At 36.5% G+C, this 144,179-nt stretch overlaps 3 protein-coding genes across 4 annotated transcripts; 2 read left to right on the top strand and 1 right to left on the bottom strand.

Moving 5' to 3' along the window:
- The first annotated feature begins 26,927 nt into the window (after positions 1–26,927).
- LOC108207007 (uncharacterized) lies at positions 26,928–33,017 on the top strand. 2 transcript variants are annotated; one of them, XM_064086585.1, is made up of 7 exons: positions 26,928–27,800; positions 28,290–28,649; positions 28,985–29,526; positions 29,782–30,571; positions 30,780–31,133; positions 31,433–31,977; positions 32,175–33,017. In XM_064086585.1, the coding sequence occupies exons 1-7, from the start codon at positions 27,185–27,187 to the stop codon at positions 32,796–32,798; spliced, it is 3,831 nt and encodes a 1,276-aa protein (XP_063942655.1). In that variant the 5' UTR covers positions 26,928–27,184; the 3' UTR covers positions 32,799–33,017. The 2 variants fall into 2 exon arrangements, with proteins under 2 accessions (XP_063942655.1, XP_017232955.2); XM_017377466.2 differs by having other exon boundaries at positions 26,930–27,800; positions 32,142–33,017.
- A 10,019-nt stretch (positions 33,018–43,036) lies between these two features.
- Positions 43,037–46,285, bottom strand: LOC108207165 (protein FAR1-RELATED SEQUENCE 5-like). Its single transcript, XM_017377623.2, has 2 exons — positions 46,270–46,285; positions 43,037–43,923 (listed from the first exon to the last, which is right to left on the bottom strand). The coding sequence occupies exons 1-2, from the start codon at positions 46,283–46,285 to the stop codon at positions 43,037–43,039; spliced, it is 903 nt and encodes a 300-aa protein (XP_017233112.2).
- A 133-nt stretch (positions 46,286–46,418) lies between these two features.
- Positions 46,419–135,600, top strand: LOC108207159 (uncharacterized). Its single transcript, XM_064086722.1, has 13 exons — positions 46,419–46,560; positions 46,664–46,960; positions 47,092–47,735; positions 48,817–49,528; positions 121,546–122,163; positions 127,837–128,826; positions 129,225–129,626; positions 131,686–132,237; positions 132,439–133,071; positions 133,147–133,215; positions 133,376–133,744; positions 134,041–134,585; positions 134,848–135,600. Exons 1-13 carry the CDS (start codon positions 46,419–46,421, stop codon positions 135,502–135,504), a joined length of 6,630 nt encoding a protein of 2,209 aa, XP_063942792.1. The 3' UTR covers positions 135,505–135,600.
- Positions 135,601–144,179: the final 8,579 nt, after the last annotated feature.

The following is a 144,179-nucleotide window of genomic DNA, read 5'->3' as shown; positions in this document are numbered from 1 at the left end:
AGGCTTGCCTCTCATTTCCTCTTCTTCTCGGACGTCGAGGTCCTCTATAGGTAATACTTGCCCCCCGGATCCTCCAGATCTTAATGCCCCAATATAACAACTTCGGGCCATTTTCTGATCTCCTAATTCTTCTCCAATTCCGTTCCTAGTCGGGAATTTAATCTTCATGTGGTAAGTGGATGGGATTGCCTTAAAAGCGTGTATTCCGGTCCTTCCAAGGATGGCATTATAGGTTGACGAAGCTTTAACAACCAAGAAATTTATCATGCATGTGGCTTGTCTAGGTTCGGTACCCATAGTTACAGGGAGTTGGATCATGCCTTCAATCTTGGTTTCCACATTGTTGAAGCCATATATAGGCATATCCGAGGGTGTTAGTTGATTATCGGAGTATCCCATCTTTTCATAGGCATCATAGAACAAAATATCCACCGAGGCTCCATTATCAATGAGCACTCTTTTTACGGACGAGTTTCCAATCACTGGTGTAATTACTAATGGGTCATCATGGGGGAATTTTACTTTCTCAAGGTCGACGTTATCGAATGCCATTGCATAGTCAATTTTTGCCCGCTTCGGGGGTTCTCCAACTATACTCATTACTTCCCTTGCATAAGCCTTCCTCGAGTTACTGGAAGTACCAGCGGCTGTAGGCCCTCCGGAGATCACATTAATAACAGGCCCTCGAGGCTGAGCTCTCTTGTCATCGTTGTCTCTTCCACGATTATCATTGTCTCGATGATTCTTGTCTCCATCTTTGGTAAATTTGGATAACTTTCCTCTTCGGATCAAGAACTCAATCTCATCCTTCAACTGCCGGCAATCATCGGTCTTATGTCCTGTGTCTTTGTGGAATCGACAATATAAATCTTTGTTACGCTTCTCCGGATCGGTCCTTATAGGCTTCGGCCATCTAACACTTTCGTCCTTCTCAATTTCCAACAGGATTTGACTCCTCGGGGCGTTAAGCCTGGCATACTCAGTAAACCTCGGCCCCACCTTCTTCTTAGCAGGCGATTTTTCCTCGTCTTCCTTCCGGGAATACTTATTCTCAGCGTTATACTCCGTGTCATTCCCACGTTTCCTGAAGTTAGTATTCGGTCCCTGATTGTTCTGGGATTTTCTCAAACTTTCCTCCGCCTTTATTTACTTCCCGGCTCTTTCTTTTTAATCGTTCATATTGTCCGGAGCCCTCTTGGCTAGAGATCGGCGAAAATTGTCATCAGTGGTGCCTTGTTGGAGTGCAATCATGGCTACCTTCTGGTCTAGATCTGGGACCTTCAAGGCTTCTTTGGTAAAACGATTCATATACTCTCGGAGCGATTCGTTCTTACCTTGATGCAAATTCATTAGAGAGGCAGAGCTCTTAGCATGCGTTTTGCTTCCAACAAATTGCCCTATGAAAGCCCTGCTTAAGTCAGCGAAACAAGAGATTGAATTGGGGGGTAGGCGACTATACCAGTGTTGAGCCATCCCACTCAAGGTTTGAGGAAAAGCGCGACACTTGATTGCTTCGGTGACGGGTTGGAGCAAGAGAGCGTTCATGAAGGTCCGAACATGATTAGCGGGATCACCCGTGCCATCGTAAGCTTTAATGGTTGGGAGCTTGAATTTTCGGGAAATCCTTGCACCCATGATTTCTTGCGTAAAAGGGGGAACCGGGTTATCAGGATCGCCTGCTGGTAACAAGTGAATTTGATTCATCACGGTTTGGCGAGGGTTTTCATCCCTAGATTCTGGGGGTTGCATCCTTGCCTGGTCTCTTTTTAACCGTGCGATTTCCTCTTCATGGGCCCGGATCCTTTCCTCATAAGTTATTGGCCCCCGGGGCTCATTAGTTTCTTGCCTATGGCGGCGTCGACGGTGTCGATCAGCATCTCTCCTCCTTCGAGGGGGTGTATCGTGCTCCTGCTCCGATTCGGAAGAGTAATAGTCAGTTACATGCACATAGTCATCTCTTGTGCCTCCACGGGTGGTTGTAGTGACCGTTGAGTAATGTGTGCCGGCGTCGGTGACAGTTGCAATTACTCGAGTCAGAGGGGGCAGCGAGCCAAAAGTCAGGGGAGTAGTAGTTTGAGCAATGGTCGTACCAAGCGGGAGGGAGGTAGTTACAGGGGTTGATTCAGTCGAGACCCCGGTGGTGGTTCGACTGCGTGGAACATGGATTTCTGAACGTGGTCCGGTTGGATTCGTCATGGTTGTTGTCTCTTCCCATAGACGGCGCCAAATGTTATAGAACTAAAAACTGGGGTGAGCGATTCGTGCTTTGGACTGGTCTCGGTGCGAGATGCCTACGTATCTTCTGGGTGAAGAAGAATCAAGTCCAAAACGTAGTTCTAGTTATGAGGGGTAGAGCCCTTTATATAGATGCTTCGGAGTCAGAAGTTGGATGGAAGTATGATTCCACGTTCCAGACTTCATATCGAAGTATGCTTCGAAGTAACAGATAAGACAGAACTCTTATCTCATCAGGAACTTCGGGATGTTTATCCACGAGAGTTATTTGTATCATAGGACTTGGCTTCATAGCTGAACCTTTGTATGGGCCTCGAGCCCATCCGAGTCTTCCTAACGGCCCATACACATCTGGTTCGGAGCGTCCTTGGGCCAGGACGGAATTTCTTATGATTAAACCGGCTATGCGGGCCTTTATTGGATCGGGTCGTAGTACTTAAGAAACCCAATCCCTATCAGTAGACAAGTTCATATTTCCTGCTGATTTCATCGTATTGGACTATGAAGCTGATCGAGAAGTTCCCATTATCTTGGGAAGACCATTTCTTGCTACAGGAAGAACTCTAATCGATGTGCAAAACGGAGAGCTAACTATGAGGGTTCAAGATGAAAAGGTGACTTTCAATGTCTTTAAAGCAATGAAATATTCTGATGATGTAGAAGATTGCTCAGCTATCACTATATTTGATGAGCTAATTTCTGATAAATTAGACTCTAATTCTTCTCATGATCTTTTGGAGAAATTAATATTGAATGCTTCTCAAGAGGAAGATGATGATGTTGAACTCTTAGCTTGGTTGGAAGCTAATTCACAGGTTACAAGAACTAGGGGACGCTTTGAGTCCTTAGATTTGTCGTCAAGGGAGTTCAAGACTCCTAAGTCATCAATTGATGAACCACCAGAGTTAGAACTAAAGGCTCTTCCTTCTCATTTGAAATATGCTTATTTGGGACCTTCTTCCACTTTGCCTGTTATTATCTCTGCTGAATTATCTATTGCCCAAGAAGAGAAATTGGTAGAGCTTCTGAAGAATCACAAGAAAGCTATTGGGTGGAGTATTGCAGATATTAAAGGTATTAGCCCTTCTATTTGCATGCATAAAATCTTGTTAGAAGATGGCGCCAAAGGTTCAATTGAAGGCCAGCGCAGACTGAATCCTATTATGAAGGAAGTGGTGAAGAAAGAGGTAATTAAGTGGCTAGATGCTGGAATTATTTATCCGATCTCAGATAGTGCATGGGTGAGCCCAGTTCAGTGTGTGCCAAAGAAAGGTGGAATCACGGTGATAAAAAATGAAAATAACGAGTTGATCCCTACGAGAACAGTCACCGGTTGGAGAATTTGCATTGATTATCGGAAGCTGGACAAAGCCACTAGAAAAGATCACTTTCCATTGCCCTTTGTTGATCAGATGTTAGACAGACTGGCTGGACGAGAGTATTATTGTTTTCTTGATGGGTACTCTGGCTATAATCAGATAACAGTTGCTCCCGAAGATCAACACAAGACTACTTTCACTTGTCCTTATGGTACTTTTGCCTTCAGAAGGGTGTCATTCGGGCTATGTAATGCCCCTCCGACTTTTCAAAGATGTATGATGGCTATCTTCTCAGACATGGTTGGTGACTTTCTAGAGGTATTCATGGATGATTTCTCAGTATTTGGGGATTCTTTTGATGATTGTCTTTCTAACTTGGGGAAGGTTTTGGAGCGATGTGAATACACCAATCTTGTGCTCAATTGAGAAAAATGTCACTTTATGGTGAGGGAAGGAATTGTGTTGGGGCATAAAGTCTCAAGGAAGGGAATTGAAGTTGATAAGGCGAAGATTGAAGTCATCGAGAAGTTACCTCCTCCTTCCTCCGTGAAGAGCATTCGAAGTTTTCTTGGGCATGCAGGTTTCTACAGACGGTTCATTAAAGACTTCTCCAAAATTTCAAAGCCTCTTTGCAAGTTATTGGAGAATGATACTCCTTTTCTTTTTAACGAAGCATGTTTAAAGGCATTCGAGGAGTTAAAGCGAAGGTTGATTTCTGCACCTATTATCATTGCACCAGATTGGAGCTTGCCATTTGAATTAATGTGTGATGCTAGTGATTATGCCGTGGGAGCAGTGATGGGTCAAAGAAAGAACAAGGTATTTCATCCTATATACTATGCAAGTCGTACTTTGACTGGAGCTCAATTGAATTATACGGTGACTGAAAAGGAGCTTCTTGCCGTAGTATTTGCCTTTGACAAATTTCGTTCTTATCTGGTGGGCACGAAAGTTATTGTCTTCACTGACCATTCGGCAATTAAGTATTTAATTGCAAAGAAGGATGCAAAGCCTCGGTTAATTCGTTGGGTGCTTCTACTTCAAGAGTTTGATATCGAGATACAAGATAGAAAAGGTGTGGAAAATCAAGTGGCGACCATTTATCGAGAATGGAGTACATTGATGAATCTTCCTCAATGATTCCCATCAAAGAGACATTTCCGGATGAGCAAATGTTTCGGGTACAACTCTCTGATTTTACTCCATGGTATGCTGATTTTGCTAATTATCTAGCTACTTGATTGATGCCACCAAATCTATCTAGCCAACAAAGGAAGAAATTCTTACATGACATGAAATCTTATTTTTGGGATGAGCCTTATTTGTTCAAACAAGGTGCTGATCAGATGATAAGAAGATGTGTTCCTGACTATGAGGTAGAAGATATTCTTTTCCACTGCCATTCATCTCCTTCTGGTGGACATTTTGGTGGACAACGCACAGCTGCAAAGGTATTGCAATCTGGTTTCTTTTGGCCTTCTTTATTTAAGGATGCTCATGCCTATGTTGTTAGATGTGATAGTTGTCAAAGGGTTGGAAATATATCAAGAAGGAATGAGATGCCTTTGACAAATATTCTTGAGGTAGAGTTGTTTGATGTGTGGGGAATTGATTTCATGGGTCCGTTTCCTCCTTCTTACAAGAATGAATACATCTTAGTGGCTGTTGATTATGTCTCTAAATGGGTGGAAGCTGCTGCCTACCCCACTAATGACGCCAAAGTTGTTGTCAAGTTCTTAGACAAACACATCTTCACTCGCTTTGGAACTCCACGAGCAATCATTAGTGATGAAGGTACGCACTTTGTGAATAAATTGTTGTCCAATACGTTGGCTAAGTATAATGTGAGACACAAAGTGGCTACAGCCTATCATCCGCAAACTAATGGGCAAGCTGAGTTGTCCAATAGAGAAATCAAGGGTATTCTTCAAAAGGTTGTGAATCCAAACCGTAAGGACTGGTCTACAAGATTGGATGAGGCTCTTTGGGCTTATCGCACTGCTTATAAAACTCCGTTGGGTATGTCCCCGTACCGCTTAGTTTTTGGGAAGGCGTGTCATTTACCAGTTGAGCTTGAGCATAAAGCTTATTAGGCTCTGAAAAATTTAAATTTTGACATGCAACTGGCCGGTGAAAAGAGAAAGTTACAGCTTGATGAGTTAGATGAACTCAGATTTTTCTCTTATGAGAATGCTAAGCTCTACAAGGAGAAGACAAAGAAATGGCATGATAAAAACATTCAGTCTCGAGTGTTTGAAGTGTTAGATTTATTTTTTTTTAATTTTAATATTGCCTTGTCTCATTATTAGGAAAATCATATTAGCTGCATAATAGAGCATGTAGTTATGTAATTTTAGTATGCATATTTTTTTTATTTTTTGTTGTAGAACATTTTTTTTCGTTAATTTTTAGGTGCATTTTCATAATTCCATGATTGTTTGTTATACCGTGTTGATATCCTATGATGATTTATTTTGCATAATGTCTTGGTTAGTAATCTTGATTGTATGTGATGTTGTGCAAGCTTAGAAGTTGTTTGTGCGGAAATTTTAATTACACTATATAATGCTCTAGAGACAAGATTTTAGACCAGCTTATTTCTTGAGTTTTAGCTATGAGCCGGGCGTAGAATTTTGATTATTCCCTTTTGAGCTTAGAGTCTATAATTCTTAAGTAAGGGGGAACTTTGGGATATACATGCCTTTCTAAAAAAAAATAGAAAGAAAAAGAGAAAAGAGAAAAAGAAAAAAAATAGTAGCAATAAAGTTCACAAAAAAAAATGGTGGTATAATTGACTAGGTTGGGCTCATTAATACTTGAGTAATTAAGTCTGAGGGGACTTTGTGCCTAGTAACCTAAAGCCTTTTATGGTTTGGGATTGCTGACCCAACACTCGCTAAATGGGTATTAGTGCATAAATCTTTAGGGATCTCAACCATTGCACGGTCAAATAAGCCACCTAAATTGCATGTGTGAACAATTTGGTTGGTGAAGTCTTATGGTGGTCGTAACTCACTTACCCTGAGAAGCGTCCTGACCTTAGACCGAGCACATACACACCAAATAGTAGGTAGTGAAAAAAAATAATAATAATAAGAGAGGCATGGAAGTTCCTTTATGACCCTAAGCGAGAGTTGACTCTAATGTAACGGAGTGTTTAAGCATTATTCTGATTAACGACTTATGGCTAAGACTCTGTTGAAGTTTGTTGGTCTCTATTTTGTTTCACTAGAGAGCATGTTTAAACACACACGATGCACTCCGCACTTGCAATGAAAGAGTAACATGACTAATATGTGAGATAGATGAATACCTTGACTGTTGCATTTTCTGAGGATTATATGTTAACAAGGTTGATACTTGCATGATTGGAATTCTGATTTAATTCATTTAGTTTGCATTCATGTATGTTGCATATTTGGGACTTGGCAAGAAAAAAATGGATTTTGTGGGTATATTCACTATAAACCTTCACGAGACCTTACTCGTCCACTAGAGTTGTCTAGGGGTTTAAAGGGCTTATTGCATATGCCAAATGCAATCGTGATCACCTACGGAAGTGGTACTAGTTAGTTAGTTATAGTTTTTTGTTTTTTCTTTGCCCGAGGACGTGCAAAATGCTAAGTGTGGGGATGTGATAAGCGTGCATTTTATCTTAATATTGTCCCTATATTTTAGTTATTTTGTATTTAATTGGATTTTTATTTAATAAATATTAATGTTTTATTGTAGGATGCAAGGAATTCTAATTAAATATGGATTGGAGTTTAAATAGCCAGACTTGGAGTTTAATTCGAATAAAATTCGGATTTTAAAGCTAGCTGCGCAGCATTCATTGTTTGGGTCATATATGGAGTTCCGTAAGTCCAAATCAAGTGATTCAAGAGCCCACGCGAAGCTTAGAACAAGGCCTTTAATTCATAGGTGGACTTGCATTTTTATCCCAGTCTAATCAGCCCAGAATCAGAGTCAAAAAGTCAACTGCGAATTTCCACTTTTGGAATTCTATTCTGATTCGGAAATCTCCTTGTATTTTCATTAATTCATTAAAAAATACTTTTAATAGAGATATTTTGGGGATTAGTATTCAGACCTAATGAGAGAGGCACAAGCATAGAGAGAGAAGAAGCAAGACGGAAGAGATTTCAGCCACGGAAGACATTCAGTGGATTTGTTCCTTCATCTTTTTGTTTAGATTTCTCTCCTTAACTCTTATTCTTATGAACATGTTCTCTTCATCTTTGGTTGATTTTGAGATTTTGAGTATGAACTAATTGTATAAAGTTGGGATTTTTATGGAACCCTAGCATGAGGATTTTGGTGTTTTGTTAAGAATATTGTATGCAATTTCATGGTTTACTCATTCGAGTGTTTTTCATGTTAATACTTGCTATTGTCTGATCAACTGTAGTGGGTTATCGAGTTAATCATAATACTGAGAGGGTTATGAATAATTGACACAAAACTTGAATGGTGCATGATTATATCTTTGATTATAATTTAGTTACGGTATAGACATATACTGTGACCATGCATAGCTTTGTGAATTGATGCTTAATTGGATTCCGAATATTAAATTGGCATAGACATATGTTAGTTTATTTGTAGGAATTATACCATAGTGATTTCGAGAGAAGCCTATGACCATTGAATTCTAGCTAGTAAATTGTGATTTGCCGCAATATTTCGCGACTCTTTTACCGATATTCTTGTGTTAGGGGGAAGTAATTATCCTGACTTATCTTCTCATATTTGAAACTCTTTAAGCTCTTTAGTATAATTTTAGTTGGTTAAATTTAGTTTTAGTATAAAAACCATCACCAATTTATTGTGTGTTCGATAGCTAGACTGTTAGATTTTATTTGTGATTGATACGTTTAAATAGTCCTTGAGGAACGATATCTGGTATTTATTACTATATTACTTGTTTGCGATTGTGTACACTTGCACATTAGTATTTTACGCAACAAGATGCCTCAAAGATTGAAGTCAAAGGAAAAGGTGAAGTATGCTTTTCTAGCAAGGATGGCAGACAAGGCAGAATTGAAGATGTCTATTATGTTCCAGACATGAAGAACAATATTCTTAGCCTTGGACAACTGGTTGAAAAAGGATACTCAATTTTTATGGAAGAAAAGGCCATGTTCTTGAAGGACAAAAGTGGCAGAACAATAGCTCGTGTGGGAATGTCTCATAATCGGATGTTCAAATTAAACTTGAGGAATATACAGGAGACATGTATGCAAGTAAAGATGGAGGACAAAGCAACCTTATGGCATAGGAGACTTGGACACCTACACTATGATGGTCTAAAGGAGATGTCAAATAAAGGAGTAGTTCATGGAATACCACGCATGGATTTTTCAGGAAATTTTTGTGAAGATTGTGTATTGGGGAAGCAAACAAGAAATTCTTTTCAAAAGAAGGCCATCTTTCGTGCTACAAAGCCTCTCGAGTTGGTGCATACGGATATTTGTGGGCCTATCACACCCATGTCATACAGTTCTAAAAGGTATTTCATTACCTTTATTGATGACTATTCTCGAAGAACATGGGTTTACTTCTTAAATGAAAAGTCTAAGGCGTTAAAAGTATTCAAGAAATTCAAAATATTGGTGGAGAAAAAGACTGGAAAGTATATCAAGGCACTGCGTTCAGATAGAGGAGGAGAATATACATCAAATGCTTTCACGGAATACTGTGAAGAGCAGGGAATCAGAAGGTTCTTAACTGCTCCATATTCACCACAGCCGAAAGGCGTGGCTGAACGCAAAAATCGGACTATCTTAGACATGGTTCGATCAATGTTAAAGTGCAAGGAACTTCCGAAGGAACTTTGGGCAGAAGCAGTTCAATGTGCAGTTTACATTCAGAATCGCTGTTCACATTCAAACTTGGGAAATAAAACACCTCAAGAATTATGGAGTGGAAGGAAGCCCATTGTATCACACCTAAAGGTTTTTGGGAGCGTGGCATATTCACATGTTCCAGATCAAAAGAGAACAAAGCTAGACAACAAGAGCCAGAAGTACATTTTCATTGGATATGATGAGAAAACAAAAGCTTATAGGCTCCTGGACCCGATTTCTATGAAGGTGGTTATAAGTCGAGATGTAAAAATACAAGAAGATGCTGCGTGGAACTGGAATAAACCACCAGTAGAAGCAACAAAAGAAGATGATGTTTCAATTTCTAAAATCTCACTGTCAAATTTTGATACACCTGGAGAAGAAGAATATGATGAGGATGAGCCCAGGAATCCTCGAACGAGAAGTTTACAAGATGCATATGAACATGGTGAGGTACACTTGGTGTGTTTGGTGGCTGATGCAGAAAACATAGATTTTGGAGAAGCAGTGAAAGACAAGAAATGGAATGCTGCAATGGATGAAGAAATTAAAGCCATCGAAAAAAACAAAACATGGGAACTTGTTAAACCTCCAGAAGGTTGTAAGCCTATTGATGTTAAGTGGGTTTATAAAAAGAAAATGAATGCTCAAGGGGAAGTAGAAAGATATAAGGCGCGGTTAGTTGCAAAAGGCTACCGACAAAAAGCTGGAATAGACTACGATGAGGTTTTCGCCCCTGTTGCCAGAATGGAGACAATCCGACTTTTGATCTCTCAAGCAGCTCAATGTAAGTGGCCTATTTACCAGATGGACGTGAAGTCTACTTTCTTAAATGGAGTGCTCGAAGAGGAAATGTACATAAACCAGCCACCCGGATATATAAAGGAAGGTAAAGAAGGAATGGTGTTGAGATTGTACAAGGCGCTCTATGGTTTAAAACAAGCTCCACGAGCATGGAACACTCGTATTGATGCCTACTTCAAGAAGAACGGTTTTGTGCAATGTCCTTATGAGCCTGCTGTATATGTCAAAAAAAACAAGATAATTTACTAGTTGTTGCACTTTACGTGGATGATCTTATTTTTATGGGCAACAATGAGGAGATGGTTAAAGATTTTAAAAAGGAGATGACTCAAGAATTCGAGATGACTGACTTGGGCTTGATGAGATTTTTTCTTGGCATTGAGGTGAAGCAAGATAAGTCAGGTATTTTTATTTCTCAAGAAGCATATGCTAATAGTATTCTAAAGAAATTTCGAATGGAACACTGCAATCCAGTCGCAACACCAATGGAACCAGGCACAAAGCTTTCTAAATTTGAGGGAGGAAATCCAATAGAAGCAAATTTATATCAGAGTTTGGATGGGAGCGTGAGGTATCTTACATGCACAAGACCTGACATTGCATATAGTGTTGGGGTAGTAAGCAGATTTATGGAAAATCCAAAACAGACACATTGGAAAGCAATTAAAAGGATTCTAAGGTATATTCAAGGAACAAAGTCACTAGGATTGTTCTATTCAAGTACTGCGGAGTACAAGTTACTGGGATACTCGGATAGTGATTGGTGTGGAGATGTGGATGATCGTAAAAGTACAACTGGATATATGTTCTTTATAGGAGATACGGCGTTTACATGGTATTCTAAGAAGCAACCTATAGTTTCATTATCAACATGTGAGGCAGAATATGTGGCTGCTTCTTGCTAAGTCTGTCATGCTATTTGGTTAAGAAGGTTGCTTAGTGAATTAAATTGTCCACAGCAGAAATCTACTGAAGTTCGAATTGATAATAAGTCAGCAATAGAGCTTGCCAAAAATCCTGTTCATCATGAAAGGAGCAAACACATTGATGTGAGATTCCATTTTATTCGTGAGCATGTGAAGGAGAAGAATGTGCATTTGTGCCATGTTGCTAGTCGTGATCAGATTGCGGATGTGCTGACCAAACCGTTGTCCAGAAATTTGTTTGATGCTTACAAAAGGTTGATGGGAATGAAGGATCGAAAAGAGTTAGTTTAAGGGAGGAATATGTTGGATAAACTTAACTCTTTGTATTCTGAGGAATATTATGGAAGGCAGAACACACATACATAGAACCTGAAAATGTATTTGTAGAGAAATATGTAAAGTCTCCTATTTAGTGTGATCCATGGAATTGAAAAGTTTGTAACTGTTTGATGATCTGAACTCTCCTACTATAAATGGAGAAGCTTGTAATATCTTTTAATATATCAGAACAACAAATATTCCCAGAAAAATAGTTTTACTATTCCTTTTTATGTTAGTTCTATATTTTATACTTAAATTATACTAGAATCTTGTACTCAAAACCAACAAAATTTGCTCTCATTCATTTTTTTTATCAAAGTCCTCCCTCCTCCACTCTATTATTTTCTTTTATTGTTACTTATTTCATTCCATTGCATTCACCCCAACCGAACACAACATATGTACTTTCACTTTGCGTTCCTTTGATGTATAGAGTGAAAAATTTAATGTCTATAGGTACACATATCCCACTATTATGATATTTATTAAAATAAATAAAACATAAAAAATATACACTATTTAAAATTTTGTTATATAATTAAATTAACACATAACTAAAATTATTGAAAATTTGATATAAAAAATGAGATTCTTGTCGAATAACAGTCTTTCTCATATAGTTTTATATTATAATTATAATTATTCGAATATATATATATATATATATATATATATATATATATAATTTTATTGAATCATAATAATTAAATATTCTAAAAATATGCGATTAACTGATTAATCGATAAATCGGACGGATTTTTAATCTAATTTGACAAAATTCGGTTAAATCGATGATTTATTGGTCAAAAATTGGATAATCAGTCGAAAATCAGGAGAATATTAAAATTTACAAAATGTGTGGGAAAAGTTTAAAATTTTAAAAATGATGATATCTGTGTATATACATATATATATATATATATATATATATATATATATATATATATATATATATATATATATATATATATATATATACGTGTGTATGTGTGTGCGCGCGCGCGCGCGTGAGTTTAAGCTTGTAACTGAAGTTTTTAAAGAGAAAATGGATGTTCAGATTCTTTCCATATGTCTGCACGAAGACAAAATAATTTATCAAAATTAAAAATCTATCTAAACATGGAATGTATTATTGATTGAATATGTGGATATGTATATTACTAAACTGCCCTCTATAAATAAGATTTGATTGCCTTTTTAATAAATCACAATTAAAAGCATGATTTTAAGATGAACGGTGATTAAGTGGGTTCCTCGGTTTTCTTGATAGTCTGGGTTTTAATCTTCCTCCTATATATATATATATATATAGAGTCATGCTCCAGTGAGAACCAATCTTATGGTGAGATATGAGATCTAATCTCAGCCACTCATTTAAATACATTATATTCATCTCTCACTATTCATTTAATATTTTAATATTTTATCATCTTCTAATTCAACTACCTATCACCTTCAACCACCGTTGACCACCACCACCAGCTCCGGCGACCACCAGAAAATCACCCCCGGAAAACATAAAATCACCATCGTCAAACATAAAATCACCACCGGAAAATAAAAAATCACCATCAGAAAACTAAAAATCAACGTCAGAAAATTAAAATCACCTTCGTAAAAATAAAAATCACCACCAAAAAATGAGAAATCAACACTAGAAAACAAAAATAACCCCCCGTAAAAATAAAATTCATCACACCACCACCACCCCTGTATCGAAAAAACCCCAACTACAAAACAAAATCACTAGCGTAGAAATAAAAATCACCACCAAAAAATGAGAAGTCAACACCATCACCATGTAAAAAGCTCCAAGTCTGAAAAATCACTAATTACAATCAATACACCTCAATCTGAAAAACCCCAACTACAAAACAGAATCACTAGCGTAGAAACAAAAATCACCACCAAAAAATGAGAAGTCAACACCATCACCGTGTACAAAGCCCCAAATCTGAAAATTCACTAATTACTATCAATACACCTCAATCTGAAAAATCACCAGTGTCGTTTTGATGCTTCCGGCGACGGTGAAAATGTTGCGGCGTTGTGGCGAGATGAGTTGAAGAATCTGAGGATTAAAGAGCTCAAGGAGATTGTGCAAGGACGCGGCGTATCGACTGGTGGAGGAGGGAGGCGTGGTTTGGGGCTAGAGATGAGAGAGAGGGGGGGAGCAGATCTGGTGTTGCGGCAATGGTGGCCGGGGCTGCTGGTGCGTGGTGGTGGCCACGACTGCGATGACGGGAGGAGATGAAGAGATTGGAGAAGAAAGTAGCGGGGAATGAGGACAAGTGGGGCTGAGATGCGGGTGAGGAGTGCGGCCGGTGGTGGGAGGGCGGCCGGCGGTGGGAGTGTGGTGGCGATGGAAGACAATAGAGAGAGAGAGAGAGAGGAGGCAGTGGGTGGGTGGGTGGATGGGTTATAATATGTGTGGATGTGATTTAATTTAGGGATAAAAATTTGGGGCTGAGATTAGATCTCATATCTCACATTAGTTGGGGTTCTCATTTGAGCACTCGCCTATATATATAGGGGGAGGTTCAAAAGAGACGGGGCATAAGCGAGAGACGTGAGAGACGTGGATGCTGACCGTTGGATCAGTCTTGATCTTGTAATCTAAGCAAATACTATACGTACTGTATAAATACAATTAAAAAATGATTAAGGGCAGTATACGGAAGATTTTAAAACAAAAAAATCTTTATACGTATATTTGTTTGCATCGATTTAAGATTCATTACAAACTTACCAAATAACACTCTCCTTGATTGATTCTTATCTCTAATTAATCTGTTTCCTTTTTTCGTCGATACAGTTGTCCCTTTGCTTGCCCTCGAACGGGAGCTCTATGCGATGGAGAACACTAGCAGGAACACTAAAGTGCATTCGAATTCTGGTTTGATTTCTTTTTCGCGAAAGTTTTGAACTATGTATCTTAATAAAATATTACTTTCTTCTGAATTCTTGTCTACGAGATTAGACCATTATGTTTCATTCTTTTTATTGTCTACAGATGCTTGTAGCAATACTGTGTTTGATCACCATAGGTTTGATGAAAATTTTGATGTTGATATGCAAGAGCTTGGTAAAGATTGGATCCCTGAATGTTCTGAGGGATTGAAACCATACATTGATCAGCGTTTTAGTGATCTTGATCAAGCTTTTATTTTCTACAAGGATCCGTGAATGTTCCTGAACTTGTTCCAGTTGTATATACGCATACAACTTGTTCTAGTTGTATATATGCATACAACTGTAAGATCTTTGTCGATTGATTCTAACATGTTTTATGCTTGTATGTGTGTTCTTGCTTTGTTGTTGTGAAAGATCTTATTCATCTTATACAACTTACACTACAATGGTCCTCTGGTTAAAGCCTCCCCCTTATATTGAAGACAGATGTTGGTGGCTACTGCAATAACAATATTAATTTGTCTTCTATTGGTTGTGTTATGAGGAGAAGTTAGGTCATTGTTTTGTGGTTATTATGGTATAGATTCTTCTGGAGATCAAGTGTATATTGTTTTGTGTATATTGATCTATTGGCTATATATGAAGAAGAAGCTGTTGGATTTAATCTCGTTAATTCTCCCATTGCGAATTCATATATATATATTGTTCTCATAAGTGTCCTTATAGGTATTCTTATAGAACCAGAATATTTAAGAATAACATGTTTAATCTAAACCACAAAAATTCAAAATTTTTATTAATTAAAATTCATGACTTTGATTGCTATCATACTAACTCAAATCATATGTGATAGTTTTAGAAATTTGATCTCTAAAAGATTCATTATGATATTCCTCCAAATAGATTTCCATTTATTTTATATTGTAGAATTTAATAATAAATTCTTCACTAGGAGACGTTAATAAAAGCTGAATAATCCACGAACACCTATGATATTAAAGAATGGAAAACACTTTAAAGAACACCTATAAGATTAAAGAATCAAAAACACTTTAAAGAATCATAAATTATAAAAAAAAATTCATTTGACATAAACAATATATTTATAACTAGAAAATATTATTATAAATTATTTTGATAATTTATAGAATCATATATTAAATTATCCTCCAAATTACATCATCATATTTTAAAATTTTTGATTTCGTAATGTATTTTATTTTTTAAATGAGATTCTTTAAAGTGTTTTATTCATATTTTAATCTCTTTCATAATAACATTTTCTTGGAAAAGTAGTTGAAATATAGAATTTTCTAAAAATTGTATGTTAAAATTTTGAAGTTCCTTCAATATAAACTTTAGCAAGTGTTACCTTAATATTATCAAAAATATAATAGTTATTTCACTAGTATCATATTTCGACTATATTATTATTGAATATATTTATTCTATATTAAGTTCAGTTATATTTTTTTTGATAAAATTAAAATTCTAATAGAATATACAATACAATACAATTATGTTTATTTTTAAATTCAATTTAAATTTTTTGTTAGAATATATTTTATTGATACATTATTCTTAATGTTGGAGAATCGAGTGTTAAGAATTAGGCATTTTTGTTTAATTTAAGTTGAACTCCTACTTTGAATAATTTTCAAATACATAGTAAAATCAATAATGTCCCTTTACTATCCATTACAAGTAGATATTTTTTTAAATTTTTTTTAAATATTGACATTATTATTTTTAAAAACTAAATATTTCAATAGATATTCAAATTGATCTCTCGTTAATTTATTATTATTTAAAATGTGAGAAACTTTATGTTGACTTTTGGTAAGGTGAATAGAGATTCGAAAAAATTTGTATCAAGGATTTAACTGTTTAAATTATATGCAGATTCCATAACGTGTTCATAAAAAATGATAATAATAATTATATTGTAATATTAAAATAAATTTTATTTAAAATTATAATAATATCAATAAAGGTCCAAGGTCTTAGACAGTTATATATTTTAAGGTGTTCCTGAGACAATTATATATTTTTACAAGATTGTATAACGTGTTCGTGAAAGTGATAAAAATAATTATATATTTTAATATTAAAATTAAAAAAAATTAAAATCAAAACAATATTAATAAGGTCTACTTTTAATATCTGCAAAATCTATTGTATTTATTACTATTATGAGTTGAAGGAGAAATCCTCATTCTTTCTTAACCCTTGTAGTATATTTTTCCTACTAATTTATATCTTTTTAATATTAAATTACTAACTTATTTTTACTAGATTCTTTCCGGTGTTCCTTAGACACAAGATAATAATTCAACAATCATAAATAATTTATTTTATTAAAATTTAAATAATAAGGTATATATATTTTAAATTATTTAAATAAGAATTATATTAATCGATGGGTTCTTCACCAATGTAACATATATTATCGAATAATTTATATTTTCAAATTTTTTCTTATTGATTTCATAGATATTCTTTAAGATGTTACTTACGAATACGTTAAAAATTGTACCTTTTTGTTTTATTTAATTTAGATGATTAATCTAAAAAAAAAATTAATTCATTAAGTGTCCTACTAATTTAAAATTTTCATATATTAATTCAATATTTCTTGGAGATTCCTTAAAGTGTTACGTAGCCATACAATAAATATATATGGTTGTGTTTTTATAAAATTTACTAATAGAGATTTATTATTTGATTAATATGAAGATTCATTAAGGTGTTCTCAAAAATACTAAGGTTCTAATGAGAGATCTAACAACATTTTTTTCTCGGAATATTTAGGTTTATGCATAATATATAAACTGTTCTAATATAAATTTTAATATAATTTTTGTGAGTAAATATTGTGAATTATCAATTTTATACCATTTTTATATTTGTTTATATTTCACTTATCTTATCATTGATCCATTTTAGTGTTCCAATAAGATTCAATAGTATAAGATTAAATATTTTATTATTTCAGAACAAAAATTCTATTAAGCTGTTGTTTCTTTATTTGTTAAAATATAGCATTAGCTTTGGAAGTAAGAAACGCAAGAGAATCCTGAAAGAATGGAAAGGATTTCATCCGTAGCAAGCAAATCGTAGAAACATAAATAAGGAAACTAGTAAAGAAAATTTAAATTTCAAAATCATTAAATACAATGCATATATCATGGGATTGTAAATGTATGCATTAATGTACACATTTAATATTAATATGGTAAAACTTTAATACTTGATATGATAAAACTTTAATACAAATCTCTTAATAATATTAGAATCTTTATAAGAAATAAACAAGCCTAACACACACACTTTCCAAATATAGTTCTCCTTAATTTTTTGGATGTCCGTTTCTTGCTCTTCAGCATCTGGTCGTCCTGATCTACTCCCCAGAGAGGAAAACCCATGCATAATTTCATGTACATCCTCCTCCGCTATCTCAATTTTTTTTTTAATTAATCCTTAAAAATGCAGGATTTTGTTCAAAAGATGATAGCAAAAATTCAGAAAGCTTCACGGGGTACTCGTTTAGTTCGAAACTCATTATGGAACCAAACCCGGTAGAAGAAATCCATGATTTTTGATCATCAAACAGTGACGACAAATTCATTAAAAAGCATACAAGGTTAATTCTAACGATCAGCTTCTCTTTCCTGAACAAAAAACATCAACAACAAAGAAGAATCATTGTTCTTTATACTGTTCTTTAAACGAAATTGTCTACAAACATGATTCAGAGAAATCAAGAATAACCACGAACCTTGAGAAAACAATGTTAGGATCAATCGACGCTGACCTTACTAAATTCTGCAACTCTTCCCCACGGTTCTTATCCCTGAACAAGAACATCAAAAAACCATGAACAATTAAGGTTCCTTGCAGTGTTCTGTACGAAAATCGTATATAAACTGTCATTCAATCAGATCAAAATCAAGAACAAACCCTGCGTCACCTGAGGATTTGGTTCAAAAGATGATAACAGAAATTCAGAAAGCTTCACGGGGTACTCGTTAAGTCCGAAACTTATTATAGAATCAAAGCCGGTTGAAGAAATCCATGATTTTTGATCATCAGACAACGACGACAACACACGAACAAGCGTACTAGGTTTGATTCTAACAATCGGCTTGTCGTGGCTGAGGCAAAAACATCAAGAACAAAAAATTTGTTGGTGTTCTACTTCATATTCTCAGAAAAATAACAACTATATACTTAGTTGATTCTGAAAAAGAGTTTAAGAAGCACAACTAACCTTGAGATATGAACTTCAGGATGAATTGACATGGACCTTACGGTGTTCTTCAACTGTTCGCTATCGTTCGGATGCCTGAACCAGATAAAGAATCAAGAGTTAGGGTTCTATAGAGTGTTCTATTAAAAATTCCTAAAAAAACTGTGAATCGATGAGATCAAAATCAAGAACAGAACCTTAGTTCGTCCATGCTAGCTTCCATTGACACTGATATTACAAAACCACTGCAAAATCTTTTCAACGCTTCTGTTCTTGATTATGAGTTATATATGTATCATATATTAAGACGTACAAAGCTTCCAAAATTACAAAATCCATGATTGAATCTCTAAATCAGTAGCATATTCACGTTGCCTTATAAGGGACGTATACAACTCGTATGTTTCCATATTACATCAGCGTATAATTTTTTTTTCCCCAGCGTGCCCCTGTATTGGTTGCAAGTATACTGATGGAAATCAACGGCTGGTGTTGCGTCTCTCTCGTCTCTTGATAAGTTGCGTCTCCACGGAACCCTATATATATATATATATATATATATATATATATATATATATATATATATATATATATATATATATTGCATATATAGTATTAAATTAATTACTGAATAACGATCCTATTAATCATAATTATAAATATAATATAAATATATGTATTGAAATTTTATTTATAAAGTAATTAATGTATATTAATGAATAGACATTAATGTTCAATAAATAGGTTAGTATTAAAAGTCAATGGTAAGCTTGTTATAAAGTATAACTACATCTATGGCGAGCAAGGGTATATCTGTTCTTTTGAATTGAATTACTCAAAGTTGTGCTATTAGATATATAAATAATAGATAATAGATGTGGATAAGACAAATGCGAGATATTATTCAATTTAATGCGAACACTAGTTAAATAAAATTTTAGAGAAGTTCTGTATAGCTGATTCAATTTTATGTTCGAAAAATGGAAGATACCATTAAATTGAGCAATTTCAAAGAATAGACCGACTAAGGGGCGGTTTGGTTGAGCTTAAAATAAGTGTTCCTTGATCAAAGTAAAACAGTGAAGCAGATATTAGAAGCAAGTTAAGACTTCTAAGTGATTAAAGTGTTTGAGAAAGAAGTTGGAGCTCTCAGAGACTGCTTTTTTACACAAACGGGTTAAAAAAAATAGAAGCTAACTCCTTTCGCAAAGAAGTACTTCTAGTGTGTTGCCAAACAGAGACTATGAGTAAGTCCAATAGGTTACCTATCTCATTATTTATTAATAATATAAAATAATGAATCCTAGTGAGTCTTAGTGATTTAGGTAATCTACTTTTAGTGTCAACTCCAATAGCAATCCCTATATTTGTTCTCCTAAGATTATTTTAATAATAAATTTGGGAGAGAGAATGAGAAAGGGAGGAAAAAGACAAAAAAAGAAGGAGAGAGATGATTTTTTTATTCATAAATAATATATAGGTAATGACTAAGGGTTACTTGAAAATAGGTAATGGCTAGCATATTGGAGCATGTACTAGTGATTTAGGAGCTCACTAGGAGAGTGTTGGAGTGGTTTTTTTTGGTTCATTACCTAAATGTGAATTTAGGAGCTCATATAAGTAACGTATTGGACTTGCTCTAAGACAGTAAGGTCTCTAGTTTTGTTTTGCGTCTTTTGTTACATTAAGTTCAGCTAAGCCGAATTAATGAGTTTGTCAATTAGCTGAGTCCAGTGCAGCTTTACCTTCAGTGAAACCATTTTTTCTGGATTCTTATATTAACTAATAACTGCAAACAATTATTTAAGAGAATACTAGATATAAAAAAAGGTGCAAAATTAAATATAATTGACTCAGTCTAGTACCCTCCTTCTAGCTAGTAGTTACTGTACTATACTCTTCCCTGCAAATTTTATACACGAGTATATGATTATTTGCAAATTATGCCCAAATTTTGTATATTTCTAGAAAACAATTTCCATTATTGTGCTTCTTGTAATGTTTGTTTGATTTTTCTTACTGTATTCTTTTATCGTTATGCACTATAGTTTATTACTTTATTTTCATATCGTATGAAATCACCAGATAGCTTGATTAGTGATATATTTGTCTGTAAAACAAGAAATTGAACTGGAATTGCATTTGTAGAATAATATAGAGACTACCTTTACCCAATACAGCTGTTGACATACGTTAAGTTATTATACATTATGTTGTTCTCTCTGTTCCTACACCATCGTTCTTATGCTGGTTATGTTCATATGCAAAATTAAGACGAGTGTAGTGGAATTCATGGTTTTGCCCATCACGGTTTTTTTATTCATATATTTTTCAACATTATCTACACATTTTGAGGGCTCATGATGCAGAGATGTTAATCAACTGTCGATACTGTTTAGTGAACCATGTAGTGCATGAGTGGAGCAGGTATTAATCTGATGAACAAATATTAGATCAAGAAGTGTGAAGACTATTAGATGGATAAAGAATATTTTGGTTGTAGTTAAAACAAGCTCAAGCCAAATGGAAAGTTAACTTCCTTTAACCAAGTAGTTTTAGCTTGGTAGTGGCAAAACTTTGCCCAACTTTTGGCTTGTGAATTATAACTTTTTTTTCTTTCAAGGACAAATTTGCTCAGAATTTGTTTTCATTACAAATAAATGGATTCGAAAAATGGCTGCAAACTGCTTTAAACTTGAATCCTTAAAACTTAGTAACTTATCATTGACTGTCATTGATTTATTTTGTTTAGGTTTTGCTAGTCATACGAAGATTTTTAAAACTCTGCCTCCTCCTGACAAACCTCTGGTTCAATCAGTTTATTATCTTATATTTTCATCTAATTGTTAATGACATCCACTAACATTACACGATAGAGAGTAACAATATGTTGTTTTCGCTCTAATGCAGGAAATGAAACAAATCTTATTTTCTGAAAATGGATCGAAATGTCTTTCGGTGAGCAAGTCCAGTTTGTTTTATAGATGTTCATGCATATTCTCTGTGCTTACATATAGATGTGATCGGTTAGCATGAATTTAATTTCTGATCATATTCAATTCTTGTCAAATATATGAGCCCAATTCTCCAATGTGTATGACAATTAAGTTTATTATTAAATTATTTTGTTTGCTTAAAGTTCAAGTACAAAATGAAATTGCACTTGATGGTATCCAAATTGAACGGTCAAACGATAGTTTTTCAAGTTCAGTCCTCGCCAGCAAACGAATGAGAAAATATGCGATTTTTAATAAACAAGCAAACCTGAAGATGCATGAAAAGTATGCACGAATAAAAGAAGATACTGATGCCATTGCGAATTGTTTTGCCAATGCCATTGCCCGAGATGCTGTTTCTAAAGCTGCATTGAAGATGAAAGGAGATACACTGAACATATTAGGAGAAACAAAAAGCTACTGATCAAATGTAGAACATTGCCTTGCATTTAGCAGTTCTTAATGGTAACGTGGCAATAGTTAAGCTCTGAGTCTCCAGAGGCCGATCCAAATGATAGCCATGTTCAAAACAATGAGGCGAAACTCCAATCTACATAGCTGCTGAAAATGGGTACAATGATATAGTAAAGGAGATCTGTATGAATTGCAAAGCTCTGTCTTTGGATGGTCCTGGTGGCAGGACGACTACTTTACATGCTCTAATTCAGAATACGGCCCAACGTATGTAGTATAGATGTATGAATTTTTTTTTTTTCATCCTAAAGTAATTCCTTTCATCGGAGGTTTTAGACCAAAATGTGATTTCAGGGATGTATTTGAGGTGCTAAAGATATGTTATCATTACTGAACCTTTCTTGTAAACATATGAGTTTTATACAGAGAGCATGAGTAGCTAGGTTTGTGTAAATTTAAAGTTGACAAGTTAAAATTTTATCTTATTTATGTAATAAATTACAATCACAGGTGTTCGTACCAATAATTTAACTTCTTTTGTATGGATTTTACTTATCAGATCTTAATGACATCATTTACATGCACAAATAACATACTAATAGATTCGAAAACTGATAAGGTACACACAAATAATACGTGTATTATATAGATAACATTTTTATGGTGACAGAAGGAGCTAGCGACATGATTAGGATGATGTTTGAATCAGCCAAACGTTGGAGGAGTGCAGAAGACCCATCATTTATAATGTTTAAAGCATTATTTAGTGTAATAGACGAGAATGAAACACACAAATTGCAGAGGAAAAAATATTTTGTGGAGGCTGTTAAACTGATACTACATGAAGATCCAGCCTTTTAACCTGGTCCTGAAATTAGAAGAAATGGTCTCATGTGCTTTAATCAACAAAGCCATCAATAACGAGTATAGTAATGACATTATCGAATTACTCTCTAAAGCTTGTAGCAAGCGCTTGATGAAGGTATGTAATATATGTGTGCGGAAAATTATTTTCAAAACACGTGTGCAGAATATTTGTGCTACTTTAAATATTTATGTTTATAGTCGGGATTTCAAGTACTTCAAGTATAATTGACACACCTGTGTGATTAACTGTATTTGAGTTAAATTCTTTATTTTCTTCACGCTCTCTGTTACGTCTCTTGAAAGATGCCAAATACCTTCTAACTTGTAAGGAAGATAATAGGTGGACACCACTTCACCATGCACTATATCACAAATTTAATTCAATACTCGGTGTCATTATAAAAGCGTAAAATGATGTTGGACATTCATTTGTGCACGGAATTTTGGAACCAATGCCATTTTATGTAGCAGTAAAACATAGATATACTTCTATGTTGGTACAGTGGCGGAGCTAGCATAAAAAATCAGGGTCGGCCAACTTAACTATAAGATACGTAAATGTATCAAAACATAAAAATGACGTAGGAAAAAGAAAATTTTGTGGCAAAATGGATAAAGATGAGGTAAAATGAAGTTAAATGTTATTGACCATGTTCGAACCAAGGTATTTCCTGCCAGAATTGCACCACTAAACCGTTGGACTATACATCAAACTGAGCAGAATATCAGTAAAATACCTAATTATCCTAAAATTCCAGGGTGGGCCGAAGCATATGCTCGGCCCAGTGTAGCTCCGCCACTGTGTTGGTACGACTTAAGGAATTATGGCCAACTTCCTCTCCTGTATCCAATGCTGTCAAAATATACAACATTGGCGGCTGCTATTAGTAGCAGAAAAGAGATGGTACAAAATATTTTGAAATATTGTCCAAAAATATACAAGGACAAAATTTTGGAAAAGCAAGATATGAGGGGGAATACTCCTCTCCATCTCCTTAGATCATGTGGTTGTTTTATCCCCGAACCACAAAAACACGAAAGACTTGATACAATGGCAAAAACATGTTGTATTTTGAAAATGATATTGTTACTGATCAGGTATCATATAAACTGTAAATCTCAAGTTTTGATGATCACACTTTAGCTAACTTTAGCTAGCTATTTCTATATTTTAGCATAACATAATTGTATAACTGTTAATAATAGCCTGTTATGTTCTAAGATCAAATCCAGTTTTGCAAGTAGTTAAAGAGTGCTTGAATAACAACAAGGTGATATTCAATAACAACAAGCTAAGACAAAATTCTACTAGAAGCATAATTCTACACAGTTGATATATATTTGACTTCTAAATGGGTTAGGTTTTTCAGTTGTACATTTTTGATTAAACTCAAAAGTTCAAGTTCAAGTTTAATTAGTAAATCATTTTCATAAACTTAAAGAAATGACAAATTCTATTTGATTTAAAAGTCTTTCAAGCAACTGCCTTATCCCATAAATATAAAAGCAAACATATCAAACGAATTTTTATACATAGCATCCTATTTGTATAGTTTCTAAACGTTGAGTTAAACGTTATGAACAACGTTCATGGAGTTTAACATCAATAGAGCCGTTGTATTCTTTCATATATAAACGAATGATATTTTTCAAGAAAAATACGACTCACAATCTTGAAAAATTTATACCTTCTCTGCTGAGCTTGATTGCATACTATCTACATATTTGTTAAGAGAATTTAGTTTGAGTTGTAAACAATTTCTATCTCTTGCAATCAAAAGTTGAAATTTATAGTCACTAAGCTAGCGAGGCTCTTGGATAAGAACAAGGGAGCTAGATAAGATAGTCACACTACTTCTGAGGTGCATTGGGTTCAAGGAACAGAAGAATTCAAGTAGTGTAGATCAAGGAATTCAAAGGTTCAGGAACGGGTAGCATAAGGGAAGTTAGTGTCGAACTATTTACATTCTCCTCAGAAAAACAGCAAGCTTCCAGCGAATAGGAGAAAGGGAGATATATTATTATTCTGTAATTGTTTGAATTTTCAGTATTTATATATTCTCTTACCAAGTTGGTGAGGGACTAGGACGTGGACCATTAGAAATAGGGGTCGAACTTAGCTAAAATTATTTGTGCCTAATTTATATTTTCGCACCTTACTCTTTTAGTTATTGTATGCAAAATAGTTTGACATATTTACTGCCAAAATGAAAACAGTAAGCTATAATATTTGGTGAAAGTTAAAAATTATTATATAAGCCTTTATACATAGGGATGGCAGTTTTACCCGACCCGTTCCGACCCGATTGGGTCTACCCGAACCCGTTTTTTTTGGATTTGGATCTGGATCTGGATCTTATTTTTGGACCCGAAAAAGTTTGGATCTGGATCTGGATCTCAGGTATTCCGAACCGAGACCCGACCCGAAACCCGAAACCCGATTTAAACCCGATCCGAACCCGAAACCCGATAAAAACCCGATACAAAATATATGGATCTTCATTTTTCGGACCCGGACCCGAACCCGAACCGACCCGAAATATAATGGATCGGGTCTGGATCTCAAGAAACCCCACCCGATCCGACCCGTTGCCATCTCTATTTATACACCTATTTACCCCCCCTTTAGGTGTAATTTTATTAGGTATACTAACAACTCTGTAATAGGAAAAGTATCAATCATAATGGCTAAAACTTTTAGTGGAGAATATCCTCTCGGATCATATGCTTACCGAGCTCATCTCCTGCTTGCAATCACAATTACAACTGGTGGAAGGGTAGAATGAAGATGCACCTGTCCAAAGAGCCAAATGAATGAAGAGTGGTAACTAAAGGTCCTTATACTTTCTTTCATCACTAATGATGGCAAGCCAAAAGGTGTTGATGATATCACTATTAATGAATTGCTCATGCTAAGTCACAACAATCGGATTATGAACATGATCTTGACATGCCTCTCCACTTCAGAAAGTGATAAAGTATCTTCATGGACATATGCCCAGAAAATGTGAAAAATTCTAAAAGATATCATGAAGAAACAAAGCTACTATGGAAAGTTAAACTTGGCCTGTTGATGGATGAATTTGAATGTTTCAAAATTCAGGAGAATGAAACTATAATGGAAGGCCAAGCTAGATTTCTTTAGATGCTGGATAGTCTTTTTCTTGTAACTTGAACACGAAACAGAGATTACATTATGGAATCACACAATACAGAGCTTCTGTATTGGATTATGGTTCTGTGTTCACTGTCTTGAATTGTTGATTTCAATTCGATTCTTTCATGTTGCATATGCGAATTTATCACTGTAAACCCAATTGGCAGTTCAGTTGGTTTTATCCAAGCCCAATTTCATATTTGTCTAAAAGCGCACCAAAAATACATTAGTTGATCACATATTTTTTATGAGCAAATATTGTTGCTTGACTTAAAAGGGCAACTTCTGTACTTATAAATCAGATTCGTGCTGCTTGTATAAATAATTCATAAGTCAATTTTCGATTTATAAGCATGAACCTGAAAAATAGAAAATACTAATTTTTTAGTGACTGATTTTGTTTTTTAAATTTGATTTCACAAAAATGTAAAAGATAATTTATAATAATTTATTATTATTAATGATTTTTAGAACCAATAATTGATAAATACAAACAAAAATTATCTAAACATATAAATTAAATATAACTTTTCACTTGTAAATAAGCTCATATTTTTTAAGTTAAACCAAATGGTCCCATTAATTTGTACTACAGCGGAGAAGAAAATATGTTGGGAAAATGTATATTATAGCTGGGGCATGCAGTACTGAGCGACAAGATACAATTGTCAAAGATGAATTTCCGACTTGTTTATAAGTGGTGTGGAGCAGTGTAATAAGGATTATTAATATCACTAAAAATATTTAAGTAAATTGAACGAGGTTGTTGCCTGTTGGTGTGATTAAACTATAAACTATAGGGTTGTTAGAGGTGGCCGTGGCATTAGTTTAAGCGTTTTTGTTATATTCTGTCATCCACTCCCTGGACATGTGTGGCATGTGATTCTTTAAAGACTGCTGCGTGAAACGGATTTTCTTGAATCTAACTCACCAAAACATATGAGTTTTATATTTGTATTCCATGTTAATGTGTAATGGATCCAAGTGATTGTATTGTATATATGTAGTTGCAGATATTTACTCAAGTCATAAAATTCCAAGTCAATAACAGATTTTGGTTTGGAATTTGTGATGAATGACTAGCATCTGAATACAGTTTCTTCTAATAATCGACTACAGATTATATATACAGTTATGGATCTGAATAATTTGTACGATGCTGCCATTGCCGGAGACGCTGATGCGATTGCTAAATTAGAGTTGAAAGCTGATAGACTGGACAAAGATCGCAGAACAATCCTTCACACTGAATCCATAAATGGAAACACAGATCGTGTTCGATTCATTTTGAAGCAGTTTGCACACAAAAACCTTTTGGTGGAGCTGGAAAATCAACAAAAGACTCCTCTTACATGGGCGGCATATTTTGGACACACCCAAGTGGCTGAGCTCCTCATTGATGCAGCTAGACATCTGCAGTACTCTTCATCTGCTAATTATAATCCATTTACTTCTTTTCAAGCTTTCCTTAGACATGCTGATTCATGTTCTAACACTGCCTTACATTTAGCCGCTGAGAGGGGTCATGCTTCTGTCGTTAAGCTATTAGTAGAGGCCGATCCAATTAGTGATGCATATCTTCCAAACATACTGGGTAAATTACCGCTCTACTTAGCTGCCGAAGAAGGGTACAACGATGTAGTAGAGATACTCTGTACAACTTGCACCGCCACATCGTTGGACGGTCCTGGCGGTAGGAGTACTGCTTTACATGCTGCTTTATATCCTGCATTTCAGAAAGTCCACAGAGGTATGGGGTACTTCATATTTCCAGACTCGCGACAAACAATTATTAGCAATTACAACACTGTTTAGCATTTCTTTGCTGATATTAGCATGTCTACATTTTTTCTTTAATCTTCTCCTTTGGTGACTTTAGTGACTATCTTGATACCATTTTCGGTTCATTGACCAACTAGATAATTAACCCTTAACTTAAGTGTATGTTAATGACGGCCTTTCTCATCCAATCTTTATGCTAATTCAACATTTTTACTTGTCAAATTTCGACAAAAGCTGCTGCGCTGTTGTCAAAATACAATAGACGGAGTCCTTCACACAAAATGTTCAATTTGTTATACGTCTTAAATTCAAAGGATTTGTATAGAAATTATAGAAGGGACTCATGAGCAGTCAGCTCAAAAATATATATTAAATTTAAGTATAACATTTTTTAAATGCAAATTTAGTAAAATAAATATGTAATAATGTACAATCAATATATGCACTTGACTTGCAGTCAAGGAAAAACAAGAAGATATGATCAGCATGATCATCAATGTAGCCAGACGTTCAAGTACTCAGGATGTACCACATCTAAGCTTTGAAGCTCTATTTAATAAAACTGATGAGTCCGGATGCACGGTCTTGGAACTGGCAGTAAAGGGTAATCACGTGAACGTGGTTGAACTGTTACTAGAAGAAGATCCGCCCTATCAACATGGTCCTGGAAGTAAATCAGAAAGTCTTCTCCCTTTAATCTACAGAGCCATGGATAAGGAGTATATCGATATTGTCAAAATTCTTTCTAAACCTTATGAAGCTGGTGGTCACAAAGGCGCGGTTGCTTTGATTCTTGCTATTAAAAGGCGTGATAAAGGTATGTTATTCAAAGAATTCAATTATATATATGATATAAAATTACTCATATCTATTAAAATTTAATGGTAAATTTAAAACACATCATGTAGACATAGAGCAAAGAGTGATTTCGTCAAGGTATGGGAAAATCTTTGCTGTCTGATGTTGCTTTTGCGCCTCTGCTAAAGGAACTCCTGTTTTATTCTCAAATATTAAGGCTTTTGACTCCTTGATTGTTTCTGATAAATTAATCTCTAATACAAACCTCCAATCTGGCATGTTTATTTCAAGTAAACTATGCTGCTACTCTAGGCAAGTAGTTGTATTAAACAAAATCAATTTTTTTTTTTTCAGTGTCTGTATTGCATTTGTTGGGAGAAAACAAGCACCTAGCAAGCTTTGTGGACCATCAAGGCTGGACACCACTTCACCACGCTGCCTATTATGAATTTGATTCTATACTTGATGTCATAATAACAGCACTAAAAGATGTTGGATACCATTTTGTATATGAAGATATGATAACACCATTTCATTTGGCGGCCGAGGGTGGATATACATCTACAGTTATACAACTTATGCAAATATGGCCAGTTTCATCTTCTGAATACACCACTGTTAATAAGAGGGGTCAAAACGTACTACATTTGGCGGCCACCAAAAACAAAAAAGAGATGATACAAGGTATTTTGAAATATTGTCCGCAACAATATAAGGACAAGATATTGAACGAGCAAGATGATAATGGTGATACACCTCTCCACATGCTTGTTTCCCGTGGTTGCTTCATCCCGGAACTTATGAAACATAACGGGATTAACACGATGGTAAAAAATAACAAATATTGGACTCCTCGTGACATGTTATATCTTGAAGATGATATTATTGCTGATCAGGTACGTTTATTCCTTACATTTCTATTTTCTACTAAATCATGAAAGCTGCGTTTTATTACAATTAACTTTTCCTTTTGATGTGTTTGTTCTTTATCTTTACTTTCGATTACACTATACTTTTCTTTTGAAAGTAACGATTATACTATATCAAAAAAGTAAATTAAAAGGATATTAAAGAAACAAAATTAGGTAATACAAAATCATATCGGTCTTATGGATAAATTTTCATGATGGTGGGATGTCCTTTCTTCACAGGTACAAATAAAAATTGTACTCGACGATGTCCAGACTGATTGGATAATGGATCTATCGGAAAGTTTAGTGCTCCCAAGTAAAAGACAGAGAAAGGATGTGATGTTTAATAAAGCTACAAAATTATTAATAAATCAAAGGGATGCACGGATGAAAGCAGATCTAGAAAGGTATAAAAATACTCGTGCTGTTGCCCATTGGTTTACAGATGCAATTGCTGGAGATGCTAATGCCAGAGCTGCATTGGAGATGGAAGCCGAAAGACTGAACGAAGATGGAGAAACTATCCTTCACGTTGAATCTAAGAGAGGAGACACAGAACGCGTGCGATTCATTGTGACAGAATTTTCAAACAAAGACCTATTGGTCAAGCAGGATAAATTAAAACAAACTGCACTTCACCTTGCAGCACATCATGGACACACTCAAGTGGTTGAGGTCCTCATTGATGCCGCCAGACGACATTTGCCTTCTTCTTCAGCACGTGATGATACCCATAATCCATTTAGTGCTTTTAAAGCTTTTATTAGGCTAGCTACTAGTCCAATGCGGAACACTGCCTTACATGTAGCAGTGCTTAACGGTAACGTGGCAATTGTCAAGCTCTTAGTAGAAGCGGATCCAAGTGATAGACATATCCAAAATTATGAAGGCAAAACTCCAATCTACATAGCTGCGGAAAAAGGGTACCTGGCTATAATAAAGGAGATTTGTACAGCTTGCACAGCACAGTCTCTGGAGGGTCCTGGTGGCAGCGCCAGTGCTTTGCATGCTCTCATTAAGAATATGCAAGGTATGTAATATATTAATGAATCAACTTTATTAAATATTATATCTTAAGTTGGAAAAGGTCTCATATCCATAATCTCATTCCAAAAATTTATATGAATATATTTCAAGTAGGAGGAGGTTTAAAAATCACCTTTAATTTTATCACAAATTTTTACCTGGAAAATCGTATTTGAAACTTGTATAAATGATTATTTCAATTTGACTTGCAGCGACGGAAGAATGGAAAGATGCGGTTGGGATGATTATTGATGCATTCAAACATTGGAATAGTGAGGAGGATGCATTATTTAATAGCACTGATGAGTTCGGAAACACTGTCTTGCAACTGGCGGTGGAGAGAAACAATGTGGGGGTTGTTCAACTATTATTAGAAGAGGATCCTGCCTATCAAAATTGTCGTGGAAGCAAAAAACATGGCCTTATGCGTTTAATCTACAAGGCCATCGACAATGAGTATAGTATGGATATTGTCAAATTACTGTCTGAAACTTATGAAGCTGGAATTAACCCTGATCATAAAGGTGTGCTCACTTTGATTCTTGCAATTAAAAGACGCGATAAAGGTACGTTATATCTATTGTATTGGAATTTGTCATGTGAGTACATTCATTTAGGAGTAAATGATACATTAAAACTATACCAGTAAGCAGTTGCACTCTTGTTCTTGTTATAACTTATAGCGGCATTAAAAACTCTCTCAATTTCACTGTGATTTGAGATATAATAGCATATACATTTTAAATGTTCTAGATTGAACTTTTTTTATACATTATGTAATGCCAATCAACTTTACGTTCATTACATATTTTTTTACTTCTTGTTCCATGTGATTTACATAGTTGATCGAATTTGTTTCCTGCAGACTCTGTATTAGGTCTCTTGAAAGGGAGAAAACACCTTGTAACTTTTTCTGAAGCAGAAGGTTGGACTCCACTTCACTATGCTGCTTATCATGAATTTGTTTCAATACTTGGTCCACTAATTGAAGCACAAAAGGATGTTGGATATCAATTTGTGTACCGAGATATGGTATCAACACCGTTTCATGTAGCAGTTGAGCATGGATATACTTCTACAGTTATACAACTTGTGAAATTGTGGCCATCTACATCGTCTGCATACACAGCTGTTAACAAAGATAGTCAGAATATACTACATTTGGCAGCAGCTAAAAATAATAAAAATATGGTACAAGGTATTCTAAAACATTGTCCCCAAAAATACAAGGACCAGCTTTTACAACAACAAGATGTCAATGGTGATACACCTCTCCATCTACTTATCTCTAATGGTTGTTTCGTACCAGAACTTATTGAACATAAGGGACTTAATACAATGGTAAAAAATAAGAAAAGTTGGACTCCTAGGGACATGCTGTATTCTAAAGATGATATCATTGCGGAGCAGGTACTTAAAAAACCTTCTTTTCTTCTTCTTTTTTAGTTTTTACATAAACTAGTTCTTTGATCCTTTCGTAACAGATCTTTGCAGAGCATTGAGTAAAGTTATTAGTCATATGTATAGGATGTCTTCTTATAATTACTAATTATTGGTTGTTCTTTTATTTATAGGTGAAAATTAAAATTGCACTTGATGATGTGCAGTCTAATTCGTCCAGAAAATTTTGGCGTAAAAGCATGAAGAAGGATACGGATATCTTAGAAAGTTCAGTGCTTCCAAGTAAAAGAGAGAAAAAGGATTTCATTTTTGATAAATATACAAAAATATTGATCGATGAAAAGAATGCACAGATGAAAAAAGATCTGGAAAGGTACAAAAAGAGGACCAACACCCAGATAGTAGTTAGTGCACTAATAACTACAGTCACTTTCACTGTAGGATTTACCATGCCGGGTGGTCTACATCAAAGTGGAGAGGTTGATGAAGGATTGGTAATTCTCTCTAAAAAGACTGCATTTAATGCATTTATGGTATCAGATGCACTGGCTTTGCTACTATCAACATGTTCTTTGTTTCTCTACTTTCTTGAATCTATGTACGAAGATCCCCGTCAAGTGTCCAAACTAAATGCTGCATCAACTGGGCTCAACATTGTTTCCGTCATGGCAATGATGTTGACTTTCATTACAGGAACGTATGTGGTGTTATCTCACTCACCGGCCATCGCCATTACCGTTTGCCTCATTGGTTCCTTCTTCTTTCTTTTCGTCATTGTTCTATTGATCAAGATGATATATGACCGTCAAGTGAAGAGGAATGCGGATTGAATATGCATGCCTGTCATTATATATTTCTTTAAAACTTTAATATGGTATTTTTCATGATTACAAAGTCAACAGCATCCTTATATGCAGAAAGGAGGGCTTCCCTTTTTATCGCAGATGCCAATATTTATTTGCGTTTTTTGATGAAATTATGTGTGGAAATATTGTGGTAGTGATGGGAATGTATTCTTACTTATTATATCAGAGTTTTCATACTTGTAACCAAGATATCAAGAAAACAAGCTATATTTGCTCTTTCAACTGTTTAAGCAGAGTATATATCCTCAGATTCAGGAGGATATATGTCAAGCACTCTAAAGGAATAGGCGCAAAGGAACTTAAACAATTTCCTAAAGATTTTCACAAATTTATGGAGAAAGAAAATATGCGATTGCCCAAAATGATTAACATCATTTTTTTATGATAGAGGCAAGCACATATGCATCAAACATTAGTTCATTTGGTACTTGGTCAAGAATAGGGAGAGGAAGATATCTGTCAGGTTGTTGCAAGACTGAAGAACGAGTGGGTGATATGTTCATGAATCCTCTTAAATACATCAGTTTCCCGGAGAACAAATTTCTTGTATGCAAGCATTCTTACTCCATCCTATATTTAACACTATAGGTTAATAAAAATTTCATCTCATTATATTTCTCAATTAACATAAACTGCTCGCCGGTTCTTTGCTATCAGGAGCACTATGTCCCCTAAAAAGTTTCATGTTGATGACTATACGATTACAAGAGTTTACAACAGTTAAGTGGATTTAAAAAAGACCAAACGAATCAATAAGACAACTAGAGGGTGGCATTTGTTTTTGTTTGCAGGTGTGATGGATACAACTGCCTTTCTTTATTCTGGGAAATGTTCATTCTTTGTGTTCCATCCAGTTATATCAAATACTCTGTGGTAAATTTTGTTAATGTTTCTGTAGTTTGAGTTATCCATGTGAATAAAGAAGTAGTATGATCTTCTAACGAAGAACCTATGATTCTTGCAGCTTTTCTAATTTTATGTGGCTTTTTTGCTTCTTAGGAGACGACCAATTAGATCCTTAACCATTTTTTTTTTTTTTTTAGTTAAAATTATAGAGTAACATAAAAAATTTAGAAAGCAAAATGAAAAGATAACATGTTACTACAAAAATGTCCATTTAACTTGTTGAACTGGTCAGACTAGCTATAGGATTGTTAGAGATGGTGTTAGGCCTTTGTTTTTGTCGCCTCTCCTTCATGAAACTGCTTTTATTTGTTCTGCGTGCGCTCAAATATATACTACCTCCGTCCGTCTGGGATATATATGTTTGGAATGAAGACGGAGACTAAGAAAAAGGTATAAAGTAGTGTAAAGTAATGGGAAAGAGAAAAAAAAGTAGACAAAGTGGTGGGACCCATGCATATTTAATTGATAGATTTGAAAAAGTAGATGGAAGTAGTGGGTGTGTGAGATTTTTATATTATAAAAGTTTACTATTTTGGGAAAGTTTTTGAAATGTATACAATTGAATGGGACATCCTGAAAAGGAAAGTGTATAGAAATCAGAGGGACGGAAGGAGTATTATTTAAGGGTTCGTCGATAGTGTGTGCCATGAACTATGCTAAACGTGAAATTTTATATATTTCGCAGATTTTGACTGGTGTGGTTGTTGTATAGTAGGGGTGAGCATCGGTCGGTTTGGACGGTTTTGAGGGTCCAAACCGAACCAAACCATAATTATCGGTTTTCCGAAACTTCAATCCGAAACCAAACCGTTAAGTAAAAAAACCAAACCAAACCGATCCGTTTAAAACGGTTTGGTTCGGATTGATTTCGGTTAAAACCGTTTTTTATCAATATAACAAATTCAACAACAAAATTAAACTTGAAATTGCAAAACAAGAATTGAAAGTTTGAAATATATTATGAATTTGTATATTAGATTTTAATTATAATTTAAAAAAAATATTAAATTATAAGATCTTGTAAAATATAAGGAGAGTGAGAAAGATGATAAAAATGTAATTCTTATACTTTTATTTAAAAAAACAAAAAGATAATACATACAAATTAGTATATCAATATTTTTTAAAAAATATGATAATAGTTTTATATGTTTTACTTTTCACATATTTTGTAGAATATAATTTTATTATCAATTTATTATTCACACATTATATTATTATTTCAATATATATATATTCGGTTCAGTTTGGTTATATCGGTCGGTTTGGAGGTAAAAACCGAAACCAAACCGAAAAAATTCGGTTTTTTAAATTTCAAACCGTAACCAAACCAAACCGTTAATAAACCGTAAAAATCGGTTTGGACGGTTTGGATCGGCCGGTTTAGGTCGGTTTAGAGAATTCTTGCTCACCCCTGTTGTATAGGCAGGGGGTCCACCATTAGTAAGATATGAGAGCCAATAAAATGAGTCAAACTTATAAAATTCCGCGCTTATCATGTGCTCATGGACATACACTAGAAAAACCGATTATTTAAATGTCATAGCCTTTTTTTTTTACAATGTAAGCTTATATGCCTTACAAATTAGTATTTGTTCTAATACTTTTCGGATGAGTCAGAGTCGAACCCGATCTCTCGGGACAACAAAAGTGTAGGCATAGAGCTTCTATGGTTACAACTTTATCAGGTGTTACCGAAAGTTGAAAAAGTGTTACCCTAGACCCCTGTGCTAGCACCGATTTTTGTTACGATCCTGTTTGATGAAAAAGTGTTACCATAGCCGTTTTGTTCACTTTTGGTAACACTTTATGGCTTTTATTCACAATTTTTTGACTGTTACAATATGCCACATATGGTGTAGTGTTAAATAGCTATTGTGATTATCAATTTAGGGGCATATTGGATACAGATTGTAATATTATATTTTTGAATTTGAAATTCGTTTAGGATTTTAGATTATACTTTAAAATATTGGGTTTATTTAAAATCCATTAAAATCTAATGATATTCAAATACTGATGGATTCTTTTGGACTTCATAAAATAATGGATTTTGTTTGATAGTTCAGTATATTTTAAATTTTTTGAAATCCCACCAAAATCCATAATATTTTGAAGAATTATACATAAATCCTAAAAACTCTCATCAACTCTACGACATTTTATCAATAATCCGCACAAAATCAAAATCAGATATAATCCATTAAAATTCAAAACCTAAAATAATCCATTAAAATCTTGATTGAATACATCCCTGGAAAGTACTGTTTTGTTTGAAACTATTGGGTTAGAAAAAAAACCTCCATGTCCAAAATTGATTAAAAAACCTTTCAAAAAAATAATTGGAATATAGATTTTTTCTCCACTCAACTTATTATGTATTTAGAAACTTACCACTAAACTATAACTTTTTTTTTCCTTTTGTCACTAATGTTAGGTTTGGATTTGTTTTTTGTAACTAACGTTAGGTTCGGATTTGATTATTAACACCATGTTATTCTTTTTAGCATTATTATAATATACTGGTAGTCTGCAATATTATAGTGATATGATATGTGTCTAAATCTTTATATGTAGTACTCCATATGTGCCCTAGATAGTTTATCTTAGAGGACGAGAGTTTGACACGCATTTTAAGGCTCCTAAAAGATTTAGTTTCATAAATTAATTTTTTTTTATCTGAGTAAAAATTTAACGTTTGAATTTTTATACACAAACAGAAATAAATCTCAAAATTATGTTATGGAACTATGTTTTATATATAAGAAGTGGGAACCTCAAAATACATGTCAAGCCGTGGGAAAGGACTATAAATAAATGAGATAGACGGAGGGAGTAATAATAACATAAATGCGGCAAAAATCGGGAAGAATTATAATTGGAATTCTAAAAATTCAGTAAATTATCAATCTGAAATCAATGACTACAAACAATTTATCATAACAATCAATTCTCAAGTAAAATTGAGTACAGTGATACTATATTTTTTTGGAGTTTAACCACCAATTTAGATATCATATAAACCTCAAATCAAGGTTAAGAAATTCTATAATTGTCTATTGTCTATTTTTGTTATAGTATTCGTACTTATTTTTTGTACAATAGTATAAATAATTGCAGATGAAATCTAACCTTAATTTTTATTAAACAATATATAATATAGGGAATGGACAATCATAATTTTAATTCAAGAATAAAATAAAATAATTTATAAAACTGAATTTTTTAGGAGTTTTAAAATGCGTGTCAAACTCTCGCCTCCAAAGTAAACTACCTAGGGGACATATGGAGTATTATATATAAAGATATAAATATATATTAGATCGTCATAATATTATAGACTACCACTACGTTTTAATAATACTAAAAAAATAACAAAATGTTAATAATCAAATCCAAACCTAACGTTAGTGGAAAAAAATCCAAACGTAACATTAGTGACAAAAAGATAAAAATTTATAATTTAGTGGTAAGTTTCCAAATACACAGTAAGTTGGGTGGTGAAAAAATCTATATTCCCAAAAATAATATGTGGTAAGTTTTCATTCGAATGAGACCTTTGTATATGCATTACTAGCACCGTTAAAACATGTTATCACAATTATTATATTATTTTGTGTAAAATTCTGTAACCAATTTTATGCATGCTTTTTATGTATCACTACCAAATTGAAAAAACTCCTCCAACTAACTTTTTCAAAATTAATTTTTTTAAGTTCGAACCGCAATTTCAGCCCGTTAACAACGAATAAACCTCTAATACGTGAGAAACATCTAATTTTTTTCTTAAGGTAGCACCTTGAATAATTTTATTCTGTTGACCACTGAACTGCTATGTTACTTGCTCGTATTTTTTACCCACGTAATAAAGTTACAGTTTCTAATTTGGCACCTCAAAAATTTTACTCAAGCGTATAAATCATTTTTCAAATTATGCTCAATTATTTTACTGCGTTCCTTAATCGTTATGCACTATCGTTTAGTGCTTTTGCCGAATGACTTGCTTTCGACGACAAATATACTGCATTTTACTGAATGGGCAAGTAACTTTCGACGACAAATATACTGCATTTTACTGAATGAGCAAGTAACAAAGCATTATAAAGTTGATCAAGAAGTGTGAAGAAGAAGATTATATATGAGTTGAATAAAGAAGATTTGTGTTGTGGTTAAAACAAGCTTACGCCAAATGAAATAGCTTCCTATAAGCTAGTTTCTGTGTTATCTCTTACTCTTAGAATGAATCAAAATGTTTATAGCAGAACAAGTCCAGTTTGGTGATCGAACTTTTGTCACTTTAAGAAATGAAAGTGCTTAGAAAATGATGTTCGAGAAAAATGTGCTTAATATGATCAAAAGTATTTTGATACAAAGTAATTTGACTCTGTGTTAATAGTGTGGATTCACGAGAGCAAGTATTATAAGTTGAAAATATATATATATAGGGGAGGGTTCCGGTAAAAACTTTTCTAGTTAAAAACTTACAAACTTTTTTATACCGTTAGATCTTAAAAACATAAGCGGCTGGGATTAAAAACTGCATGAAAAGACGCGGTGGCAGTTTTGTAAATAACTGCAAGCCGCGTCTTTTCTGACACATTCGTTATAACACACTACTCGCCAAAATTGAAAACAGAGAAAAACCGCCATTACACACAAACTCGATTACACGAAAACGCCATTACACACAAACGCACGCAATCATCTAATCTTAACAAAAATCTCACACTCAAGCGTCACTCTCAAGCGAATTCATCACTGTCAAGCAAACTCGTCGATCCAGTTTCTACACATTGATCAGTTTTAATGGCTCCAAAGAAAAGTGGTGAATTACAGAGCGCCGGTGGTAATGTTTTTATGATCTTCTAAAGAATCTCTACATTTATTTCGTAAAAGCTTGCATTTTATAGTTTCAGTAAATTTAGGTTAAATGTTTTAGAGATTTGTGCACTTCTTTTGCTGTAGAGATTTTAGTTCAATAGTTGTGATTTTGTGTTATTCGGCTTAAAAGTGTTGAATATTTGATATAATGTTTGTATTATTCGGCTTAAAAGTGTTAAATATTTGATTTTAGTTTAATCGTTGCAATATTTTATTTATAGTTGTTATTGATTATTATGTGTTGAATATCTACTAAAGTTATGTTGAGCATCGTAATAAACAGAGATTCATTAATCTCTGTTTCAATATCTGAAAATGTAATGTAATTTTTTTGAATATATGTTGAATTTATTCCTAAATTGTGTTGAATATTTGATATATTTGCTGTTTTTTGGATTATTATTTGTTGAATATGTACTAAAAGTATGTTGAACATCCTAATTTGTGTTGAACATGTTTAAAAAACTTGTTGCAATGCTGTTCGCAGTGGATAATATGTTGAATTTCTTTATGATTTGTGTTGAACATGTTTAAAAAACTTGTTGCAATGTTGTTCCTAGTGGATAATATGTTGAATTTATTTATAATTTGTGTTGAACATGTTTAGAAAACTTGTTGCAATGTTGTTCCCACTGGATAATATGTTGAATTTGTTTATGATTTGTGTTGAACATGTTTAAAAAACTTGTTGCAATGCTGTTGCCACTGGTAATATGTTGAATTTGTTTATGATTTGTGTTGAACATGTTTAAAAAACTTGTTGCAATGCTGTTTCCAGTGGATAATATGTTGAATTTATTTATGATTTGTGTTGAACATGTTTAAAAAACTTGTTGCAATGCTGTTGCCACTGGATAATATGTTGAATTTGTTTATGATTTGTATTGAACATGTTTAAAAAACTTGTTGTAATGCTCTTCCCAGTGGATAATATGTTGAATTTATTATTAAATTCTGTTGAACCTATAGTGAAATACTTCATTTTGTAGAAATAAAACAATGATTTACTTAAATATAAGTGATTAAAGAATAATAAATTTTGTCAGATGCACCTATTCAGGAAGATCCTTTAGTAGCAATTCTGCAAAATCCTACAAGAACATCATCACAAGAAAGATATGTTATCCAATGTATAACTGAAATCTTTTCTAGTGAGAAATCACAAAATGTTCAGTTATGAACATCGATATGTCCTACAAAATCACTAACTGGTATAGTGATGATCTCTGTATCCACCAGTACATATCCAACATTGATATGTCATACAGAAGCTTCCATTGCTAATGATGAGGAATTTGATAACTCATACATATCTGTTGAGTTACAGAATGACTCTGATGAATGGTTAGCACTACAGGTGGAAAGAGGTTTGATAATTGTATTATTAAAATGTTATGAATTTTTAATAGCTTTATTGTTCATATTTCATTCTATTTTCTATAAACAATATGTTCTTTTTTAATTATAGGGAAAAAAATCAATAGTTCATGATGATAAGGAAAAATCCAATACTTCTGAATATGAACCTACTAATCAAGAAGAATCAGAGCCGTTGCACACGGATGACGAGCTAGTAGAGTCATCAGATGAAGATGAGCTCATTTCTACAATAAGAGATAGAATTAAAAAGAAAAAGGAACAAGAAGAGTCAAGTACTGCTGCAAGAAAAAGAAAGGCAAAAGGCAAAGCTAAGAAAGACGAAGAAAAAGACATACCGAAGGCAAGTTCTGGAAGAGACTTTTCCAATAGAACAAGAACGATAAATTCACCTTCAAAATTCTGTGAAGTTTTAAATCAACTCCCTGCAGAACAGATACGATGGATAAGAGGATTCCATGAGCTCCTTAATTTTTCAATTAAGGAGCTTCCACATAGACTGGGATTTCAACTACTCAAATCATTTGATGAGGACAAATGTGTCCTAAATTTGGAATGTGGTGAAATTCCAATTACTGAAGAAGATGTGCATCTAGTTCTAGGATTACCAAAGGGCACTCTTCCTATTGAACTTGAGACAGATGAAGATTCGCAGGCAGAAAAAGAGAAACCTTTTAGAGCACAGTTTGGAAAAAGTCATGTTAGGACAAGTGATCTTGTCAATGAGATTAAGAAAGGCACTGCTGATGATCATTTTAAAACAAACTCTTTCTGGTTTTAATGGGGAACACTCTCATTCAAACAGTGTCGAACGGGCTTGTTGATCAGCGACTCGTTCGATTTAAAGGAGATATCAATCGCTGCAATGTCTACAACTGGTGTTCTTATATTTTGCAGAGTTTAAAAACTTGTAAAAAGGAATGGGCAAAGGATCCAGCAACAAAGTACTTTTGCGGACCTCTGGTTTTCCTCATTGTAAGTATATATAATCTATATTTGTTCAATTAACTTGAGAGTTTAATTTTGTTGAATATATTAGTTTGTTTCTTTTAGTTGAAATATGTTGTTGAATCTATATCAATTTTGTTGAATTGTTATATGGTATCTTTAACTTGTAATATTTTATTGAATCTGTAAATCAATTGTGTTGAATATATGAATTTGTTTCTTTGCTTTGCAATATCTTGTTGAATATGTATATCAATTCTGTTGAATATGTATATCAATTCTGTTGAATATGTTAGATTGTTTCTTTTAGTTGAAATATTTTCTTGAATCTAATAATAAAATTTGTTGCAATGTTGTTTCTAATGTAGAATATGTTAATTTATATTGTCATTATAACATATTTTTTATGTTATATGTAGTTGTTCTATATGGATAGGGTGTGGATTAAAATTGAAAATGAAGTTTTCCGCACCATACCAAAATTCACAGCTTGGTCAGATAAAGATTTGAGAGCAAGAGAAAGCAAGGAAACTTCTGAAAATCTATTTGGAAAATGAAGAATCAGGTTTGTAGATGAAAGCACTGAACAGACACAAGAAGTTGATAGAACTATTAATGAAGAAAGAAAGAGAGTAAGTAAATATATTAATTACTCTTTGACTTGAATGCTTTGACTTGCAATATTTTGTTGAATCTGTAAATCAGTTCTGTTGAATATATGACTTTGTTTTTTTGACTTGCAATATTTTGTTGAATATGTATATCAATTTTGTTGAATATATTAGTTTGTTTCTTTTAGTTGAAATATGTTGTTGAATCTGTATATCAATTTTGTTGAATTGTTATATTGTATCTTTAACTTGTAATATTTTGTTGAATCTATAAGTCAGTTGTGTTGAATATAGGAATTTATTTCTTTGAATTGCAATATCTTGTTGAATCTGTATATCAATTCTGTTGAATATGTTAGATTGTTTCTTTTAGTTGAAATATTTTGTTGAATCTAATATTAAAATTTGTTGAATATGTTAGGTTATTTCTTAAAGTTTCAATATTTTGTTGAATATATAAATTAATGTTGTTGAATATGTGATATTGTTTTTTACAGGAACAAATGATTGTTGAATTAGAGAACTTGGCTTTTATCTTGGTTGAAAGTCGAATTTGATGCAGCAAACAGACAATTCAACAAATGTTTGAAAAGTTGTATTGATTACAACACTGTAAATAAGAATGAAGAGTTTCAGACAAGGGTTGAAGCTGCTCAAGTTTTTGTCTGTACTGAGCCTGAGCAATTTGAAAATCCATCAGGGCAGCCAGAAAAAGAAACTGAGGAAACTTCTCAACATAATTCTGAACCATTGGCAATTCCAGTTGAAGAGACAATTGGAACAACAAATAGCCAATTTGACACTAGCATTCAACAAACGAAGCAGAAACCTCAAAGATTAATGACCCGGTTTCTAAAGAAAGAGAAGTTGAAAGAGAAAAACAAGTTGAGGAAGAAAGACGAGTAGAAAAAGAAAGAACAATTGAGCAAAAAGAAGCTGAGGAAGAAAGAGATGCTGAAAAAGAAAAAGAAGCTGATGGAGCGCAAAAATAAATTGAGGAAGAAAGACCTGTTGAAAACACTATTTCTCCGGTGCAGTCGTCAATGGGAAGTGAAGTCCGCAGAATGGTTGACGCTGCTGAAAAAGAATACCAAGAAAAAATCATGGCCCAAGAAATGGCAACCGACATAAATGTTGTTGGAATAGCAACTGAGGCTGTATCTGGACTTCAGGATGAACGCACCAGTGATACTGAGATGCCTGTTGCTGAACACAAAGCAACTGAAGAAGAACAAGCAGCAGAAGAACTTCCAAATGAAGAAGCTCTTGACGTCAGTTCACGTAAAGCAGCACAACTTTACATGAACTAACGTCAAGAGCTTCTTCAGGTATAACATGATTTTTGTTCCAATCTGTGTCAACACCACAGATTGGAACAAAAACCATGTTATACCTGAAAACAAAAATATGTTTATTAAGAATTCAAGAAAAAATGGAATAAGATATACACAAAATACGTTAGAAAATAACATAAATTTCTTACTTGTTAGTACTAAATGTGGCATCTACTGAAATAACATCACCAAACACATCATAGTTTCTACGACCAACACAATCTGCCCAAAATAACTTTGTCAATTTTCCAAACTCATCCACATCATGTTCATAGTGGAATCTGCCATTAGAAGACTCCTTCAAAGCTTGAAATTTATTCAATATTACTTGTGCATCTGCATTCCCAATTATGTTCTTCAAGTCTCTATTCCAATTTTTAAAATCAACAACTGTTGCACCAATCTGGTCATACCCTCCAACAAACTCTTTCATTAAACCAAACGCACGAGCAGGACCTATTCTGACTTTTGAACAATCAAATGCAAAATTTTGTTGTGCAACAGTCATTGACCGGTTTGCCTTCAAAAACTTCTTACCATCAACACTAGCAAACCTATGATTATGTTGTTCAATAAACGAAGTAATCTCATATATTGAACCCTTCGTATGTTTCACCACAATCATAGCAGGACATCCACATCTAGTAAACATACTTTTCCTCTTATGTTTTGAACAAAATGAGCCATCATCATTCTTCTCACCATTTTTAGAATAGAAGCCTTCTCGTGAACAGTGAAAACGTTTCGATTGAATACGTCCATCTCGATATCGCTTCTCACTACCACGCTTAATATCAAATCCACAAGAACGACCATAATCAACATAAAAATGTGCAGCCTCATCTATACTCCTAAACGATTTTCCAACATTAGGTATACTATCAATCATACAAGGCAACCAATACGTTGTAGAACCTGGAGATACATATTTACGGGAAGACAAATCATCAACTTCTCCCAAAGAGAAATCATCATCTTCTATAGCCACAACATCCGTAGGCAATGTATTAGCAGCAATTTTATCACCAAAACCTGAAAAAGTTATACAACTAAACTGAAATTGACAAAACATTATATTCAACAGATACACATAGACAAGTTCAACATAAAGAAAACAAAGATTCAACATATATCTTGTTCACAGCCCAAAAAGTACTCAACTAAGAGTAATCATACAAATTGATACTTATATTCAACAAACACTTATAATTACAGTCAACAAAAATACACTTATAATTGATACTTATAATTACACTTATAAGTACATTATATTCAACAGATGCACATAGACAAAGTTCAACATAAATACAACAAGAATTCAACATATTTAAGTCATATACAGCTCGTTCAACAGAATTCATACTAATATTCAACAAACACTTTATAATTACATATGATAATTGATTCATATACCGCTCGTTCAATAAAAGTGAATCATACATTCAACGAAACAACAAACATTTAGATTAAAAAAAGAATCAACAAACTAAACTCAAAGAAAATCATGGCATACCTCAATTCAAGTCCATAGCACAATCGCATAAAAGAAGAACAATCGAAAAGAGTAATAACCAAATCTCCACCTTAAAAAACAAATTTTTTATTTTAATATTCAATCGAACACCACAAAACACCTGGAAACAACCTAATCCCGACGAATACAGTACATTCGTCAAAGAAAAAACAATAATACAACTAAAACACATCAAATCGTATATCTCGAGCTGAAGAAAACAACTAAACAACAAATTTATGTAAAAAAAAACAATAATTTACCTTCAAGTATGCGTAAATCTGTACTCGAAAGTCGCGTTGTTCTCTCTCCAGCTCAACTCGCCGTCGTCCCTCTCCGATGCGTCTTCTCTCTCTAGCCGGCAAAATTTTCCAACAAACAATAATACGCTTCTGTTAGTTTTTTAGTTTATATATGTTATAACTGTTTATACGTAAATTGACTAAGTTACCCCTCTATTATAAAAGTTTAAGTCAGCCTTAGGATCAAATCTAATCTGATGGCCCAAAAGAGTTTGTAAGTTTGTAACTTAAAAAAGTTTTTATTTGATCTCATTCCTATATATATATATATATATATATATATATATATATATATATATATATATATTGAAATGGAGAGATTTACATTTTTTTAATTACAATATGTTAAGTTTCCTAAAAATTATTTAATTAGTTTTTATTTTATGAATGTTTTTAAGGAAAAAATTAAATATTATATCAATATTTTCAATATTTTCCCTACATCTGAAAATTATCCCTATAGTTATGCTCTCCTCAACGAAAACAGAGATGGTCTAAAATAGTTCTATAATGGGTTAATTATCAAACTCATCACTCAAGTTGACAAAAGTGATATCCACGGGGTCTCAAGTATCTCATCACTGTCGTTAAAAAAAAGTAACAGAGGTTTAGACGGAATGACAGATTGGCAGTAGGGTTTGACATGTGACAGGCCACATCATTTGAAGTTTATTTGGAAATAAAGTATGCAATCCTTTTATTAAATTAATTTTAGAATATTATTATCTAAATAAATGCATGGAACTAAATTTTAAGATATAATTAACTTAATATCCAAGATTAACTTTTATATTTTTTATTATATTTTATTAGAATTATTTTTGAATAATGTTGAAATGTTTTCTCTATTAATAAATTTTATTTATGTGAATATTATTGTTGGCAAAAAATATTTTTAATTTTTTTATCTCACCAACTTTTTTAAAATTTTTACTATTGAATCTTTTTAAAAAGACATTCCACATAAATTGAGAGGGAGGCCAAAAAAGTTGAGGAGGGAAGATCCAGATGTATAAGCAGCCAACAACAGGGTACAAATCTTCAAAGATTCAATAGCAGATGGAGGATGCAAAATTAAAAAAGTTTGTATTAGAAAAAAAATTAAAAATATTTATTTGCCAACAATAATATTCACATAAATAAAATATATTAAAAGAGAAAACATTTCAATATAATTTAAAAATAATTATAATCTAATAAAAAATATAAAAGTTAATCTTGGATGTTTAGTTAATTATATCTTCTTTTTTTTGAAATTTTAGTTAATTATATCTTAAAATTTAGTTCCATGCATTTATTTAGATAATTATATTCTAAAATTAATTTAATAAAAAAATTGCATACTTTATTTCCATATAAACTTTAAATGATGTGGCCTGCCACATGTCAAACCCTACTTTCAATCTGTCATTCCGTGTACCATTAAGCGAGTTTAGTGACTCACTTGATATCCGATCATGGTGAAGTTGATACCATTTGTCGATTTCAGTGAGTTCTATAATTAACACGTTCTATAATATATTCAGGACTTAAAAGCTGGCAGCCAATTTAACTTATTATTACCCAGCCCAACAACCATTTTACATCAGCACAGGCACAGCGTAGTTGGTCAACATCTCCTTACCATACACCAAGCTTCCATTTATATAACGTTTGTGGTATTATGCGAGATATTCCATTACGCAGGAGCAGTGGTAGAGTAGAATATAGTTATGGATCTGCTGGATACTCTCTTCCATGCTGCCATGGCCGGAGATGTTGATGCCATTGCTGAATTGGAGATGGTAGCTGATACACTGTTCCAAGATGAAGAAACTATCCTTCACCAGCAACCGAAGAAGGGAAATACAGAACGTGTGAGATTCATTTTGAGGGAATTTCAACACAAAAATCTTTTGCCCAAGCTTAGTACATCTAAGCATACAGCACTTCACTTGGCATTTGCCTCCTCCTTCAGATGATGATGATAATTCAGTTACTTCTTTTCAAGCTTTTCTCAGGCAAGCTGATAAAGATTCGGACACGGCCTTACATGCAGCAGTCATGAAAGGAAACCTAGCTATTGTTAGGCTATTAGTAGAGGCCGACCCGACTGATACACATATTGAAAATGATCTAGGTAAAACACCAATGTACATAGCTGTGGAACAGGGGAACAATGATATTGTCGAGATAATCTCTACAACTTGCACTGCTCCGTCTTTGCTCGGACCTCATTTTAGTGCTCTTGTGCGTATGGAAGATATGGAGCAAGGTATGCTCTTTAAGCACTCTTTTGTTTAAACATAATATACTATCTATAACCCTATTTACTTCTTTTTTGTTATTTAAGCTAAATCCAATTTTTTATTTGTTAAATTCTTCCTCACTTTTTTATACTTATAGCTAAGAGCCATGGTGGAAGCCTCTACAAGATTATGGATAAAGATGCTCTGTATGCGGCTGCCATGGGTAGAAATGCTGATGCCATAGCTGCACTGGAGATGCATGCTGATAAAGTGAGCAGATACTCCGAAGAAACCATCCTTCACACTGAGTCCAAAACCAGAAATACAGAACAAGTGCGATTTATATTGAGGGAGTTTGCAGACAAAAACCTTCTGGTCAAGCTTAACAAATTTAAACAGACCGCACTTCACTTGGCATCGTATGAAGGACACACAGAAGTGGCTGAGGTCCTCATTAATGCTGCTACCCATTTGCTGCCTCGTCCACATGATGATAATATTGATGATGATAATCCACTTACTTCATTCCAAGCTTTCATTAGGCAAGCTGATAACTATATGGAGACTGCCTTACATGAAGCAGTTGAGAAGGGTAATGTGGCCCTTGTTAAGCTTTTAGTAGAGGCGGATCCAAGTGATACACATATCCAAAATAATCAAGGCAAAACACCGATGTATATAGCTGTGGAACAAGGGTTGAATGGTATAGCAGAGGTAATCTCTACAACTTGCATTTCTCCATCTTTGCTCGGACATCATTGTAGTATGGTTGTGCATGACAAGACTTTAATTTCGTCCAAGGTATGCTTTTTAAAGACTCTGTCCCTTTCAATTTTTTTTTTACTATACAGGCATTCATACTCTTTTGTTAACTAAACTATATTTTGTTCCTTTTATGTTAATTTTTTTAAAAAAAATATGTTTGATGTAATTATGACCCGTGGCGGAACCAGATTGGGGCTAGGGGATGCTAGAGCCCCCCTAACCTCGAAAAAACAGTGTATATTTTTTTTCCATGAATTAGTGGTGTTAATATAATTTTTTTAACCCCTGCTGAATTATAAATATTATAGAGAGGGACTTATTGTAAAAAAGAAAAAGAAAAGAGAAGGCACTTAGTCTAAAGAGAGTCTAATTAACATATATATTAACTTTTCTCTAAAAATAATATAAACAATCAACTCTTCACTATTTAAGAAGTAAAATTAATTACACGATATCTCAAACAATATTCCCTACATACGCTCCCTATCTATATCTGTTATTAAAATATGTATACCCATAGACTGTATCATGCATGTTGAGTACTTTGTACATGAGAAAAATAAAATAAAATGTAGTTAAGAGGGAGAGTGTGCTCCTCATTGTTGAGGAAGCAAACAGAGCTCCTAAGTTTTTGAAGGGGTGCTAGGAGCTTGTTGGAGTTTATTTCATCTCCATATTCTTCAAATTTTGGCTGAAGAGACCATAAGAAGAAGTTTTTGAACATGCTTTCATAAGTCATATGCACACATTGACTTATTTGAAGGAAACCATTTTACAGAGGAAACATACATAAGGAGACATAGAGCTATGGTAACCGTTTCCCAAGAGATGGATAACCTTTTTACAGAAGGAAACATAGAGCTACCATTTTGTATTGGCTCTTTGGTTCCTAGGAATTAATTTTCAAGTTTTAATAACTCAAAACTGGTATGCCTTTACACAATTTTGTCCAAAGGATTTCTCTTTACTAGATATGGAGTTGTTATCAAATCAGTTAGACAAATTTATCTATGATGTGAAAACGGATGAAGATTAATCTGGACTGGACTTCAAAGTATAGAAAATCTTCCTGTCATGATGGTTAAGACACGCAGAATAACACACTACTTATCCTTAGTTTATCTTCTGGTTGCGTTCAGCCCCCCTAACACTTAATCCTGGTTCCGCCACTGATGATGACTCCAGACACATGTTTATGTATGTAGCTAACAGCCCGGGTGGAACCCTCTACAAATTTATGCGCAGAGATGCTCTGTATGCAGCTGCCATTGCCGGAGATGCTGATGCCATAGCTACATTGGAGATGCATGCTGATAAGCTGGACACAAATGACAGAACTATCCTTCACACTGAATCCGAAGAAGGAAATACAGAACATGTGCGCTTCATTTTGAGGAAGTTTGCACACAAAAATCTTTTGCCCAAGCTTAGTACATATAAGCATACAACACTTCACTTGGCAATTTATCAAGGACGGACTGAAGTGGCTGAGGTCCTCATTGATGCAGCTCGCCATTTGCCACCTCTTTTAGATGATGATGTTAATCCAGTTACTTCTTTTCAAGCTTTTCTCAGGCAAGGTGATAAAGATTTGGACACGGCCTTACATGCAGCAGTCATGGAAGGACTCCTGGATATTGTTAAGCTACTAGTAGAGGCCGACCCGACTGATACACATATTCAAAACCATGAGGGAAAAACACCAATGTACATAGCAGTAGAGAAAGGGTTGAATGATATATCAGAGATTATTTCTTCAACTTGCACTGCTCCATCTTTGCTCGGACCTCATTGTAGTACTCTTGTGCGTATTAAAAATCTGGACCAAGGTATGCTCTTTAAACAGTGTCTCTTTCCCCCTTTCCTTATTTTTTTCACTGCTTTCAAAATTTTAATATATTTTATATTTTTATATTATGTTTTTACTTCTAATGACCCCATGATCAATGCATTACGTTCATACACAGTTGATTCTGGATTCAAATCCGAGTGGTTCTACTTTAATATATTGCGTATTTCTTATCATAAACTTATGTATTTATCTAATCAATCAACTCAAACCACTCTTGGTTTAGTGAAAAATTTTCTCTAAAAAGAGCTTTTCTTTTGTGTGTGTTTTGCCCCCACTTAACAAGATTTCTAGATCCGTCCCTATGTACATGCATCCATACCCTTTTATGTTAATTTTTTTGACCTATATTCAATGTCATGATGATTCCGTAAATACACACGATTTGACACATGTTTATCTATATAGCTGAAAGCCCAGGTGGACGCCTCTATGAAATTATGGACAAAGATATCCTGTATTCAGCTGCCATTGCTGGATATGATGATGCCATAGCTGCTGATAACTCCATTTCTCGTCGTTGGTCCAGTACACTGTTCCGGGAAGCTCGGGTCAAGACCTGACCTGCAAAACAACGCAGCACGGGGGTGTGTCCCGTGAAGCGCCTCCGGCGTGATAATCAGTGATCGGAATATGCTTGACAAGTTAGGGAAATCAGAGAGTTTTCACTTTAAATATATGGTGCGATATGCTTTTTTAGAGAGGGCATTGAGAAAGAATTTTCACTTACCTTTCCTTTTTGGCTGGGGAGTCCTTTATATAGGCCTTCACCCGCTACTGTAGCTACAGTGGCGGGCGCGGGTCCATACCTAATCCCCGGCATGGTTGTCTGCTTTGGTGCAATTGTTGTCCTTTCTTCTGTCCTTTAGGGATTTGTGCATGCTTTTTATCCTGTTTGCCTTGTACTTTGTAATGATGAGATTTGTTTTGGGATGTCCGTGCACTGTAGCGGGGGCGGACACTGTAGTGGGTGACTGTAGCGGGCGCTGTAGCGTGGTACCTTATCAGCTGCATTGGGGATGCATGCTGATAAAGTGAGCGGATACTGGGAAGAAACTATCCTTCACACAGAGTCCGAAAACGGAAATACAGAACACGTGCGATTTATATTAAACAAGTTTGCGGAGAAAAAGCTTCTGGTCAAGCTTAACAATCGTAAACAGACTGCACTTCACTTGGCTTTGTCTGAAGGATACACAGAATTGGCTGAAATTCTCATTGGTGCTGCTAGACATTTGCTGCCTACTGATGATGATAATCCAGGCACTTCATTCCAAACTTTCCTTAGGCAAGCTGATGATTCGATGGATACTGTCTTGCATATAGCAGTTAGGATGGGTGAAAGGCATATGTTAAGCCTATTTGTATTTAAGAGTATCAACTCAACTGTGATAAGAAAGCAAGTAAATAGCAAGTACTGTTATCCGGAATCCGTACGAAGAACGTCAAATGATTTATTGAAGATTTTATGTCAGAAGAATTTCAGGATGCTGCTACAAACCACTGGAAGAAGTTCATTAATATGATCAAGCCTCAGTGTACAAATAATCTTTGGTAGCACGTCCAGAAGATCAGAAGGTATAAAGTTTCAATACTTTATTTATTCAGAAGATTCCATTATTATGTCTACAAATGAAGAAGAACTCAGAAGATGAAGAATCGACGAACAAGCCACAGCTTAATTGTTTAAATGACAAGGAATATTTAATTGAGCTAGTTACAGATGAACCAGAATGTTTTTATCCACGATTCCTTATGTTGCTTTTGAATGATAAGATGACGGAGACTGACAAGAACTTCTACTTCAATGCTGAGAGGGTAAATGTCAAACAGACAAGCATCAAGCTGATCAACAAGCTTGCCAAAGGCACCAAGTACAACGAGGTTCCACTCATTGTCACTCCATTTATGTCGGAAAGGTTCAATGCTCAAATTGTTCCTTATCAAGTTCAAGTGGCTCAACCACAACAACATCAGCAACAACAGCAACAAGACCAGCATCTACAACTACAACTTCAACAACCACCTCAACATCAAGCTCAATCATAACCATCACCACATCACACCCCTGAACCATCACCTGAACCATCACCTGTTCAATCACCTATCCCCCAACAGCAATATCCACCATTTGAAGATGAGCCTCTACCATTTGATTTCTTCGAAGCTCAACCATCTTCATCTGCACCCACACAACCTACCACTCATCCACAATACTCTCCACCAATTCAATCAACCTCACAACCACTGCCAGCAGATTCAGCAATCAATCCTGATCTTTAGGCATTCAGAGATGACCTACAGGTAGCTCAGGTACTTTCTGACTTCTCATCTAACTTTAATGTTGATATCTCTGATTATGATTGTAACTTTGACTTGTTTTGCCAGCCTGCCAGCAATGAACCTGTCAACACATAGGTTCATAACCAAGCTGATGATTCATTTCAACACACTGTCTCTTCTCCAAACACTTCAACCAACACTACTTCAAAACATGTTAAGAAAGTTGCTAGGAAACGAAGTTTGAGTAGTTTGATGAGTCAACCCGCAGCTCTGTCTTCTCAAAAGAAACAAAGAATAGAAGCCTCGGAGACAACTGCAGCCACATCCTTGCCTTCCCAAAAGGGCTTGGATTCTGATATGGCAATACAGTTTCTGGATTCATTCTCTCAACAGAATGAAGCCATTGAAGTTGACCGTCCAGCCACGGTATCCTGTACAGAGTCTAGCACTGCTCTAGCACCCACGCTAGTGCAAAATCAACCCAATACACAGGTTACTACACTTTCTGAGAGCACAGTTTTTCAAAATAAAGTTACTATGTATGAAAACTTTGCTGATCACTCTTTCTTTCATGATCAGGAACTGCTTGGCAATGTGCAAGTAGATTTGCCGTCACTGGCTTCCGGAGGACAATTTGTTCCTCCACTACCTTTGAACCCATATCAGGGAACATTGGTACAGTTGGAGCTATGAGTGGATCGAGTGATGAAAGGCAAACACCGAGCGATACACATGCACGTGAGGCTAGTGAAACAGCTTTGAGTGTACGTGAGGTGAGTGAACACACTAACCCAGCTCTTTTTAAGGAACAAATTGCTAAGTTACAAGCTGAACTTACCCGGATGATTGCGTAGAAATGAAAGATTGAAAGGTGCACAACTGGTCACTTTAGAGAAGAAAGTAGAGGAAGAGCCATCCAGTTCTTACAGGGATGAGCTCAAAGCTGATATGCATGGTTTGACTGTCGAGATGAGATCCAATCATGAGCTTTATATGGCTAAATGTGATGAAATCGACAACAAACTGGATCAACTTCTCAGGAACTCCAAGTCCGATGATCCAACCTCCAGAGAGGATCCCTCAACTAAGGGGGAGAATAGAGACAAGGGAGGAGAAGACAAAGGAAACAGCTCCAACCAAAGTAACAAGGGGAACACAAACACCAATACTTCTGATTCTGCACCTGGCAGAGAAACTGAAAAGTCTAAAGGCAAGCAACCCATGCATCAACAGGAAGACAATTATGATGCCTTTCCTAAGGAAATGGATGATGATGATGTGTTTGATGCCTCTTACTGCCAGAATCAAGAAAATGGTGCATTTGATGAAGCTTATCTGTTCCAGACAGAAGAGGAGGCTGTATATCTTGAACATGAGGAGCTTGTGAGAAAGTTTAAGCTGGAGAATGAAGCTAGAAAGAGAAAGCTCAGAGACTTTCAAAAGCTTCTGGAGGACAAGCTGATAACTGAAGAGGAAATCAAGAAAGAAAAACAGAAGATCTATGATGTTGCCTGTGTGCAGAAGAATCTTGATATTAAGCATAAAGTTGGTAAAAGTTGGGACATTGCACGCAGAATTTTCAATGGACCTCAGAGGGAACCCTTCGATGACAAGAAGTTCATGTCTCTGATTTATGATCTGAAGGAGGTAAACCCTGATGAGGATTTGTCTATGCATGCCCTTTCTCTTGAGTTGTGGTACACTATAGTTGCAGTCAGGAATCTGCTAGATGAATGGGAGCTCATTATATACACAAGGAGAAACGGAACATTCAGAATCTCAGTTGAATATTTAAAGTCATTCACGATAACTAAGCTCTGGGTGCTTCGTAACAAAGTCAAGAGAAGATCTAATTTGAATGAACTCTTTCGAGACAAGCTGGTGGAACATGCTGAATTCAATAGTCCTCAAATTGTCAAGAAACCCTATTGTCTGAAGTTCATCAATGATGATGTCATAAATACTGTGTATCTGAATGATGAGTCCTTCCCAAAGTACCATGTGAACCAACTGATCCTTGCATCTACTCTCCTGAGAACCAAGGGATTCACTTCTAAAGAGAAGGCTGATGCTGATAGTGTTATAGCTGACTACTGTCTTCGAAATGGTATTTCTAAATACACAAGGAAGATGAAACAAGTCACGAAGACTCAGCCTGCTGACTTTCAGGAGGACCCGGTGGATTTGGAAGTAATGCACCAACTGGCTCTGGCTAATGAAAGGAAGAAACGTGGTGAAGCCACTACTGCAGAACAGCCAACCAGGAATGAACCTTCAACTCCTGTTCTTCACAGTTCTGATACTGAAGAAGGAGAAGTTGATACTTAGATTATATAGGGTATTGTAATATTTGTTCTAAATGAACACCCCTTTTGTAATCTATCTTTAATGTTTGAATCTGGTGAATGTCTAATGAATACCAGAAACTTTTGCTATTTATCTTTCAATGTTTAATCCTTTGTCTTATCAGTTAGTTGAGTTATCCTCTCGATAATTTGCATGTTATGTTAACAAACAAATAGGGGCAGATTGAAAGGCATATGTTAAGCCTATTTGTATTTAAGAGTATCAACTCAACTCTAATAAGAAAGTAAGTAAATAGCAAGTACTGTTATCCGGAATCCGTACGAAGAACGTCAAATGATTTATTGAAGATTTTATGTCAGAAGAATTTCAAGATGCTGCTACAAACCACTGGAAGAAGTTCATTAATATGTTCAAGCCTCAGTGTACAAATAACCTTTTGTAGCACATCCAGAAGATCAGAAGGTATAAAGTTTCAATACTTTATTTATTCAGAAGATTCCATATTTCCATTATTATGTCTACAAATGAAGAAGAACTCAGAAGACGAAGAATCGACGAACAAGCCACAACTTAATTGTTTAAATGATAAGGAATATTTAATTGAGCTAGTTATAGATGAACCAGACAGTACATTTGTGTATCAGCTTATCAGATTAAATATTCTACGTCAAAACAAGGTGGCCGTTCAATCAAGTCGAAGATCTTAATTGTTTACAGAAGACTGAAGACTCTACTGAAGAAGAAAATGGATAATTGATTATCTAATTATTTATTTCACTTCTCAAAATAATTATATATGATGTGTAATTTATTTATTAAATTAATTCTATCTCGAATTAATTTAATTTATGAATTTATGCATTTAATATAATTAAGTGAATATTAATTGGTTAATTAATTGAAGGGAATAAGGGTTTGTCTTGTTGGATCAAAAGGAAAGACAATTTCAGTGATTGTCTTAAGAAACAACAAGGTAAGACAATCAAAGAGATTGTCTTACAGTGTTATTTACCTCATCCAACACACGGTAAGACAATCTCAGTAATTGTCTTACCGCGTCCCTCATTGTCTTGCCTGCTGTGGCTTCCAAAACAATCTTTAAGATTCTCTTGCCGAATGGCTTGTAAGACAATTTTGAAGATTGTCTTACCATGTCCCAATTGTCTTACCGTGCCTAGATAATTGTCTTACCACTCCAGATTGTCTTACTAGGCTATAGACAATGCTTAAGATTGTCTTGCCTTGTGTTTTTCAGCAAGACAAAGTGCCAAATTGTCTTTGCCATCTTTGCATTGTCTTGCCTTGTTCTTGGATTTTGCCTATAAATATGGCTCTTCCACTTCATTTGCAAAGTGTTCAAAGTTGTGCTAAACTTGCTAGTCGTTAAATCCACAGTTTACTGTGCTTTGATCATTCGGTTGTTTTGTTCCACTGAGTTAGAATACTTTCTATCAAACTTATTCTACGAACTAGTGGACATTAAAATGAACCATATTAATTATATAACGACTTAAACATTGTTATATTAATTAATTAAAATCTGATTAACAAATTTATATTCAATTAGATTATTCCGCCGCGATTATTTTTAAGTGACGATTGTACTCAACCCCCCCCCCTTCTACAATCGTTCCAGGACCTAACAATGGGTAATGTGGGCCTTGTTAAGCTAATAGTAAAGGCCGATCCAAGTGATTCACATACACGGAACAGTCAACAATAAATTTTATTTTATTATACCTTCCTTATCAACAATGCTGACCCAGGTATAATTTTAATTTTAATAGTAAACTTTCCTTAGGCAAGCTGATGATACGATGGATGCTCGTGATGGTAGTACCACTGTTTTACATCTTCTTATCAACAATGCCGACCCAGGTATAGTTTCAGTTTATAAACCCTAACCTCTTCACTACATTTTATTATTTATTTAGTCACTAATAAATTTTATTTTACTATACTTTGAAAATGTGATATTTCAAATCTACAAAAAAGGGCTTTTATTAATACTTTTTTTTGTCCCTCCTAGAATAAGAAGAAGATAGAAGAGATACTATTAGGCAAATCACGGAAACTGTTATAAATAATTACCGGGATGAGCAGTTGAGGAACATGATTCAGTTGTTCTTGGAAAGAACTGATGAGAAAAGTTGCATCATTTTAGAGTTGGCCGTGGAGAGAAATTATTCGGACACAGTTGAATTGATATTAGCACCGCTATATGTGGATATAAACCAGTGGAATACGTTTGGATTGAGGTCAGCCTCCTATCGATCAATGCCTTCTTGTTTGATGAGTATCAAGCCTTTAATGTACAAAGTCATGGATAAAGAATACACTAATATGTTCAACTTACTCACAAGAACATATGAAACATACGAAAGATGGGCCAAACTGATGGCAGCTGATGTGGCTATATGCAGAATGCCGCAGTTGATATCTGCTATTAGCCGCCGTCAAGAAGGTATATATACTACTCTCTCTGTCTCACCAGATTCTTTACAGTTTCCTTTTTGGATGTCCCATCCATTTCTCATTACATAACTTTCCTAAAATAGTTAATGGGTCCCATCACTTTCCCACTTTTTCCTCCTTTTTCACACTACTTTTACTCCACTATCTTTATTTTATATATTAAAAATCAATGGCCCACCACTTCACCCACTTTTCTTCCTCTTTTCCACTACTTTATAATATTTCTTAACCTCCGTGCCCAAACCCTGTAAGTAGACCGAGAGGGGGGGGGTGAATAGGTGTATATGGCTAACTATGTCAATTTTAAACTTTTACCGAATATTTCAGCTTACTGTTTTCAGATCAAAAGTGATTATAGCAGGCTATTATGCAAAACAGTAAAGTGCGGAAATGTAAATCAGACACAAGCAATTTTAGCCAGGTTCGACCCCTATGTCTAATGGTCTACGTCCTGGTCCCTTACCAACTTGGTAAGAGAATATATTATTACTGAAAGTTCCAACAATTACAGAATAATAATATATCTCCCTTTACCCAGTCAACTAAAGCAGCTTGCTGAAACCTTGAGCAGACAGAAAACAGCTCGACACTTAGCCCCCTGTGCACCTGTTCTTGAACCTCTGAATTCCTTGAGCTTCCCTCCTTGAATTCACCTTATTCCTCGAACCTTAGCACCTCAGACCTTGTGAAGACTAATTCTATCTAACTCCCCCTTTGTTCTATACTTAGAACCCCGCTAGCTTTAGTGACTAATCAAATACAAACTTTGAATAAAAAATGAGAGATTACAACTCAAACTATGCTCTCTAATAAGATATGAATCGAATACACAATATAAGCTCATAAGAGATTGAGAATGTTTTCAAGATCGTGAGTTGTTAACTATTTCTTGAAAACAGCAAGCTGTATATATACTAAAAGCTATAACGGCTATATTGAAACAAACCTCCATAAACGTTGCACTATGTGAACGTTGCAGGTTGTTAGTTCAATACTATACTCCACAGAAATAGAGGGCTGAGTTTTAGAAAGACGTTTGAAGCAACAGTTCCTATTAAAATGGGATAAGGAAGTGTGTTTTGAAAAGATAAGTTTAAAGTGTAACAACTTCCTTGATTTTAGGAATTGTTTTCATTTACATAATCTGAGCTTATAATCTGTATATTTAACTCATATTCAGATTAGAAAACGTACACTGTAAGTCCTAATATTTGTAGAAGTCAACAGCTTCAATTCTGTGAAGTGTTCTACTTCTGGTAGGACTCTTTTATAGCTTGCTATTATAAAACACCTCGCTATAAATCTGTTACAGTAAAATTCCTGCAACAGTATTAGAAAAGCAACACAGCAGGCTATAACACTATAACTTAAGCATGTCAAGCTAACATATGAAATAGCTTGCTATAGTTCTGTTGTCTATATAAAACCTGCAGAAATGATTAGATAATAATATAGCAGGCTACAACAGAGTAAATACGTTATGTTAAGATGGAAATGATAGTAGCTTGCTAAATTGTGTCATCATCAAAACTTGGGATTTACAATCTCCCCCTTTTTGATGATTACACAAATATCAGGAGTAATACTCCCCCTGAATATGATAAACCTACACACAAGTTAGAAGCAATGGAATTCTAGCATAGATTATCAAAGAAATTAGCTACCTAAACAATTTAACACAATAATAGCTTAACATATCATAAACTGACTTAACGAAATCCAACAATTAAACAACCAAGTCAATAAGCTGTTATCACAGCATAATCCACACATAAACCACATAACATGTCTTGCTGATATTTCAGCACATCAAAAGCAAATTAAGTCTTAAAACACATAAAGTAGCATGGCACCACAAGTCTGATAGAAATTCATAATAAAAGCAGTAAATTAAAAATTCCCAGCCCCAAGCCAAGTACTCCTCCTGATTTCTCCCCCTTAATCAGCAAAAAGGTCGTCCACAACAACCTAATCCTGATTGACTGAACCCGAAGCAATGGCAGGAGAGGAAATCTGAGCATTGGAGAGGTCCTTTGCAGCATTCTGATAAGCTTCCTTATCAGCCTCTGTAGCAGTCCTGGCAGCTCTAACAACAGATTTAGCTTTCTGAAAGTAGCCAAGCAATTCAGTTGCCATACCCTTGATCTCAGTGTTCTGGGCTTTCACCTCACTAACTGCCTGCTTATACTTTGCAAATTCCCTCTGAATATCAGCAAACTTGTCTTCCAATTTGGCGAAGAGAGCTTGAATACTTGAAGCAACAGAGGAAGAATCTGGCAGACTGGACGTAGACACATGTGAAGGCACAATCGGTGGGGGAATCTTTTCTAAAATCCGAGCTCATTGATCTGAAGACTGGACTAAGTGAGACTGGAGCAATCAATAAATTCAGTAGCATCCACTGCTTCCTTCTCTTCCAATTTCACACCCGAAAACTCAAACACCTGAGAAAGTAAAAGAGCATATGGAAAAGCACGGGTTTTCTTCTTCAAACAATCCATCATATTGTGCAAGATCAATCCAGATATATTAAATTTCTTCTTTTTCAACAGTAAGGACACAAGAATAAGATCCTGACAAGTTAACCCAGATCGACTACCAATGCGAGGGTAGATATTTGTGCGACAAATCTTGAACAACAAATGTGTCATCAGGTCAAGTTGGGCAGTGGTGGGTGAAGACACATCAATATTATCAACATCACCACGAACTAGACTGTGTTGTTCTAATTCAGATAAATCCTCAAACAAGTCACAAATCCCCTTTTTAGTGAGAGGCACAATCAAGTCATCAGTGATATTCTTAAATTCTAACATACCATTCAATATTGTAGCATTCAGACAAATACCCTGATCCCGTACCCGACTGATAAAACGGCCCTTAGTTGGTGTATGCAAATTAGCATAAAATTCTTGAACAAGGAAGGGATAGCAAACATCAGGTAAATCAATTAACGACTTCATCCCAATAGTGTCAAAAATCTCAATTAAACCACAATCAGCAAATTCCGATCCAACAATAGACTTTCTATAAATAATCTTACGACTAGCAAGGTTATAATCGCGATACCTGATTTCGAGGTCTTTGTTCATGAATTTGATAGCATACCGAGATTTCTTAAGAATTGGAACCACTGCGGAGTCTTCATCGGAACTCAGAACATCGTCCGTTGTAGGGTTTGAGGACTCCTGTGTTTCGACAGTGGTGTCGATGATGATGCAGTCAGAGGTGGAGGGACGAGGGCGTTTCTTAGAACTAGAGGCCGGAGTGGTGGTGTTTCTGGTTTTCGCCATTGGTAGGGTTTTGGAGAGAGCTCGGTTGAGAGTGTAGAGAGAGACGAGCGCTAGTGTAATTTTGAAAATAAAACCCTTGGTAGACTTTTGTTGTGGAGAGATGCGAGGCTGTAGGAGTTCCCAAATATTTGAATAATATATCTCCGAGATAAACCTTTTTACCGAGAATTGAGGAGATATCCTTGAAATACTTGACTTAAAATAACTAAAACCCCATTTAATTAGATAAAACATATTTTAAAGAACATATATCAGGTAGCAGATAAGAAGATATATAACAAGAATTTTAAAATTTTAAAATGTAGCACATAATACAGAGCACAGATAACTACAACAGCATTGAATGTGCACAGAGATAAGTGTTGACTACCACCAACCAAATAGATTAAACGACACATACACAACAGCTAGCTACTATAATGGAAGATTTAAAGTAATAGGCTACATACCAGAACCAGCTTGCTGATTTAGACTGAACACATACCCAATTCCCTGCGGATGATTAAGAATCGTTCTTCGGGCAGAGGCTTGGTAAAAACGTCAGCGAGCTGATACTCCGTAGGAACATATACTAGACTGATCTTTCCATTGGCCACATTATCACGCAAGAAATGATGTTGAACGTCGATATGCTTTGTGCGGGAGTGAAGAACCGGATTTTCTGAGATATTTATTGTGCTAGTGTTGTCATAATATATTGGGACTTTGTCACATTTGATTCCAAAATACTTGAGAGTTTGCATCATCCAAAGCATTTGAGAAAAACAGCTCCCTGCAGCTAGATATTCACCTTTAGTTGTAGAGAGAGCTATAGATTTTTGCTTCTTACTTTGCCAACACACCAAGCTAGAACAAAGAAAATTGCAAACACCACTTGTGGTTTTCCTGTCCGTTTGAGAACCGGCATAATCTGCATCACTATACCCCACGAGATCAAAAGTATTTGATATAGGATAGAAAAGTCCAAGATTAATAGTACCACTTATGTATCGAAAGATCCTCTTAATAGCATTTAAGTGGGACTCCTTTGGGTTAGCTTGAAACCGTGCACAAACACAAACACTATACATGATATCAGGTCTAGAGGCTGTGAGATATAACAAAGATCCAATCATTCCTCGATATCGTGCTATATCAACACTTTTACCTGATTCATCCGAAAACAGCTTGCTGGTTTGAGACATTGGAGTGGGTTTTGACTTGACATTTTCAAATCCAAATCTCTTCAGCAACTCTTTCACATATTTTCCTTGGTGCACATAGATACCATCAGAAGTTTGCTTGATTTGAAGACCCAAGAAATAGTTGAGCTCACCCATCATGCTCATGTCAAATTCACTATGCATACACTTCGAAAACCACTCACAAAGTTCATTATTAGTAGACCCAAAAATAATATCATCAACATAAACTTGGACTACTAAGATTTCACCATTAAGAGATTTTGTAAATAGAGTAGGATCAATCTTGCCTCGTACAAAACCATTCTTAATTAAGAGCTTACTGAGGCTCTTGTACCATGATCTAGGTGCTTGTTTCAATCCATAAAGAGCTTTCTTCAACTTGTAGACGTAGTCTGGATATTGTTCATGTTCAAAACCAGGCGGCTGTTTTACATAAACTTCCTCTTCCAGCAGGCCGTTTAGGAAAGCGCTTTTCACATCCATTTGAAACAGCTTGATCTTTTTGTAACATGCAAAAGCCAGGAGCATTCTGATTGATTCCAAGCGAGCAACTGGAGCATATGTTTGATCAAAATCGATTCCTTCTTGCTGGTTGTATCCTTGAGCCACAAGCCTTGCTTTGTTGCGAGTGATAGTACCTTCTTCATCAATCTTATTCTTAAATACCCATCTAGTGCCAACAAATGATGCATTCTTTGGACGCTTTACCAATTCCCAAACATCACATCTTTCGAATTGGTTGAGTTCTTCTTGCATAGCCATGATCCAATTTTCATCTTTGAGAGCTTCTTGAACAGATTTTGGTTCTTCTTGAGCTAGAAAAGCAGCATAAGAACAGAAGTTTGCTTTTCCTTTTCTTGTCTTGATTCCTTTTGAAATGTCACCAATCACTAACTCGGGAGGATGATTCTTTACTGTCCTTGTAGCCTTGGGCAGAGTTTTTTAAGATATTTCTTCATGAGATGTTCGAATCCGCTTTGTTGGTGGTACATCATCATCATAAGATCCATCAAGCTTCATTTGAGACAGAATGTTGGAGAGATTCCTTACTGCAGAGGAGGGTCCAGCTTGCTGAGATTCTGTTCCACCTTGCTGAGATGAAGATCCAGCTTGTTGAGATGTCATTCCAGTAGGCTGAGATGATGTTCCAGCTTGCTGTGATGGAGTGACAGTTTGTGAAGATGGAGTTTCAGCTAGCTTAGATGTTGGAGTAGCAGCTTCCTCTGACTTCTTCTCATCAGATTGAGGTTGAGCATTTGGATCAATACCTGCATCATCTTCCTCATCTCTTGGGAGATCATTGTTAGGTTCTTTGAAGACAATATCAATAGATTCTTCAGCAGTATTTTTATCTAAATTATAATATCTATATGCACGACTAGTTGAAGAATAACCAAGAAAGATAGCTTCAAAAGATTTAGCATCAAATTTACCAACTCTATCAATCTTTTTAAGAACAAATCATTTAGAACCAAAAACTTTAAAGTACCCGATATTAGGAGTCTTATTTCTCAGCAACTCATATGGAGTCTTGTTCAAGATAGGCCTAATGATCACCCTGTTCAGAACATAGCAGGCTGTATTGACTGCTTCTGCCCAGAAACTTCTTGGCAGCTTGCTTTCCTGCAATAACGTCCTTGCTGTTTCCTGAAGTGACCTGTTTTTGCGCTCTACGACTCCATTTTGTTGAGGTGTCCTTGGAGCTGAGAATTGGTGAGTGAGTCCTCTTTCTTCACAGTATGTAATGAAATCCTTTTGGAATTCACCTCCATGATCACTCCTTATACCTATAAGCTTGGTTTTCAACTTATTCTCAAGAAGTTTGATTAAAAATTCAAATTCTTGAAATGCACAATCTTTAGTACGAAGAAATAAAGTCCATGAATATCGAGAATAATCATCAACAACAACCAAACAATATTGCTTACCTCCAATGCTTTTATAAGCCTTAGGACCAAACAAGTCTAAGTGTAAGAGTTCTAGAGGTTGAGTAATTGATACCATATTCTTAGCCTTATGAGTGCTTCGAATTTGCTTGCCTAGCTGACATGCTGAACACACCTCGGTCTTGGCATACTTTAATTTGGGCAGACCCCTCACTAGCTCCTTGCTTGACAACTTCTTAAGCAAGTCCATGTGAGCATGACCCAATCTTCTATGCCAAATGGTTGGATCAACATCCACAGCAGCTAAACAGCAGGCTCTTTTCTGCAACTCAAAATCTAAAATATATATATATATATATATATATATATATATATATATATATATATATATATATATATATATATATATATATATGTCCTTTCCTTCTAGCAACTAGAGGAATCTGGTTAGTACCAACAGTAATAAGACATTTATCCTTAGAGAATTCAACTTTATGACCATCATCATGCAATTGACTTACACTAAGCAAATTATATTTTAAGCCTTTAACAAATCTAACATTAGAAATAGAGGCAGTGTCATTACCAACTTTACCTTTACCTAGAATAGGGAGAGTTTTACTATCACCAATAGTTACACTTCCTCCTCTTTTCATCTTCAGACTCTTAAACTGAGTTTTGTCTCCACACATATGCCTTGTACAACCACTATCAATGATCCATTGTGTAGACTTGATCTTAGCAGCAAGACACATCTGCAAAACAAAGAAAACGAAACTCAACCCTTTGGTACCCAAATTGGTTTGGGTCCATTCTGGTTAGAAGCAAGAACATATAAAGCATTTAAATCAGTTTTCTTGATCCACTTTTGGACCACAGTAGGATATGTATGCTGCTGAGTTCTATAGCTTCTGTTTAGACCATTCTGGTAAGCTGTTTTCTTGTTCCAGTAGGGTGTTTTCCCTTCTGATCTTTTCTGGAAGTTCTGTCTTTGAGGCCTGACTCTGCAATTCTGAGCTAGATGTCCTTGTCCTCCACATTTTGCACATTTATTCCAGTGCATAGCATATTTGTATGGTTTGCCACGCCTTCCTTCATACTTGAGAGCATTTGCCTTCTTGTTGAAGTTTTGACCAACACCTTCTTTATCCAGTGGAACCTTGATGCTCTTCATCATATATTTTAGACCTTCTTCTCCTTGAACAAAAGTTCTCATTCCTTTTCTGAGCTTCAATACTTCTGTTTCGAGAATTTTGATCTTTTCAGCTTGCTGGTTTGTTGTAGTAGTGGGCTGTGAAGTACTTGCAGCAGGCTGAGATGTACTGGGAGCAGGCTGAGATGTATGCAACTTTGTAGATTCCTTTAGCTTGAATGTCTCTAGGCATGCATCTCTGGCTTCTACTTCTTGTTTCAACTGGGAGATCTCTTCTTTCCGAACTTCATTTCGTCTCATCAAAACTTTATGAAAACCTTCAGCTTGATCTAGCTTTTCTTGAAGTTCCTTCATTCTGGCTTGAGTAGGCTCTTTGGAGTCAAAGAATTTATCTATCTTCCGCATAAGCTCTTGAACCATGTTCTTAAGATAGTTGTTCATTTCAATCAGCTTGCTGTTTTCTGCCTTGAGAGAATTATATTCCTCATTTGGAATATGATCTTGTGCCTGCATGGTTAGTTGTTCTAGCACAAGATTATCATTTGAAATATCAAATCTAAACGAACTAACCTCACTGTTGTCATCCTCGGAGCCAGTTTCGACAAGACCATCATCGGTGAGTCCTTGAACATTATCATCCTCGATGCCAACAAGTGCAAGGTTGATCATTTCCTCACCAATCATCACTAGAAGCAGATTCTTTCATCATCATCACTCCAAGTCAGAAGTGCTTTAGATTTCTTCTTTTTGTCTCTGGAAACAGCAGGCTGTTTTGACTTCAGCTTGTAGCAGTCCTTCTTGAAGTGACCAGGCTTTCCACATTCGAAGCAGTTCTGATCCTTTGATTCCTTGGAAGGCTTTCTGCTACTTGAGTACTTAGCCTTATCCTTGCCTTTCTCCCTTTTCAGCTGATTATGTTTGTTAATCATCCGTTGAATCTTCTTGGAAAGGAGTGCAAGATCTTCGTCTGATTCCTCATCTGATTTTGGCTTGCTCTTTTCAGCAGTAAGAGCTAAATTCTTCATTTTCTCAACTAGAGCATCATGCTTCTTGGCATTCATCTTTCTTTCAAATTGTTCCAATTCAGCAAAAAGAGCTAGATGGTCCATTGTATCAATATTGTGAGCAGCTTCCAAGGCAGTTACTTTGGCTTGAAAGTCGAATGGAACAGAAGCGAGAATGTTCATGTTGAATTCTGATTGAGGAATTATCTTTCCAAGTCTCCCTAGGTTATTGATAATGAGTTGAAATCTAGCTTGAGCTTCTTTAATTGTTTCTCCCTTTTGCAAACCGAAAGCACCAAGTTCCTTCATTAGTTGTCCCAACTTTACTTTCCTTAGACCCTTTGAACCTTCATGATAAGCTTCCAATGCATCCCATATCTCCTTTGTGATGTGCTAGAAAAATGATTTTTAAATTAATCGCAAGCGCACGATCACGTTTTAGTATTTAAGATTCGATTCCACGGAGATTAAAAAAATTTTCGAAACCTTAATCTTTCATCTAGGCAAATTAGAACAATTAATGGTGAAGAGTGGATATTTTAAAAACTAATTTTAATAATCATAAACTATGATTTAGAATCTGATCTAATTAATCTTAAATAGTTACCACTTAATCACTTTTAACTAATTAGTGGTTTAAATAAAATTACTACTAATTCCTAAGGAAACGAGTTTAAAAAGAAAACATACAATTTTGACATGACCCTTACGTATGTACAACTAGCCATTCCGTCAACAAACACAATCAAATCAGTATCTAATAAAATTAATAGTAAATAAAGAAGGGTCCAGGTCCCCAGCAATCGGTTGCTGGGGGACCTTTAACCAACACACCCCTCGCGAGCCGTCCGATGGCGAGATCAACGGTCGAGATTTAAAAACCATCCAGCGCTTTTTTACCGCTGGACGTCTACCGTCCAGCGCTAAAAAAGCGCTGGATGAGTTAGATATTTTTACTCGTCCAGCGCTAAAAAAGCGCTGGAAACACAGAGAAATGATCATATACTCACGTACTAGGTCACTTTAGGTTAGTGGTAGAAAAAAGATCGAGGAGGTTAAAAAATTGGAGAGCTAGGGTTTGTGGTAAGTGCATACTCTTTGGAGCTAAAGAAGCAAGTGCATACTCAAGGTTGTGGTAATTTCTTACTCTAATCTAGTTGTTTGCTTCGTTTGTGTTGTTGTTATTATGGCGGATTCTTTGTTTGAGGATTTTGTTCCAAGAAAAAGAGTAAAAAAAGTTGATAATAATGATTACGTAGATGTAGATGATGTTGTTAAGGTTGATAGTGTTGTAGATCGTGTGTTTATTGATTTAAAAGATGATGAAAATGTTGATGATAAAGAATATGTTAGTGTTGATGAAGATTGTATTGATGATCGAAATGTTGTTAGTGGTGATGATGAGGTTGATGAGAACGTAGAGAGTGATGATAAAGGAGTGGATAATAAATTTAATGATGAGAATGAAAGAAATAAAAATATGGAAGTCCCGTATTTGAATCAGAGATTTGATAATTTAGATGACGCGGATAGATTTATCAGGTCATATGCCCTTAAGGATGGGTTTGCTGTGAAAATACAACAAACAAAGAAAAGGGCAAAAGTTGATAAAATATATGCCCGGATGTTTGTTTGTAGACTTGCGGGTGAAAATCAAGACAAAAATGTTGTGGATGAAGAAGTATGTGTAGGTAGTAGTAACGGCACACGTCCTCGGGATAAACTTCCTAGAAGTGGTTGTAAGGTTAGGATGTTTGTTGTGAAAAAGAAGAAAAAAGATTATTGGGAGTTGACAACCGTTGAATTAGAACACAATCATGATCTTGTATCTCCTAGTAAGATGAGTTTGATTCAACGGGAAAGACATATGACGAGTGCGGCAAGAAATCTTATAAATGTGTTAAATGTGTCAGGTATTTGCCCTAGCCAAACCATGAGTCTTTTTAGCAATATGCAAGGTGGAGTAAGTAATGTTGGTTTTGGTAGCCAAAATATTAGGAATGTAGTGTGGGATGAGCGGAAGAAAAAGATACAAGTCAGTGATGCTCAAGCGGGTTTGGATTTGTTAAGTCGTCTTAAAGAGGAAGGCGGTGGGAAGTTTTTTGTGAAAACTCAAGTGGATGGAGAAAACCGTTTGAAAAATCTAGTATGGGCGGATCCTAAATGTTTGATGGCCTATAGTAATTTTGGAGATGTTGTTGCATTTGATACGACATACCGAACGAATAGGTATGCCATGCCATTTGTGCCTTTTACAGGGGTCAATCATCATTACCAATCTGTTCTTTTTCGATTTGCACTCATGAGGGATGAAGTAAAAACTAGTTTCAAATGGGTGCTAAGAACATGGCTTGAAGCGGTTGGCGATAAACACCCGAACACTATAATCACGGACCAAGATAAAGCAATGGCGGGGGCAATTGCATCCATACTACCCCAAACCCGACATTTGTTGTGTTCTTGGCATATAAGCCAGAAGTTCCCAGAAAAATTGAACACCCTATATATTAAGCATCCGGGAACATTCAAAGTAGATTTCAACAAATGCATATACCATTCATTGACGGAGGATATTTTTGAGGAGAGGTGGAAAAATTTAGTGGTGAAGTATGATTTGAAAGATCATTCATGGTTGCAAGGATTGTATTTGTTGAAGGAGAAATGGATCTCGGCCTACAGTAAGAGTACATTCTCTGCGGGTCAGAACACGACATCGAGGAGCGAGGGGATGAATGCATTCTTTGATAGCTATGTCAGTTCTAGTACAGGATTGAAGGAATTTGTTGAGAATGCACAGAAAGCAATTGAAAGACAATTTATGCGGGAGAAGGAGGAGGACAATGACACAAAGAATAAAACCCGTTACATGAGGTTGAAGACGGCTTTGGAACAAGACGGGGCTTCCATGTATACCAAGGAGATGTTTCGCCAATTTCAAGTTCAATTGCTAGAAGCCTCTAAATACTTTGTGGAGAAGGATAAAGATCAGTTGACGTTAGGGGATGAAGTCACACATTATAGGTGTTTTAGACCCCTGACCGAAGTCGACAAAAGAACACTGTATGAAGTGAAGTTCAACAAAGTGGCCCTAACAGGAAGATGTGTGTGTCGGATGTATGAACATTTGGGAATCCCGTGTCGACACATCATTGCCGTTTTAAACAAGAAAAATGTTGCCCAAATTCCAGTAACATTTATTCAACGTCGTTGGACTAGAGATGCTAATAGGGTAGATGGTATGCTACCTTATGCTATGGGTTGCGATGATCCAACATCTACAGAATTGACACCAAGTCAAAGATTCAACCATATGATTTTGTTAACAATGAGTTTTTGTCATAGTAGAATGGTTTCGAAAGAAAGATATGAGTATGCCCTAGAGGTGATGAATCGAGAAATTGCAAATCTTGAGAAAATGGCTGTTGATGATGATGATACTGCTCTCAATACAAATACTGAGAATCCCATTGAAGAGAATATTGGTGACGACTTGAACGAGCCGGTACTTGATCCTATAGTGTCTCAAACGAAGGGTAGGAAGAAGCCACAACGTTTCAAAAATCCAATTGAAGGCCTTAGTAAGAAAAAGAGAAAATGCAAGCAATGTCATTAAGATGGCCATGACATAAGGACTTGCAAAAAATTTGGAGACCAAAATAAGAGTGCTGAGATGTAACTTTTTTAGGTGATTTTATAGGATTTTATGTGATTTTATGTGATTTTATATGATTTTATGTGATTTTATATGATTTTATGTGATCTTGTCACATATGATTTTTATAGGATTTTATGTGATTTTATGTGCTTTTATATGATTTTTTAGGATTTTATGTCACTTTGTATGATTTTATGTGATTTAATGTCATTTCGTATGATTTTATGTGATATAAAGTGATTTTATATGATTTTATGTGATTTTTATTTGTAGGTGAAAAATGGAAAATGGCCACCTATCTGACATTAGTGACACACTTACTCATGTTAGTGATTCGCTTTCACCCTCGAAGGAGGCTCTTAGTGAAAGTTGGTTCCGTTCTTGGTCCACCCCGTCGGACAATGAGATGCTTGACATTATTGACCGGTTGTCGTTAGATGGTCCATCGTATGCAAATGGATTCTTGATTGATGCTCCCGTAGTCGAAGAAGAGGATTCCAACTTAGATCCTATGGTGGAAGAAATTGAAGCGTGTGGATGGATTGCTAGTGGAGAAATGGAGGCATTAGATTGCCCATCGTATGCAAACGGGTTCTTCATAAATGCTCCTGTGGTTAAAGAAGAGGATTTCAACTTGTACCCTATGGAGGAAGAAAGTGAAAGGGATAGGAGATGGAGCGATGCGTGTACATGGATTGCTAGTGGAGAAATGGAGGCAAAGGCAAGGAGATGCCCGCCACCGTATTTCATTCACATTAGGCTTTTGGGAGCAGACGCTTTGGACAAAGACAAGCGTTTTGTGCTACGTCCTTGGGATGGAGGCGAACTTGTCAATGTCGAGCGAATTGCTCAGATAAACAATTTGAGGCCCCGCGAGACACGTTTCCAAAAAGATCAATTTCGTATCGCATATGTGAAGGGGTTCGTACATAATTTGCAAACGGACAATCTTGATGATAAGCCTAATCCGTTTCTTCTTGCAAAGTTTAGTTTGTATGACAGGTCCGAGTCTATTCAAGTTTCGCTTGGTAAGCCTGCGCGTGAATTGCAATCCGCTCAGGGTCACCCTCCACACCTGCCCGTCCATATCTATGATGAAGCCAGGTGAACTTGATGCCTGACTTATTCCAACCAGCCTCATAATCTGCATCACTCAGTGGCTCTAACCAAAATCTTCGAAACCACGACCCCGGGCACTGTATGGATGGCCCTCCCAAAGGTTGCCCAAGAATAGGCAGGCCCAGAATATAACTCACATCCTGGAGAGTAATAGTCATCTCACCCTGGCGCATGAAGAAGGTGTTGGTCTCAAGCCTCCACCGCTCCACGAGTGCAGAGACTAATGCCGTGTCATTATGTACCCCCACATCCTGGTTAGCAAACAATCCAAATCCCACGGCGTGCAACAACTCCTTCTGTGCCTCAAACAGAACCCAAACATGAAGTAGACGGCTCGCACCAAAGCACTCTAAAGGCCCCCTATCTGTACCTCTCCATACACTATCACTGACATGGTAAGCATTGTCAGCGATAACCACCCAGCTGCTCGGTCCTGGCAATATGTCCTCCATCTCTGCAGATCCCAAACACAAAAAATCACTTACAAATTCATAAATTACCCTTACAAATTCAGTGCAAATTCACTAACAAATTCACTTACAAATTCATACATTACAAAGCAGATAACATATATCGACAATAAATCAGTGACGCTTAATGACAATACAACACAACAGATATCGACAAAGAAATCAGCATCACTCAAACAGCCTAAATTCACTTACAAATTCATACATTATAACCGTACAAAATCAGTGCAAATTCACTAACAAATTCAAGTATATACTAACTGAAACTAAAGCATAAAACACATTGCAATCAACCATAAATTCATGACGACAAATCATTGCATAACATAAATCAGAGTTTGCAATGAACCTGTTCTAAGATGCATTTAAACAAACACTTTCAAACCAGCATATTCAAAGAGGCATTTTATCAAACAATTTGCATTCACTACGAAAAAGCAAGGTTTTATTGCAAACTGCAACGTATAATCGAAGCCATACAAACATCCTAAACCTACATCCTAAACCTAACAGCAACCAAATAGCTACGAGGTTGAAGGGGTGAGATTACCCGATAAACTTCGACTCCACTGCCTTGAATCCAACAAACTGGTAAAGCACGATAATCAACTGGTAAAGCATGATTCTACAGATATGCGAGAATCAATCGAAGAATGGGTGATTGCAGTGGTAAAACACGATTCAAATTGCTCGCTCGCTCCTTTTTTCAAATGTTTGTATACATTATGTCTTTGTTTCACGCTTATATATGTGTCTCTGTCTTTTCAGCGCTTTTTTAGCGCTGGACGGTTAAAAAACATACACTCGTCCAGCGATTTTTTAGCGCTGGACGACACACGTCCAGCGACAAAAAAGCGCTGGACGGTTTTTTAATCGTGGCCCTTAATTGGCCCATCGGACGGCTCAAACAGCATGTGTTGGTTAAAGGTCCCCCAACAATCGATTGCTGGGGACCTGGACCCAATAAAGAATACGGCCAGCTTGAACAGACAAATGGGGACACTAGAGAAATCAACACTCGTATACAACTTAAACAAAAATTTAACCCAGTGATACGAACTCAACTCCCAGGACTCGATGACTCGGTAACTCGAACTCAGCCACTTAACATTGAACTCAGCTCCTCAAAAACTCGACGATAAACAATAAAAACACTCAGCACTGGACTCGACACAATCGACTCACACACAAACATCGACTGAAAAACAAACTGAACAGTAAACAACTAGCAACAAACCCAGCAACAGAAATCGAAACAGACGCGATGACTCGAAACTGAACTTCATCAAACGTAGCAGAACACAACGTAAACAAAGTAGAGCGACTCGGGTGAACGACTCAAACCAGCAGGAATGACGCAAACAAAATACTCAAACAGCAGCCGAAAACAGGAGGATGAAATTTACACTTAAAGAAATCGCTACGACTCTACGACTCGACCCAGCAACCAAACAACTCAGACGACTCGGCAAACAAAAAGAAGGAAGAGAAATCAACGGACTCGGTGACTCAGGACCTCGTATTTCAACTCGGCATTCAACAGAAACCCATCTAACAAGTTCAACTCGAGCAGCAAATAAACAAGCAATGACTCAATGATGATTCTGAACTCGAAGAAACTAAGTAACGAAAACACAAACTCAGACCCCAACTCGGAAATTTAACAGCGATTGCAAGCAAAACTCGGACTCGTACTACTCGATTGACTCGGTGTGCGACTCAGCGAAAGAAAAATAAAACAGGGGAATGGGGTTTTAGAGAAAAACAAAGCAGGGGTTTATGTTTTGAACAAAAACTGAGCAGGTGACTTTGATAAAGAAAACGGAAAGAAAACAGAGTGTATATAATGGAGGTGGGGTTGTAGTGAGTTTTTTTTTTAAAGGTCTACATAATTGTAGATGAATTGTATCGAAATACAATAAACCGCAACTGGGATATCTTTCTTTCAAGAAAGTTTATCATCTAACCGAAAGTCATGCGAGCATAACTCCGGACGTTTAGACAATAAAGCTTAAATGAATTAGAAAAGAATACCCATACACTACAGCTCACTTCCAAAGTATCCTGAGAAAAAAACAATCAAATAAAACATAAATCAATATACAAAAAAATCTAATAAAAACAAAAAGTAAAGAGTATATATATCAAAAAATAAAGAGGAATATATATATAATGTAGAATTATTAATAAATATCTAACTAAAGGAAAATCCTTTGGTTAGACACATAAAAATTTAAAATTTTAACTGAAGAATAAAAATTAAGTTTAAAATCTAATTCATATATTAAATGTAATGACTATCAAAATGGTAACGGAAGCCATAAAAATGGCACTAAAAGCCATTAAAGGCATAAAATGTCATCAATAATGACCTTATAAATGGTACTAAATATTCAAAAAGAATATTTATCCAATCACAATTTAAAACGTAACAAATCAAGATCTACAATTACTACTATCAAAATCAAATAATATTCAAATTTACAATTCTAAAACTAAAATCATGCCATAAAATAATTCAATCAGAAAAATCTAATAGCACTAATTAAGTGACCACTACTAATTCAACATGACACCCGTATCAACTCTTGGATTAATTGACTCAGTAGTGACAAAAAATCAAAAAGCAGCTCAAACAATAATAAACAAAATAATGCAACATTAAAACTAGGATCATGCGACTCGGGCGTTACTTGGCTGAAAAAAGAACTAACAGGAAACAATACTCAGAACTAAATCCAGGCAATCATTTAAGCTAGTGAAATCAGCAGAAGCGCACAAAACTAGCAAATCAAACGACGCAAACACGGTTTCACTCAACTCGGTGCTAAACAAAATACTCGGGATGGCGACTCAGACCAAACTATGCATCAAAACTCAAAACTCAGCATCACATACTTCAACACCGTGCTGTAACTCTGAAAATGCAAAACCAAAAAAAAACTAAAAACGAGACAAGGACTACAACTTGGAAACAAAACATAAACACAACCTCGACCAATCAGCGCAAAATTGACGTATGATCCAATACATATGGTACATAAAGAAAAAGTAAAACAATTATATACAAATAAAAAAGAACTGAAAGGTGAAAAAACACAGAGAAGACAGATCTAGGCAAATGAAAGAGAGGCGCAAGTACAGTACCGTTTTTCCGGTGATACCCTTGTCGATAAACACCGCCACCGTCGGCGGTGCCGTGCCGAAACAGCGGCGATAGAGCAGGTGCGAATCGGAGGAGAGAATAGCAGAGTCGAAATACAATTTTCAACCACATTGCAGCCACCAAATTCCCTTTCACTAAAGATAGATGAGTTCTAATTTGATGATGGGTTGTAGTGAGTTTTAAAAGCAAACAAAACGAAAACTATATTGGCTGCTAAATGATAATTAAAATAATGACCTGCCGAATTTAAATCTAAAACATTAAGCCCCTTACACAAATTATTTTTGTGTTAGGATTTAAAAGAGCTTTAACGACTAATTTAAGCAATCATAAAATCTACACTAATTAGAAAGCTTCTCCCATTCCCAAAAGCCCTTAGGCATATGGTGGTGCTAAGAAGAATATGCCACTAGGAGCAAGAAAATAGAGACAATACAAGATCAAGCTAAAAGAAGATTTGCATTAAATAAAAAGTGTTTACAAATGTAGTATGAAAATGAGAGAACAAAAGAAGATCTAGCACTATACTATCAACTAGCACTACACCATAAGTGCTCATTTGTAACATTCTTTTATGGGCGTTACCTTTATTTAGTTACAATAGACATACTTCTTGAGACTAGTGCAACACTTCTTAATAAGTATTATGTTTATACAAAATCGATGTTACTTTAAAGTTGAAGTGTTGCAACTTGAAACACTTATTCAAAAACGTTACAATATTATAATTAACTACTTTAATTTACTTTAAATTTACTTACACTAATTAACTCATCTCATATATAAATGAAATATAATCAATTATTTACAAATTCGTGACAATTTTTATTTTAGTATTTATTATATATTATATAATATATTACATAATATAATAATATTATATTTACATTATAAACAATATTTACAGAAATATTTTAAATTAGTAAAGTATATATCAAAATAATAAAAAAAATTAAAAGGAAAAAGACAGCACCATTATCGAGGTGAAAATGCAAGCGGGCTTTTTCCCCCGTTTTGAAAACACTCACATTTTCATTTCCCCATTCACTAACACTCTCACTCACCTCTCCACTCTCACCAGCTCTCAACTCTCCGTCTCTCACCGCTCTCACCCACATCTCTCACTACATCTCAGCTTAACACTCATCTCATTATCGAGGTAAATCGAAATTAGGGTATTCACTATGGCTTGAAATTAGGCCTTTTAGGTGGATTTGAATTGGGGGCTTCAATATTCAGGTAATTTCCGTGGAATATATGTTCCATTTATATGTTCCATTTTTTATGTTTGGTTTTTATGTTTTGTTTTTTATATTTTGTTTTTATGTTTTGTGTTTATCTTTTGTTCTTATGTTTCGTTTTTTATTTATCTTTGGTTCTTATGTTTGGTGTTTGTGTTTCTGGATTTTCGAATAAATTTTCAATTGCTAAGTGATTTTCTCTGTTTGCTATATTGCTAAGTGATTTCCTCTGTTTCACTTTCGAGTTTCTGTAGTTTTGATGAAGTCGTTTGAATCGCTTGCTGTTGGGTTTTAAATGCTGCGTCTGAGTATAGTCTGCATCATAGTTGAGTTTATTTTGCTAGTTGTGTTGCTGTGAAGAGGTTTTTCACTGAGTTTTTTGTTTCCGATTGTTTTGTGTTGCAACCGAGTCAGTTTTCTAGTCATGGTTGTAGTTCATTTGCTGGTTTGTGTTCCCAATTCCGAGTCGCTGAATCGTTAGTCTCGGTAGTTAGTTTTCGTTTTATAAGTTGTCTGAGCTGGGTCTTGTATATGGCTGGGTTCTTGTCGAGTCACAGTGAGTCGAGTAGTTTAGTTTAGTTTAAATCATTACGAGTTTCACTGTTAGTTTTTGGTTTAGTTTTTTTGATAGTTAGGCGAGTTGTTTGTATGGCTGTGGTCAAGTTGGTTTTGCTGTGTTATAGTTTAGTTTCCTGCTGATTAGTGCTTCAGTCGAGCTAATTAGGGTTTTTACTGACTTGGGTTTTCATATTGCAGGGGATTAGGGCTTTTCATCGAGGCTGAAAATTAGGGCTTTTCATCAAGGCTGGAAATTAGGGCTCATCGAGGCTTGAATTCGGGGCTTCAATAGTTGAGGTAATTTAAATGCTTCATTTTTATGTTATATATAACTGTGTTACCTACTGATTATGTATGCTTGTGTTTTTGTGTTTATTTTATGGTGCATTAGTTTCTTTCTGGTAGCATATTGCTCTATATCAGATGCGTGTGTATACGTATTCAATTATGTTCTGATTGTTGTTTTTACGTGTAATCTGTTCTTTGATTATAAATGATTTCGAGTAGTTTTGTTTGTTATGCTAATTCATGCTTCGAGTTCGTAATTGAAGTTTGTTTGTCATTTCATGGTTTTGATTTGATGTGGAGAGTCTCGAGTTGTGATGACATCGGAAATATCGAATTACGATTAATGAATTGGATACAAGACTATTAGATGACTTGGATGGATAGAGGATCAGAGGCTTAGTAGGGAATAGTCGTCCTATGTCCTTACTTTTTAATGAGTTCAACTTTTATCTAGTAACTTGGTTAGATAATGTGAACTCCTAATTCCCTTTGAATTATGTGTCTAGCAATATATATATATATATATATATATATATATATATATATATAATTGTGACTTCTGAATTTTAAATGCTTACTTGTAATATATGTATTTCATTTTTTTTATTTATAATATTTGTATTTTATATGCTTATTTGTAATTTATGTATTTTATGTTTGTAAGGGGCCTGAAATAAAAATATATGTGTATATATTATTCTTTTATCCGTAGGACACGCTAGAATGTTGCAATGGACGTTGACGAGTATACAGCTTGGATTGGATTTCCAAGATGTAGTCAGGAGTATGTGAATGGGGTAAAAGCTTTTCTGGAAAATGCCTTCCCCAATTTTTGCAAAGGGGACGAAATGAAGTGCCCGTGCAAAAATTGTGCCAATCGAACGTGGCATAATCGAGAGATTATCTTTGACCATCTAATTTGCAGCGGGCCTTCCCCTTTACATCTGAAATGGATTTGTGAGGTTTCACAAAGTAAATTAAGCCGTGCTAATGATGACTACATGGACTGTGGTACGGGGATGGATTTTGAAGACAATCTGGAAGAGATGTTCAGATGTACCGGTAAAAGATTTGATAATGTGGAGGAGAACAATGATGTGCCAAATGCAGAGGCCACAAAGTTCTATCACCATGCGACAGAGGGGAGACAACAATTATATCCCGGATGCACCAAATTTTCGCGATTGAGTTTCATAATTAGGCTTTATCACTTAAAGTGTGCGCATGGAATTACAGAATCTGCCTTTGAGGAATTACTAAACCTTATTAAAGAGGCTTTTCCTACTGCCCACTTACCTTCTTCCTTCAATGCGGCAAAAAGTATTATTAAGGATTTAGGTCTCGACTACCACAAAATACACTGCTGCCCAAACAATTGCATGTTGTTTTGGGAAAATAACAAAGATAAAGATGTCTGTGATAATTGTGGTGCTTCGAGGTGGGTTGTATGTGAAAAAAATGGCAATGAAGCTAATAATGATCCCGAGAAATTGATACACAAAGTGTCAGCAAAGGTGTTGAGGTACTTTCCACTAAAACCAAGGTTGCAGAGGTTGTTTATGTGCAAGGATTATGCTAAACTAATGACGTGGCATGCAACGGGACGGAAAAAAGATGGGAAACTAAGGCATCCAGCTGATGCCAAAGCTTGGAAGATAATGGATTCGAAGTATCCTGATTTCGCATCAGAATTGCGAAATGTTAGGTTGGGTGTATCAGCGGACGGCTTTTGCCCCTATCGTTCGATGACTCTAAGCCATAGTACATGGCCAATTATATTGGTTAATTACAACCTCCCACTTTTATTATGCATGAAACAAGAAAATTTAATTCTTTCCACGTTAATATCTGGCCCTAATTCTCCGGGGAACTCTATTGATGTGTTCATGCAACCTTTGATTGCGGAGCTAAAAGAATTATGGGATGTTGGCATCGAAACGTATGATGCATTTTCTGGTGGGAATTTCAACTTACGTGCAAGTGTATTGTGGACGATAAGCGACTTCCCGGGATATGCCATGTTGTCGGGGTGGAGCACCAAGGGAAAACTTGCATGTCCCGTATGCCATTACGAGACTTCTTCAAGTTATTTAAAACATAGTAGAAAAATGTGTTATATGAACCATTGGAAATTTCTTTGTCCTACACATAAATGGAGGCCGGATAAAAGAAGATTCAATGGCCAAATTGAAATGGCCAAGAGTCCTTCAACTTTATCAGGGGAAGATATTGAGGAGTTGTTGCGGGGTATAGAAAATAGTTTGGGAAGAAAGTGAAGGGATAAAGTTGACTCCCCTTTTAAAAAGAGGTCAATTTTTTTGACCTGCCATATTGGCATCATCTTCTCCTTCGTCAACTCTAATACATATAATTAGTTGTACCTGCTCAGCAATCAACTCAATGCTGCATCAAGTGTGCTAAACATTGTTTCGGTTATGGCAATTATGTTGACAATTATTACATGAACATATTTGGTATATCCCATTCACCAGTCCCGCTTTCACTGTTTGTGTTATTGGTTCCCTCTTTTTTCTTCTCATCATTGTTTAATCAGTCTAGATAGTATATGCCCGCAAAGTAAAAGGGAATGAAGATTGAGCATGTTCGTCACTATTTAAATCTATTTTAGGTATTTCATGTTTTCTTGATGTATTGTACATGACAACCCAAGTAAAAGAATGATGTTTTTAAGTGAAAGACATTTCTGTCACCACCATGGTGTGAATTTGATTTTTTTAATGTTAAATAAGAGTTTTTGCTTAATTTCATTGCCTGGAGTTATTAATCACCATAATTCATTATGAAATATTTCAATTTTTTGAAATCTGTTGCCATTACAGCAAATCAAGAGTATCAAGACATCAGCACCTAGAGAAAAGACGACAAGATTGTTAGATCAAGTTCACAGCCATGAGTTTACTAATCAGAAGTGTGATATGATGTCTAACTCAAGTAAATTTGTTGGATGAACTTTTGATGATGAACTACTCTTATATAACTATGCCAATAAGGTTGTCACAGATTCTCAAACTCTGATGCACATTTTCAGAACTTTCAATTACACCAGAAGTATGGTAAATCTAAATAATTTATTTAAATATTGAAATTCACAAATATATAAAGATTAGCACAAGATGAATAGAAGGTGCAGGAGTTGCAGGGAGGCTGCTAAAACAGGTATCCATCTGATTTTTTTTGTAGAACCTGCTGGTCTATATATACTAGTTTCGAAATTATTAGATATTTCAGATAACAACATACACTGCTTGGGTCTGCTTCAGTATGAACAGCAGTGTCCCCCAAATAAATTTCGTTGTTGACTTTATCAATAGAATAAAGAGGTGCCCCCATGATTTATTTTTTAAAGAAAGGTTATCTCTCCATATATAATGTGGTGCTGGTGCCCCGTGAAAATAATCTTAGATCCAAAATAGGGCAGCCATCCTTGTGCTTTATATAGAAATTTAAGTTGAGCATTTGTCACTTTCCAATTGAGGTAGCAGCTCGATTCTGAGTTGGTAAGTTCTGTGTAATCTCACTGCCTTACCTGATTTAAAATGAGATTTACAGCAATGTTCTGGGATGGTTAATATCACTACGGGAAAACAGGACATAACCGACCGCCAGCATCGGTCGGTTATGAACAATATCGGTCGGTTATAAGCATAAAACCAACCGATATGGCTGGTCGGTTAAACCCTGGTCGGTTACGCGAATTGGTCGGCTTTAACCCTTAAAACCGACCAAGTAAGTGGTCGGTTATGTGCTGTTTTGTTCCCAGAAAAGTGGCCCCACTTGATGCCACCTGTCACCACGTGGCAACAGGTGTCACACCACGTCAGAAGCGACTGGTAAAACCGACCGATTTCAGTGGTCGGTTATGTGCCTTTTATCTGAATTGACTCTGACACAAAACCGACCGCCGTCAACCTTCTGCCACGGTCGGTTATGTGCGGTCGGTTATGAGTCGGTCGGGTTTGTGGCAGAAGGCCACCCTGATTCACATAACCGACCGTCTCATAACCGACCGACTCTTGATGAATACGGTCGGTTTTCTGGGTTTTATGTGATGAGCGCGGTCGGTTATAGTTGAATGCGGTCGGTTTTCTGGCATCAATATGGTAAAAAGTGGTCGGTTTTGGGACCATTCGGTCGGTTTTACTAGGTGAATTTTTAAAAAAATTGCAGCAGAATCTGCAGTTTCCAATCAATTCCCTGTACCAAAACCATACCAACCAAACAATCAAACCAAGCATCCTAAACAACCAAACATCACAAAATACCAACAACAAAATTAAACGAAACAATTCTAATTAAACCAAATCCAAACATCCTAATTACAAATCCAAATCCAAACAATTCAAAATCCAAACATACTAATTACAAATTCAAATCCAAACATTCAAACAATTCAAAACCCAAACATTCACAATCCAAATCCAACCACTGTCTTAATATATACCATCCGTTAAAATTAAAATATAAATTACACTAATCGGTCATTGAAACATCGGATGATTCACCACCGCCGTCGCCACCATCTTCGCCACCGGCTTCGCCTTCACCCTCATCATCCGTGTTTTCATCCGTCTCCTCGTCCACTTTCGTGTAATCTTTCTCTCCCTCTTGCGCAGTTGCCTACAAAAACATGTCAAACAATTAGAAATCCATTCATTTTTACATATCAACCAAAAACAAAAAACAAAGCATAAGTATATTACCATTTGAGCACGAGCATCCATTTTTTGGAGGACATCCTCGAGCAATGTCCCTACAATGTGCACAATCTCGCCGCCGAGAAGGCTATTCCATTCAGCCCTCCGAGCCGGGTCAGCGGCTGGATCGGATGCCTCGAGGGCTGTGCGTGCAAAGGTTGTTATCTCCTCATCCGATAGGCGACGAGCAAATTGGAGAGGATTGGCACGGGTTTCATTGAGCACATTGCGGACAATCGGGAGGAAGATGGAATCGGGAACCACCGGATTTTGTGTTGGAGCGGATGAGAATGAGCCGGCGCCACCACGGGTTATAGCGAGTGGCTAGTGTTGGGATCAAATCACTAGCTCGAGCTTTAGGGAACCCCACAACGTAATTCTTTTTTGGCCTCTCGCCTTGGGGAACCTCCATTGCTTCCATCCACCAAACCCAAGGCTCATCCCGCTCCCCCGCTTGAGTAACCTCCACCGGCATACGATCAAGAATGGAGGCATATCGTTCCTACACATTTTTCACAATTAATTAGCATTCATAGTTATGATATAAACAATTAATTAAAGTGCTAAAATTAGAAGATATAAGCATTAATTAAACATATAAACATATTGACGTATTCATGGTTATCACAATTAATTAAAATGCTAAAATTAGAAGATTACCGCAATGCGCATAGCGGCGGGGGTAGTATATATTCGGCTCTCGGGACTGGAGCCGATCCTAGTGTGGCATTCAACCCACACCTCAAGCTTCGTCGGACTTTTAGACAATTTCTTTTTCATGTTCTTGAATTATACCACAAAATAACTTATATTAGCATTTGCATTATTATATTATATCTTATATAATTATAAGGTAAAAACAAAATGTGTGTGTGTGTGTGTTTGCATATTAAAAATAGTATTACCTCGCGCACACGGTTGAAAGAGCGAGCACCCGCGCTATGCAACCTTTCCACGCGTTGCCGATTAGCAGCTCCAACTTCCGACCTATGCAAATGGCCTTCATCCGTGTCCCAATACTTGAGAAGATCTTTCCAAAAAATGATATTCTAATATTCCGGTTTCAAAGCCAACTTCGAAACCCCTTCCTCCCTTGACTTCCTCTCGATCCTCCTCTTCAATTCATTCATGGTCCTTTTGATACCTTTATGTGATCTTCAATGATAGCTTTGGCTTTTGAACGGCTTTGACCTTTCAATTGCCTATAATATTTCTACATAATATCAACAAGTACAAGGATTAAAATTGAATAATCACACCAATTACCAACAAAATCAAAAACATATTATATTAAAAAAAATCTACTTACTAGAAACTCCTCAACCCTTAGACCGAGCCACTTTGGGTAAGCCGCGTCTATGTCACTAAACGTGTATTTACCCAAAGGCCATCTTGCCCGAATAATCGCAAGCAAAGTCTTTTTTGCCTCATTATCTTCAATACTATATAAGAACATTATAAATATAAACTCGTGAACAAATTATTAATACCTAACGCACACTATATATATTAATCATTACAAATCACTACAAAACACTACATATAAAAAAATATACTTACTGTCCATCGGAGATATTGATCCGTCGAGATCTTGTTGGTATCTTAGCTCCAAAAATGCCGCATGAATGTGACCGCGGCATCCTCACTCTTCTCACCGGTTCCTCCTCCGCCTCCGCCTCCGCCTCCGCCTCCCTTGGGTTTTGGTCCGATTCGGTATCCGAATCCGTTGGCTCGTCACGCAACACCGTCTTTTCTTTCCCCTTGCCTTTTCCCTTCGCGCGCCTTTTGTTTGTACTACTACCGACACTCTTTCCCTTGCCTTTGTCGGTGTCCTTGTCCGTTGCTTTCCTTTTTCTTGCCATGATATATATCGTCATTGAAATCATGACGATAATCATCACCCAACCAAAGAGCCCCTACAATACAATTCATTAAAATTAAAATCAAGTTAAATCCAAAACTCAAAAACATACACACTTGAACACTTATCCCCTTAACACAAACACAAACACACTTAAACACTTATCCCCTTAACACAAACACAAACACATACACGCTTACTTTATTCATATTTAAAGTAATATACAAACTACACATATACAAAATATACATACTAATTTGTATAATTATACAATTAGTATGTGTTTTGCTCAACCAAACATATACAAACACATACAAACATACAAATGATGGGCCTAAGAAAACAAAAACTATACAAATTGAAAATTTAAGAAAAATTTCACCCCACTTATAACCGACGGACAAATTGCATATAACCGACGGACAAATTGCATGCAAAATTTTTCATACACGTATATACTAATTAACACAAACTTATACTCTTACAAACATACACAAATACATACCCATAGATGAAATTCCCAGAAATTAACACAAATACAAACAAATATATGCAGATACACATACACACCAACATATACACATACAAACTAAACTAAACTAAATTAAAAAAATGAAATAGAGCCCAAACTAAACGAATCGGGCATACCGAATCATCCGAACCCAAACTGAAAAGCGAAGGGGCTTTCTTCTTCCGAGGAAACCGAACCCTCCTCTGTGAACCGAGTACAAATTCGCATAGAGAATCGAGCGCAACCATAATCACGAGCAAGTTGAGAAAGAGGGAGTTGAGATCAGCGAGAGAGATGAAAGATTGAATTGCCATTTGAGAGAAGGAGTTTACAGCAAGAGAGATTAGACAGTGAGAGAGATTTGAGAGCGAGAGAGATTTGAGTTCAGAGAGGCGAGAGAGATGAGAGTTGAGAGGAAGATAAAAGGAAAAGAAATAAAATGGCTGTTTTTTTATATATACAGAGCTTAAAACCGACCGACGGAGCGGTCGGTTATGACGTTGGGTCCGGTGAAACGACGTCGTTTCACTAAGGCGCGTGTTTTAATTTTTCGTGAAAAATTAGGCGCAAAAAAAGATCGGTCGATTTTATAGTACGTCGGTCGGTTTTAAGGAACCCTAAATTGAAAAAATGGCCAAATTATATTATTTAATTAAATAAAAACCATACTTTTTAATATTTTAATATTAAAAATAGTTAGGTAATATTATATTAATAGCTAGTATTATTTAATAATATTTTAATTTTAAATCAAAAGTAATATTACTATATTAGCAACTAATATATTTATTATATTCATAAACTCTATAATTATTCATATTTAAGGTAATATAATATTTTAATTGGTATATTTATCGTATATACTTCGATTAAGAAATATATATAAGGATTAATCGTATTTCAAAAATCGAATCAATGTCCGACCTTGCAGTGGAGTAATCGGGGATTACTCAGTTAAATCGGCGATTATTAATTAGAACACTGCTTATGACATATATCAGTTATAAGAATGTACATGCAATGATCGGAATAATCTTAAATTTTTGGCACGTGAAGTTAGGAAAAAAAAGTTAAAATAATATATATTAAAAATGAGCCAATAATATATAGACACAGGATAGTGACTAGTACTGAGTCAGCCTACGATCTGCTTTGAATACCGTCAAAGGGGACGGGATGAACGACGTTTACTTATCACCGTGAGCAAAGGAGGAAACAAGAGTTAGGTTTCACACCTTCCTCTCCGGACACTTCACTTGTAACCATCCGTGTATGTAAGATTGAAGAGATAGCTATGACTGTATATATATTTATATTACGAATATATTTTATATAAATATTACATGTAAAATATTATGTAAAATAATATATATATATACATATTTATATAATATATATATTTGTTTATATATTATAATTTATATGTCTATATAATAAATAATATGTAGACTTTGACTGACTTTTAGTTAAAACCGACCGAAGTCAAAGGGGCCAGCGGTCGGTTTTCTGGGCAGACGGTCGGTTTTAATTGAATCCGGTCGGTTTTCTGGAAAAAATTGGTCGGTTTTACTTGAACACGGTCGGTTTTCTGGTAAAGTTATATTATTATAATTTATATATATATAACAAATAATATACAGAGGCTTTGACTGACTTTTAAGTAAAACCGACCGATGTCAAATCCTGCAACGGTCGGTTATATGTGGTCGGTTTGTACACGGTCGGTTTTGTGGGCAGTACGCTATCCTGGATTTTATAACCGACCGGCTTATAACCGACCGCGCCTATATGAATGCGGTCGGTTTTCTGGAAAATGGGGGTCGGTTTTATATGAATGCGGTCGGTTTTCTGGTAGTTTAATGGTCAAAACTGGTCGGTTATGTTGTTTGACGGTCGGTTTTCTGGGCAAAAATTGAAAAAAAAACAGATTCTTTTGTAGTTTCAATTGCCAAATCCTGTACCAACATCAAATACCAATACATAACCAAATTACTAAGCAGCCTAAACAACATTGTATATGATTACACCATTGTATATTATTTACACATCATTGAAAGTCATCAAAACCGTCATCATCTTCATCATCATCTTCATTATCATCATCATTATCTTCACCATCATCTTCATTATCATCTTCCTCTTCTTCATTGTGTTCAACATCATCATCATCATCTTGATTTTCATCATCTCGCAATTCGTCTTCTTCATCATCATCATCTTGATTTTCATGCCGAATAAATGGTATTTGTCCATATTGTGCAAAATCAACAAATAGTGAAAATGAGCTAGCGGCATTAGATCTATCTTCTTGAAAAGCGTCCTCTATATCATTTTGCACAATAATTGATTCATCAATCGGACGACTTTTAGATTTGACCACCGTATATATTTTGCTTCGTGGATCCAATACGCTAGGAGCGTAATATACTTGAAAGGCTTGACTAGCTAAAATAAAAACTTCGTTAGATCTCAATCTTGAAGTTATATCAACCGTCACCACTCGATTCTTATCGATCCTCACACCATTTCCGAGACTATCAAACCAAATACATTTGAACAAATATACATGATTGCATCCTTGATAAATAAGTCTTATAATTTCTATTAGTTGACCATAATAATCAAGATTATTTTCGTGCAAAGTTCCTTTAACTACAACACCGGAACCGGATGCGGATGATGTTGAAAATTTATATCCATTAACTTGACAATTTTCAAAAGTCATGACCTTTAATGCTGGTCCTTCTAGCAAGTCCATGAAACGAGGTCCGTCTATCTCGTCTTTCTCAACCTTTTTCTTAAACCAAGCTTTGAATCGAGTTTTCACAATATGATCTAATTGTTATGGTGTTGTCTCAGGACGTTGTCTCATAACTCGATCTTGGTACCTCCTACAATAATGCATAAATGTCAATAACATGAATTTATCATAAAATGTATTGACATCTTCACAAAAATTTATCATAAAATGTATTTAACATACCTTAGATAAGGTTGAACTTCAGGAGAGTTTAGAAGAACATATTCATCAGCTAATAATTGCTCATCATCATTCAAATATCGACTTCGTTCTTTTCCAAGAGAATCACATGGATATATAAAAACTTCTAATTTGTCGGTCTTTTGTACATCAAACAAAACTTCGTTACGACTTAATTTATTGTGAATCGAGTCGGATGCAAAGTAAAAAGCACAAATATTGACAATCTCCTCCTCCATATATCGTTCGGCAATTGAACCCTCAACTCTTGCTTTATTGCCGACTTTTTGTTTTAGTTTCCCCAATAAACGCTCAATTGGATACATCCAATGCCAGTAAGCAGGTCCAGCAAGTCTAATTTCTTCCGCCAAATGCACAACCAAGTGTTCCATCGAATCAAACCAACTTTGAGGAAAAATTGTTTCCAACAAACACAATGCCTTCACAACTGATTTTTCCATTATTTCCAAATCGGTTTTTGTAACCGTGGATGAGCACAAATCTCGAAAAAAATTTGCAATTGCTGTGATGGCATCCGCAATAGGCGCCGGTAAAAGCTCACGAATTGCAAGAGGCAATAATTTTTGAAGAAATATATGACAATCATGCGATTTGAATCCATAAAATGTACACTCCTCAACATTACAACAACGAGATATATTTGAGGAATAACCGTCTGGAAGTTTCAGTGAACTAATCCATTCACACAAAAGTTTACGTTGTTTTCTTGTAATGGAAAAAGGTGCTTTGGGTGACTTGCCATTTTCATCGATCCACAAATGAGGTAACACACCAAAGTGCTTGCAATCCGCTCTTGCTTTTTTGTGATCCTTTGACTTTTTCGCATTCACAATAGTAAAAAATAGGTTCTCAAAAATATTTTTTTCCGTATGCATGATATCAATTGAATATCGTAAACTATGTGAAGACCAATAAGGGAGTTCATAAAAAATTGGAACATGAGTCCAATGATGCTCTTCCCCATATCCGATACTCCTCGCCTTTGTATTAGTCTTTCCGGGTGGTGGAAAAACTAAACCGTCAAGCAACTCCTTTACACCCTCCCCGGACAAACGACCACGAAACACTCTTCTTTCCGCATTATCAAACAAATCACTTTTTCGACGTAGTGGATCATTCGGTTCAAGGAATATTCGGTTTGTGCCATAGAAACTACATTTACCATAATGTTTTAATTAAAACCCTTGCACACTTCCAAGACACACTTGACATCCTAATTTTCCTTTACCCGACCATCCACTTATCATACTCATAGCGGGATAATCACTAATTGTCCACATAAGAGCCGCTCTCATTGTAAAATTTTGTTTCGAAGATTGATCATATGTTTCAATTCCTGTATTCCACAATATCTTCAATTCATCAATGAGAGGCCTTAGACAAACGTTAATATCTTTGCCAATGCTATTCGGACCCGGCATTATATCGGTCATAAACATATAGGGTTTTTTCATACACATTGATGGCGGAAGATTGTAGACAACTACTACTATGGGCCACACACTATATGTTTTTTTCCCGGTAGGGCCAAATGGGTTGAAACCGTCGGTTGCAAGGCCAAGCCTTATATTACAAATTTCTTGAGCAAATGATGGATATCGACGATCAAAATTTTTCCACTCTTCTCCGTCCCCGGGATGACTAATTTCTCCATCTTTGACATCTCGATTCTTGTACCATCTCATATGGTCGGATGTATGTTTTGACATATACAAGCGTTGTAGTCGAGGAATCAAAGGAAAATGTCTCAATATTTTTTTGGTATTTTTTTACCATCTTTCCTCAAAACATCCCGATAACGATCTTTACCACATATATCACACACAACTTTATCCTTGTCATCTCCATAAAATAACATACAATCATTCTCACATAAATCAATCTTTTGATATTAAACCCTCAAACCCTTCATTATCTTCTTCATTTCATAATAAGTTTGGGGCAACGTGGGTTTTTTTGGTAATACATCCGCAAAAAGTGTAAGCAAACTATCAAAAGCCTTATTACTACAATGTGAGATATTCTTGAATTCTAATAATTTTGTGGTAAAGCTTAACCTTGTATACTTCGTATTACCGGGATAAATAGGTGCTCCATTTTCAACAATCACCTCATACAATTTTCTTGCACTATCATTTGGAACTTCTTCTACATTCCTAGTTCCCGTATCCACGTTGTTATAAAATTCGGAATTTTCACCGGCAAAATCATGTAGCATCGCATTCAAATCTACCGGTTGTTCTACCCTCGTAGGTTCCCGAACACAATAACGATTATGCGATGTTCGACTACGTTTTCTTCCTCTTTCTTCACCATGTGATGTCCAAACGGTATAACCCTCAAGCATCCCCTTAGCAAGTAAATGGAATCTAACATCGTCGATACTTAACCAATTCAAATTCCTACAACGTTTACAAGGACACTTCATTGTACCATCTTCTCCCATTCCATTTTCACTTGCAAATTTTAAAAAAGTTTCTACACCATTCCTATATTCTGGAGTTAACGAAATTTTATCACTTTGCACTTGATTACTAATCCAACTTCGATCCAAGTTTGTCATCTACACACACATTTAACACACATTTAACACACACATACATTTAACAACACATACATTCAATACACACATACATTTAACAAATAATTTCACATGAATTTCATACATTTAATGCAATACAAGCATTCAATGTAATTACATACACACACATTTAATATAACAAAAACATTTAACACACCCACCACACACACATTTAATGCAAATAAATGAAAATCACTTACTTGAAATGTTTGCAAGCAATAATTCTTCCCCACTTTAGCTCCTTTCTTCTCCTTTGATTTTTATTTCAAGTGAATGTGAGCTCATTACTAGCTAAAAAGTGATATAAAAGCTGCAGGTTAAAACCGACCGACCAATCGGTCGGTTTTAGTACCAAACAAAAAAATGACGTTGTTTTGAGGGGTTGACGCACAGATATTTTTATTTAAATTGATTTTTAATTATTTTTCCGCGGAAAACAAAACCGACCACAGAGAACGGTCGGTTATAACAGTGCCATGTCATACATATAACCGACCGTTACCGACGGTCGGTTTTATTTGTTGCCACGTCACCCAGGTCGACGTCGTTTTGTGATTTCGACGGGTTAAAACCGACCACGCGACCGTCGGTCGGTTTTATATGCGGCGGTCGGTTTTGTGCGGTCGGTTTTGACCTGTTTTCCTGTAGTGTATGTTAAGCGTTTGAAAGTAAACATTACAAACTAAAAATACTGTGAAAAATTAGATGTTTTAACTGTAAGCTGCCAAATTAGAGATATTGGACAGCACAGGGTTGCAAGACAATTTAAAATACCTCCAAAAAATATATATTTGTTTTGTTGTGATATTAAATCGTTTAAATTTCACTTACTAGCTAGCTTAGTTCATGTATATGATAGCTAACCCACACATACACACGACTTACCACTAGTACAGTGTTTGTCAACTGTCCCTTAACTACATGAATTTGGTGAGTTGATCATCCCTAGCTTTCTCAAATTCGTAATTAGTATAGATAATCTTCCTAACCATATAGGTAAGTCTAGAATCTTCATAGGATGATTTGTATAGGAAAAGCCAAAGATATCAAAAGAAATATGATAGAATAGAATACATATTGTTTTTTGTTGTGGTGCTTTCTACCTTGGTATTCTTACATAAGATGCACTACAGATTATACAATTAACGTGTAATATTGATCCGGTTTCTGTATGTTTTCATTGTAAAATGATATATATGATGGTCGTGTGCATGTGCATGTGCAAGTGTATATAACATGTATCAGATCGGTGATGTTGCTTACTAAACTCTCCAGAAACTATATGTCTCTGTTCCTTGCGGGTTGTGCAAGTCTTCATGGTAATCCTTTTTTTTAATATTCATCGTAATCCTCTTATTATTATGTTAATATGTAAATTTTTCTGGTTCCTTATCCTTTTTCTCTTATAATTAAAGTAGTCCTACTCTAGCTCTAGTAATTAGAATGAGCACATGTGAAATCATGATAAAGTTCAATCAAGAATTGTGAAGAATATTAGATGAATAAAGATAAATTGTGTTGTAGTTAAAGCAAGATCAAGTCGAATAGAAAAACTGTCTATAGGTCAGTTTCACAATTTTAGCTAGGTTAAGTAGAGTTGCACAACTTTCTATTGTCATCAAGCTATTTTGTTTTCGTTTTGCTAGTCCTTCCAAGAATTTTAAAAGTCTGCCTCCCAGTAAACCTTTGGTTCATTCAGGTTTATTATCTTATATTTTGATTCTTGTCGCTAATGACTTCGACTAACATTAAATTGTAGTAGGAATTAGAGTAACAATATGTTTTCAAGAGTACACTAGTACTACAGAGAGTTAAAAATGCAAATGTCCTCTCTTAAAATTGATCAAAATGCCTATGGCAGAGCAAGTTCTGTTTGTTGTTAAAATTGCCTAGTTCATTGAAATTGGATTAGATGAGCAGGAAGTAATGTTCTTTTGTAAAAAAAAAAATGGAGCAGGCTCTAATACCATGTAGAGTGTGTTAAAGCTTAATAATTGATAGATTATCAGAGAGTACAGCTTGGTATAACAACTACTAGAAAGATAAGTGAAACAAGCCACTTAACATTACTAGATCCTAACATCATGAACCTATTCATGCTTCCTAATTACTGTAATGGACATTCCCAATGCTCCTTACAATCTGCTTGAGTCATGAACCCTAGGAAATTATCGAATGACCTGTCTTGAGCACTCCACCAATGACTTAGAGTAAGCTTTGCTGAAACTACAACCCTATCAAAGTCTTTTCCTTTTTGGTGCCACACCGAAGCATTTCTATTTTCCCACACTTCCTAGCATAAATACATGCTATCTGGACATCCTTGCTCTCATATACCTCCATTACCAAATATAGCCACTGTGATAAGTTAGTACAATCTCGATCATTTACTACTATCCCAGCATGATTCCAACACATCCCTGCAAACTGACATGTAACAAGGGTATGAACACAGGACAAACACTTAAAACTGCAACTCTTTTACATAGTAAATAATTTTCCTTAGTAGGTAAACACCCTGTTAGAGATCTCCACATAAAATTCTTTACTGTTGGAGGGATTTTCAAGGACGATACTCTATTGCTATCATGAAGTGTAGCATCTGCACTCCTGATCACCCTGTATCCCCCCAATTCATTTTTAGTTATCATTTAAACTTATATACATGTATATACTTGATGGAAACTTGCCAAAACAAATAACAAGTTCCACAGACTCGAGGACTTTCGCACCTATAAAAAAGCGAGGTAATTGCATATCGCACCCCCTAACTATCGTTCAAAAACGATATTATACCCATACTTTGAGAAACTCAACTCGCACCCCCTATCTTTACATTTCAAGAACGATACGCACCCTCCTCCATTAAATTCCGTTAAAAACCGTTAACTTCCGTTAAAATACTCCCTTCGTCTCAATTTACATGTCCCTTTTGCTTTGCGAGGAGTCAAATTGATTAATTTTTGACCAACTATTAAAAAATATTTATTTATTATTTTAGGAAATAGAAAGTTACATATTAAAATAGACTAGATTTACTTTTTTGATGATTTTTTTTAAAAATTTTTGTTTAATTAAGCTATTCCTAAGTCAAAATGATTTTACATTTCAAATTTTTGTTTAATAAAAGTGTATATATTTATAATAAATATCACATAATATTTATTTTTTATATTTAAAATAGTGTATATTTAAAAATTTTCTAATAGTTGGTCAGAAATTAGTCAATTTGACTCCTCGAAAAGCAAAAGGGACATGTAAATTGAGATTGATGGAGTATTTTAACGGAAGTTAACGGAATTCAACAGAGGGGATGCGTATCGTTCTTGAAATGTAAAGATAGGGGGTGCGAGTTGAGTTTCTCAAAGTATGAGTACAATATCGTTTTTTAACCATAGTTAAGGGGTGCGATATGCAATTACCTCTAAAAAAACTGTGTTGTTTCTGCTTTGCAAATTCTTTCGGGACTTTAACTCTGCCTACTCCCGACGACCTCTAGTTTTTGATCAGTTTGTTATCTTATAATTTCATCTAATAGCTTATAACTTCGACTCACTTTACATAGTAGGAAATGGAGAGCAATATGTTGTTTCAGTGCTACTGCAACAGGTTAATTAAAAAGGGAAAATTATTCTAAAGTCCCTGAACTATAGGCACTTTTTTTCTTGGTCTATGAACTATAAATGTCAATTCATAAGTAATTCAACTCTTGATTTTTTCCTACATGGTCCTTCCGTTAGATCTGGTTTGACGTCGTTAGTTTTTCCGGCGAATTTGGTCGAAAAAACTCAAATCCGGTAAGCTCGAATTTTCCAACGAGACTAATTTGAACATTAAAAATCACGAATATATGAATATGCTCATCATTACACGATATATCAATCTACATCATTATAATTCGTATAAAAGCTATTAAAATGAAAACTAATATTCAACTCAAAATTCGGAAATTACCAAACTAAATTTTGATGGTATAGATGGATAGGGGATTGAAAAACGAGCAATTTGATTACTCAAGTTTCAAATTTGGATACCAGAATCACATCCAAAATTATCTTTGATTCTCATGAACTTAAGATGAACTAACGGCGTCAAACCAGATCTAACGGAAGGACCCAGATAGGAAAAAATCAAGAGTTGAATTACTTATGAATTGACATTTATAGTTCAGGGACCTAAAAAAAAGTGTCTATAATTCAGGGATTTTAGAATTAATTTTCTCTAATTAAAAACCAGGTCCCTTAAAACTGATTAAATTGTCTAGCATCCTTTAAAAACTTGTTACCACTAATATTAAATACGCGTATTCATCTGATATTCTGAGGTAAAACTGGCGAAAGCAGACAAGTAGTGTGGCAGAAAATATCAAAATTCACCGCAGCCCATTTGTTATAAAATTGACACATGTGAAGTTAGCAATATGTAAAGTGTCCACTCCGTTTTAGAATGTGTTATTTGTACATTGGATTGGAAGCCCATTCTTGTCTGGCCTGTGTTCATATGAAAAACAAGATGAGTGGAGTGGAAGATTTTAATAGTTTCGGCCGTGGCAGTTTTAGTATCATAAGGCTGAGGCCCTCGCAGATGTTAATCTATAATGAAATTTTTATATTTAATACTAATATAAAATCAAAAATATTAACAATAAAAAATATGTGTTGACAAATGTAATAAAAGAAATTGGAAAAGTATTATAGCCTCAAGTTTGAAATCTCTTTTTATACATCCTACCGAAGTAGTTAACTCATTGCTTGTGGCAAATTTAACCTTTGTTTCGTTAAGAATTTTAAAATTGTAAATGCATTATCGATGGTAAACCCAACAACCAATTTACATGAAGTCCCCGCGTAAGGACCTACATTGAAATGCTACACTACAACATATAAGAAGTGGTTGATACAATTGGTTACATTGTTGACAGACACTCCTCGTGCTCGTACGTACCTTAATCATGTAACCTTTGCATTAAAGTGTGCCTAGCCACTTCACTGTAAATACTGAGTAGTGATGAATACTCCCGGACAGGCAAATATGTTTGCAGAGTGACAATAAAATAATGGAGTCCATTATTTATACCCTACATGTCAAACCATGGAAAATGCCATGTACTCAAAAGTTTTTCTAAAAATTTCACAAATTTCACATTTTATCTTATCGAGCCATTAAATACATATAGACCCTCCATCAGCTATTTGGGAATTTTTTTGGGAAAGGTAATGCTACATACCTCAAAAACTTTCCCCAAAATTTTTTAACGAATAATGTGTCAGACAAGTGGAACATTGTAACTGGGTGATTGATGCATATACACGGGGAGTCTCATTATTATCGAAGTAAATAGCCAATCAAACTTCGACACATCATTTGGGAAAAATATTTGGGATAATATTTTGGGGTACCTAACATTTTCCTTTTGAGAAAATAATTTTTGGTACCAAGCATTGCCCATCAATTTTTGGGACCGTTTGGGTTAATTTAAAATTAATGACTTCTTGATTAAAGTAAACAAGTGAAGTAGAATTGAGAAGCAAATTAATAATTATGAGTACTTAAAGTGTTTGGAAAAAAAGTATAAGTTGTAAAGAAAAGTTGGTATTTTCTACTTCTAACTTCTTTATCACCTGGCTTAAGTACTTCTTACTTTTTTATACAAACAGGTTAAGAAAAACTCAAGTAAAAAGTTGGAGCTGATACTCTCGAGATTTTGATGATCACACTAACAGCAACTTGATAACATAAAACTGTACTCTGGTAGCTAGCTGAGAACTAGATTATAACTGTGCTAACAGCTAATGTCTTTTGAAGTTATCATTGTTCTGTCAGCAAGCTTACAGGAATATTGACAGACTATCAGCAAGCTCACAGCGTACTGACAGGATGCTTATCGAATAAAGATCAAGTCCTATTTTCAAGGAGATTTGTTAGGGAACGTTTTGTGAGGACTCTAATACATATATATACAGTATATAAATATTAGAGCTCATCTTTTATCAAAGAGTTTTATTCAAAATCATTTTCCTAAAATATAGGAGTTGATTTCAAACCTTGTTTATCCTTTTAGACTCCTACTTCTATTCAAACTGTTTTGTTTTATAAACAAACGTTTACTGAGTTGTTTCAAACGTCTTTATGCTTTTACTCAGTAAAGATACATCGTTCAAACGTTCATTATTCAAGCAAATTAAACGTGAGGTTGTTGGGCCAAGAACGTTGGATAGTTTGTTGAGTTATGACCGTTTGGAATGATGGTATATAAACTTGAGTGTGGTTTCCGTTTTGGTAGAACAACAAGAACACACTTCAAGCTTCTGAAATACAACACACTTACATTGCAAAATCTTTACTTGAGCTCTAGTACTTATATTCGATTATATATCTATATTGGGTTCATAGTTTCGGTTGTATTACACTCATACATTGTATTGTTCAAAGTGTAAAGTTTTGTTGCTGTGTATCGAGCTTGTGAAACAAGGGAACAAGGGGACTAGTTAGCTAGAAGAGTATACTTGGGAAGTATAGGTCTTGGAGAGCTTTTGGTTCGTGGTTCAGGGGTTTCAGCAAGCTGATAACAGGAACAAGGGTTAAAGGGAGTTATATTATTGAATCATTGTAATCGTTAACATTATTGATTAATAATATAATCTCTTACCAGTTGGTAGGGGACCAGGACGTAGACCATTAAGGTTAGGGGTCGAACCTGGCTAAAATTCTCTGTGTTGCTAGTTTACTGATTATATCTGTTTTGCATTGCATCTGCATTGTTAGCTAGCTGACTGTTTACTCTGAAATTAACAGCAAGCTGTCTGTGACAGTATAAATATTCGGTAACATTAAAAATCGGTCATATTAGCCATAACACCTATTCACCCCCCCTCTAGGTGTTTAATTTCAATTGGTATCAGAGCTGTGTTTGTACTAATACTTCTGTAACAGGAATAGTATCGATCGATATGGCTGATAACTTTCAGGGAAAGTCCGATTTTAGAGCTCCTCTCCTCACGGGTTCTGACAACTACAATTGGTGGAAAGGCCAAATGGAGGCTCATCTATCCAGAGATCCCCTAATGCAAAGAGTTGTGCAAAGAGGTCCTTATGAATATCTTGATAGCGATGGCAAAGTCAAGGACGTTGATGTTCTCACAGCGGACGAGCTATCAAAGGTTGCTGCCAATGGAAAAGCAAGGAGTACATTAATCAATGGGCTGAATCAAGCTGAATATGACAAGGTCTCTTCTCTCAAATCTGCAAAAGAAATTTGGGATGCATTGGAGACATATCACGAAGGCTCAAAGGCATTAAAGAAAGTCAAGCTCGGGAAGCTTATGAAAGAATTTGGAAGCTTTGCTATCAAGAAGGGAGAATCCATTCGAGAAAGCCAAGCTAGATTCCAAGTCACTCTCAACAGTCTTGAAAGACTTGGCAAAAAGATTCCTCAATCGGAAATCAACATGAATATTCTAAATGCTGTTCCATTCGAATATGGTGCCAAGGTCACAGCATTGGAGTCAGCTCTCAGCATTGATACTATGGATCACCTGGCTATATTTGCTGAGTTGGAACAATTTGAAGCAAAGATTGAAGCTAACAGCTCAGAAAGCAGCAAGCTGCCAACAGAGAAAATGAAGAATCTTGCACTGCACTCCTCTGTCAGCAAGCTGGAAACAGATGAGGAAACAGAATCAGATGAGGATCTAGCTCTTATGTCCAGGAAAATCAAGAGAATGATTGAAAAGAAAAACAAAATGAAGCGAGAAAAGGGCAAAGCGTTTGGTGCAAAGAAAGATCCAAAGGATGATGCATGTTTTGAATGTGGCAAGAAAGGGCATTTCAAAAGGGATTGCTACAAGCTGAAAAACAAGTCAAAGCCGCCTAGACAGCAAGCTGATTACAAGAATAAAAAGAAATCCAAGGCACTTCTAACTTGGAGTGATGATGAAGATGAATCAGCTTCTGATGATTCTAGTGATGAGATGGTTAACTTGGCTCTTGTTGGTCTCGATGGCTCAATTGATACAACGGATTCAGATACGGACACTAACAGTGAGGTAAACTCTATTAATTCTGAATTACATGCTATTGATACAACTACTTGTGAACTAACCATGCAGGATAAGAGTTGTTCATCAATAATGGAACTCATTGATCTTAAGAATGAGAATTATGAGCTCGAGAAAGAAAACGTTCATTTGAAGAAAGTCATAGGTGATTTCTTGAATGAAAAGAGTGCCAAAGCTAGTAGTGGAATCATTGCTACCCTCAAGGAACAGATCTCACAACTTGAAGGGAACAACATGCAAATCCAAAGAAGGAATGATACACTCATGAAGGAACTCAGCTCGCTGAGAGCAGATCTTAAAGCTAAGGATGCAAGCTTGGAGGCGTTCGAGTTAAGCAAATCTCAAAGCTTAGCCGAAATCTCTATTCAAGCTGAAAAGATCAAATCATTGGAGCAAGAAGTCAAAGATCTTCAGAAAGCCATGGGAAAGTTTGTTCAAGGAGAAGAAAGTCTCAAATCTATAATGAAACAAGCTAAAGGTTCTCATGACAAAGGAGGCATTGGTGCAGCTTCTACATCCACTTCTTCAATGAGATATGAAGGGAAAAATGGCATTCCATATAATTATGCCATGCCTTGGGTGACTTGTCACAAGTGTGGAAAGAAGGGCCATCTTGCTAATAATTGTCCAATGAAGAATTCTCAATCAGCAAGCTGGGGAAGGAAGTCAGCTCACAGGCAGTATGCTGACAACAGAAACAGACAGAAGACAGCTCCAAGACAGTATGCTGATAAGACCAGCAGAACATGGAAGAAGAGTTCTAAAGTGGTCCAAATGTGGATCAAGAAATCTGATCTTAATGTTCTATATGTTTTATCAACTAACACTGCTGGACCCAACAAAATTTGGGTACCAAAACGTTGAGTTGTTTGTGTTTGTTTTGTAGGTTTGTCTCGTGTCTAAAGTAAAGCCAAATCAATGGATATTGGATAGTGGATGCACTAGGCACATGAGTGGAGACAAATCTCAGTTTCTAAGCTTGAAGATGAAGAAGGGTGGACGTGTCACAATTGGTGATAGCAAAACTCTTCCTATTCTTGGCAAGGGAACTATAGGTAATAGTATCATCTCTATTAACAAGGTACAATATGTTAAAGGTCTTACTTATAACTTGCTTAGTATAAGTCAGTTATTTGATGATGGTCATATTGTTAACTTTGGTAAGAATAAATGTACTATACTTGTTGGTGCTAACAAAACTCCTCTAGTTGCAAAACGAGAAGGAAATATATATGTTTTGAACTTTGAAGAACAGGAGGCAGGTGTTTGTTTAGCAGCTGTGGATAATAATCTAGAAATTTGGCATAGAAGGCTTGGACATGCTCATATGGATCATCTCAGCAAGCTGTCAGCAAAGAAGCTTGTTCGAGGATTACCAAAACTTAAGTATGTCAAGATGGAGACATGTTCTGCTTGTCAATTGGGAAAGCAAACAAGGACTCCACATAAGGCAAAGAAAATGGTATCTACTTCTAAACCTTTAGAGCTTCTTCACTTGGATCTTTTTGGTCCCGAAGCTTATAAGAGTATTGGAGGTAAACAATATGCCTTTGTTATTGTTGATGATTATTCTAGATTCACTTGGGTATTATTCTTGCGTACTAAAGATTGTGCTTTTAGTGAATTTGAGAAACTAATCAAGTTGCTTGAGAACAAGCTAGATACAAGACTTGTAGGTATTCGAAGTGATCATGGTGGAGAATTCCAAAAAGACTTCATTACTTATTGTGAAGAAAGAGGAATCTCACATGAGTTCTCAGCACCTCGTACACCTCAGCAAAATGGAGTTGTAGAGCGTAAGAACAAGTCCTTACAAGAAACAGCTAGGACATTGCTGCAGGAGAGCAAGCTGCCAAAAAGCTTTTGGGCAGAAGCTGTCAACACAGCAAGCTATGTTCTTAACAGAGTGCTTATCAGGCCAATTCTCAACAAGACTCCTTATGAATTGCTAAGGAAAAAGAAGCCTAATATCAGCTATTTCAAGGTTTTCGGATCTAAGTGCTTCGTACTCAAAACCATTGATAGGGATGGTAAATTCGACTCTAAATCTTATGAAGCTATATTTTTGGGCTATTCTTTAACAAGTCGTGCTTATAGAGTGTATAATCTTGCTAAACATACTGTTGAAGAGTCTATTGATGTTTCATTTCAAGAGTCTACTGATGATCTTGCAAGGGATGAGGAAGAATGTGCAGGTACAGGTACTAGCAGCAAGCTGACAGTGAAGGAAACTGGAAATCAGCAAGCTGACAAGTCAACTGCCACGACTTCAGAAGGAAATAAAGCTACTGAATCCACTCCATCTCTTGAAGAAACTTTGGATAAGATGTCAAAGCTCACATTGGACGAATCCAGAGGTCAAACTTCATCAGCAAGCCAAAATGTTGTTGATCAGACTCCTCCTAGGCATACTACAAGGAATGAAGAGGTCATAGCTCAACATAATCTACCAAAGTCAACTAGAACAGTGAAGAATCATCCTCCTCAGTTGATCATTGGAGATAAATCAGCTGGAATCAAGACAAGGAAAGCTCAAGCCAACATTTGTGCTTATGCTGCCTTCATAGCTCAAGAGGAACCAAAGAATGTTCAAGAGGCATTACAAGATGAAAATTGGATCATGGCAATGCAAGAAGAACTCAACCAATTCGAAAGATGTGATGTTTGGGAACTTGTAAATCTACCAGAGGATGCTTCAATTGTTGGAACCAAATGGGTATTCAAGAATAAAGTTGATGAATTTGGTACTATTACTCGGAATAAAGCTAGACTTGTTGCACAAGGATACAATCAACAAGAAGGAATTGATTTTGATCAAACTTATGCTCCGGTTGCAAGATTGGAATCTATTAGGATGCTATTGTCATTTGCATGCTACAAGAAGTTCAAGCTACATCAAATGGACGTCAAAAGTGCATTCTTAAATGGATATCTAAAGGAAGAAGTCTATGTCAAGCAACCACCAGGATTCGAGGATGAAAAATATCCAAACCGTGTCTACAAGCTCAAGAAGGCACTTTATGGATTAAGGCAAGCACCTCGGTCATGGTATGAAAGGTTAAGTGAATTTTTGATCAAAAATGGTTTCATTAGAGGTAAAATTGATCCTACTTTGTTTACCATTATTAAAGGTCAAGATATATTAGTTGTTCAAATATATGTGGATGATATTATATTTGGATCTACTAATGATTCTTTGTGTAAGTGGTTTTCAAAGTGCATGCATAGCGAGTTTGACATGAGCATGATGGGAGAGCTCAATTATTTCTTGGGGCTCCAAATTAAGCAAACTCCAGAAGGAATTTATGTGCATCAATCTAAGTATATCAGGAATCTACTCAAAAGATTTGGATATGAGAATATCAAGGCGAAATCAACACCGATGAGCGTTGTCAGCAAGCTGACAGCAGACGAAAATGGTAAAGATGTTGATATTCGAATGTATAGAGGTATGATTGGTAGTTTACTTTATCTTACAGCCTCTAGACCTGATATTATGTATAGTGTTTGTGTTTGTGCTAGATTTCAAGCAAAACCAAAGGATTCTCACTTACAAGCTGTTAAAAGAATATTTAAATATTTAAGTGGAACTATTACTTTGGGCTTATTCTATCCTATCACAAATGCTTTTGATCTTGTTGGATATAGTGATGCAGATTATGCAGGTAGTCAAACTGATAGAAAAAGTACAAGTGGTGTTTGTGCATTTTTGGGTCAAAGCTTAGTTTCTTGGTTAAGCAAGAAGCAAACTTCAGTTGCTCTATTTACGGCTGAGGGGGAGTATTTAGCAGCTGGTAGCTGTTGCTCTCAAATGCTATGGATGAGACAACAATTGAAGGACTTTGGAATCAAGTGCAAGCAAACTCCTATCTTTTGTGACAACACAAGTACAATCAATATTTCAGAAAATCCAGTCAATCATTCAAGGACAAAGCATATTGATGTTCGACATCATTTTCTGAGAGACAATGTTGCAAAAGGTGCTGTCAAGCTGATTTTTGTGGCTACAGCAGATCAGCTAGCTGACATTTTCACAAAACCTCTTCCTGAACAACGATATATCGTGCTGAGAAGGGAATTGGGTATGTGTGATGTGCAGTCAGCAAGCTAATAAGCTTGGTCCGGGTACTATCAGCTTACTCTCAGTTATTATGACCATTATGTGCTGATTTGGATAATTTTTGTGATCTCGATGACGATGCTTGATTTTCTACCCTTTTGATGATTAAGGGGGAGAAAATTTAGGAACTTGGTTTGTGTTGTGAATGTTATATTTGTTGTATAGTTTAATGTTATAAGATTGCTATATTCAGGGGGAGTATTATTACTTTCCTAAATATAGTGTAATCATCAAAAAGGGGGAGATTGATACTCTCGAGATTTTGATGATCACACTAACAGCAACTTGATAACATAAAACTGTACTCTGGTAGCTAGCTGAGAACTAGATTATAACTGTGCTAACAGCTAATGTCTTTTGAAGTTATCATTGTTCTGTCAGCAAGCTTACAGGAATATTGACAGACTATCAGCAAGCTCACAGCGTACTGACAGGATGCTTATCGAATAAAGATCAAGTCCTATTTTCAAGGAGATTTGTTAGGGAACGTTTTGTGAGGACTCTAATACATATATATACAGTATATAAATATTAGAGCTCATCTTTTATCAAAGAGTTTTATTCAAAATCATTTTCCTAAAATATAGGAGTTGATTTCAAACCTTGTTTATCCTTTTAGACTCCTACTTCTATTCAAACTGTTTTGTTTTATAAACAAACGTTTACTGAGTTGTTTCAAACGTCTTTATGCTTTTACTCAGTAAAGATACATCGTTCAAACGTTCATTATTCAAGCAAATTAAACGTGAGGTTGTTGGGCCAAGAACGTTGGATAGTTTGTTGAGTTATGACCGTTTGGAATGATGGTATATAAACTTGAGTGTGGTTTCCGTTTTGGTAGAACAACAAGAACACACTTCAAGCTTCTGAAATACAACACACTTACATTGCAAAATCTTTACTTGAGCTCTAGTACTTATATTCGATTATATATCTATATTGGGTTCATAGTTTCGGTTGTATTACACTCATACATTGTATTGTTCAAAGTGTAAAGTTTTGTTGCTGTGTATCGAGCTTGTGAAACAAGGGAACAAGGGGACTAGTTAGCTAGAAGAGTATACTTGGGAAGTATAGGTCTTGGAGAGCTTTTGGTTCGTGGTTCAGGGGTTTCAGCAAGCTGATAACAGGAACAAGGGTTAAAGGGAGTTATATTATTGAATCATTGTAATCGTTAACATTATTGATTAATAATATAATCTCTTACCAGTTGGTAGGGGACCAGGACGTAGACCATTAGGGTTAGGGGTCGAACCTGGCTAAAATTCTCTGTGTTGCTAGCTTACTGATTATATCTGTTTTGCATTGCATCTGCATTGTTAGCTAGCTGACTGTTTACTCTGAAATTAACAGCAAGCTGTCTGTGACAGTATAAATATTCGGTAACATTAAAAATCGGTCATATTAGCCATAACACCTATTCACCCCCCCTCTAGGTGTTTAATTTCAGGAGCAACTTCCGTTGCCCAAACAGGGCCATTGATACCCTGTATCTTACTTCCTCGGTCCCATTGAGTAAAGTTCTATAAGGTTTTTTTATATATTGAATAAAAGTTTAAACGTCAATATTTTTCCAAGAGAAATAAAATTAAAAAATATATTATGAAACTACATTTTATTAGAGTCTCAAAACACGGGAAAAAAATAACGTAAAGAACATGTACCCTCCGTTAATACTTTTACAATCTTACAATTTAAATCTTTTCAATTTAATTTTTAAAATTGATATTTGATTGGAGTAATATTTGCATTTTTGTCTCTGACATTACCCACGTCAATATCATCACCCTAATTCTCTTTATAGTCTAGCCTCTCTTTTGTCGTAGCCGCCTGGGGCTTCCATCGGTTTTCACCGGTGGAAAGCCCCAAATCAGTTAATTACTTTGTTTTCTTCCTAGTTTTCGAATAATACTTCTTCTCCGAAAACTTAGATCTAAAACCATCGGAGATTTTGCTGTCTCTCTTCCAAGTGGGTGGGTTTTTAGTCCGATTTCTCTTGTTTTTGTGGTTCTGTTCCAGATCTATTCTCGGGAAGATTCTTAGATCTAAAACCATCGGAGATTTCGTCGTCTTTCCTATCTGTTTCAATCGGGTGGATTTTCAGTCTGATTTCTCTTGTTTTTGTTGTTTCGCTCCAGATCTAGATTGTTTTCTCTCCCTTGTGAGAGTTTTGTTTTCGCTTCTTCATTGTAAGCGGGTGTGTTGATTTGATGATGAAAGTTTGTATGAAATCGCAATTCTGGTCGATAGCTCAAACGATAGCTCTATTAGGGCATGATGAAGAGGGTATCGGTGATTCAACCAGGATGCATGAAGCGGGTATTTGTATTTGTATATGCTTTATCTTCAAAATATCGTTTAACTGTCTCTCCATGAGAACAGGCGATTGCAATTTCCAGTTTGTTCGACTCGATCATTGGTGTAGATGCCGTATGACTTTCTATTATTAGATTAACACCTTTGTTTCAAAAAAAAAAAAGAATTGATGTTTGATTATTTGTTTTAATTTCAAAAATACTTTTCATGTTTTATAAATTCAAAAACAAATGCTAATTTTTTATTTTATTAATTTAAATTATTAATTAATTATTTTAGTTGGTCAATTAAATTATGTATTAATTGATTGATTAAATTTTGTTAATTAATAATTAATTCTAGTTAATTATTTAATCAGATTTTTCAAAAAAGAATAGGTCGACATTACGACATAACAATTAAGTTGTGTTCACAATGTAACGCGGAGAGCATGAACTAAAAAAATTATATAAAAAAGAAGGAATGAAAAAAGTAGTGATTAAGTATGAATAAATTTAAATTATTTATAATGAGTAAAGTTCCTTGGAGTACTCTTTTTTTGGAGTATTGGAGACCATCATCTAAACCGTCCAACAATCTTTAATCTAGCGGTCTACAATCAAAACAATAATTATTTTAATAACATTCAATTAAATACAACAAAATGTATATATGGCATATCTAATGGTGGCAATTAGTACCAAAAATATTACAGGATTTCGAAACAGATGATCATCATGCATTGACCAGTTTTCTTATCATAGAAATCGTATAACTACGTCTTTTGTTTGTTAGAATATTATACCATCTCTTTGTTCTGCAACTTTTCTGTTGAATTTAAAATGTTATCCTTCTACCTTGTTGTGAATTGCCAGTTAAGTTAGCCGCACTGCTTGTCTATCATCCCTCTTTTTAGATAATTCAAAATTAATATTATCTTCTCTAGAAACTCGTTGTCCTCGTTGTCCTGCATTTTTTATCTTGTCTCCTGAATTAAATTCATATTGTCTCCCATTATAATATTGTTCACCCTTCTCATCTAATTTTATCTCCATCTTGCACCAATTGAAACTATATATATGTTCCACAAACAAACACTGTATCATCTCTTTGTTCTGCAACCTTTTTGTTGAATGCAAAATTCTATTCTTCCACCTTCTAATTTAGTTGTGGTTGTCCTGTCCACCTTCTAATTTGCCTTTGGTTGTCCTGTATTTTTTCCCCTCCTAATTTAAATTCACATTGTCTCCCAAATTGATGTTATTCACTCTTCTCATCTAATTTTAACTTCATCCTGCACTCATCGGGAGTATAAATATGTTCCATAATCATCTTCTCATTTTATTTCTCTTTTACTTTATTGTTTAATAAGTTTGTAATAACTTACAATTTTTCATTGTGTTGACGGAAGCGCGGGATTTTGGATATCCGTGATATATATTTCTCATCTTCCCTTCTCTCGTAATTTAGTTTACTGCTTTCCCCTTGATGATAATGTTGACTATAAATACGTATATTAAATGCACGTGATGTGATCATTGATATAAAAGCAAATTACTGTATCTTTAATCGTGTCCATTGAATAGATATATAAATTAGTGGTGAGAGATGTGGTCTCCAAGTCTCCAATAAAATTGAGTCTCCACAGAGCCCAACTCTATTTATAATATAGACCGCATAGAAACATGAGAGAAACATGAAAAACAAGTGAAATGACTAATTTTTTTCAAAACATTCGGTTAAATTTAAAATTCAATAATTTTGAATGAAACAATTAGTAAAGTTAAAATTTTAAACACTTTGTTTAATCACCTCATTTCAGATTACGAATTTCATTTTATTCCAGTCACTACAAAACACCTTCTTAGTTTAAGTTAAGACAACTTGCAGGTTGTGAGTAGGGGTGTAAATGAGCCGAGCCGAGCCGAACTCTAGAGTGCTCGTGTATCGTTTGTTAAAAAATTAGCGAACTCGTGCTCGAGCTTGGATCGAGCCAAAAATATTGTTTGAGTATCGACTCATTAAGGAATAACTATGTTCACGGACGGCTCGCGAACCGCTTGCGAACATGTCTCACGAGCTTGTCTCATGAGCTTTTGCTCACGAACCGCTCATTAACTTACGCTCACGGACATATCCCACGAATTTTTGCTTACCAACCGTTCATTAATTTTGTTCACGAGCTTGTTCAATAAACTTTGCTAACGAGCTAGCTTATACTCGTAAATTTATTTACGAGCTTGTTTGTTATTTAATCTAATTAAAAAAAAATAAATTAAAATCCCAACAATATTTTAATTTATTCTATAAGAAATCATAAATTCAGAACAAATCATTCATTAATGAAACTCCCACATCCACGAGCCATGTTTACGAGTCAGGTTCACGAACCATGTTCACGGGCTAGTTCACGAGCCAAGTTCACGAACTCATAATTCGAACTTGTTCGCGAACTATCGAGTCGAACTCTAGTGTACCGAACACCGAGCGGTTATCGAGCGTATCAACTCATTTACAGCCCTAGTTGTGAGACGTGATAGTTGTATTTTCATGTAATATAATTGTAATTTGTGATCGATGCATTCATACAACTGAATTTATTCAAGAGTAAATTTCTAGGGTGTGGCTGAAATTTACACTGATTTGCAAGTTTGTGGCTGAATTTTAAAAATTACAAAAGCGTGGCTCGAGTTCGCCTCCGTCTTTTAAAACTTTGGCTGCCGTTAAGTCCGTTAGATTTTAGCCGTTAACTCACTTAAAATTAAATAAATAAAGGGGTGGATATGTAAAAATATATAAATAAAATTGTTTGGGGAAAAGAGGAAGAAACAAAGGGGGCGGCACGAGCGGCGGTGAAAAACGGAGGATCGAGAACTAGGGTTGGCGATTGGGATTCAAAATCCACGCTTGAATTTGAGATGAGATTGAGGGCTATCAAGTGGTCGTTGGTATGGTGGGTTGCAGAGGTGTTTGCCGTGAACAACCACCGGTTGTGTTGTAGCGTCACTGCTGCGTGAGAAAGATACAAGGAAGGGGGCTGAGCAGGGAGTCGGGGTTGGAGACCGTGAACACGATGGCAAGAATAGAGTGGTGAAGGGTGAATTCGATGGTGGTGGCGGTGCCGGAGTTTAGCCTAGATGACCCAGGGAGAGTTTATGACGGCGAGGAGGACAAGGGGCTAGGGTTTCTGTTACCTGTACTTGCCCTAGGCATGCTTAGATATATGAGCGCTACTACCAATATCATTCACGATTCCGATGAAGTCTTCAATTGCTGGGAGCCGCTTCACTTTCTTATTTACAAATCTGGCTTTCAAACTTGGGAATACAGGTCATCTCTCTCCCTCCCTCCCTCTCCCTCTCTCTCTCATTCTCTTTTTTTATTTACTTGTATATATGTCTGCGAATTGCTAATCACTTTCTATGTTAATATTTATGTATCTCCTGTTGATTTTCAGAGAGTTTGAATTTCGAGATGTGTAGTTGCAGTAACTACTTGTGGAGAGGGAGGAAAAAGAGAGAAATGAGAAGTTTAGAAGGGGAAGAGAGGACAGCGGCGCATCGGTTGAGAAAATAAAGGGGAGAAGAGAAGAATTTCGAAAAATCCAAAAATACCCTCAATTCCGTTAGCTCCGTTAGAGGGCATTTAACGGAAGCCATAGTTTTAAAAGGCGGAGGCGAACTCCAACCACGCTTTTGTAATTTTTAAAATTCGGCCACAAACTTGAAAATCGGTGTAAACTTCAGCCACACCCTTGAGGTTTACTCTTTATTCAAGGTCAGGTCAAATTGGCTCTTCCTGGAGTAAAAATGATTAGTATGATTATTATTTTTAAATAAGCAAAATTCAAGGGTGTGGCTACATTTTACACCAATTCGTATTTTTGTGGCTGAATTTTAAAAATAGAAAAAATATGGCTGCTGTCAAGTCCACACTAACGGATCTAATAGGAGGGGTATTTATGAGATAAAAAGAAATTTAGAATAAAAAACTAAAATGCTGAGTTACAGTAATCACGAACATGCTGAGTTACGGTAATCACGAACAAATTCCAACATTCAGAACCTCTATAGCTCGATAATTAGGCCTCAATCACAACCTTATCAAATGAAGATGATAGTTTTACCAACCTACAAACGTATATACACACAGGAAAAACACATAGTTGTATATACAGTTAATCAAAGTGAAATTAGAGGGTGAGAAAAGAAGAGAGTACAGTGATGTGAATGTGCGAGAGGCTTTCAACGAGACCGTGCTGGCTCATTATCGCCGTCGCCGCCGTGATTGTATGTATTATGTGTGTATTTATAAATTCACGCAAAAAGATTGGGGTTTGTTGGTTGTGCAGTGACTTTTCAGATAGAGTGTCTGATTTTATTATTTATGAATCGAAGTTACTCAACAAGAAATATGTTGATTGAATGATGAAATTATGCACCAACTTGCTTTGGTTGTTCAGTATTTGAGTTCTGATGATACTGTTTTGATCGTTGCAGAAAATTAAAAAAAAACAGAAATATCCCACCGTCCGTTAAATTTGTTAGAGTGGACTTGACGGCAGCCACATTTTTGAAAGGCAGAGAAGAATTTTGGCTACATTTTTGCTATTTTTAAAGTACAGCCACAAAAATGTGAATTGGTGTAAAATCCATTAGAAAATGGTAAATTTTCTAACAGCATGTTGATTAACAGCATGTTGATTAATTCGGGGTTGCCTAAATACATGTGGGGAGAGGCTCTGAATACGACTTGCCATATTTTGAATAGGGTCCCTTTGAAACACATGGATAAAACACCATATGAATTATGGAGAAAACGTAAAACTAGTTTGAATTATCTTCGTGTGTGGGGGTGCCTTGCAAAGGTACTTGTACCTGAACACAAGAGAAAGAAACTAGGGCCTAAGACTGTTGATTATATCTTTTTGGGCTATCTAGAGACCACAACCACTATGAGATTTGTAGTTTTAAAATCTGACATAGACGGCATTGTGGCTAATACGATAGTTGAGTTTCGTGATGCAACGTTCTTTGAGGACGTGTTCTCTATGAAGACTGGTATACCTCAGGGTAATTCTGAGGATGATCCGACTCTCACATCGAGTTCTATTCCCGATCATGTGGAAAAGATGACAAATATGGGGGCGAATCCTAGTAGTAGCTCTACTCCTAACGAAGTAGAGGAACCTAGAAGGAGTAAGCGTGCAAAGGTAGTCAAGGACTTTGGAAGTGACTTTCTCACTTACAATGTCGAGGATGAACCTTTAACTTTCCGTCAAGCCATGGACTCTTCGGAGTCAAGGCATTGGAAAGGCGCTGTAAAGAGTGAGATGGACTCTATTGTTTCTAATGGAACATGGGAGTTAGTCGATCTCTCTCCTGGTTGTTCTACTATAGGATGTAAGTGGATCTTCAAGAGGAAGTTGAACCCGGATGGCTCAATTGATAAGTACAAGGCGAGGCTAGTTGCTAAGGGTTTTAGGCAAAGAGAAGGTATAGACTATTTTGATACATACTCTCCTGTTGCTAGAATGACAACAATCCGAATGCTTATAGCATTGGCTTCTGTGCATGGTCTTATCATCCATCAAATGGATGTAAAGACAGCTTTTCTTCATGGTGACCTTGAAGAAGAGATTTACATGGATCAGCCTGAAGGATTTATTGCTTCTGGTAACGAGAGGAAAGTATGTAAACTAGTCAAGTCCATCTATGGCCTTAAACAAGCACCTATCGACTGGCATAAAAAGTTTGATGAAACTGTTTTAGCATTCGAGTTTTTAGTTAATGAAAGTGATAAGTGTGTCTACTATAAGGTTAGAGGAAGTGAATGTGTGATTGTATGCCTATATGTTGATGATATTTTGTTGTTTGGAACCAATATTGCGATTATTAACGAGACAAAGAGTTTCTTGAAAAGGCACTTTGAGATGAAGGATATGGGTGAGGCTAGTATGATTCTTGGGATCAAGTTAACACGGTCAACTGATGGAATAACCTTGTCACAGCCTCATTATATAGAGAAATCTATACTTGAGAAGTATGGTTACTCAAATTATAGAATCGCAAGTACACCCTATGATCCTAAAGTGGCCCTTGTCAAGAATAGTTCAGGTGTACCTGTGTCTCAGTTAAGGTATTCTCAGATTATTGGTAGTTTGCAATATCTTGCTAACGTGACTAGACCAGATATTTCTTATTCTGTGTCTAAGTTAGCTAGATATACAAGCTGTCCGAACAAGACTCATTGGGAGGCTCTGGATAGAGTTCTTAGATATCTCAAGGGAACTATTTCTCTTGGCTTGCATTATCGGAGATTTCTATGGGTACTCGAGGGGTACAGTGATGCAAGTTGGATAGCTAAGAAATCCGGTTCCAATGGAGTGACTGGATATGTGTTTACCCTAGCGGGTGGAGCTGTGTCCTGGAAGTCTTCTAGACAGACTTTGATTACTCGGTCTACTTTTGAGGCTGAGTTGTGTGCATTGGATGCCACGGGGACGGAGGCTGAATGGTTACATGGACTGATGTCAATGTTACCTGTAGTAAGCAAACCGCTTCCTGCCATTTCTGTTCATTGTGATAGCCATACAACTATTGACAAGATCAGAAGTGTAAAGTATAACGCTAAGACAAAGAGACACATCCAAGTTAGACTTAAGTCTATAAGGGGTCTTGTTTATGATAGGGTTATAGCTATAGAGTTCATTGGAACTCAGGATAATATAGCTGACCCGTTGACTAAGGGGCTTGAGCATGCTGTAGTCCTTAAGTCGAGGTTGGGGATGGGACTAGTAACCCATCATGGTTCATCTACAGCGGGAACCCAATACACCTGAGAGGAGATCCCTCAAAGTGTATTCAATGGGGTAATAAGAAGTTGTAAGGATGGATCGGTAGTACCTTTACTACAGATAGCTAGATACTTATGTATCTGAGTCTATCCCCTGGAAACCTTAAAAGGTACTGTTACTGCATGTATAGCAAGAGTTTTTAAAACTCTGAATGGGGTCAAGTCATTTGACGAGATGTTAGCAGTACATCTTTGGAGATGCCCAGCTAAGCGAATGTAATTGTGTGGTCGCAATTAGAGGAATGGGTTATTCCTTGAAACATTCGTCGAACAGGATCAAGACACGACCATTAACGTCTCAAAGCCGTAGATCTGTACCATAGCCTTTGACTTGTCGTCGTCTATGGAGTGTGGTTACACCAAACGGATAAAGATTCAAGGTTAAATATTCCATCTATATCCAGCCATCGAAGTAGAGGACTTAGGAGGGTTCAAACCCGGAAGGGTACCTACTCTGAAAAACAAGTCATGATAAAATCTGATATGCATTTCTGTATGGATTAGTGGGGGATTGTTAGAAAATGGTAAATTTTAAGACTCATTTTATATGGGTTCTTGATGGAATTACCTTAATCTAATTGTTGGAGGTGTTGTTCCTTGTAATGAGGACTTAAACTTTCATGTTTGGATCTAAGACATTTTCTTAGTGTAATCCATAAATAAATTGAGTTGAAGTTAGTAGCTTGAAAGTGGTAAAATATGGTATGTGGGTTAGTCCCACATTGATATTGGAAAGTGAGGTTGGTGGCTTTATATAATACATGTGCAAGTGTAGTGTTCAACTACCAAGGCATGTGGGTGTGCAAGGTTGTAGGGAGCGCCTCGCGCGCGCACACACGCGCCCGCCGCCGCCGCCACGCCACGCCTCGACTCGGGTCGGGTCGAAGGGCGAATGTCTCGGCGTCTCGCGTACGCGAGGCGACCTGGGCGAGGAATTTTACCGCTGTTTTAATTAAATAAATCCTGACTTATAATATTATTTTAATATGAATGTACGTGCCCCTGAGTGGTGAATGTACGTGCCCCTGAGTGGTGAATGTACTGATATATATTCAATTAAAATAAAACAATTGAAGTCAGAATATTTATTGTAATTAATGCCATATCTTCAGTTACGTTTTATTTTGTATTATATACAGAATCAAAACGTTTTGTGAGAGATACTGATAACAAAAAGATAAAAACCCTAGCTGCTACTCTTCTCTATTTTCTCTCTGCAAAAATACATACAGAACAGATTGCATAGGTTTTCTGGGCGAACTGAGGTCAGGTCGCTGTTGATCAATTGCGTGTCTGTGAACGAGTTGATCTGAGCTGTTTTATCCTGGAGGCGATATTGCTGCAACCCAACACAGCGTAAGTGGGGCAATTATCGTTTCAGAACAGTCTAGGCTTTTCAAGGGCTAGGCGACTCAGCTGTTATTCTGATTTTGATCAATATTTGATAAAGCTTCGCAAGCTAAGTGATTTCTGTCTTTTCTTGTCGATTTAAGGTACTGATTATATTTCTGTTTTGCCTTCGTGTATTGTTTCGTTATTTGGTGCCATGCCTGTTCTTGTTAATTCCTGATATATAACTGCCTCATTGTTGCGCTAATAGTTTAATATTTCCAACAATCTTGAAACGATAATTTGTGTTATATAGTTATTAGCAAGATGGTTAACGAAACTGGAACTCCTGTGACTGTTCTTGGTGCTTCTAGTTCTGGTTCTGGTGGTATTGCTGCCATTGATTGGGCTACGTACCGTTTCCCTCAGCCTATTGATTTATCGGGCATGCCTAATAAATTCAACGGGGGGGCTTCCTTTTCTCGTTGGCAGAAAAAGATGAAGCTCTGGTTAACGGTTAAGGGCTTATGGCCAGTGGTGCAGTATGATCCTCCTGTTGTGGATCAAGAGAAGGCTGATTCTGCAAAGGTTTATGCTTTGTGGGCTGAAAAGGATGGGGTGGCTAGGGCTGCTATTTTGGCAGCGTTAGCGAACACTCTATTCGATGTATATTCATCGGATGCCTATACTGCTAAGCTTTTGTGGGAGAAGCTGGACCAAACCCACAATACTGATTCTCAAGGTCTTGAGAAGTATAGTGTGGCGAGGTTTCTTGATTTCAAGCTGGTGGATGGAAAATCCATGACGGAGCAGGTGCATGAATTTGAGATGTTGGTGCATGCTTTGAAGGAGTCCGGAATGGACCTGCCTGAAAAGTTTCAGGTTATGTCCGTGATTGAAAAACTCCCAAAGTCTTGGGAAGAGTTTGCTCTCTCCCTGAAAAGACAGAAAGGAGAGATCACTTGGACTAATCTGATGTTGGACATCTCTGTGCAGGAGCAGCACAAGTCCAAACAAGGACATGTGATGCCTGCTGAGCATGGGAGTAGTTCAAAGGTGAACGTAGTAACTGTAGGACAGAAAAGGAAATCTGTCACTAAGAAGGATAAACCTAAGAATGACAAGAACAAGGCTAAGAAACCAAAGGCAAACAAGCCATGTTGGTCTTGTGGACAGGTTGGTCATTGGAGCAAGTACTGTCCCATGAAGAAAGCTAAGAAAGCTGGTGTGGTAGCTCAGGCTAATACTGTGCTTGGAACCACGAGTGGGCCTGTGGATAACATGGTTGTTGGTGAGATTGTTGCCTCTGAAACCAATGACGGGTATGTTGCCTACAACCCTGAACTGTTTTCCGCTTATCTGTCTCATGAATGGTTGATTGATACAGGAGCTAATGTGCATATTTGTGCTGATATTACTCTCTTTGTATCTTATCAACAGTGTCATGGAGTGACAGTGAGGATGGGGAATGCAAGTGCTGCTCAAGTGCTAGGAATTGGAAATGTGGACCTGAAGTTTGCTTCTGGGCGTGTTCTGACCCTCACTAGAGTGCATCATGTTCTTTCTATTCATAGAAATATTATAAGTGGAAGCTATTTAGTTAAAAATGGCTTTGAACTTTCTTTTAAATGTAATAAAGTTGTGATTACTCAGACTGGTACATTTGTTGACAAGGGTTACTTGTCGGATGGTTTATTTGTGATAAATGTGGAACCCGTTTTGGGTTGTTTTATTAATGTTCCTTCTGTTAATTGTGTTGAATCATCTGATTTATGGCACTCACGACTTGGTCATTTAAATTTTGGTGCTCTAAAGAATATGATGAATTTAGAGTTGATTCCAAAGCATTCCATTGATAAGAAATCTAAGTGTCAAGTATGTGTGACTGCTAAACAAACAAAGAAACCTTTTCATAATGTTGTTAGGGATTCTGAATTGTTAGATTTAGTGCACACAGACATATGTGAATTTGGTGGTGTTTTGACTATGGATCATTATAGATATTTCATTACCTTTATAGATGATTATAGTAGATATTGTTATGTTTATCTGCTTAAACATAAGGATGAAGCACTAGAAAAATTCATTATGTTTAAAAATGAAGCTGAAACACAAACGAGCAAAGTACTTAAACGTTTGAAATCTGATAGAGGTGGTGAGTATACAAGTAACTTGTTTAATGAATTTTGCGCAAGCAATGGTATAGTTCATGAGGTTACTCCACCATACACACCTGAGTCTAATGGGGTGGCAGAGCGAAAGAACAGAACTTTTAAAGATATGATTAACAGCATGTTGATTAATTCGGGGTTGCCTAAATACATGTGGGGAGAGGCTCTGAATATGGCTTGCCATATTCTGAATAGGGTCCCTTTGAAACACATGGATAAGACACCATATGAATTATGGAGAAAACGTAAAACTAGTTTGAATTATCTTCGTGTGTGAGGGTGCCTTGCAAAGATACTTGTACCTGAACACAAGAGAAAGAAACTAGGGCCTAAGACTGTTGATTGTATCTTTTTGGGCTATCTAGAGACCACAACCGCTATGAGATTTGTAGTTTTAAAATCTGACATAGACGGCATTGTGGCTAATACGATAGTTGAGTTTCGTGATGCAACGTTCTTTGAGGACGTGTTCCCTATGAAGACTGGTATACCTCAGGGTAATTCTGAGGATGATCCGACTCTCACATCGAGTTCTATTCCCGATCATGTGGAAAAGATGACAAATGTGGGGGCGAATCCTAGTAGTAGCTCTACTCCTAACGAAGTAGAGGAACCTAGAAGGAGTAAGCGTGCAAAGGTAGTCAATGACTTTGGAAGTGACTTTCTCACTTACAATGTCGAGGATGAACCTTTAACTTTCCGTCAAGCCATGGACTCTTCGGAGTCAAGGCATTGGAAAGGCGCTGTAAAGAGTGAGATGGACTCTATTGTTTCTAATGGAACATGGGAGTTAGTCGATCTCTCTCCTGGTTGTTCTACTATAGGATGTAAGTGGATCTTCAAGAGGAAGTTGAACCCAGATGGCTCAATAGATAAGTACAAGGCGAGGCTAGTTGCTAAGGGTTTTAGGCAAAGAGAAGGTATAGACTATTTTGATACATACTCTCCTGTTGCTAGAATGACAACAATCCGACTGCTTATAGCATTGGCTTCTGTGCATGGTCTTATCATCCATCAAATGGATGTAAAGACAGCTTTTCTTCATGGTGACCTTGAAGAAGAGATTTACATGGATCAGCCTGAAGGATTTATTGCTTCTGGTAACGAGAGGAAAGTATGTAAACTAGTCAAGTCCATCTATGGCCTTAAACAAGCACCTATCGACTGGCATAAAAAGTTTGATGAAACTGTTTTAGCATTCGAGTTTTTAGTTAATGAAAGTGATAAGTGCGTCTACTATAAGGTTATAGGAAATGAATGTGTGATTGTATGCTTATATGTTGATGATATTTTGTTGTTTGGAACCAATATTGCGATTATTAACGAGACAAAGAGTTTCTTGAAAAGGCACTTTGAGATGAAGGATATGGGTGAGGCTAGTATGATTCTTGGGATTAAGTTAACACGGTCAACTGATGGAATAACCTTGTCACAGCCTCATTATGTAGAGAAATCTATACTTGAGAAGTATGGTTATTCAAATTGTCCCTATGATCCTAAAGTGGCCCTTGTCAAGAATAGTTCAGGTGTACCTGTGTCTCAGTTAAGGTATTCTCAGATTATTGGTAGTTTGCAATATCTTGCTAACGTGACTAGACCAGATATTTCTTATTCTGTGTCTAAGTTAGCTAGATATACAAGCTGTCCGAACAAGACTCATTGGGAGGCTCTGGATAGAGTTCTTAGATATCTCAAGGGAACTATTTCTCTTGGCTTGCATTATCGGAGATTTCCGGGGGTACTCGAGGGGTACAGTGATGCAAGTTGGATAGCTAAGAAATCCGGTTCCAATGGAGTGACTGGATATGTGTTTACCCTAGCGGGTGGAGCTGTGTCCTGGAAGTCTTCTAGACAGACTTTGATTACTCGGTCTACTTTTGAGGCTGAGTTGTGTGCATTGGATGCCACGGGGACGGAGGCTGAATGGTTACATGGACTGATGTCAATGTTACCTGTAGTAAGCAAACCGCTTCCTGCCATTTCTGTTCATTGTGATAGACGTACAACTATTGACAAGATCAGAAGTGTAAAGTATAACGCTAAGACAAAGAGACACATCCAAGTTAGACTTAAGTCTATAAGGGGTCTTGTTTATGATAGGGTTATAGCTATAGAATTCATTGGAACTCAGGATAATATAGCTGACCCATTGACTAAGGGGCTTGAGCATGCTGTAGTCCTTAAGTCGAGGTTGGGGATGGGACTGGTAACCCATCATGGTTCATCTACAGCGGGAACCCAATACACCTGAGAGGAGATCCCTTGAAGTGTATTCAATGGGGTAATAACAAGTTGTAAGGATGGATCGGTAGTACCTTTACTACATATAGCTAGATACTTATGTATTTGAGTCTATCCCCTGGAAACCTTAAAAGGTACTGTTACTGCATGTATAGCAAGAGTTTTTAAAACTCTGAATGGGGTCAAGTCATTTGACGAGATGTTAGCAGTACATCTTTGGAGATGCCCAGCTAAGCGAATGTAATTGTGTGGTCGCAATTAGAGGAATGGGTTATTCCTTGAAACATTTGTCGAACAGGATCGAGACACGACCATTAACGTCTCAAAGCCGTAGATCTGTACCATAGCCTTTGACTTGTCGTCGTCTATGGAGTGTGGTTACACCAAACGGATAAAGATTCAAGGTTAAATATTCCATCTATATCCGGTAGCCATCGAAGTAGAGGACTTAGGAGGGTTCAAACCCGGAAGGGTACCTACTCTGAAAAACAAGTCATGATAAAATCTGATATGCATTTCTGTATGGATTAGTGGGGGATTGTTAGAAAATGGTAAATTTTAAGACTCATTTTATATGGGTTCTTGATGGAATTACCTTAATCTAATTGTTGGAGGTGTTGTTCCTTGTAATGAGGACTTAAACTTTCATGTTTGGATCTAAGACATTTTCTTAGTGTAATCCATAAATAAATTGAGTTGAAGTTAGTAGCTTGAAAGTGGTAAAATATGGTATGTGGGTTAGTCCCACATTGATATTGGAAAGTGAGGTTGGTGGCTTTATATAGTACATGTGCAAGTGTAGTGTTCAACTACCAAGGCATGTGGGTGTGCAAGGTTGTAGTGAGCGCCTCGCGCGCGCACACACGCGCGCGCCGCCGCCGCCTCCCCGCCACGCCTCGACTCGGGTCGGGTCGAAGGGCGAATGTCTCGGCGTCTCGCGTACACGAGGCGACCTGGGCGAGGAATTTTACCACTGTTTTAATTAAATAAATCCTGACTTATAATATTATTTTAATATGAATGTACGTGCCCCTGAGTGGTGAATGTACGTGCCCCTGAGTGGTGAATGTACTGATATATATTCAATTAAAATAAAACAATTGAAGTCAGAATATTTATTGTAATTAATGCCATATCTTCAGTTACGTTTTATTTTGTATTATATACAGAATCAAAACGTTTTGTGAGAGATACTGATAACAAAAAGATAAAAAACCCTAGCTGCTACTCTTCTCTATTTTCTCTCTGCAAAAATACATACAGAACAGATTGCATAGGTTTTCTGGGCGAACTGAGGTCAGGTCACTGTTGATCAATTGCGTGTCCGTGAACAAGTTGATCTGATCTGTTTTATCCTGGAGGCGATATTGCTGCAACCCAACACAGCGTAAGTGGGGCAATTATCGTGTCAAGAATAGTCTAGGCTTTTCAAGGGCTAGGCGACTCAGCTGTTATTCTGATTTTGATCAGTATTTGATAAAGCTTCGCAAGCTAAGTGATTTCTGTCTTTTCTTGTCGATTTAAGGTACTGATTATATTTCTGTTTTGCCTTCGTGTATTGTTTCGTTATTTGGTGCCTTGCCTGTTCTTTTTAATTCCTGATATATAACTGCCTCATTGTTGCGCTAATAGTTTAATATTTCCAACAAAATGTAGCCACATCTTTGAAATTTACTCTTTTTAAATCCATCAAGAGAGTTGGTTTAAGTTAATTAAATAGGAACTAATGAGGTTGTGAGAAATGATAGTGGCCACATGTAGCAGTGGACTCCAGAATAGAAATTGCCGCAGTAAACGGGTTTAGTATACAACTATACATCAACTCATCAAGCCTCTGTTTAAGTAATGTTGGATTAGGAGCATCATGTCCTCCCAAAAAAGTTTCTTGTGAAATTTTTCACTTAAATTTAAGAGTTTACAACAGTTGGTGTAGCTTGTTCAACTGGCAGACTTTCGATGACTGCGTTGTCCCTGATGCTGAATTGGAGATGGAGTGGACACAGATGGGAAGAAATCAAACAATTCTGAATTCTCCTAGTTATTATCTTAAAAATAATAACATAATAATAAATACACCGATATATTTGAAAGATTATATATAAATTTTTCTCTACTAATCCAATTTTATTTCGAAAGGAGACTTTTATAAAGAGGATGGAATGATAAATAAAATTTATGTTTTTACTTTTTTCGAATTTGCTCAAGTATGATTGATTATCTCTTAGGTATAATTACATCAATTATTGTGGTGAGTAGATGACAGATAGACGTATGAAACCGGTTGTTTTGCATGTCAATTGTCAACTAGCTCCAAAAGTCTCTTTACATGAATGGGGCCTCGAAGGATAACAAACATGTATGGTTTTGGATGGTGTTAAGATATATTAATGAATTTGAACAAAATTTAAAGCAATCAAACATTGTTAAATAAAGTTTTATTGAACAAATTTTGTCCAAATTCAAATTTTTAGGTTGTGTTCACCCGGATAGAATGGAACGAGTAGACAATGAAATGAAAAATTATATAAAAATTTGTGTAGGAAAAAGGGGTTTTTTCATAAATATATAGGAAAAAGTAAATTTTTGCAAATTTACTTTTCTCAAGAATAGCTATTTGCAGTTTTACTACACTAAGTTTCTAAATTGCAAAAATACTACCCCTCCCTTCTGCAACTGAATGCAACCACATGCAACTGCAACTCCTGATTTCAAGTTCCAGTTCTCAAATGTCATTTTCGACCTCATCCTTGGAATCCATATATATATATATATATATATATATATATATGGATTCCAAGGATGAGGTCGAAAATGACATTTGAGAACTGGAACTTGAAATCAGGCATTCAGTTGCATATGAGGTTGCATTCAGTTGCATATGGTTGAATGCAATCTCATATGCAACTGAAAACTGTAAGTTACCATTGATGTATGGGTGCCCCTGGCGGGGCCATTAGATCAAAATAGAATCAACTGAATGCAACCTCATAAGCAACTGAATTTTTTTAGGGTGGGGTGATATTGTGGTGGATTTGGGTTGCAGGCCCCGCAGGGGCAATATTCAACTGAATATGCAATCTCATAAGCAACTAAATGCAACTGAAAACTGTAAATTACAACTGATGTATGGGTGCCCCTGGCGGGGCCATTAGATCAAAATAGAATCAACTGAATGCAACCAAATGCAACTGAATGCAACTAAATGCCTGATTTCAAGTTCCAGTCTCCAAATGTCATTTTCGACCAGATTTTCAGAATCTATATATATATATATATATATATATATATATATATATATATATATATGGATTCCAAGGATGAGGTCGAAAATGACATTTGAAAAGTGGAACTTGAAATCAGGCATTCAGTTGTATTTGAGGTTGCATTTAGTTGCAGGGGGGAGGGGGTAGTATTTTTGCAATTTAGAAACTTAGTTTAGTAAATATGCAATTAATTTAGGAAGATGGTATTTTTGCAAATAAGATCCTAAAAAGTAGTATATTTGATAAATTCCCAAAAAGAAATTATGAGATAATAGTCGCTAGATATGAATGAGTTTAATTTTTTTGTGATAAATATTAGAGTAAATTGCAGTTTGTTGGCTTATAAAATAATTTTTTTGCACTTTAATGTCCACAAAATAAAAGTAGCCATATAATGCACTGTGAATATAATTTTTAAGCATTATGGGTGTTCTTGCTAACTTCCGGTAAATCTGTCTTACCGCGTTAGCAAATAATACCAAAACGTGGGGTTATTATACTATAAACCCATCTTACCCTTCCTGCTCGATTCTCTAAAACCCTAAGCACGAAAAAACTCAGGAGCAGTGGCGGTGCTACAAATTGACGTGATTGATCCGATTAAAAGAAGCAGTGGCGGTGCCAATGTAGAAGCTCAAAGCAGGGGTACTAATGCAAATGCTAGCACATATATCATCATACTATCAAAAAAATGCCACATATCTTACCTTCAGTTGAGTTTAATTTTTAGTTTGTAAAATTAGGTTTGCAATATATACATATTTTGGCATATATGCAAGCACAAACAACCCAGTTAGCTATATACTTTAACTTAATTAATGTCGTAATACATATTTGACAGAAGTTAGGCCGAGTCTATCATACTACTTAAAAATTCTTCTGAAATATGTTAAAATTTTAATTAAAATAGCAACAATGAAATAATTGAAAGAATGAAAATCAAATATATTTTTCTAATCTAACATGATGTTATTAGAGTACATTTTTTTCATTCTCTCTCTATTTCATCCCGAGCTAGTTAATGAATTATTTGACTCGGTTGTAGCTATGCACAATGCAACGACATTTTTAAACAAAAAAAGGTAGTTACAGGTCGAAAGTAATAATCAATCTTGATTATAAGTTAATTAATCTGAAACTTTCAGTAAGCACGCAGCTGTTTAGACACAATAATTGCATACTCAGTCAAGGAGACTTTTGCAGAAAGTAAATAATTAGGGAATCGTATCATTATTAAATTTTTATACAGTTGACATTTTTGGGATGACATGCAAATTAAAAACATATTAGAATAGTGATATATTATAGCTATCTTTGACGGGATTAGTTATAATTATAGGCTAAATTTGCAACCAACAAGATATTATTTTTCGATGATATTGATTATATTAGTTAGCTCGGGGCTCGTACAGAACTTTCGGTGACAAGCCTGTGTTATGTAATGGTAGACTCGTATCGTTCTTATCACATGTGGGGGACTTGTTTATTTACCTCCAACCCAATCATCTGAAAAGTCTACTACATACCTGGCCACATGCAGCAGCAGGGATTGTAGATATTGGGCCTGTTTGTTTGCCAGAAGTAGAAGCTGCTTCTGGCTTCGGCTTTCGTTGACCCGTGTAAAGAAGCACTTTTAAGAAGCTGAGAATCATAGCTTCTCTCTCACAGCTTCTGCTTCTTTTCCAAACACTTTATTCACTTATTTACTTCTTACTTCTGCTCCACTTCTCTAGTTTAAGCAAGAAGTCACTTTTTTTAATTTTGCCCAAACGGTTCCATTATACAATGCCGTATGAAACGGATTGCTAATAGTATTTGTTAGTTAATATCTTATTTTAGAGCACAGCCCAAGCTGCAGCTTCCATAAGTAATTCTGCATAACTTAGCACCCCTGTAGTTTTTCTTCCATTAATCGACTGATTCAATCAGTGATATAGAACTATGGCTACGAATGCTTTGTATGACGCTGCCATTGCCGGAGATGCAAAATTATGATGCATCTTCGTTAACAAACCCAACAACCAATTTACATGAGCACGACTTAGCATTTTGGTTGGTCAACATCTTGTTGATATAAAGCCAACACCAAGCTTCCAATTACATAACTAGCATTTTCATAATCCGAGAAAGTCCAGCAGGCAGGAGCCGTGGTAGAGTAAAGATATAGTTATGGATCTGGATACTCTCTTCGATGCTGCCATGGCCGCAGATGCTGCTGCCATTGCTCAATTGGAGATGGAAGCTGATACACTGTTCCAAGATGAAGAAACTATCCTTCACCTGCAATCCCAGAAGGGAAATACAGAACGTGTGAGATTCATTTTGAGGGAATTTCCACACAAAAATCTTTTGACTAAGCTTACTAGATATAAGCATTCAGCACTACACTTAGCTATATATCGAGGAGGACACAAACAAGTGGCTGAGATCCTCATTGATGCAGCTCGCCATTTGCCGCCTCCTCCTTCAGATGGTGATGATAATTCAGTGACTTCTTTTCAAGCTTTTCTCAGGCAAGGTGATAAAGACATGGACACCGCCTTACACGCAGCAGTCAAGTATGGTCACCTGGATATTGTTAAGCTACTAGTAGAGGCCGACCCGACTGATACACATATTCAAAACGATGATGATAAAACACCAATGTACATAGCTGTGGAAGAAGGGCTCAATGATATAGCAGAGATCATCTCTACAACTTGCACTGCTCCATCTTTGCTTGGACCTCATGGTAGTACTGTTGTGCGTATTCAAAATCTGGATCAAGGTATGCTCTTTAAACACTCTTTTCTGTAAAGATAATAATATACTATCTATAGGGATATATACTTCTTTTTGTTATGTAAGCTAAAACCTATTTTGCATTTGTTAAAATCTTCTTCGCTGTTTAATTTGACACTTTTTTATTTTTATAGCTAAGAGCCCTGGTGGAAGCCTCTACAAGATTATGGATAAAGATGCTCTGTATGCCGCTGCCATTGCTGGAGATGCTGATGCTATAGCTGCGTTGGAAATGCATGCTGATAAACTGAACGGATACGAAGAAACTATCCTTCACACAGAGTCCGAAAACGGAAATACAGAACACGTGCGGTTTATATTGAGGGAGTTTGCAGAAAAAAACCTTCTGGTCAAGCTTAACAAATTTAAACAGACTGCACTTCACTTGGCTTTGTCTAAAGTACACACTGAAGTGGCTGAGACCCTAATTGATGCAGCTAGATATTTGCCTCCTTCAGCTAATGATAATCCAGTAACTTCTTTTCAAGCTTTCCTTAGGCTCGGTGACAAAGATATGGATACTGCCTTACATATAGCAGTCATCAATAATCATATTGCAATTGTTAAGCTATTACTAGAGGCCGATCCAGGTGATACACATGTTCAAAACCATAAAGGTAAAACACCATTGTACATAGCTGTGGAAAAGGGGTACAACGATATAGTAGAGATAATCTCTACAACATGCCCAGCTCAATCTTTGGACGGACCTGATGGTAATACGGCTCTGCGTATAAAGAATCTCGATCAAGGTATGCCCCTTTTTGTGTTTTTAAGCTATATAAATCCAGTTTCTTTTCTGTTATAATCTTCTTCACTATTCAATGTCATGATGATTCCTCAGAGTATTTAGTCCGACCCCTAGTATGTAGTTGATACGAAGAATGGAATGGAATAGAATGAGTAAAATTACTTGAAGCTAATAGTGATAGGAGGGAAGTTTTAAAAAAAATTAAGTGAATGTAATATTGTTATGATGAGATTTGAGAAGAAATTGGGGGTAGGAGAGAATGAAGCATTCCATCTCAAATTGAAGATGTGATCTCTAACATATGATGTAAGGAATGGAATGGAGGGAGGAATGAAATTTCTTAACAATTGTCCATAACATAGTTCATTTTTCATTCCAATCCTTCCGGAATCATTCACCCCAACTGTTCAGTATATTAGTAGTGAGAAGAATCAAGAGAAGAAGCGGGAAAAACAGAGTGACAGCTGTGGTCCCGAAATGACAGCTCAACAAAGTAGTGGCAGTTAGTTTTAGAAGTTAGTTACAGAGTTGGTGTGTATATATTAGATATCTGTGTGTTACATTTCATTCAAGTAGAATAAAAACAAAGTAGAAAGCTATGTACAAACACATTTTACAGAGCTTTAATGGAGTCTTCTTTCTTTCATAATTAGCTTTAGTTTACAGTTGTGACATGGTATCAGAGCGTCTCGATCGCGTCTAATCATTCCGCATCTCCTTTGTGACTTCAGATAAGCCGTTCTTTCTGATCTCACATCTGGTGTTTTTTTTAGGTTTTTCTGCTGTTTCAGATCTGGTTTTTCGTTCTTTGATCAGAGGTGTAATTCGTGGTTTAATTGCTCTTCTGGTACTTGTTGTTGTGATTTACTGCTTGTTTGTGCTGTGATTTGTGTTAATCAACACGATTCTCTCCAAATCTTGCTTGAATCTGCTGTGATTCTGTGTTTTTAGTCATGTCTACAGTTGCGTCCTATTCATCTGCTACGATAGGTTCTATAACTGCAATTGATGTTAATCATCCATACTACATTCATCCTTCGGATAATCCAGGCTTGATACTTACTACTGTGCTTCTTGATGAACACAATTATAGTCAGTGGCAACGTGCCATGGATATTGCTCTTTCTTCCAAGTTTAAGATCGGTTTTGTGGATGGAACTTATACTTCACCTCCATCTACATCCAATTTGTATGGACATTGGAACAGGTGTAACAATATGGTGACATCCTGGCTCCTTAATTCTGTGACTGAATCTATTCGCAATAGCATTCAGTATATGAAATCTGCAAAGGCAATTTGGGATGAATTACGTATTCGTTATGCTCAGACTAATGTGCCTAAATTGTTTGCCCTCAGGAAAGAACTGTCTCATCTCTCTCAGGATAGTTTGTCTATTTCTGCCTACTTTACTAAATACAGGACATTGCAAGAAGAATTGTCTTCTATGACTACTTCTCCTAGATGCTGTGGCAAGTGTACCTGTACAATCAATGCTCAACTGGATGCTCATGAACAGTCTTTACAGTTAGAGCAGTTCTTGATGGGACTAAATGACACGTTCACTTCTATTCGTGGACAGATTCTTTTAATGAATCCATTACCTTCTCTTAGCAAATGCTATTCCATACTGTTGCAAGAGGAAAATCAGAGAGGGATTGCTAGTAGTTCTCATCCATCTGCTGACAGTGTAGCCTTAGCAGTCAAGTCCAAGACTACATTTGTGAAAGGAGTCAAGAAGGCTCAGTCTGATGTGCTTATCTACTGTGACTACTGCCACATGCAAGGACATGCCAAGGATAAATGCTTTTGTCTGCATGGTTATCCTGAGTGGCACAAAATGTATGGTAAACCCAAGCCTAAGCCAAAACATCTGTCCAACAGGAATGCTGTAGCTGCTCAAGTCTCTCAGAGTGCTGATAATTCTCAGACAAAATCTACTATATCTCAGTCTGATGCATCAACTTGCAACTTTCAATTTTCTGAAAGTCAGTACAAGCAACTTCTACAGCTACTAAATCATACCTCTGTTCAACCAGCTGCTGAGACAAATCCATATGCTACTGTCAATAGTACTCAGTTTGCAGGTACATTTCTGCATTTTGCTAGTCATGTGCACAATAATTCCTACAAGGATTTTGAGTGGATTGTTGACACAGGTGCCACTGATCATGTAACACCTCATCTACATCTATTTTCTGATATTGTGACATGTCAGTCTCTATTATACCTTCCTAATGGTCACACTGCACCTGTCACTCATATGGGATCTATCTCTATTAACTCTCATATTACACTTCACAATGTACTGTGTGTGCCTCAGTTTCATTATAACTTGTTTTCAGTCTCCAAATTTGTGACTGATTCAGTGTCTTCTATTGTGTTTAAGAATGATTGTTGCTTTCTTCAGGCCCCTACCTTGATGAGGGACCTAGAGATTGGTAAAGCTGTCCATGGTCTCTACATTCTAAATGCTTGCAAACTATCTTCTACATCCTCTTGTTCAGCTGTTGCCTCTCATTCTGCAGATACTAATCTCTGGCATGCCAGAACTGGCCATGTGCCTATGTCTGTTCTGAAATTGTTTCCTTTTCAGTGTAAATCTTCTGTCAATCACACTTGTGATATTTGTCATCTGTCAAAACAAGTTAGAAATCCTTTTGCTAATAGTGAGTCTTGTAGTTCAAATGTGTTTGATCTTGTCCATATGGACTTATGGGGACCATATCGAATTAAGACTCATGGCAGTTGTTCTTATTTTTTAACAATTGTTGATGACATGTCTCGTGCTGCATGGGTTTTTCTGCTACCAGATAAAATTGGTGTTAGTCGTATTATATCTGATTTTCTCAGTTATGTTATAAATCAGTTCAAGACATCTGTTAAAGTTGTGCGTTCAGATAATGGTACTGAGTTTGTTAATCAAACTGTGACTAACTTGTTTGCACAAAATGGTGTGGTGCATCAAACCACGTGTCCTTACTCTCCACAACAGAATGGAATTGTGGAGAGAAGACACAGACATCTTCTAAATGTTGCACGAGCCTTACGGTTTCAATCCAATGTTCCTCTTACTTTATGGGGAGACTGTGTGTTAACTGCTTGCTATCTTATTAATCGAACACCCACACCTGTACTTCAAGGCAAGTCACCATATGAGGTGCTGTTTCATTCTAAGCCAGATTATTCTCGCCTTAGAATATTTGGCTGCCTGTGTTATGCAACTACAGTTCCTCAACCAAGTGACAAATTTGCAGCAAGAGGAATTAAAGGAGTTTTCTTGCGGTATCCCTATGCTAAAAAGGGATATAAAGTTCTAAATCTGCAGACCAGACAAGTCTTTGTGTCCAGAGATGTGTATTTTGATGAAAGTCAGTTTCCGTTTCAACAAATTACTTCTGACATTGCCTTGAAAACCACTCCACTGTTTGTGAACAACTCTACTGTTGAATGGGAGTCAGATCCCATCACATGCTATCCAACTCCCAGCAGTATCAATACTGATACTAGTGAGCAGAATATGCAATCTTCACCTACAGTATCTGTTAATACAGATAATTCTGAGTCTACAATACCTATCAGTGAAGCTACTACTCATGTAGTAAGACCTCAAAGACAAAGGCAAGCTCCTGTCAAGTTTAAAGATTACACCAATCTGCCACCACAACTGCAGAATACTGTAACTCAAAACTTGACTAATTGTGTCTCATATTCTGCATTTGACAAGTCATATCAGCATTTTTTGGCTAATATTTCAAAAATTCAAGAGCCTCAGACATTCAATCAAGCCAGTAAATCAAGTGAGTGGTGCACTGCAATGAATACTGAGTTAGCTGCTATGGAAGCTAACCAGACCTGGCAAATTGTACCTCTCCCACCTAACAAAAAGGCAGTTGGCTGTCGATGGCTGTTTAAAGTGAAGTATTTGCCTGATGGTCAAATAGACAGGTACAAGGCACGTCTTGTAGCCAAGGGATTTACACAAACAGAAGGTTTGGACTACTTTGATACGTTTGCACCAGTAGCCAAAATGGCAACCTTTCGTGTTGTTCTTGCACTGGCAGCAATGAATAATTGGTCCATCACACAGCTTGATGTTACCAATGCCTTTTTACACGGCTTCTTGCATGAAGAAGTGTTTATGGAAATTCCTCAAGGGTATCCCATTCCACTAGAGGTCTTACAGCAATTTCCAAATCAGAAGTTAGTGTGCAAACTTATTAAGTCAATATATGGGCTGCGTCAGGCTCCTCGAGAATGGTTTACTATACTTTCTGATGCTTTGCTTGAATTTGGATTCACACAAACCTTCAGTGACTCAAGTTTATTCGTTTTCAAGAAAGACAATAAGCTTGTTGTGTTACTAGTGTATGTGGACGATATGGTATTAACAGGTAATGCACCTGACTTAATGACTCAGGTCACTCAATTTCTTGCTACCAAATTCAAAATCAAGGATTTGGGCCCCTTGAAATACTTTCTGGGGATTGAAATTGCTCGTTCAGCTGCTGGAATCTATTTGAATCAACGTAAGTACACTATGGATATCATCAAGGATGTTGGTTATGAGGAGGCCAAGACATCTTTAGTACCTTTAGATCAGAACCACAATCTGACAGCAGAGTCCAACTCTCCCTTGCTTGTTGATATCTCTGCTTATAGGAGGTTGATTGGGCGTTTGATTTATCTGACTATTACTCGCCCAGACTTATCCTATTCTGTACACATACTGGCTCAGTTCATGCATAAACCACAAGAAATTCACTGGTTGGCTGCTCTTAAGTTGGTTAAATATCTAAAACAAACATGTGGCCAGGGTATCCTGTTGTCATCCAACTCCTCATTCAATCTGCGAGTGTTTACGGATGCTGATTGGGGAAGCTGCAAACAGACTCGGCAGTCTATCACTGGCTTCTGTGTCACATTGGGGTCTTCATTAGTCTCCTGGAAATGCAAACGCCAGCATACTGTTTCACGCTCCTCAGCAGAGGCTGAGTACAGAGCAATGGCAGATTCATGCTGTGAAGTTACATGGTTGTTATCACTATGCAAAGAGTTGTATGTACCTAATCTCACTCCTGTCTCTCTATACTGTGACAACCAGTCTGCTCTTCACATTGCCTCAAATTCAGTGTTTCATGAACGTACAAAACACATTGAAATTGATTGCCATCTTATTCGTCAGAAGATTAAACAGGGAATTGTGGTTACACATCATCTTCCGTCCACAGAGCAACCAGCAGACTTATTCACCAAGGCCTTACCTTCATACCAACTGCGTTATTTACTCTCCAAGTTAGGTGTGTTCAACCTGTTTCATACACCTAACTTGAGGGGGGATGTTCAGTATATTAGTAGTGAGAAGAATCAAGAGAAGAAGCGGGAAAAACAGAGTGACAGCTGTGGTCCCGAAATGACAGCTCAACAAAGTAGTGGCAGTTAGTTTTAGAAGTTAGTTACAGAGTTGGTGTGTATATATTAGATATCTGTGTGTTACATTTCATTCAAGTAGAATAAAAACAAAGTAGAAAGCTATGTACAAACACATTTTACAGAGCTTTAATGGAGTCTTCTTTCTTTCATAATTAGCTTTAGTTTACAGTTGTGACACCAACCAAACACAACATAAATGTGTTAGATTCTCCATTTGACACTTCTTTATATACACAAATATAGGTAAGAACCCTGGTGGAGCACTATATGAAATTTATGATATTAAAGCTGTTTTGTATGCGGCTGCCATTGCGGGAGATGCTGATGCCATAGCTAAATTGGAGACGGAAGCTGATAGACTGAACAAAGATGAAGAAACTATCCTTCATGTTGAATCAAAGAAAGGAAATTTAGAAAATGTGCGATTCATTTTGAGGGAGTTTGCACACAAAAATCTTTTGGTCAAACTGGATAATCAAAAAGAGACTGCACTTACTTGGGCTGCATATTTTGGACACACTGAAGTCGCTGAGGTCCTCATTGATGCAGCTAGAAATTTGCCTCCTTCAGATGATGATAATCCAGTAACTTCTTTTCAAGCTTTCCTTAGGCTTGGTGACAAAGATATGGACACTGCCTTGCATATAGCCGTCATAAATAATCATATAGCAATTGTTAAGCTATTAGTAGAGGCTGATCCAAGTGATACACATATTCAAAACAATGATGGTAAAACTCCAATTTACATAGCTGTGAAAAAAGGGTACAAGGAAATAGTAAAATTAATCTGTACAAGTTGCACAGCTCCCTCTTTAAAAGGTCCTGGTGTTAAAACTGCTTTGCACGCTGCTATCAAAGATCCCGACCACGATAATGAAGTGGTTGAGATCCTCATTGGTGCAGCTAGACTTTTATCTTCTTCTGATGATGATGATTCTCAAAGTCCAGTAAGTTCTTTTCAAGCTTTCCTCAGGCAAGGTGATAAAGATATGAACACTGCCTTACACATAGCGGTGATGCAAGGTAACTTGGCTACTACTAAGATATTATTAGAGGCCGACCCAAGTGATCCACATCTTCCAAACAATAAAGGTGAAACGCCAATGTACATAGCCGCGGAAAAAGGTTACTCTGATATTGTGAAGATGATCTGTACAACTTGCACTTCTCCATCTAATTTGGATGGTCCCTGTGGTACTGCTCTGCATGCTGCTATAAAGAATCTCGATCAAGGTATGTAGTTTATACATATGTCACAATTCAATATGCCCTGTTGCTAAATTTATTTCAGTTCTTGCTAACACTTTCTGCCTCATAATAAGTTGTTTGCATTCCTTGTTCACAAAGATGTTAAACACATTTGCAGATAGTATTAGTCTCTAACAATTTCCAGAACTGAAACAATAACATTATTTATGTGTACAAAAGGTGATTGTGTGCCTAAAGACATTTCAAGATCATGAATCATTTAACAACGCAATTAAAGTCTCGTATCAATATGAACAGAGTTGGATCAATGCAATCCTGAATCTCTCCAGATTATTTCTATTTATTAATTGCCAAATTCAATATTTAGATCTTAAAGATATTATAATGAATATTTGATCATCATACTTTTACTTCCTTTGCAGACAAGAAAGAAGACATAGATGTGATTAGAGTGATCATCAAAGCAATGAAATGGATGGGTTCTGGGGAGGATTCGGACTCAGATGAATGGGATGAGGACACGTATGAACATTCAGTCGAATTATTTAGAAAAACTGACGAGAATAGATGCACTTGTTTAGAACTGGCGGTGGACCGGAATTATGCTAATATAGTTGAGCTAATATTAGCAGAAAACCCAATATATCAATCTTGGAATGCTCCCGATTTTATTGATCTAATGCCTCTAATTTACCGAGCCATGGACAAAGAGTACACAGATATTGTCAAGTTACTCACGAGCAGCTACGAAAGAGGAGCTGATATTACTTATTCATACGACGATATGGCGGCTTTGATTTCTGCTATTAAAGGCCGCAAAAGAGGTATATAGTCTATTACATTATAACATTGTTCTTGGTCCAATTTATGCTTATAAGATGATTTCATTTTATTATTCTATTATTTATTTTTATTGACGAAATTCAGTTTTTCTAATATTTATTAGTTCTGAATCAAGTTTTGTAATTCAAAGTTCTAACATTAATCCATCAGTTTTTTTCTGAGGCCTAAGAAGCCAGGCTTTGCTTCTGCTACACTTCCATTCCCTCTACTTCCTTTTTCATCAGCTTTCCTGTGGCATCTCTCTAATTACTACACCCGACCAACTTGACACCCATCCTGAACATTAGCATCACAGTTAATTCTTGCCAATCCAGCAGGTGCTAGCATCCAACTTGATGAACTCTTTACTCCCCACACATTGATTGGAGCAAAAATACCCTTTTTGCACACCCACAATACTCATATACAAGTTTGTATGCCCTGCAGCTACCATTACAGGGTTAACAGAAGTTTGTTCATACATAATTTTATTCCAACAGGACCAAGCCTTATTGGTCCTGTCGTAACAAAACTCTTATTGGGTTAAAGAATCAATGGAATAAAACTCTTGTTCACTAGCCTTATTGGTGAACCAGCCAAATGGTGCATCCCTGATGGTCTTTTTAAACTCACCATGCTCCCACATAAGCGGATGGTCACTTTAAACTCACTATGCTCCCAAAAAACCTTTGCTCCATCACACTCAAACAGGGTATGCACGAAGGATTCTTATTCAGTACTGCCAATTAAATATAATTTTTCAATAACAATGTCTACATAACAGCCTCTCCCAGGTTCCTATGAACAGCGCTCCAGAGAAATAAACCATTTATCATATTTGCTAAAGGCGACTTCTGTCTTGTTCATGAAAAACCCATTTATCTTGAATGCCAAAGAAACACTTGTCAAACAGCTCATAATGTGGTGAACCCATTTATCAGAAAAACCCATTTTTAGCATCACTCTTTTTAATAAAATCCATTCGACCCTATTGTGAGCTTACTTATGTCTAGAATTAAGGCTATTGTTCCATCTTTAAGAGATGGCTTATATGATATCCTAAACTAGAATTTAAGACATTTGATAATAAAAGTTGATCCAACAATGTCTTAGTCATGTCTTATATCACCAGCACAATCTCTTCCCGCCTTATTTTTAAGACATTTCTCTCCTTTTCCTGTCTTATATTTTATAATAAATTATTACACATACTCCCTTTCTCTCTCTACTTTATATTGTCATTCAATGATGAATGTAAACTTTTAATAATAAAATATTTAATATATATTGAGAATAAATCACATTGTACTTAAATATATCCTAAATTATTGGGACATATTTTTTTATATTAAACTTAAGGTTACAAGTAGGACATTGTTGGACTCGCTCTTAACCTCCACCCCCATTCTCCGAGGCATAAAACACTTTTAAAGTCACCATAGCGTATTTGGGGTGTAATCAATCTCTTTGGTACTAAAGTGCTCTGATTTAAGGAATCATATCTCTTAAGAAAGGCTTCATCTTGTTCACTAGCGTCTTAGGCATAATTTTATATTTAGGCCTGAATTCCCCTGTAGCCTTCGGCTCCTTGCACTTTAGAATCAATCAACCCATGTTTTATTCAGATATGATGAATCAGTAGAACCTCTCCACCATTTTTAAACAAGAGCCACAATCTTAGGCAAACTGCATTCAAATATTTATGAAAAAATAAAGCCTGCATACCAGCTCGACATTCTTTTAAACTACCCACCTAATTCCTTTCATAGCACCTTAAAAGCCAGAAATGGAACTCGTTTCAAATAAATCTTTTAAATATGCAGAGATTAGCCTTTCAAGGTCAACCCTTTTGGTCATCCACTCACCAGATTCATCAAATAGTCCATTAATTTTGAAAATTCATATTTCTGCGTAATTGACCATGCTTTCTATGATCAGTATGTCAATTCCTAAACTTATAAAGGTTTGTTTCTGGATTAAGAATTTGACTATTGTGACAATATAAAATCACTAAAACTTGATCTGTTTAATATAAACAGTCTCATGTGTTTTGTTTTTCAGAATCCGTCTTCAGGCTGTTGGATGATTGTGCCGATGAGCTTGTAACCTTTGTTGACAATCTGGGTTGGACAGCACTTCACCATGCAGCATATCACGAATTTGATGCAATAATTTACCCCTTGATAAAAGCACAAAAAGAAGTTGAGAATCAATTTCTGTATGAAGATATGATATTAACACCGTTTCATGTGGCAGCGGAGAAAGGATATACTTCTACAGTAATACTTCTTATGCAGTTATGGCCATCTTCATCTTCAGCATATATTGCTGTTGATAAAAATGGACAGAATATACTCCACTTGGCCGCATTACAAAGTAAAAAAGAGATGATAGAAGGTATACTAAATTATTGTCCAGAAAAGCACAAGGACGAGCTTGTGAATAAGCAGGATAACAGTGGCAATACACCTCTTCATATTCTTATCCGCCGTGGTTGTTTTGTCCCCGAACTCATGAAATATGAAGGGCTGGATATAGTGAAGAAAAACAAAGAGAAATGGACTCCTCCGGACATGTTGTATTTTGAAGACCAAATTATTGATGAGCAGGTACCTAAAATCTAATTTTCCTTTCTACCCCAGTCTATCAGTTAAGACTCGTTTTCTAGTATTTCAAACCATAAGAGTATATCAGAACTGAAGTCATTAATAGTGTTCTAAAAACAAGATAATAATATTCACTCACAAATAAGATAATAGTGTATGTTCCCAAATCAAAATAAATGTTGATCATTGGCCGTCCTTATATAGGTACAAATCAAAGTTGCACTAGATGAAATCCAGATTAATCAGAAAGAGGATATTTTGGTAAGTTCCGTGCTCCCAAGTAAACGAGAGACCAAAGATAGGATTTTCAATAAACAAACAAAATTGATGATGCGTGAAAAGCATGCACGGATGAAAGAAGATCTAGAAAGGTACAAAAATACTCATGCCGTTGCCCATTGGTTTCCTGATGCCATTGCTGGAGATGCTAATGCCAGAGCTGCATTGGAGATGGAAGCAGATATACTGAATGAAGAGGGAGAAACAATCCTTCATGTTGAAGCAAAAAAGGGAGATACAGAACGTGTACGATATATTGTGAGAGAGTTTGCAAACAAAAACCTTTTGGTTAAGCTGGATAGATTAAAGCAGACTTCGCTTCACCTTGCAGCACATCATGGACACACCGAAGTGGTTGAGGTCCTCGTCAATGCAGCCAGACATTTGTCCTCTTCTTCAGCTAATGAGGATCCAGTTGGTTTCTTAAATGCTTTTGTTAGGCAAGTGACTGCTCAAAAGCGGAACACTGCCTTACACGTAGCAGTCAATAAGGGTAATGTGGCTATTGTTAAGCTCTTAGTAGAGGCGGATCCAAGTGGTAGACATTTTCCAAATGATGAAGGTAAAATGCCAATCTATATAGCTGTGGATAAAGGGTCCTATGATATAATAAAAGTGATCTGTACTACTTGCACAGCTCTGTGTTTAGATGGCCCTGCTGGTAGTACGACAGCTTTGCATGCTGCTATTCTTAATATCCACCGAGGTATGTATGTACAACAATTTCACAATGCCTTCGAGACCCGTTTTTTGCAATACTTATATATCTTATTAGCTCTAGGAAGAGATACACTAGAAAAAACTAGCAAAGTGTATACACACTGAAGGTAGTATCTGTATAGTTGACATTTCCACTTGACTTGCAGCGAAGGAAGAAGACAGAGATGTCATTGGGATGATGATCGATGCAGCCAAACGCTGGAGTAATGCAGAGGACAGACCAAATGTCAGTTTTGAAGCATTATTTAATAAAACTGACATGTCCGGACACACTGTTTTGGAATTAGCAGTAGACAGAAATTATGTGGATACTGTTGAACTGATCTTACGAGAAAATCCTGCCTATCAACATGGTCGTGGAAGTAAAAATAGTCTCATGCGTTTAATCTATAAAGCCATCGATAAGGAGTACACAGACATCGTCAGATTGCTATCTGAAACTTATGAAGCTGGAATTACCACCGGTCATAAAGGTGTGGTTGCCCTGATTATTGCTATTAACAGGCGTGATGAAGGTACGTATCAATACTTATTATATAAATGTGATCTCGTTGATTCTTGTGGGTTAATGTAGCAAGTATGAACAAATAATAATATCCATTAATCTTACAACACTCTTTCTACATTACATTGATGTCTCACCCCAAAATTTATTAGAATGTATACTTTTGAAAGCTTATAAGCTTGCTTACTAAAAAAAGTTGGTCCTCTTTAGTATTTACTACCATTAACATACAAATATATTGATACAAACTAAATTTAAGTTTTGACCAGTAAAAAATTCTGTACCTTACTTTTATTTTGTTCTCAGATTCTGTGATACGCATCTTGGGAGAAGCCAAACATCTTGTAACTTTTGCCGATGATCAAGGGTGGACACCACTTCATTATGCTGCGTATCAAGAATTTGTTTCAATACTTGATGTCATCATAAAAGCGCTGAAGGATGTTAAATATCAATTTGTGTATGGAGATATGGTATCAACACCATTTCATCTAGCAGCTGAATGCAAATACACTTCGACGGTGATAAGACTCATGCAATCATGGCCAGCTTCATCTTCTGCCTACACAGCTGTTAATAAAAATGGTCAGAATATACTACACTTGGCAGCAACTAACAATAAAAAAGAGATGATACAGGGTATTTTAAAGTATTGTCCAGAAAAGTACAAGGACAAGATTTTGGAACAGCAAGATGCCAATGGCGATACACCTCTTCATCTGCTCATCTCCAATGGCTGTTTCATACCAGAACTCATAAAACATAAAGGACTTGATACAATGGCAAAAAACAAGAAAAAGTGGACTCCACGAGACATGCTGTATTTTCAAGAAGAAATCATTGCTGATCAGGTACATAATTAAAAATTCCGAGTTTGTTTTTACTAAAATATGAAAACTTTGTTTTTTATATCTCATCTTAACGAATATGTCAACTAACAATATAAATATAATGCTAATTAAACTTATAGAAAAATTATATATGCTTAATACCAGGGTCGATTGTGAGAATAACCTTGCTTACTATAAATGAGTAAAGTCTTAACAAAGACATACACAAAGGACCTTTCAAAATCATTTACAATATTAGTAATTGACGGTCCTTTATTTCTAGGTACAAATTAAAATTGCGCTTGATGATGTCCAGACTACTAAGTCTTGGAAGTTTTGGGTAAAAAATATGGAGAAGAAAACGGATATTGATGAGAGTTCAGTGCGCCCAAGTAGACGGGAGACAAAAGATGTGATATTCAATGAAGAAAAGAAATTATTGATGGATGCAAAGCATGGACGCATGAAGAAAGATCTTGAAAGATATAAAAAGAGGACCAACACACAGATAATAGTTACCGCGCTTATCACTACCGTGACTTTCACGGTAGGATTTACGATGCCGGGTGGTCTCCATCAAAGTGGGGAAGTTGATGAAGGATTGGTGGTTCTGACACGGAAGACAGCTTTCAACGCATTCATGGTATCAGACGCGTTAGCTTTGCTACTATCAACATGCTCTTTGTTTCTATATTTTCTCGAATCTATGTATGAAGATCCACACCAAGTGTCGAAGCTCAATGCTGCATCAGTTGGGCTCAATATTGTTTCCATTATGGCGATGATGTTGACCTTCATTACAGGAACATATTTGGTGTTATCTCACTCTCTAGCCATTGCAATAACTGTTTGCCTCATAGGTTCCTTCTTCTTTATTTTCGTCATTGTTCTGCTGATCAAGTTGGTATATGACCGTCAAGTAAAAAGGAATGAAGACTGAAGTTGCTTGTCATTTTATTCATCTGTTTATATGCATTCAGTTTTTTTGATGTGCTGTACATGACTTCAGTTTAAAAGGCATACTTATCTGGAGAAAGGGGCATTAGATTTTATAGTAGTTGCGGAAATCAAGTATCATACATTTGTGCATTTTACATGGTTACATAAGTTTTAATGACCTCGATAATAAGTGGAGTACATCTTGTTTAGGTGTTATTTGTTCCTGTGTGAAGTTTTGTTTAGGTGTTATTTGTTCCTGTTTCATAGTACAAATTAAAAGCATTCTATCATCAACCAAATTGGAGGAGCTTCATTAGAAGTCAGATTGAAATCTACCAAAACCCGCATTTCTAATCATTTTTATACCTCAGAATTTATTCGATGGCTGAGATATTTCAGTTTGTATCCTAAAGAAAGAATTATGAGTATCAAATATTGATATGGGTCAGAAGTAATATTTAATTATTATTAGATATTAAAAGCCCAAGAACACTGAAGCCCAGTTAAATAGGGCCTGAGGCTCTTAAATATTAATTAATTTCGTAATTAATTAATAGAGGCCCAGTCAGAGGACCAGTTACAAGTCCAAATTCTATAATACATCTGATTCTAACAGATAAACATCCCGGAGTTCGGATAAATATCAGCAACGAAAGGATAAGAGTTCTATCCTATCTCTTGCCTCGAGGCATACTTCGATAAGAAGTCTGATACACGGAATCTTACTTCCATCCGACTTCTGACTCCGAAGCGCCTATATAAAGGGCTCTACCCCTCATAACTAGAACTACGTTTTGGACTTGATTCTTCTCCTAGCAGAGGATACGTAGGCATCTCGCATCGAGACTAGTCCAAAGCACGAATCGCTCACCCCCGTTTTTAGTTCTACAACATTTGGCGCCGTCTGTGGGAAACCAACAACAACCATGACGAACCCGACCGGACCACGTTCAGAAATCCATGTTCCACGCAGTCGAACCACCACCGGAGTCTCGACTGAATCAACCCCTGTAACTACCTCCCTCCCGCTTGGTACGACCATTGCTCAAACTACTACTCCCCTGACTTTTGGCTCGCTGCCCCCTCTGACTCGAGTAATTGCAACCGTCACCGACGCCGGCACGCATTACTCAACCGTCACGACAACCACTCGTGGAGGCACGGGTGATGACTATGTGCACGTAACTGATTACGACTCCTCGGAGTCGGAGCAAGAGCGTGATACCCCCCCTCGAAGGAGGAGAGAAACCGATCATACTCGGCACCGTCGACGCCGCCATAGGCAAGAAACTAATGAGCCCCGGGGGCCAATAACCTATGAGGAAAGGATCCGGGCCCATGAAGAGGAAATCGCACGGTTAAAAAGAGATCAGGCAAGGATGCAACCCCCAGAATCTAGGGATGAAAACCCTCGACAAACCGTGATGAATCAAATTCACTTGCTACCGGCAGGCGATCCTGATAACCCGGTTCCCCCATTTACGCAAGAAATCATGGGTGCAAGGATTTCCCGAAAATTCAAGCTCCCAACCATTAAAGCTTACGATGGCACGGGTGATCCCGCTAATCATGTTCGGACCTTCATGAACGCTCTTTTGCTCCAACCCGTCACTGAAGCAATCAAGTGCCGCGCTTTTCCCCAAACCTTGAGTGGGATGGCCCAACATTGGTATAGTCGCCTACCCCCTAATTCTATCTCTTGTTTTACTGACTTGAGCAGGGCTTTCATAGGGCAATTTGTTGGAAGCAAAACACATGCTAAGAGCTCTGCCTCTCTAATGAATTTGCATCAAGGTAAGAACGAATCACTCCGGAAGTATATGAATCGTTTTACTAAAGAAGCCTTGAAGGTCCCGGACCTAGATCAAAAGGTGGCCATGATCGCCCTCCAGCAGGGTACCACTGACGACAACTTTCGCCGGTCTCTAGCCAAGAGGGCACCCGATAATATGAACGATTTACAAGAGAGAGCCGGGAAGTACATCAAGGCGGAGGAAAGCCTAAGGAAGTCCCAGAGTACTCAAGGGCCGAACACTAACTTTAAGAAACGCGGAAACGACGCCGAGTACAATGCTGAAAACAAATATCCCAAGAGGGACGATGATGAAAAGTCTCCTGCTAAGAAGAAGGTGGGACCAAGATTCACTGAGTATGCTAGGCTCAATGCCCCGAGGAGTCAAATCTTACTGGAGATCGAAAAGGATGAAAGTGTAAGATGGCCGAAGCCTATAAGGACCGACCCGGAGAAACGAAATAAAGACCTGTATTGTCGATTCCATAAGGATATAGGACATAAGACTGACGATTGCGGACAGTTAAAGGATGAAATCGAGTTCTTGATCCGGAGAGGTAAGTTGTCAAAGTTCACCAAGGATGGAGACAAGAACTATCGAGATAACGACAGTCGTGGAAGAGACCATGATGAGAAAAGAACTCAACCCCGAGGGCCTATTATTAACATAATCTCCGGAGGACCTACGGCTGCGGGCACTTCAAGCAATTCAAGAAAAGCTTATGCAAGGGAGGTAATGAATATAGTTGGAGAACCCCCGAAGCGGGCAAAAATTGATTATGCAATGGCATTCGATAACGTTGACCTCGAGAAAGTGAAGTTCCCCCACGATGACCCCTTAGTAATTACACCAGTGATCGGAAACTCGTCTGTAAAGAGAGTGCTCGTTGATAATGGATCCTCGGTGGATATTCTGTTCTACGATGCCTATGAAAAGATGGGATACTCCGATACTCAACTGACCCCATCGGATATGCCTATATATGGCTTCAATAATGTGGAAACCAAGATTGAAGGCATGATCCAGCTTCCCGTAACAATGGGTACTGAACCTAGGCAAGCCACATGTATGGTAAACTTCTTGGTCGTTAAAGCCTCACCAACCTATAATGCCATCCTTGGGAGGACTGGAATACATGCTTTTAAAGCAATCCCATCCACCTACCACATGAAAATTAAATTCCCGACTAGGAACGGAATCGGAGAAGAACTGGGAGACCAGAAAATGGCCCGAAGCTGTTATATCGGAGCATTAAGGTCCGGAGGAAGTGGGGGGCAAGTATTACCCATAGAAGACCTTGATGTCCGGGAAGAAGAGGAAAGGAGAGGCAAGCCTGCCGAAGATTTGGTTCCAATCCAATTGTATACGGAAGAACCTGAAAAGGTTACTTATGTTGGAGCGTTACTCCAGGAAGATTTGAAACAGGAGTTTGTGAGGTTCTTGAGGAACAACCATGATGTTTTCGCTTGGACAGCGGCCGATATGCCAGGTATCGATCCCTCATTCATGACCCATAAGTTGAATGTAAACCCCGAGAGGAAACCTATTAAGCAGAAGAAAAGGAACTTCGCCCCTGAAAGGCAAGAAGCCATTAAGCAGGAGGTCGATAAGTTGTTGGAGGCAGGTTTTATCGAAGAGATACAATTTCCAGAATGGTTGGCCAACCCTGTTATGGTCAAGAAAGCTAACGGGAAGTGGAGGATGTGTGTAGACTTCACTGACCTAAATGACGCTTGCCCAAAGGATTGTTTTCCTCTTCCAAGAATTGATACATTGATAGATGCTACTGCTGGCCACAAGATGCTGAGTTTCATGGATGGCTTCAGTGGATATAATCAGATCCGGATGGACAAGGGCGATGTACCCAAGGTATCGTTTATCACTGACTTTGGTGTATTTTGTTATTTAGTTATGGCCTTTGGACTTAAGAATGCAGGAGCAACATACCAACGCCTTGCAAACAAGATGTTTAAACATCTGATTGGTAAGACTATGGAGGTATATGTAGACGATATGTTGGTGAAGAGCTTGAACAAAGCGGATCACCTTGAACACCTTAGAGAGGCCTTTGAAGTCCTGAGGACGCATAAGATGATGTTAAACCCAGCTAAGTGTGCCTTTGGGGTCGGTTCTGGGAAGTTCCTGGGTCTAATGGTCTCAAAGCGCGGTATTGAAGCTAACCCCGACAAGATAAAAGCTATCCTAGATATGGAACCCCCAAAGAGTGTAAGGGATGTTCAGAAACTAACAGGAAGAATTGCGGCCTTGGGAAGGTTTGTATCCAAGTCAGGAGACAAATGCTTGCCTTTTTTCAAAGCATTAAAGAAGGTTAAGAACTTTGAATGGACGGATGAGAGCCAGGTAGCCTTCGAACATCTAAAGAAATATATGGCAGAGCCACCACTCTTATCAAAACCCGTAGAGGGCGAAATCCTGTATGTATACTTAGCTGTCTCGGAACAAGCGCTAAGCGCCGTCCTGGTTCGGGAGGAATCCAAAGTCCAGAAACCAGTATACTATGTGAGCAAGGTTCTGCATGGAGCGGAGCTCAATTACTCAGTGATCGAAAAGTTTGCTTTGGCCATGATTACGGCCTCGAGGAAGTTGAGACCTTATTTTCAGTCTCGTAAGATAGAAGTCTTGACAGACCAACCTCTCCGAAATGTTATACATAGCCCTAAGGCTAGTGGAAGATTGATCAAGTGGGCAATTGAGCTTGGAGAATTTGATATCCGATACAAGCCTCGAATGGCGATTAAAGCTCAGGCCTTAGCTGACTTCCTAGTTGAATGCACCATTAGCAACCAGGAAGTCGGGGGGCAAGGAGACAAGGTAGAAGAACCTACTAAGGAAGAAAAACCTAAAGAATATTGGCTACTATTTTTTGACGGGGCTTCAAAAACAAAAGGTAGTGGTGCAGGACTTGTGCTCCAAAGCCCTGATGGCTTTACTGTAGAATATGCTATTAAGCTAGACTTTCCGACCACCAATAATGAAGCAGAGTATGAAGCTGTTCGCAAAAATCTACACGCAAGCGCACGTGATCACAAGTAATATATTAAGTTCGATCCCACAGAGACTGGTGAATTAAGAATACGCACCTATGCAACAATGTATGAGTAATTTTCACTGCCAAGATAATTAACAAGGAAGGGTTCTTTTATACTAATAACTAAATTTACTAATCAAATTCAGAATATGAAAACACATGGGATTCTAACTTCATTATCGAATTCGTCTAGAATTGAAATTACTGATTATCATGCGACTGTTGATCCTAATCAGACAACACGAAAGCAATACATGCCAACTCTCGTTGCACACATATCATACCAATCAAAATCCGCAAGTAAGACAGAAATCTCATGGACACCAACAAGGCTCAGACCCTATATCTCTATAGCGGTAGTGTAAGCAGAGAGGTTTAATAACAGGTCGTCTATCGTGATTACACAGGGTGATAAAAATAGTTCAAGTCTACCACAAATTATGCTTCATTCACATAATCCTATGTTTACATGGCATAGTTCTAAATTCAATCATCCACTCTCGCTTCAGAAAGAATTAACAAACAACTTAGAAGTTAGCTACGCTCCTAAGAAGAATAAGCACGGCTCATGCAAAGAAATCAACATACGTCACAAAATCAAGCAATTAATATTCGTTACTAGACTACATCGATAAATCCATTAGAATCCCATGAAGGCGGTTAGTTCATAATCGAACTAATCGACATCATGGGTCCTAGTGAAAGCATGATAAAGAAAAGACGAGAATTAAATAGAATAAAAGTACTTGAATTAATAATAAAGAACACAACGTTACAGATTTGATGTTCACGATCTCGCTCGAAACTGTCACTTCCTCGCGAAGAACGATCCAATACAAAACTGATAATGTGCTTGATTACAAGAGAAAAAAAACTGATAAAACTATAATCCGATATTCTACTCTCAAAAACTACTTCGAGGCTAGGGTTTTACACATGAGAAAATTAAAGTGCATTGACCAAGTCAACCGGGCCTCGACCGCTGCGAAAATCCATCAGAAAAGCTTCAAAAATCGGCTCGGGGCACTTCTGCTGGGCGTGGCCGCGCTAAACTAGCGCAGGCGCGCTAGTTGTCCCAGTGGATAGCACGGGCGCGCTAGTGTCTGCCACTGGCAGCCCTGTTTCTTCGTTTTTAGCTCGTTCTCGCGTGCATGCCCTTCCTCGCTCTAGTACCACTTCCGTAGGTGATCACGGTTGCATTTAGCACATGCAACAAGCCCTTTAAACCCCTAGATAGCTCTAGTGGACGAGTGTGTTCTCGTGAGGGTTTGTAGAAGATGTACCCACAAAATCCCAAGTCGTGATGAATCCACAATTCTCTATTCTTGCAAATAATGCACCAAAAACAACCTAAAATGATAGAAAATCACTTCATCACCTCAACTCGTGACCTGCACAGAAAAACAATAAAAACACATCAAAAGACACTAAACACTTAAGTACAACCAACCAATTTAAGTGGAAATGAAGGCCTATAAGTGTGTATAAATACCACTTATCACACCCCCAAACTTAAACTGATGCTTGTCCTCAAGCGTCAACGACACTATACAATAATACAATGCAATGCACGAATGCAACTACGTGAGGAATGAGTAAACTATGAAGTAATTGCCTTGCCAATTATAATACCTCAGATTGTGCTAATGTTCTCGAATTTCATCTCTCTCGCTACTAAGTCAATTACTCTTCTATTTACAAGTGTGGAGTGCCAGTGTGTGCAAGCATGCTCTTTTATTGAGACAAGACAAAAACTACTACTCCCACAGAATCCCCATCAAGAATCGTAAAAGTTTAAAACTAACACCCCGTCACTCAAGTCCAACTAAAAGCCAAGGTCCCAAAGAATGTCCACAACCTTCTATTGTATTCACTATTTTTTTCTTTTTATTGGTGATTAATTGCTCGGTCTAAGGTCAGAGCGCTTCGCAGTGTAAATGCGTTACGAACACCACAAGACTTCACACACCAATTATTCACTCTATTCTAGTGGTTTATTTAACCGTGCAATGGTTGAGATCCCTAAAGATTTATGCACTAGTACCCATGTAGCGAGCGTTGGGTCAACAATCCCAAACCACGAAGGGCTTTAGGTTGTTAGGCACAAAGTCCCCTCAGACTTAATTACTCGAGTACTAATGAGCTCAACCTAGTTAATTCTACCACTTATTTTTCTAGTGAATTTTATTTACTACTATTTCTTTTTTTTTTTTTTTGAAAGGTATATCTACTCCTCAGTTCCCCCAAACTTAAGATTTACAGACCTAAGCTGAAGGGTGTTCAATTCAATCCTAGAATTCATGGAATTTCGTCTAAATCCTATCTCAAGAACATATGTGAATTACAATTTCCAACACAAGTAATTTCCAAGTACTAACCTAGCATTGCAATTGAAACTACTAATCAAGAACTACGCACATAACTCATCATAGGCAATTGACTTGGTTTAACTTCATAATTCATGCAAATGCTCGTGATACTAACTACGACAATTACTACTAAACATGTAAAATAAAAAATTTGAGAAAAATAGAAAGAAAACGTGAGAAAAAATAAAAAAAAACGTGAGAAATAATCAAAGCAAAATAAAATAAACGTGAACTACATGAACTAACTAACACATGCAATAATAAACTACATTATAATAATATGCTCTTCCTTAGATTACCACCCCCAAACTTAAAATTTTCAATGTCCCCATTGAAAGTGATAAAAAGGCTAGAGCACCCACATACCTACTCGGAGTCCGAGTCCTCCCCCTCCTCTGCTGGAGGTGAATCAGGTGGAGGATACTGCATCCCTGCTCCGAATACTGGCCACTGAACTGTGACCCCCTGTGCCTGGAAAGCAGTACCAAGAGCTTGCGTCAAGTCAAATGCAAACCTCTGGTGGATGTCATGCATAGTGTCCATCCGTCTCGCTAGACGGCGATAATGAACATCTCCCATAGGCTCGGAGCTCCTCTCCGTCTGTGAAGTACCAGCTCCAGAAGCTCTAGTACGCTCCCTCCTAATAAACGCTGGACGTCCCCCTGGCATCTCATCATATATGTAACCGAGTCCTCGAGGGTGAGGAACGGCTCCATCCCACTCCGTCATCCGACTGATCGCCGAATGATCAATAGGTGCTGCTGGCAACTGTAATTGCTCGTTGGCTGGCCAACGAACACCGCTTGATCGACAGAGCTTCGTAACAATTGTGCCGTATGGAATGGCACCAGTGGTTCCTCCCTGTAAGAACCTCAGAATCCCCTGATGAATAACATGTCCCAGATCAATATACTTGTCCGAGACAATCCCAAAGAGCAGAATAGCTCTATCCACTGTCACCTCATGCCCATGTGAAGATGGCATGATGTTAGCACAGATGAAGGCGTTCCACGCCTTCGCATACCGGTTCAACACGGCTGCTGGAAAAGAAACATGTGCCGGCAAAGGAGGTGCAGTCATCTTTCAAGTCGTGTCCGGCACACACATATCATACACCAACCGCTCAAGATCAACCGGATCATCATCAAACCGGCGTTTGGCACGCCCGATCCTCTCAACAACCCAATCTTCTTCATTACGGCGCTTGGCACGCCCCCCAATCACTCTACGGATCGCCTCCGCACTATAATCCACACGGATTCCTCGCACCACCGTGAACCCATCGCGATTCTCCTTGGCATTAGCATAAAACTCTCGAATAATAGCCAAGGGAACCGCCTCCGGAGCCTCGCAAAAAGACTCCCAACCCCGTTCTTGAATCATGTTCAAGAGCTCACCATCTTCCGCTGTGGGTAGGAATCCCTTCTCCTTAACTATCGACTTATTCATAAGCCGTTGAAACTCG

Source organism: Daucus carota, chromosome 2, assembly GCF_001625215.2.
Source record: "Daucus carota subsp. sativus chromosome 2, DH1 v3.0, whole genome shotgun sequence".
NCBI classification, from domain to species: domain Eukaryota; kingdom Viridiplantae; phylum Streptophyta; class Magnoliopsida; order Apiales; family Apiaceae; genus Daucus; species Daucus carota.
This window is presented reverse-complemented; position numbering and strand designations above follow the sequence as displayed.

Excerpts from the sequence above, each read along its gene's own strand:
- LOC108207159 (XM_064086722.1), top strand. The coding sequence starts at position 46,419 with ATGGATCTGCTGGATACTCTCTTCCATGCTGCCATGGCCGGAGATGTT. Across the intron at positions 49,529-121,545 it reads TATTAAAAATCTGGACCAAG|CTAAGAGCCCTGGTGGAAGC; the intron begins GTATGCTCTTTA and ends TTATTTTTATAG. Across the intron at positions 132,238-132,438 it reads AATTATTGATGAGCAGGTAC|AAATCAAAGTTGCACTAGAT; the intron begins CTAAAATCTAAT and ends TTATATAGGTAC.
- LOC108207007 (XM_017377466.2), top strand. The coding sequence starts at position 27,185 with ATGGATCTGAATAATTTGTACGATGCTGCCATTGCCGGAGACGCTGAT. Across the intron at positions 27,801-28,289 it reads ATTTCAGAAAGTCCACAGAG|TCAAGGAAAAACAAGAAGAT; the intron begins GTATGGGGTACT and ends CTTGACTTGCAG. Across the intron at positions 29,527-29,781 it reads ATGATATTATTGCTGATCAG|GTACAAATAAAAATTGTACT; the intron begins GTACGTTTATTC and ends CTTTCTTCACAG.